This window comes from Dermacentor andersoni, chromosome 10 (assembly GCF_023375885.2).
Source record: "Dermacentor andersoni chromosome 10, qqDerAnde1_hic_scaffold, whole genome shotgun sequence".
In the NCBI taxonomy this organism is placed as follows: Eukaryota; Metazoa; Arthropoda; class Arachnida; order Ixodida; family Ixodidae; genus Dermacentor; species Dermacentor andersoni.
The window spans coordinates 122,037,450-122,181,628 of NC_092823.1; the positions used below are offsets into that span (position 1 = coordinate 122,037,450).

General features: G+C 45.5%; 3 protein-coding genes and 1 non-coding gene across 7 annotated transcripts; 2 read left to right on the forward strand and 2 right to left on the reverse strand.

Moving 5' to 3' along the window:
* Positions 1-16,305: 16,305 nt before the first annotated feature.
* Positions 16,306-16,378, reverse strand: TRNAF-GAA (transfer RNA phenylalanine (anticodon GAA)). The gene has a single exon. It is a non-coding gene; the product is annotated as a tRNA-Phe (tRNA).
* Positions 16,379-16,818: 440 nt separating this feature from the next.
* Positions 16,819-38,929, forward strand: wmd (serine-threonine kinase receptor-associated protein wmd). The gene is made up of 7 exons (XM_050192451.3): positions 16,819-16,964; positions 20,102-20,241; positions 21,485-21,635; positions 26,383-26,482; positions 29,197-29,334; positions 35,364-35,500; positions 35,632-38,929. Exons 1-7 carry the CDS (start codon positions 16,847-16,849, stop codon positions 35,898-35,900), a joined length of 1,053 nt encoding a protein of 350 aa, XP_050048408.1. The 5' UTR covers positions 16,819-16,846; the 3' UTR covers positions 35,901-38,929.
* A 6,212-nt stretch (positions 38,930-45,141) lies between these two features.
* On the reverse strand, positions 45,142-61,167 carry ND-ASHI (NADH:ubiquinone oxidoreductase subunit ASHI). Of its 2 annotated transcripts, XM_050192456.3 has the most exons (5): positions 61,043-61,162; positions 53,915-54,138; positions 50,581-50,645; positions 48,142-48,238; positions 45,193-45,307 (listed from the first exon to the last, which is right to left on the reverse strand). In XM_050192456.3, the coding sequence occupies exons 1-5, from the start codon at positions 61,131-61,133 to the stop codon at positions 45,248-45,250; spliced, it is 537 nt and encodes a 178-aa protein (XP_050048413.1). In that variant the 5' UTR covers positions 61,134-61,162; the 3' UTR covers positions 45,193-45,247. The 2 variants fall into 2 exon arrangements, with proteins under 2 accessions (XP_054933896.1, XP_050048413.1); XM_055077921.1 differs by lacking the exon at positions 48,142-48,238 and having other exon boundaries at positions 45,142-45,307; positions 61,043-61,167.
* A 10-nt stretch (positions 61,168-61,177) lies between these two features.
* On the forward strand, positions 61,178-114,673 carry Unr (cold shock domain-containing Unr). 3 transcript variants are annotated; one of them, XM_055077915.1, is made up of 15 exons: positions 61,178-61,273; positions 64,185-64,662; positions 67,530-67,649; positions 69,462-69,558; positions 70,335-70,489; positions 71,309-71,617; positions 72,139-72,398; positions 79,109-79,274; positions 81,518-81,661; positions 89,154-89,306; positions 90,248-90,384; positions 93,677-93,912; positions 104,728-104,891; positions 105,335-105,525; positions 109,874-114,673. In XM_055077915.1, the coding sequence occupies exons 2-15, from the start codon at positions 64,642-64,644 to the stop codon at positions 110,196-110,198; spliced, it is 2,478 nt and encodes an 825-aa protein (XP_054933890.1). In that variant the 5' UTR covers positions 61,178-61,273; positions 64,185-64,641; the 3' UTR covers positions 110,199-114,673. The 3 variants fall into 3 exon arrangements, with proteins under 3 accessions (XP_054933890.1, XP_050048402.1, XP_054933892.1); XM_050192445.2 differs by having other exon boundaries at positions 90,251-90,384; XM_055077917.1 differs by lacking the exon at positions 81,518-81,661.
* The last annotated feature ends 29,506 nt before the right edge of the window (positions 114,674-144,179 follow it).

Sequence of the window (144,179 nt, forward strand, 5' to 3'; positions counted from 1 at the left end):
CATGGAGCCCTTACGAACGAAAAGCTTTCTGAATTCGGCCCCAGCTCTTCACAGAGTTTACAATCATGGCCATATTCCAGGTCTTTTCTGAGCGCCTTGATAGTGTTGCGTAGCCCAGAGTTCGCTACTTAAGCAGTAGTTCAAGACCACACCTAATTGCAGCAGTAACTAAGCGCTGCTGCTAAGCAAACTCTAATGAGCAACCTCTAATTACGATAATGAGCGAACTCTAATGACGGTAATGAAGCCATGCCATCGCAACGTAAACACTAGTCGCATTCTCTTATTATAGATTTAAAGTTGTCCTTCACTCTGAGGTTTCACAAGCGTACTCCTCCAATGGCGCAAATTAAGGCAGACACAAGATAACCGCTAATCCTGCGTCTGCCTCCTTTCGTTTCGTCTTTAGTTATGAGCCTGCTAGTTTGGAGTAGTCGGTAAGACACATTAACAGCGCAATTGCCGACGAAGACAAGAAAGGTGACAGGACGTCCCCTTTCTTGTCACCTTTCTTGTCGTCGTCAGCAATTGCGTGGTTAAACTGTTCTGGGATTATGAAACCGGGGACGCTTTTTTTTCTTTTTTTGTAACCATTCCTTCCACTCGCGTATGTGCGACGCTTATCTTAGACCGTTCACGGCCAGTTGATCAAATTGTATTGCGGACCAATGGGATTTTATCCCATTGATCCGCAGTCGGTGACGTCAGTAGAGCGCGGCTCTGACCACTGACGTAGCGTGAAAAGCCTGACGTAGCCTGACCTAGCACTGACGTAGCGTGAAAAGCCGCGAAGAGTCAAGACCTCTTTGTTTGCTTCTAATCGCGAAGGTTCCGGCCCCCGTCCCCAAGGCCTGTGTGCCGGGGACGGGGAGTAGGGGCCTCCTTATCCGGCGGTACAATAAAGTTGCTATCATCATCATCAATGGCATCAGTAAAGGCATCGCTACAAAATCGCGTCCCAGAAAGCGCGCGAACCAACTAGCCCAGCTACACGTGCAATTAAGCTGTCTTTCATATCTTTTCGTACGCAGCACTGCCAGAGCCCAACAAAGCAATCCAGTGGAATACATGCCGTTACCTTGCAATTCTATGGCCGAGACGGACAGAATGGAAGCCATTCATACCACATGACCTTTAACGCCACCCAGCGTCAATCACCACCACCACGGGCATTCTTCGTTGCGACGTTCTCATGAGCCTCATCGCACCCGCGGGAACGTCATGCACGCCAGGCCAATACCAGTGTATGCTCGCCGCTTGCATCAAGAGTATAGATGAGAACAGGCATTGATTGAACAGTGCGCGCTCTCGTGTAGACGTGAATCGCGAACGGAACGGGGTCGTCCCATTGTTTTACTGGCTGGGAAAGTGGGTCGGCGGCTTCCGTGCGCCGCCCGTAGGCAGCTTGCCCGCGCCCTCTTTAAACGTATTGCATTCGTTCTATATTAATATTAACTTTTTTTTAATCGTAGGTGGCACCCAGCACAAGTGTACTCTTTGAGCTAGATTATTCGAAGGTGAGTACATTGCTTGCTCGAGAAATGTAAGCACATAACTGACCAATTAAAAACTAAGGTTTAGGTGAATAACTTCCTAACTAATCGCTATTGAGATACTTTGAGAGTCATTAAAAAATTGAGCCAGTGAGTTTGGAAGATATATCCACTCAGGCCGAAATTCGAAAGCTGGCACCAGTTTCGATGAATATGCATGCGTTCTTAAGGTATGCGACGAAAGGTGCATTGCTCCTAAATTAGTCCTGCGCTGTTTAACAACCTTTCGTTAACAAAGCAAGTGTTTTGGTAATGCATACTTTCTTTATCTCAATTTGTTCTACGAAAAAAAATCGTGCGTTATTACAGCAGGAAACGAAAGGCCAAGCATCAACTTTCTTAAATGTCACGCAAGATCATTGACGTCAACTTAGGTCCGGGCAACGTCGTGAGTTTCAAAGTATATATCACCTTGTACTGCAACTGTCCTTGCGCGGAAGGAGTTTTGGAAACCTGCTATAGGTTCAGTAGTTTACGCGCGTAGTACCAGTATGCGCTGTCGGCATGTTGCAAACTCGCGTCGAACACGCCGGAGCAGACGCGTCATGCCGTCGCCGTGTGATCGTCGACGCCGTTGTCACCTTGCTGTCGTTGCCACACACACACACTCGCGTCACGCACACTCGCCTTACACAAACACGCCGGTCTACTTGGTAACGTTTTGCAGAACCCCGCGTGATGGTGGACAGCCACCAACCAGCATAATGCTTCTCATAACGCCGACTCCCGCAGCGCGTGCGATTTGCATAACCTATTTTCCCCAAAGGCCTTCTTTATACTAACTGCGAGGGGCGTAAGATTGTGGGGCACACCTCTTTGTTCTTTTTTATCCTTTGATAGTGATCAGACATGACATGCAAGAGGCTTCTGACAAGAAGAGCTGAACCTGCACGAACACTAGGCATAACTTGCTGTCGCGATTAAAACGCCAGCTGAGCGCGCATCTCGGAGGCACATATGACAAGGGATCCTCATTAACCAACACAATAATTTCATTTTTACTTGCTATCGCGAGTAAAAAACGCTGTAATTGCACCAATTCGTGCATATTGTTTACAGTATATACACACTTGGTTTTACGAACGCTGGGTTCATTACAAATTCTATGAGCGCTGTATATGCTTGCTCTTACCTTCCGGACACTTTTTTCCTTCAACTGTGATCAGGAGAGTTGTCGAAGATACATCGATTTTTGGCAGTCACGCACGAAATGTGCTAATATATACGTTTGGGTCATCAGGTGCTGAGCCTATACGTTGGGGGCGTGCAGCCTGCAGGTGCAGCAGACGACATACACAGTGCAAGCGAGTCGTCCGCTGCGGCAACATGCCTTTCTATGGCGCCGTCTGCTACGGTTACTTGCCTATACGATTTACATGAACGTCCCTCGGTACAGGTACAGCACACGGATCACAGTACGCTCAGGCCTCCAGGGAGGTCACTTACGCAAAGCATGTCACGTGAACAACACTGCGAGTCTGACAATACGCGATGGTGCATTGGAGAATAGGTGAGGGTCACAGAGCGTACGTGTACTAATACGTGTACTTAAATAACGGCACGCATCATTGACATCGGCAAAGCGTTCGTTTGTTTTGGTCCTGTCCTTCTTTCTTTCTCTGTGTTCTCCGCTTCCCGACGAACAATCGGCTTTGGTGAGGTTGTCTTTCTCTTTATATATTTGTTCTAGTTCATTCATCCATTGTTTCCATATATTAATTGGGCCTGACAGGCACAGAAATTTTTTTTTTCAGATTTGAGGCACCGCTAACTTCCAGCTGCGTCCGTATTGTACTCTCTCACCACCTGTCAAAAGTCACCTGTGGGTTAACATAAGTACATGTGGTGATAGATGTAGGTTGGCTTTGTCGTCCTCCTTTGTACTTGCTCGGTAGAAGTACTGCTGACCAAGAAGTAAGCGTTTCATTAAATACAATTCCCTCTGCCAGTAATGAACTGTCAGCAACCATGCAATCGGAGTAAATCAATATTTTGTAGTGCTTTCTGAGGGGGTTATAATGGCTGCTAGCACATGTGAAATGCTTGCAACACATTTTACAAGTCACTGTTGCGGCATCTCTATGAAACGGGCCTGCATGCTTATATTTAAGGGCAGTCTAGCTCCGTCTCTTCCGATAAAAAAAAAATTCGGTTTGATTCGGCATGTTAAAGCATATTTAGCCCTTCGACGTGAGCGTTTTCGTGATTTTGTGACGTCACGTGACACACAGGCGAAGTGGGCATGCCTCGAAATTTTTATTCCACCCATCGGGGAAGGCTAGTGGCAGCAATGGAACAGATTGGAATAGCTTCACGTTGTGTAGCGGCCGTGGTAGACTCACCAAAATAACAAATTGATTTGGCTAAATCATGACAGTAGAATCACGGGCTGCCTAAACGTGAGACATACGTATTGAATTACTAGAAATTACTGAGCGGAAGTCATCTTAATCGCGCTTTTTCTCAGAGGCTGGTGTCCCTGCGATACAGACGTGCCTCTCTTGAGGCCACAATCATACACAACCGTTCTCACGCTGCATCGGTGTTTCTTCCTCGAGACTCCAACAAGCAGTTGTTATGCGTTGCACTCGAGCAGACACGAATATCCTAAAATGTCGAAATCATCGAATCAAGTGCGGAAAACAGCAGAGAATGTAAGGATTTGCATTGGATTTTTCGAATACTCGCGCAACCCCACTTCCAGCAGTACGTCCAGACGACGTTACGCTACAGAAAGGCCCACGCCGTTTGTGTGTAAAGTGCAAACTTACAGCATGTTGTCAAGCTCAGCATGCGGGTGTGCTCCACGCTTCCTTCCAGAAAGCAAATATGTCTAAACTGACGTTAAGAAGACGGCTTCCTTTCTTCGCGCTGGCCACGCGAACACGCCTTGACAGCCTCATCGGAATGGCCGACCGCCCCAGCTGCGACACATGTACAGCTGTGACGAGAGCTTTGCGCACGCCTTCTCTGCGTCTTCCTCCGTTATAGCGACGCGTGAAGTGCTTGACAGAGTAGACAATCGTCGACAACCAGGGTAGACAGCCATAGGTCAGTGACCCCAAAGTGACCCCTCGCAGAAGGCAATTTATATGGTGTGCCAATTCCCGAAGTCTACGGGCCTACATGATAAACTTCGAAACAAAAAAAAAAAACAAAAAGAGAACACTGCGCGCTGTACTCATGACTGTGCACACGTATTGTGCTGTTTATGCTCCGCTCATTGTGTTTATGGTTCTTTATTGAAGTAAACACTTTTTTAGTATTCCTGTAACCTTCGCCCCATTGCAGGGTAGCAAACCGGAGGTGCGTCTGGTGAATCTTCCGGCGTTTCCTTGCTTCTCTTGCTCTCTCTTTATCTAATTAGTATTTGAACAAACGTTGCTTGAATGCATCAACAGCTTAATAAAAAAAAGACTGCTCGACGTGACACTTACGTAGACCAATAATCTAATTATGGTAAACAATTATTGACAAAAGAGTCAAAACTTAGCTTTAATAAGCTCTTAATTGCATGTTTCTTGTTCGCGTTAACATTGAACCATACTGTACCGCCTATCTATGAGTATTTTCGCCAAAGGATTACAAAGTTTGGATCACCGAAAAAGAAACTGAAGGCCCAGTTACCTGAGTGACTCGAAAGATATTAAGTTTAATCAAGAACGGACGTAAATGGCAGCCTCAGGTTGAGGTCAACGTTTCATCAAGGGAAGCTGTCCTCCTCAGGGTGACGATGACTCCTATTGTCGTAACATTGGTTGCAGCTTGACCTGTCTTCGTCAAGATAAAGAAAGGCCCTTCGTCAATGCGTTGGTTCAAACCTGAGACACCTGTCCCCCTCGTTCTAATTCTGTTTGTCACCGCAAGCCTCCAGTCTTCCCGTGGGCACATTGTTTTGTTTGGGTGGAAACATTTCAGACGCGTACGTTGCATGTGAAGGGAGAGAAGTGAAATCAAGGAGAGAAGGCAGGGAGGTCAACCATGTAGACCAGTTTCTGGTATGCCACCCTACACACGGGGGTAAGAAAAAAAGATATTGGCAGTTTCGCCCGAAAGGCGAAGAACACTGACAGCGATAGCAAAGTCTTGCGTGGCGTTTGAACTCATCCGGACGGTGTACGACTATATGCGAATGCGACATGCGAATGCGGGTGCTCTAAAATTTCTGGCACCTTCAAAAGCTTTAACACTTCGCGTAGGGACTGTAATGGCATAGTATGAGGTTATACCGCGCGGAAACCAACGGAGACAAAGGAGGCACACTAAGTATGCACAGACGCGGCACTGCGTGTGTGATTTGTCTCCGTCGGTTCCCGCACTGTAGCCAAAAAGTACTGCACGTTCAAATAACGAGCCGAACTGGTGACTGTATGACATCGCACAAGCGCCACTTTCGTATACGCCTAAAGAGCGTGGTGCCAGTGAAATTATACATTCCCTTCGGATTGTGACCGCTAGTAAATTTTAGCACTTCTTAATAGTCTGACAACATTAGGGATAAACGGTGTGCGCTGTGATTAAAACATGCTTCGTTAGTTTTGGTTGCACGATGCGATTCTCAAAAAAAAAAAAAAATTTAGGGAATAATACACTCAAGAACTTGAAACCAGGTCTGAACAACTTTGGCGGTAGAATACTGCATGCATCTAACTTGCATACGCGGCGCAGATAAACATTGTACATACAGAATCAGCAACAGCAACAGTGTATTGGTCCAGTGCAGGATGAAGGCCTCTCCTAGGGATCTTTAATTACCCCTTTCTTGCGCTAGCTGATTCTAACTTGCGCCTGCAAATTTCCAAATTTCATCGTTCCGCAAAATTTTCTGCCATCCTCGACAGCGCTTCCCTTCCCTCCCTCTGTGTCTCCCTCCGTTTTTCCTCCTCGAGAGAGTTTGCAGAGTCGCTGCTGATGTATTCAGAACAAAAACAAGGGATGATGACATAAATCTTTTTTAACCAGTTGTTAGTGCAGATAACTAAGCAATATATAAAAGGAGCCACTGCAGAGGAGGCACTGAAAGTGCCAGGCCAGTTCTTTCTGTTTACTGTATCGTTAATAAACGTTCGGAGGAAAGTAACCTAGAAGTAATCGATTACTTTTGAGTAATTCCTCAGTTACATTGGTGGGGCAGTAATTGGTAACTGGAATTTGACATTTTTGGATTAAGTAATTGTAATTGCAATCGGTCACTTCTTTTTCTGTAATGCGTACAAGTATCGTGTGTACTATAGGTTTTTGTTTGACTTGTCAAGGGAAAAAAAGTATGGCTTAGCCAACGCCCTCCTTGAAATCTACGCTGAAGTCTACGCAACAAATCCGCAATGCGTGCAACTGTACCTTATTTCCAGTTTGTCAAATTGTTTACACTTTCGGTTTAAATGCAAACACAAGTTCAATGACCTCACGGTGGGCGGGCTTTTGCGAGTGGTGAAGGCAGAATTGTGAGGCAGAGGTGTAAGTACGGAGTACGAAACATACCGGGGCATGTTTGGCGCTTCAACACGTCACACGGAAACATGACCAACCATAAAGGAGGCTGATGACTCCTTGCTTTAAAGCAGGAGGCTGTCGAAACCGCCCACCCGCCTCCGCGACTCTTTCTTTCGAAGGTTCGCCGCTGGAAGTTCAAAAGAGGACGTCGATCAACGACCTTTGCAAAGTGCTTGCCCTGTCCATATGCGTCGATAGAAAAAAGAAGTAAGAAGGAAAAGAAGTTGGACGTTTCGCGTGGGCCGGGCTCACAGCTGCGGATTTGAAATTTCACGCTGAAAGGGGCAAGCCTAATGCCACGCTCTGCTCGACACGCTTCAGCGCATTTACGCCAGGCGTCGTCTGTTTTGACGTAAAGCCTTTACTTTGACGGGGAGGCGTCGTGTAGTCGCCCGGAAGAGGTCGCTCGGGAAACGTCCGCGTCCGTCTGCTGCTCTTTTTTGAGACGGCGCCCTCCCTAAACAGACGACAAGGTGTCGGACCGCAAAAGGAGAACTTTCGACGATTTCAATGCACCGTACCCGTCTCGTACCTCCACTCCCCCCCCCCCCCCCCCACACACACACACACACGCCCTCAAGTAAACAGCATAAAGATAGATAAATAACGGCAGGCTATAACAAAGAACTCCAACGCGACTTTACGGTTACGTCCGTCAATCGATATTCTGTGGAAGGGTTCCCAAAGAAAAGTATCTTAAGTTACAGGAAGATACGCCTCAGAAATCTAATTTTCAGTTCAATATTTTTAAGTTCAAAATTGATGTTCTAAGTTTATCGACGCCTTTTCTATAGTTAGTTCCCCCTTCTCCCTCGACAAGTGGAAAAGTGGGGTCTCTTGGGCAAGTTCGGAGCTTCGTAACAAGACTAGCATAGTTTTACAAAGCAGCCTACACTGTTGCAATGCACATAGAGCACAGAGTGCAAGGCAGCTAAAGAAAGTTTGGTGCGTTTTATTGTTTAATTTTTTTCAAGATAGTTGTCGAACATTGTCGAGCGGTTTCCCAAAATGCACATAACCAAGAAAGTTGAAAGTTATAATAAAATCAAGATACGTTTATTTTTTATTTATTTATCGCAGTGCCCTCAGCGTCAATAGCGCATTACATAGAAGGAAGGCGGGGAGGGGAGAAAGGTTGCGCGAACTGCACAATATGTGATCATGGGAAATGTGCAGGTGGCACATGAATATCAAAACCAAGCATCAATACTGGATTTGTTTACAAAAATACTTCAGGCCATATAACATCAGGTACGAAGCATCAAATATGGGATTCCAAAAACGAAAGCATGTATCATAATGTTAAATAACAGGTATCAAATACAGATTCGAGAAAAATACAACCTGTATCACATTAGTAAACATCAAATATTGAATTTAAATAATGAAACATCATATCACATCGATTAACAAGCGTCAAATACTGGATTTGAAAGAAACTTGCAGCGGAGGGTAAAAGGAAGCGTTGGAATTAGCGTGGGCAACATTTTCGGTTAAGCGATTGTGAAATTGCGTGATGAAAAACGAATTTCTAAATTTGTCAGTTCTGTACTTGAATTCATTATAATCTTGCTCGTATGATCTACTCGTGCAGCAACATAATACTGTAGATGTATGTACTTGTCTCTTTCCATGGTCTGTTCTTTAAAAAAAAAGGAACACTGTGAAGCATCTTAAGCCTTGTTCTTTTTTCTTTTCTACGCTTTTCGAGCGTTCCCCACGAGGCTCTATTTCGCAAAAGTCGCGCTAAAATTACTTCTGCGATTACTAAATACAAACCTTATGACTAAATTTTGCATCCTTCTTTTTTCTATATAGTTATTTATACCTTTTCTTTAACGCGCAGACCATACTGTACAAGCGTGTACTCCAGCATAGACTCCTGAACGCTAGATTGACATAAAAGCTGCTTACTTACTATGAAGAAATGTTTCGCATTTCGCCGCAAGAAACCTAGTACTGATTATTCGCACTCATCTGCGAATAATCGCACAGAAGAGGACTAGCCGTTGCAGATATCTTTAATAAAAATAAAATATAACAAAGGATCTAACACGGACGCCACTTTTTTCGTGTTACGCGGGCTGTGTGTTGTGCTTGGGAACAAAAAAAAAATTACGTAACACGTATTGAGCGACAAAACGCTGGATCGATATATTTTCAGGATGGTTTACAATTTTCTCATCGACGCTTTTGCTCCGACTATAACATTTTAATGAAGTGGAATAGATAATAAGAATTAATTATACAATTAGGCGAGATAAAAAGAAAATATTGTTTCACTTGCTCCAAGCGACGGCCAACAAACAACATTACCTTGGTTCTGTCCAGCTACGTGGTACTTGGGTATTTTTTTTTAATTTTGGCTCAAGTTACGTTGGACACACGGTATATCGCTACAATCTTGTCTGAATATAGGTATATTCAGACACACATTACACGCGGACTTCCAGACGGCGTCACCAGATGGAGAAGCGTGTCCAGAGGGAAGAGCGAGAGACCAGCTGCCTGCATACACGTCTCATAAATGAGACGCGTCTCCACGGTTGGCGATACGGTATGCGCGTGGCTACAGTGCTTCATTGCTGATTGAAGCATTGCACAAGTATAGCCTCGCGCAATGCGAACCTCGCTTACATTACGGAAGGGACAGTTTCACCGCTCGGTGTTTCAGTTTCGGTTTGCTCTGGGAAATTGATTGGAATTTATTATTTCGCGGAAACCAGCCGTCGCGTCAGCTTTCTTCAGGTCTTGAAGTGTCGCATTACAGGAGCGATCGTCAGGCTGTTTCGATTGGAAGGTAAGTAGTCCGATTGGTTGCTCGTCTAATCACAACCCCGAATCACTTTATTATCCGTGCGTTCCACCTGAGTAAAACCGATCCCGGAATTGTTTTACTGTCTAATGTTGCCCATCATTAAGGAATTTTCACCGCATTTTAATTCACGCTATCACAGACAAAGAGACTATTATATTAAAGTATATATGTACGTATGGAAGGTGCATCACCATCATCAAAGTTTAATTGCGCTCGTTCGTGTTTCCGCCGGTTCCTCTTGGGGAGATGGCAAGTAGAGAAAAGGCAACGCATACACGAGCGCACAGTTACGAGGCATAGTGACAATGACTGATTAACGCTCATAAGCTGTCCAGGAGAGGCGCCAATGCGGGAGGGTTGTGGGTTAATGAAGACTACCTGGGCACCCCCCCCCTCGAGTGAGATTAGTTCGTGACCAGACAGAATGAAACACAGTCTTTGTTGTTGTTTTTTTCTTCGTCTTTTATTACTCGAGTGAGGCGATGCGACATCATTGCCACGCAGGCAGCTATATACTTAATGTTAATTAGTTGTGATCATCCACTCCTTGACGCATAAATCGCTCGAGGCTGTAAGATCGAGTGAATATGTATAAACAAAAACAAGAGCATGTTCCAGGTCGGCTTGCATTGTTCACGCGTCATTCGAAAGATTTCTCGTATGCTCTTAAGGGAATGCGTAAGCAAGTCCTTGGCATGTGACGTGTTTCGCGATCAAGCCTTGAGGTGTCGCCAACTTTTAAACCACTACAGCGCACTGCTGGCAGCGGTAAACGAAGCAGCAGCTAAGCCTTTAAATTGTAAGCTTTATTTCCAACGCTTGAGTCAATGCGTACAGCAGAAAAACTTTGCTCTTTTAATCTTTAAAGTTTTCGGAAGCAGATTTGGCATAAACGCTGAAATGCTTTCCATCATGACACACTTGAATGGGCAGCGGCCGGAGGGACAATATATAGGCAATCTGGACGGTCTGGACCAGAAGACTTGCTGTCGCGACAGAATTCACGGTTGTGCAAGTCACGTTGAGCTGCGGTTTGCTGAATATTGTGAACGAAGTGGCGTCTTCTGCTACATCTTCTGCTATCTACTTTTGCTTCTACTATCTTCTGCTGCAAAAGTGCAGGAACTGGAGCACCATACCAGACCGCGACTACTCTATATTGTGGTTGGATGTATCTCTTCATTCAGCGGCGGACAGCTTGTGTTCGCGATGTGCTTGTGTTCGCCGGTGTGTGTGGTGGGACTGTACGTAGTATCTTTTTTTTTGTGCTTATGAACACTTATGCATGTTAAGCATCGATATACCTGCTGAAACGCCGTTCACGTGACTTTTATTTCATGTAAAGATCTATGCTGTTATAATAAAGCCGCTTATTTGCAGCGAGCTTGTGTGATTAGTGTTCTGATTTCGCTCGGCCTTTGCGGCATGCGCCAACCTCCAAAAGTAAATGCACAAGCTACTTCTGAATTCCAAATAAGAAAAATATGTAAAATGTAAAATTTAAGAGATACCTGACCAAAGCAAGCAGGAAGCCGCATTAACAGAAGCAATCGACGGTGGCGTCGATCGTATTTATGCGGAACGTTTCACAAGCGTCACTGCGCTTTCGTCACACATTTAACTTTCTAAGTGTCTACAAATTATTCACACGTCACGTATCGTTTTTAATTTTAGATTATAAGTGACTAATAATCAAGACATCATCTGGTATTCGTATGCGAGGATTTTTTTCTGTTATCAGTGTAACTACCGTTAATACAGACACCGCTAGCATCACCTCCAAAAACCAGCCCCATTATCTCTGTGGAAATGTCACGCGTTAGTGTTAATTACAAACATGCAGCTCGCTATAGCCTACTAAAATATATGCATGCATAGGACCCTTCAGCTGTCACAAGCTTTGCTCGCAATTAGAATGTTTCTCTATATTTCAAAAAATACCTATAAATCTACAAGGAAGCTGCATGTTACCTTGGTGCATTAGACGTGCTTTGTTTTTATTTATATATTTGAACACATCAAGAACATGTAGTTGTATACCGAATTATACGGCACAAATTATTTGATTTCTTCCCTGGCAAACTTCTGCGCCGTAAACGCGCCACCGGTGTTTTTACAAGGCCGCGAGCACTGCTGCCACAGCCCGAGGGCAGATTACTCTACACTTGCCTCAATCGTTTCCGCGATGCTCCTCCAACAGTCAAGACGAGTCAACGCCGCCTTTGCTCCACCGTAGAATGAGCGGGCCTTGCGATTTGTGGCATACGCTTTACGCAGCGCTGCGTGCCAAACGACTATATGTGGCCACAATCCTTGTCGTCCGGACGCATGGGTGGGGCAGACGCCCCAGAGATCAGACAAGGCCGCCAGGCGGCCCGCCTCCATCGCGCACGCGCAACGAAACAAAGCACACACACAAACACAACAAGCATGCACACGCATGGCTACATATACGTACACACATGTACATACATACGTACATACATACGTACATACGTACGTACATACAGACAGACAGACACACGCACATAACCCTTAAGGCCTGCCGTTCATAAGCCTGGCAGAAGTCGACAAGAGGGCCAAACATCCTATTAAGCGAGTGTCGGGCTCTCATCCATCGGCGCCTGTAATTTCATTTCGTAGCTCTTGTATAATGACACCCGGAAGTGGCCTTCTTTCCAGACAGCCGACGTCGATTAAGAGTTACTGCGTCGCCCGGAGACATCGCTGGTTCTCTAAACATCCATTGCTTGCTATGTCATTGAAAAAAAAAAAGAACACTTTGGACATAAAACAGTTACGTTAGCTACGAAGTTTCCGTTACATAACGGTCGCTCCATTGTTTCAACACAAGAACACTGACAAGCCACATTAAATTCAAGGAAACACTATAGCGGATGATTTGGCATATCTGCACCGTCAGCTTCAGTGTTAGTAACTTTTTTTACAGCTCATCTGTCAAACAAACTACTCACATTAGAAAACCTTATATGTCATTTATCAAGGCTTTCTAGAAAAAGAACCCAAATCCTTCAAAATTTCATATTTTAACAAAATGTTTGCAATGTTGTGGGCAATAGGCAGCCAAAATTTTAATGGTCCGAGTTTGTTACGGGTTAAATAAAAATTGCCAAATGCTTCTTTTCAGCCTGCTTAGAGGCTCTATACGAAACGCTTAAAAAGTTTGCCCGCTTTCCTGAGGAGACCAGAGATGGCAGTGATTTCACATTTATAGCAAATGGAGGGAGAGATGGGGGGGGGGGGGAGCACCTTATGGGTGACGTGTACCGCAAGTTTGAAGTGTGTATGTTAATTACCTGTTTTTGAAAATAATTACTAAATATTCGTCTTCTGGCAATTATTATACGTTCTGCGTGGCGGGTAGTTGGTGTTCGTCGATATCCTTGGTGAACTATGGGAGCTACTGCTTTTATAGTTTGTTGAAAAATGAAGAATGCCGTGCATGACAAACGATAAACGTTTCATGTTTGTAGCTTAATTACAGCCTTTGCATGAAGTTAGTGATTCGGGCGTTCCCGATTGTCATACTGCCCTTATTCGCAGCATTCCAGAAAGTCTTCAAAACAACGGCAACGTCATCAACTTCAAGTTCGATGAAAATATTGAGCACGTTAAGTGTAACATGTGAGCAAACTTTCGCGTTCTTGGTTTGAGTAGAAGAGTTGCAAAGAATTGCTGAACCCTTGTTGTTTTCTGATTTTCGTGTGTCATATATCTCGTGGTTGGCTTCTCCAATATGTCCGGTGAACTGGACAAGGCACCTTGCTTATATTCCGTAAGAATAAGGGGAAGCTGATGGCTAACGCGTGCACGAAGTTCGAAATATGCGGAATGGATGCGGCATTTGCCATGAATTGCTCCGGAGCACTATGAGGGCGTTTTAGAAGCATCGTTTTTTATGTCTTCCGCTGCAATGACAAAACTGCACATGCCACCGAAATCAATGTCAGCAAAACTCACATAATTATGTAGATGACACTTTACAAATTAGGCCTTTTTCTGGGCACATTTCAACCGCATGTAATCACATGCATGCAATAGAACGTTATGCAATTATCCAACATTCGTACCGCAATCTTTGCAAATTACATTTGTTTTTTTAATTCTATGCACATTCTTTTCGTTAGTGTGTTTGTTTTTGTTTTATTCAGTAAGGCATGCCTGTCATTTGAAGTTTACCTTCCCTTATTTTGGAAAGACTTGCGTGACAACCTATGGCCGGCGTCGTAAAAACGACGATTCGCCTGCAGCAGAGTCCCACAATATGTCTTAATTTTTTGAACGCGCTGCTCCTTCAGGCTTTTCTACTTACTACTGCTACATGCCTGCTTTTCCAAATGACCAACATTGCGATAAGAGTAACTAATCGCGAAAAAAAAAATGTTTACATAATTATTTAATGTCTGTGCCTAATTAAATGTCTGTTGCACCGTCCTCCAGACTGACCTGGCTGAGCTGCCTTTGGAGAGTGCACGGCTAGCTGTTTTTTTTTTTTTGGGGGGGGGGGGGGGGGCAGTTCGGGAATTTCTTTTTGTAGGAGTTATGCGGAACTTCTGTAGTCTTTTTTTTTTTTTTTGTAGGGAGAACTTCCCATTGTCTCTCCCAATCTTGCCTCTCCCATTTGTTTGTTATAATTTTGCACACAATGTCGATGGGTTTTTTTCTTTTCTTCTGCCTGTGGACTTGTGCTGTTCGATGCCGAAGTACTCCATGAGCGTGCGTAGGGAATATGCTACAAGATTACGTTTTTGAAAATTGTTGTCTTGATTTATGCTTGAGGTTCTTCTAATGATTAGTATACGCGAGCTTCTTTTCTGGGTTTGGCAGACCTAGCCCCCTATCTAGGTGAATGAAGTAATTATTTACTGACAGAGAGCGGTTTGTTTTCCCGTAGATAGGTATTTACCATCGTTGTCGTACGATTTACCGCTTACCGGCAAACTATAGCTAATCTTGCTACTAAAAGTAAGTATACATATGCTTTTATTTTGATTATTGTGATGGTTCGGTGTTGCTATGTCTCCGAGTGTTTTATCCATTCATTTCTTGACTGTTTCGCGCATTTGCAGTGACACTTTACCTGGCACCAAAAGAATATCTAGTATTTTCGCCTTTTGGGCTATTGGGGTTTCTGTCGCAAAAATTAAAGCATTGTTTTTACTTGATTTAGTTGCGCGCCAGACATTGAGGGGTATTCGTTAAACAAATAAGTAAAATGACTACAGCTTGATCCATTTCTAACGGTTTGGTAACACATACAGCTGCAAAGTAACACTATTATAGTGTTTGAGAGAGAGAGCGAGAGAATGTGTTCGGGAATGTGGTAAGGGAGAAATTACCCCTCGCTACCTCGCGCGCGTTCATCAGGCACTCCGTTATCGATATTTGATTCGATATTCGGAGATCATTTTTTTTCTCTAACACTCGTATTCGATTCGGGAATTTCTATCTTCGATCACCCATGAATAACCGTTTACCGTAAAATTTCCCTCTTTGTTCACTTTGGTGGCTGATATATGTGCCATAAGATTAAAGTCTGACTGTGTCGCCGATCGGCTGTGGTAACGTTGGCATCTCATTTAATTTTTTACACACACACTATATATATATATATATATATATATATGTAATGAACGAGAACAAAGGGCGTTAACCGAGGGGCCCGATATTTATTATTCATAGCGTAAGAAGTCAACAAACAAACACACCAAGGACAACACAGGGGAAATTACTCGTACTTCATAAGTTAATTAAATAAATTATAAATTCATGGAAATGAAAGTGAATGAAAAAACAACTTGCCGCATGTGGGCAACGATGCCACGTCTTCGTATTACGCGTGCGATGCCCTACCAATTGAGCTACCGCGGCGCCGTTCTCCCATCCACTTTCTGGGGTATTTGTGCACGTGTTAATACTACGAACTTTTCATCCACTTTCATTTCCTTTAATTTATAGTTTCTTTAATTCGATTGTAAGTACAACTAATTTCCCCTGTGTTGTCCTTGGTGTCTTTGTTTGTTGGCTTAAGTTAGTTCTTTATTCCGTATATATATATATATATATATATATATATATATATATATATATATATATTTATATATGTATGTATGTATGTATGTATGTAGAGAGAGAGAGAGTTGTGTATATTTTGGTTTGCCCCCCCCCCTCCCCTCCACACACACGCACACTCGAGAAATAGTTGGTGCGTCACTGGCTGCCGTGGCCTGCTGAGCACGAAGTCACCGGTTAAATTCACCGGCGGCCGTATTTCATCGGGCCGAAATGCATCCGGATCGCTCCGCTTCGATGTGCCTCATAATTCAGGGCGCAGTTTTGCAACGGTAATGGACAATCAATTCGAGTTCATATCATTTACAAAATAGAAAAAAAAAATGCAGAAAACAAAAGAAACGCTTATGCCGAAACCCGGGATCGAACCAGGGACCTTTAGATCTTCAGTCTAACGCTCTCCCAACTGAGCTATTTCGGCAGCTGTCCGTTTGCAATATTAAACACGTTGTGCACCATGAACAAAAGATAATTTTATATTAGGAATAGGGAGGGGATTGTTTTTTTTTTTTTTTTGAGTGCCTAGGTTTTGCTATGCACAACGCTGAAATTTGCTCTCAGTTATTCCACTTAAGCGAAAACAGCCCTGGATGCTTCGACCTCCCTTAGGTCAGCGGCGTTCACAGAGCCATGAGACATCATCGTAGCAATGTGCAAGCGTTTAACGAGCGTGAATCAAGATTTATTGATATCATCGCCATTCTCGCAAGCCAAAATACAGCGGCATGCAACCTGAATCATGCGGAATGGGACACAACTTCTACACGATACCGTCGCTACCGACATCTGTGTTGGTGTCTCCATCTAGTGGACGGTGGTGATGTTTTGCCCTGTAGCGGAAGTCAGCTGCTCGCACGATGTGCATTCAGCTTCCGGCGGCATTCGAAAAATGGCCGGCTTGAGGCAAACGCCGCTCACTTGTTCGGGTCATACCCGGCCCGTGGTGGACCTGTGTTTCTCAAAGTTATCCTCGACGGGCGCCTACTACCTAATCTCGGCATGCAAAGGTGAGTGCGCCTGGTGTACCGCGAAATGTATCCATATAGCGAGTGGCAGCTTGGAGCGACGTGTCAACATGCGAGGCGTATCGCGATTCTTTCATTCGGGGTTCCATGTGCTCGCCTGAAAACGTTGCTTTCACGATTGAGCCTTCGCTGCCTAAGACTGTTTGAATAGATTTGTATTTTTCTTCTAGTAAGGACGTCGAACTGCGACGCTGGCGATGTCGGGGTCATACGTAGGTGTCCACTGTCTCGTGGTCGTAGCTGCGTAGGTCCGGTGCGTCTATTTGCCACCCTACTACCGGCATGCCGGCTCCGAGGAGGGATTACGGTTGCTGTTAACGTTCGTACTCTGTGCCTAAACAAAAGAATTTCGTACACTCCAGCAAACAAACCGGAGCCGAGGCTGTCGCCCGTGCTTGCAATGGTTAAAAATTGGTCGCGGCTGTAGTTTAACCGGTGACAGTCATGACGGATCGCGTGGTGCGCAAGAAGTCGGCTGTGGAAATTTCACAGTACGTTGCCTTGGTGCTTGTAATCTTCATAGCCGTGTCGGCCCACGTTTGCTGCGTCTCTGTCATTTTCTGTTATGAAACGTGTTTATGGACGTACAGTGTTCGGATGGCGTTCTTGTCCTGCAGGTCTCAGCATCGTCATCTGAGAATCTGCTTCGCCGCTGTTAAACTGTTTTAAATGTAATACCCAGCTGGTGGCTTGTATCTTTGATCGGGGTATATTGAGAGGCGATTTTTCCTTTCCATGCTAAGTAATTGTCTCATTTTCCTGCTGGAGAATTTACAATCCGCAGACAGGGAAATGCTTGGCATCCTGGGTGCATTCATCACTTTGCCAGTGCACATCTGTTCGCATCATAATGCTAACCGCCTGTGATTGTGTTTCGAGTAACATTCAAGGCTGGTCTCGCAACTTCATTTATGGAAGAGCGTGAGTGGGCACCATGCTCGAATAATTTCAATCGATACATTCCGTCTGGAGGCTAAGAACTTGCGCAGCCCTCGTAGACCAAGCTGAACAGGCCTTCTGCCTAGTTATCTGGTTATCCTTGCCTTTCACAAGTTTTCAGGCAACATATTGTTTCGTGTCTTGTGAGAGGACCATCTGCAACCCTTAAGAGGACTTGTTCTTGGTCAAGCTTGGTTGGTCTTTGGTGAAGCCATAGTAATGGAAATAAAACAAGAACAAAGAACACTAGACTAATAGCGCTTGTGGTGTCCAGCCTTCTGTTCTTGGCGTTTTGTTTTATTTGCGCTGCAATGGCTTCCTCAAATGTGCAACTTTGTTGCTCGGTTGACTGCTGGCACTAGTAGAAGTACAGCTGGGAATTGTCAGCAGCAATGAATGCTAGTGGTTTTACCTGTGTTCAGACTACCGTGTGTATTTTGTGCTCTACCGGCATCGCAGTATGCAATGATTGTTGCATTGACCCACCACTGACCAAAGGTGGGCAAACAACCTTACAAGGCTTGACCTCACGTCATTCTCAAATCAGGTTTAACGAACTCATTCAATCTCATTCCATGACGTTGAAGTACTCTCGGGATACCTCATCTCGGCCTCATCTCAAGCTCATTATTGAGGTAGAGTACTCAATGTCGGATGTACCTATAGTCGGATACAACTTTAGAAGAAAGGGTAGGCCCCGCCCAGATAACCAAAGCGCGACAGCCGATTGCCTCCGCGACTAAAATAGTCCCGCTCGAAAATTCGCGCTCCTGAAACGCGCAATTCTCGGTATAAATAAAAACATGTATTTTGATGACTGGTTTAGTAGAGCTCTCTGTGATACAGCACATGCTGGATAGCGAAAGAAAAATAACCCCGTGCCTTCTACAACGCTGCCCGTCGTCTGCTCTTTAGCTTCATTGCAAGTGACAAAAGTAGAAAGAGCAGCTCAGCATCGCTTTTGCGCTTGTTTGCATGTACATGGCGTAGCTACTACTCGTTTTCCAACCTTAAAATGAATCAGTTGCTATTGAAAAAGTACTTATTAAAACAATGCATTTATCGCTGAAGCACACAGCTGACGCAACTTGGCCCAGTTTGAAGCACGGGCGGCCATCTTCTTCGGCAAGGTCACCGGCCGTCCGGCTCATGATGTCAGTCCAGAGTGCGCGCCCATTGGTGGATGTTCGTGTGCATCCGCGTCGGAGGAATAAACGCCCCCTTTTTTCTAAAGTTGTATCCGACTATAGCTGTTTCTATTTTCAGTCCATAAACCCATGTAAACCTGTTCATGTGCCTCTGATGCAAGAGGCTCCAAAGCCCTAATATAGTAAAATAAAGTACTGGTTCACGAACATATTTTCTTGGTACAGCTGCAAAATTTTCTGTTAAAGCATCTTATGGCTTATGTAAACTAGACCTAAATGTAGATGTCTTTGTAACAATGTAAGAGTTTACATCAAAAGAAAATCTACTAAACACTGTTGAGCTACAGTGTGCACAAAAGACAAAGGACGCAAGCAGAGTTAACAAACAAGCGCTCTGCCTATGTCCTTCGTCTTTTGTGCTCTCTGCAGTTCGATAGTGAGTCTTTACCAACTGGCCCAACTTTCAGTTCTACTAAGCACAGCTGACTCAGTTTGCTCAGGAGGAGCTGTGATACGTCGAAGCAGCCATGAAAACCTTTGGCCACAACACTGGATGTCGTGACAGTCTCTAACTTTACCTCAGCCCCACCGAACTTTGTGAGGTTCAGGTCAGAACCTTGTGAGGTCCCCCGCCTTAGCAAACACTGATCTCGTGGGTTTAGTTGCACTTGAAATAAGGGAAAGCTCAATGTTACTATGCTAGCTGCTGACAAATTGAATACTCTGGTGTGTTTAGTCACATGTTTAAATGCAGTAGTGTGAGCTTTTAGTGCAGATATGGAGCCATTGAAAATTCTAAACGTCATAAGATGGACAGGCGAGCAGGCTAGTTGGTCGACTATAATCTTCTGCACTTTTGAAGCGAAACAGAAAAAATGAGAAACGACAAGACAAGGCACTACTCGCAACTTTTTGTTGCGCTTTAAAAGATTCGGAGGGTAAAAGTACTTTAATTAGTGAGTTATATCAGGGTGATTTACAATGCTCTGCTGACAGCTTTACTTATTCTATGTGTTCGTTTCTGCTGTTCAGATGGCAAACCGATGCTCAGGCAGGGAGACACTGGAGACTGGATTGGGACGTTCGTCGGGCACAAAGGCGCCGTCTGGGGCGTTGCTCTCAACAGGGACGCCTCCAGGGCTGCCACCGGTGCAGCTGACTTCACTGCCAAGGTAGGTGCCATTGTGCTCCGGGTTCTGCAGGCTGATTATGAGCAAGCTTTAGGTCAGGAAAGTAGGTGGCGCTGACTCATCAATATTTCTGCAGGTTATGTGCTGCCTCGCACTCAAGTGCTCGCACCTCCTCATGCCAATTCTTGCTTGCCTTCATAATCGCTTCCATTTGAAGTTTCTGGCACATAACTCCACACTCGCCGACAGTAACTCAGGTTCATGTTTATGTCCACTGACACCCTTGGTCACTCATTCAATTCTCCATCTCACACCTGTGAAATGTATGTGGGGCAAGTATGAGTATGTACTAGTGAGTATACTTGGCTGTGTCTGGGAGGCGCATTTAGATTATTTTGTTTTAGATCCTCTACTTTGAAAAACCAGAGAGACAGTTTCCTCTGAAGTTATTATACCGTACGTTCTCGTTACATCGGGACTGGAAATATGCTTCATTATATGTAGTGCTTTGTTAAAGGTGCAGAAGTCCAAAAGAGGTGCAAGGTGTTAAAAGTACATGCTCTAAAGGAAGCTTAGTAGGGCAGGGCAGGCATTCGAACAGTGCGATAGCTCATAAAAGTTAAACAGAAAGTTAAACACGTCAATTCTCAGCGGCAGTGGTGAGATCCCACTGGCGTCCTTGAACAGCTGCCTTGCCTGTTTGCCAAATATTACGCAATAGTTAATCTAAAGGAGCTGTTGCCATGTAGCGAACTGGCCTTAGCAGCAGTTTACGCCTCTGTGGGTTGATAAGAAGAAAGCAAAGGGCCACCATGTGTGCTGCACTGTATGGTCCTGCGCAGACATTTTCTGTATCACACTGTGAAACGTGTGGCGGTGCACCACTCGGAATACAGTCGGTTTCGGTTAATTTGACTCCGGTTAATTAGATTTCTTTTTAAAATTTTGTTCTGGATCAAAGGTCCCAGCCAGCGCCTACACATTTCAGTGGGCCCAAAATTTTATTTCGAACCTGAAATTGAATTTGCCAGATAATTTGTACTTGACCACTCAGCATGCATGTACCTATGGTGACCCAGTGGCGACTGCTTTAGTGATCCCTCTTGCACGTTTTCCCTCGCAACAGTGAACGATGCGTGAGGCACAGTCCCTTTGGACTTGGATTTTATTCAGAACCTAGGCTTTTCCTGGCAGATGTTGCATGCTGCTCTAAGAAAGATAAGACTTTTTGTTGGATAAGTTGGCAGTTTCACGGTAGCTCTGGTTCACCAATCTTGCTCCGCAGCTGTGGAACGCAGTGGCCGGGGAGGAGCTCCACACCTTTTCTCATCCCCACATAGTGCGTTCCGTGGACTTCGACCCCGACGGCAACAAGCTGCTGACGGGAAGCAATGACAAGTCACTCCGGATCTTTGACGTCAACAAGGTGGACGCTGGTAAGCCTCGGAGAACACTGAAAGGGCTGCGACAATCCGTAACAGTGGCGCAAAATGTGTCTGGTGGTAAAGGGACACTAAAGAGGAAAAATTGTGCAGAAACCATCGATGACAGTTGTCAGTGTAAGCTGTTAGTCTGAACAAGCGAACGAACCAACTAACGAGTGAGTGACAGTTCCTCCCGCTTCCCCTTGAAACTCAGTGGTGTGAGAGCTCATGCCCTTTCCCTCAGTACCTTTGTATTGCAAGTTTGACCTCTGATCGTCGACCGCCACCGACCACGAAAATGGACAAAAGAAGAAAAGATAGCTGTCGCTTTAAAGTAAGTTGAGCTGCGTTAGTTAATTGCCCTTTTACAGTACAGTCTCTAGGCAATCATTCATACTGAGGTGGCTAAAAATCTGAAATATCAGATTTGCCAGAAAATAAGTGACATTCCAGAAATTGTCACAAAAGCTTGTCACTACATTGCTCGCCTATGTAGGTATGCTTGCATTTGACCTGGTGAGATAGTCAAAGTGTAGTCAACAATGTATGCATTGAATTTCCATCTCCTGGCAACCTAAAAAGAGGTCAACTGCGTTCAAGTAGTGGAATGTACGTGTGTTTCTTTGTGACAGTCATTGCCCAGCACTTCATCGCCACCCTTGTTGGCACAGACATCGAGGGTGGATTTGGCTCCACTTGGAGCTGCTTGACGATTATCAGTGACAAGAATTTTTTATATCAATCAAAGTAATCAATCTTCAACTACTTGGTTATCTACAGCTAAGTTCTGCCCCAAAACACAACAAACTCTTATCCGTCCGATTTAAGAGTATCCCTCAATCATCTGGAATCGTCATCAGAAAAATGAGATAAAGGTGTTGGAATCGTTACAAAAAGAAGTTAGGTTTATCTGCCGCCATTATAACAAATTTCTCACCTTCTTCAAATCTTCCAGACTTATATCTAATCATACTTTGGGAATGTCATCACATCGAATGTTTGGAATTTTTGTACAATTTTGTAAATTCACCGCAGTGCACTTCACCTGACTATATTATTTTTTTTCTGCACCCTTCAAGAACTGGACAGTACCATTATCTAAATATTATGCCATATACTTCTCATGCAAACATATTTAGTATATAGAGTTTATTTCCCCATACCATTCTTTGGTGGAATGCCTTGCCTATAAATTTTTGTGAATTGCCTCTAAATGAATTTCTAGCAACCATTGAACACTTGTACTAGTATGTACAATATATTGTTTCATTATGTTGTAACCCACTCCTGCTATAGTGCAGATTTGGTTGCAGTGTGTCCAAAATGAAACAAAAAGGAATTGCCTGAAACAGCATAAGTATTTAACAGTAAAGGAACAAATGCTGGGCACCAGGAATTTACACCACAAATCGGAAACTTTGTGAATGCAGCATTTACAACATATCAAGTTGGCTTAGCTTGTCTCAAAATTTGGGTGCCCTTGGTGGCTTTAGGATTCACTAGCCTTTGCTAGTTTAAGTTTCGTAAAAGGCACTGGCAACTTGGCCGACGGCCATGCCAGTGATCCAGGGTGTCTACCAACCGGGAAAACCGGGAATTCTCAGGGAATTTGAACAGTCTGGAAAAACTCAGGGAAAACTCAGGGAATTTGTGCTTCTATCAGGGAAAATTAGCTATAACTTTATTGAAAGGGAACGAAAGTCGTGTTAATGCTGGCTCCAGTAACAGAGGAATCGCAACGAATCGTCATTGACGCCGTGTCATCGGCACGATGTATTGCCAGAGTAGTTAACGACCGATTTTCTAGACGCCCAATTTTTCGGACATGCCCGATAATTTGCACGGCTTTGCGGCACCACCACGTACTCCATATAGTCAATGTATATTGCCCTGACTGCAGGTCTGAAATGGCATTAATCAAAGCCGCCACCGCCGCTATTTTGATTATCTCGCCGCCTCGAACCGGCACTCTCGCACGCAGATCCGCTGGCAGCCGTAACCACCACCGCGGCAACGTTAGGCTTAGCTGCTTCTATGTTCGCTATTAAGCTTCCTGCCGTGCGGTGCCGTGTTTTTCATTGAAAGAATTTGCCGCTATCACCAATGGCACCGACTCCGCCTTTGTAATCCTCGCGATTGGCTTTGAAGCTCGCAGAGCACAGTGCGTTGCGTAATGTCAGTCTCCGAAAGTTAGCTTCGCCTCAGTACACTAGTGTTAGGCGGTGAAGCATAACAAGCGTGGGAAGGGGGCAATTGTCACGCGACACAGTATGTATTCCTTAATTACACATGCGTGCACCCCGTCTCCTGTCACAGTACAAGCACTGATATGCCTAATAAGTGTACTGGCAGGCCTTCAGAGCTTTTTCAGACGTGCCTGTGGTAATTTTAGCCCTTAAAGGCAGTTAAAGACATGCATTAATTTTTTTCAGGCTGCCCGATTTTTTAAAAATGTTTTTGCGTCCCCTAGGAGGACCGAAAAATCAAATGTTGACTGTACAACTGACCAAGAGGATGCTTCAGATGATCCATGTGGTGGAAGCGTGGTAGAAGGAGGATGAGAACCGAAAGGATCGACGCACTGAGGAATTAACGGGAAAGGAAGGGTGCCGCCGCCTTTTTGAAGGAGCTTGAGCTAAAAAAACTAAGTGTTGGCTGACGCTGAGATACAGGTGTCCCTCATCCAAACCAAAATAAATTGTTTTAAGCAGTGAAACCCAACACCGAAATGTTGTGTACGGGCTGAGAGTATGGCAGGACAGTTGAGGTTGACTTCCCAGCGGCTGAGAGAGAACCTTAGTTGTGACAAAGTTCAGGGCCTCATACAGATGAGCTTGCTATCAGTTGATAGAAATAACTCATATTAAAAAATATTGACTTATGTATGCATCTCCTTTTCATTCGTATTTGAACATGTTCGACTCAATTTGGAATGGGCTTTACCATTTCTTTCGCTGTGCATTTTACTAACACCTTTCTTCTGTTTTCTTTTTAAATAAAATAGATATTACTCCTTACTATTCAAACTGGATTAAGTCTTTTTTTTGTTTCAGCATGCTTACTAGAGAGTGACAGCATCAGGCAACGTGGTGTCAGCCTGTCTTGACATAAAACAAAGTTCTGGCTCATTCAGGGAATTTTGCAAAGGTGCTCAGGGAAAACCTGGAAAACTCAGGGAATTTGGAAATGTCAACTTGGTAGACACCCTGTGATCACGTAGAAAGAAAATCTGGTGATATGTCAAAACAATATCATTCTGATGAACTCGGGGGGCCAAATTGATGCTCGGTCAGTCGCGCAGGCGGAGTCCTTATTATTATAGGAATGCAGAATTTTGCTTGTTCTTATTGTTAAGTCTGTGAGGCCAGTAATGGTATTGTGAAGCTGTCCAAGTTATCTATCACCGACTGCAAAGCAGAGAAAGATGCAATGCTAGATTACATTATCGTAACAGGTAAGTAGCTCATCAGCGAAAACATAGGCTTCGTGCTGTGTATACTGGAAAAACATTTGTCACATTTGTTCGTGAGAACGTTGTGAACCGCTCCGTTCAGTTTATTTTCCATGTTAAAGAAATATTGCAGGGTCCCTCGAATTTTCCTAACTTTGTTTTGTGTGCTTTGTCTGAATTCTTATTGTGAATGGGAGGCTGTTGCTCAGTCTGTCTCTGGTTACCAATTCGATTTTGCTTGCGACTAAGCTAACCATACTTTGCATCTTAGTTAGCAGACTTTATTGCATTGCACAGCAGGTTCACCTTGCGCTGCAAGTGCTGTGTGATGTAGGCTTGCGCTGAGGTACAGTGGAGACGAAAAGTAATTAGCCCAGTTGATCAATGACCGGAGCTGTGGAATTTTGATGCGTAGAGTCACTGTGTAGGAATCTGCTGATGGTTAGGGTGCCGAGCTCTGCCCATGTGGCAGGTATACAGCAGCTTTAAAGCGATTGTGAATCTTTATCCCAATCTTTCCATTTTGCATACATATGCTGGCCAGCCATTATTCTTCCCAAGCAGCAACTTTGTAAGGAACTGCTCTTGAGAGCGAGGAGTAGGAATAGCCTTGTACTCATGCTTTCAGCTTTTCATCAGCACAGCATCCCACATTTTCAGCACCTCAATCGCTGGCGACTACTGCTATGTTTTCATTGCTTCGGTACACTGCATTCTGTTCCATGCATAGCAAGCAACGCTATGGATTTTTAGAGCAACTTTTCACACTACCTTGCATTCGTGAGCAAAATATTGTGTGCTCTGCTCCTAATCCTTAATAGCTTGAATACTTGTATGCATACAGCGACCACAGTACTTGTGTAGCTTTTGCAACATTGCTTGTTAACTACAACGTAGAATATAAATATAGCCTATTTTTTTTAATTTGGCCTCGCTGGGGCTGCAATATTGTTCCACTTATGACTGGGTTTTGTGTGCCTCTTTTTGTCTCTCTGAGGGGAAAGTGGAAGTAGCTGAGGTCAGATGTCGATGATGTGATAGGACGCGAAAGAAAGTGAAGTGAGACCAGGACAGGAATGAGCGTCTTTTGCAGAGGCAAATGTGCTACGAGCAGATCAGGCTCCGTAGAAAATCAAGAACAGAAAGTAGGGCCCACTATTGGAGAAAAGTAACGTAGAAGAGGTTTGAAATACATAAACACTTGTCCTGTCAAAGCTTTCTATCACACTGTGAAAGGTATGAAACAACTAGCCCAGCAACAAGTGTTGACTGATGTTGAGTTGACCAGTGGACGGTCTCCCATCCCAGAACCCACTGTGCTGAAAGGACATACATCTGCTATCAAGAAAGTGCTGTTCCTCCAAGACGAAAAGCGCTTTGTTTCTGCATCGGACGACAAGACAGTCAGGTAACTGCTGTTTTGACTAAACTATGAACAGTTGTAGGACTTTGATGAGACATCATTAGAACTGTGATGTTTGTGAAGTTTCCAGTATGCATTTTTACTTGGATGGTAACTTCCTTCAAAGCAACCACCCCACAAACTGAATGGTAGGAAGAGCCCTGTAATGTTGCTAACAGTTCCGTAACAGACATGACACTCATTGGCGCTTGTCTTCAGTCAATAAAAAGCAAGGAGTTATGACAAAGTTAATTTTTGCTGGCAGTGGCAGAAAGCATGTGTGATACACTGTTTCCAGTATGCTCCTTATGAAATTTCACTAGTTGCTCTTTTTGTTATTGCCCATATGGGCACCAAGTTTGGTGCACATATGGCAGTCGCACAATTAAAGCTGGTCACTGCTGAGGGCATGACTACTAAGTGTAGGGATCCTGAGGCTAACACCATGTATAATATATTTGTCAGTGAAGTACATCAGTCGTCCTTATTTATTTATTTATACAAAATACCCCTAAATGCCCTCACAGCTGAGGGTATTACATAGGGGGGCTTTGTGGGAAAACGAGACAAGGAGCACTAGTGCATATCATTGCAAGTTTGACATTGACTCACTTCTGATTTTATAATGCACTTAAGTGAACTACAGTCAATGTCTGATTGTTCAGACAGCTTAGGGGCCACAACATTAGAAAAAGTGGGCAGTCTGAAAAAGTGAATGCACGCCTTTTACAACTCCCACCAAGGGCTCAAATTGCCGCTGGCACGTCTGAAATAGCTCTAAAGGCCTGCCACTACACATATTAGGCGTATTGGTGCTCGTAACATGACAGAAGAAGGCAGGTGCAAGCGTCTGTAAGGACCACATACACCTTTCCACTTTTAGTGTGCTTCACCGCAATGCGTCGCTTATGCTTCACTGCTTAACATTGCTATAATGCGGCGAAGCTGACTTTTGTGAACTGCCATTGCGCAATCCTTGACCCTTGCCGTGTTTTCCGCGCTTCGAAGCCGTTGGCGAGAATTAAAAAGGTGTAATCGACGCCATTGCTGACAGCAGTGAATTCTTTCAATGAAAAACATGGCGCCGACTAGCAGGAAGCTTGGTAGCAAAAGTTGAAGCAACTTGGCCTGCGTTGCCGCCGTGGTGGCTACGGCTGCCAGAGGATTGGCATGTGGGAGCGCTGGTTCAACGCTGCAAGATAATAAAAATGGCAGCGGCGGTACCTTCCATTAGTGCTGTTTCGGACCTGCAGTCACGGCAGAAGGCCCGGAACATTGAACGGCCAAAGACTTCAGCTCCCAAAATTTCAGATGTTCTTGTACATGGGCCCTATGGGGTACGTGGTGGTGCCATGAATGTGTCCGAATCATCCGGCATACCTAAAAAATCGGTCGTTGACTGTATTACACACTTAATCAGTAAAATTTAGTGACAGATCTTGGTATAATTATCATTTCTAACTTGCGTCGCAGCTGTTGAGGAAAATGACCCGTTTACAACCTCGTCATAGTTTAAGGACAGTCACTGAAACATGCAGTCTTCATCTGTGTTTCTACTTGAACAGCTTTAAGAGAGGATATTGCACTCACTCCTGCTTTCTTTTCTGTTTCTTTTTGGCCAAGTCTCGTGAAGCCAGATCATATCTTCTGATCTGCATTATTCAGTGCAAGGTTTGACATGTTTGCTTATTTAGTACAGAAAAGAAATGAGCCACCATCTTGTGCACATGTATACACTGCAGAAGTGTGCTGCTACACTTTTTTACCACGTTTAGTACTTGGTGCACATTTAGTAGGAAACTAAATGTCCAGCCGAACCATGACGCTGCATTTTGTGTTAACAGTGCAGGCGAAAAAAAAATTCTCTTTCTCCAAGATTTGAGAACAAAGCTATAGTACCACATTTACACAATTGTAAGTCAACCTATATTTTAAAATTTGAAATTCTGAAGTTGGAGGTTCGACTTACAATTGAAACCAAAACATGACACTGCAAGAAAAGTGAGACCTACAGGATAACAGGGGAGCTACAATTTAGTTACAATTTTATGTTTGCTCTACGGCCCCACCCGTAGCTTTGTGCTATCCCGCACGTTTGTTCGCTTTTCAGAAGGGTTTTTCAACATTTCTGAGTTTTACAGTGCACACAGCACTCATGTGGGGGTGTCAATAGTTCATGGAAGTGCCGCTGTTCCTTTTGTGGCGGCACCCTCAGAACAGCGGCGCTTGTGGGGAGTACCGATAGTTCATGGAAGAGCAGACAGTGCTCGCATATTACTCTTCCCCTGTAGCTCTTTAGTTAAGCAAAGTAAAGCAAAATAATTTCTACCTCAGTTTAACACCGAGTGGTTGCAATTTGTGTCTTATTTTGATATAAGCAACATAGTCAACAAGATGGTTGATGTTCTTGGTTTCCCATGTTGCGAATGAGACAGATGCGAACGAGACTTACTTTTTTGCAGCACTGTCATGCGTGCAGGCTTTGCCTCCATAGCTTTTCATTCATTGCCACAGACAATTGTCCGCTTGTATACTGCATTTCTGTCAGCATGCACCTGAAGCGATGTTAGACGAGAAGGAGCGTGTACATTACTGACACCTTTTGCAAGACAGACCTGAACATGCTACCACAAGTCCTTTCAGTTGCAGTTTAATGCGAAGAGCCTTTAGTTTTGTTTTGCTCTGACGGAGTTTGACTATGGCAAACATTGGACCTTCAGGTTCTGGGATTACGTGAGCGGGGCAGAAGTGGGCAAGCTGGATCTGCCCAGTGCCCCAAGCGACCTGGAGCTGACCCCGGATGGCAGCATGCTCTTGGTCACCCATGGTCACTTGGTGAGCACGTGGAGCACCGAAACGTGAGTGTTCATTTATGCATTTGTTTTATTTGTTTGAAAATACCTCACAGACCCTGTTCAAGGCATTGAGAGAGGCATCATGAAGACAAGATCGGCAAATCAAAATTTGTATTGTGGAAGTGCAAGACTAACAAAACAAAATATGAGTGACATTATACCAGTACAACTAGCAAACAAGGAGTGGAAATTGACACAGGTACCGAAATAAAGCTTCAACATAAAAAATTTCGAAATGATGTTGCAATTTTGATAGCTGTTAATTTCACATTGAAGGAAGGAAACATTTCCAAGCATTCACTGAGCGGTTGGAAATTTTATGAGCATGTGTTTGGCGTGTATGTTCATATGGTGTGAGTGTATTATGAAGATGTGGTGCCTCAGAAAATGTTCGATGGGGCACCCATGAACTTTTCAGTCTGCAATACAGTCAACTTCGGTTAATTCGATCCTGATGGGTCTAACAAAACTGACTGAATTATCCATTGGGTTTATTTAAGGAAGATGCACAAAATATGCCAAAACACACTGCAATTTCGAAGTATTTTCCAGAGTCTTACATGCCCCCAAATCAAATGCACACACTTTCTAGGTGTCCAAATGAAAAAAAAATTATAGATTGCATTAAACTCCTAAAGAAAGTACATTTCTAACGTGCTCCTGATTTTTTTAGCGAGAAAATTGTGTTGCACAATGACAGCCGGTTTTCTAAAGTCAGTTTTGCCGCGGTACATTTAGTTTCTGCGGTGAAGTATATGAACGTCGTGAAAGCGGCTTTGGTTTTGTATCCAATTCCAAAACGCAGGCAATATTTGGCACAATTTAAACAAAAAAAGTCACAGATTGGAATTCGTTAAATACCATAAGCAAGCATTGTGAGCTTCGGTTACTGTTTGAAAAATCCTAGGGCAGGCTGAAAATAGGTGTTTTCAATCGGCAGTGGTGGTCCAACTGCGCCATTTGCGTCATCTTGCTACGATTCGACTTGCCTGCTCCTGGCTGCACCCACTCAAGAGCCATCTGCGCCAACTGCGCAAAAGTTGCGGTATTTTCGCGTTTTCACGACAATGCAATGTTTTCAAAAAGTAGGGTTATGCAACTACAGTCAACGACCGATTTTCCGGACGCCCGATTTTTCAGACATGTCCGATAATTCGGATGCCTTCACGGCATTGCCACGGTACCCCATAAAGCCAGCGTAAAGAACCTCTCAAATTTTGAATGTGAAAACCCTTCGCTGTCCGACTTTCCAGACTTCTTGCCATGACCCTAGCTCCGAAACGGCATTGATCAAAGCCACCACCGCCGCCATTTTATCCCGCAGCCTAGAGCAGTCAGTCACTTTCGCACGCAGGTCTGCTGGCAGCCACAGCCACCACCTTGACAATGCTAGGCCTAGCTACTTTGACGTTTGCTACTAAGCGTCTTGCTGTTCAGTGCCATGTTTTTCAATAAAACAATTTGCCATTGTTAGCAATGGTGCCGACTCCACCTTTGTAATCCTTGCCAATGGCTTCGAAGTTTGGAAAGCAGGACACATTGCATAATACCGGTTCCCGAAAGTCAGCTTCCCCTCAATGGAGCACAGATACGTGGGGAAGCATACACTAAATATTGCAGTGAAGCATACCAAGAGTTGGAAGAGGCAATTGTCACGAGACACAGTATGTATTCCTTAATTATACACGCGCGCAACCACCATCTGCTATCACAGTACGAGCATTAATACGCCTAATAATTGTACTGGCAGGCCTTCAGAGCTGCTTCAGACGTGCCTGTGGCAGTTTCAGCCCTTGGGGGCAGTAAAAGGTGGTGCTTCGGTAGCAATATTGCTACCGGTAGAGCTCGGTAGGAATATATTTTTTGTTGTTGTTGCTTGTTTGGGCAAAAACTAGCCTATGTAATGCAGTCCTGTACAAAGGGTTGTGGGTCAGAGACTACATTTTCTCAAGTTTTGACAGGTTGCCCAGATAAAATTTTATTCTCGCAACCTGCTCGGTTCTCGTTTGAGTACCCGGATAACAGCTCTGGCTTTTGGCTCAAAATCACTTGAAGGTCACTGACAACGGGAGCTAAAAGCATTTCATGTTTAACATGCAAAGAAACAATATTTGAATGAGTGAAATGCATGTCACTCATTCAGTCTTGTTTATTCATGTTCGTGATCCTGTCCTTCATAGTCCAAGATTCATGTGCACCTGCTTTGTAAAATCTTTAGATTGCTTGTCTGCACGTTCAGTTCAGAACATTTGATGGGTTGCTCATAGTTTGGGGTCGACGATTGTGTGTGGAGTGCCGGTCTCAGGATCCCAGGCTGTAGTAGTGTACCCAGCCCTAACTTAGTTTTGTTTGTGCATGATAAGTCGCTGATGCCGTTCAGGGCAGGATATAATGTTGGCGGCAAACACAAGAGCTTGTGTCTGTCGTCTGCTTTATGTTCAAGTAGTCTGTCCTGGTACGTTATTCTGAGGACTGTGAAAATCTGCCACGTTGGCATTTTGAGCCTGTCGGTGAAATCATAGCCACCATGTGAGACAAAGCAAATGACTGGATCACAAATTTTGCAGTATCCAGGAGTTTGACAGTGTCTAGAGGAGTAGTCTCCTCGTTCAATGGTGGAATTTTATGCACCATCCATTTTTAGTTCGTCAGCTTCAGAATGTATTGGAACGTTGCCTGTTTGGATTAAGTCACGCAGGGGCTTTTTTGGTAACAATTCATGTCATGTTCTGTTTTGATCATTTAATGCGTAGAGTGGCCAGTGGGTGATATTCAATATGTCAAGTGCCATCTGCCGTCTTGTCGAAGGTATGGCAGAATAAAACTCTCTCGACACCACGCCTACAGATGTAGCTGCTGCTTTCATCCATGTTCTGTGGCGGCCTCCTACTGCAATGCTAACAACAAGCTAGGCTCGTATTTTTTCTGACACTGGATAATGTTTGAGCAAATAAAAAATCAGCATGCTAAACAGTGGCCAATGCAGACATTTTGTATCTTGTTCCCTCTTGCCTGTTTGTTTACTGCAAGTGTATAAATATGAGTACCGTAAAAACCGGACTGTAGGTCGGACCGGAATATAGGTCGATCCCCCAACTAACAAATTCTAAAAATGAAAAAGATCTTTTTCGATGGCAAAAGTACCGAAAGACACCCTTTCCTTAAAACAAATGCGACTCATGCGCAATAGTGACAGTATTTATTTAGATGCTGCTCGCATGTGCACCCGGCCAATTTCTAACAGCATCGCGCGACCATTGACTCGCGTGCTTGTCAGCACCTTATTAACGGCGCTGAGCAGCGAAACAAACGAGATACGCGCCTGTGTACACGTGCGCTTACTTTCGCTACTTTGCCGCTCCGTGCCGTGATAAGGTGCTGACAAACACGCGGGTCGATGGTTGCGTGATACTGTTAAAAATTGGCCGGGTGTACAGTACACAGAAGGGCACGAGGTGTGCAAGCACTACTCCGAATCAGAGCAACGTCTTTGAGTGGTCCGAACTAGAGTTGGATGATGAGTGCTTCTCGCTGCCCAGTCGAGAGGCACGCACGATCTCTACCGCTTTCAAACGGATGCATTCGGCTGTCACAGGCAGCGATCTTACACGCAGCTCCCGGACGAACTCCGCAACCTTGTCTTCCAATTCTGCAGTCCGCCCACGAAATGACGTTTTCTGTTGGTTTGCTGGTTCTGTCTCCGCCAGTACCGAATGCTCTTTTCGGATACTCCAAAATTGCGCTGTGCCACGAGGTTGCCGGGGGCTTCTGCGCACTCAATCGCCTTTTTCTTGAAGGCGACGGTGACGTGTCATCGGCTTCCGCTCATTTTGAAACAAAATGTGAAAAAGCAGCCTTTAACCAATATACAGTCGCCGACCGTTTATTCGGACCTCACGGGGACTGCGGAAATGTCCGAATAAACAGGTGTCCGAAAAAGCAGATTAAGAAAAAAAAAATGAAATCCTTTATTTCCACGCACTTATTCGAGCTCGGCAGTAGGCTTGAAGAAATTGTGAGTGCGCCGTTGCACGCTGTTCTGTTTACGTGCAATCAGATAAGCCTGAATCTCGGAGAGGGTCGTACGGTCACTATAGGCGGCTGAAAGCACAGTCACTGCTTGTGCACGCTCCGCATGCGACGGCAGCATAGCACATGGTGCGTCATCTTCTGACTCGGAGTCATCGTCCGGCGGTGCAGCATAGAGAATGGGTGCAGCAGAAACCTGACGAATGATCTCGCCGTCGTCGAGTTCTGCGCATGTCAGTACAGCAGTGTCAGCACCTGTGAAACTGTCAAATGAGACGGTGTCCGGAATCGCAATGCAACCACTGCGCAGGTCTCGGCAGAACATCATCCGCGTCAGTAGGGAGCACATCGGAAGGCGACAAAGCTTACGCCTCCCGGCACCCGCTTGCCGGCATTCTCTAGCGCAGTCTGCGCGGGCACTGTCGGCGCCATTAGACACTCGACGCGATGTTTCCGTACGCCGCGTTGGAACACCGAAACCTCGACACAGCACACAAAGCAAACACCACCGTGCCGACACCAGTCGCACAAACGAAAAACGCGGCCTGCTCGCAGCGTCGTGCGCGAAAGAAACAAATCAGCTGCTGGATTGTCTTGACATGGCTTACTAAGCTGAAACCGGAACTGCTGTACGGCCACTCTATTGGACCAGGCAGAAACGATGATGATGAGCGGGGATTTCCAGTAGCGCCACTTCGTGGGGCAGCAAGGAGGCTCCGTTCAAAACAAAAATGGCGTTCAGCAAGTCGAACTATGCGCCGGTCAGTCGGTGCATGATGCCCTCGATCGAGTTGGCTCAAGGAGTGTCCGAAAAATCAGACGAGAGGTTGCAAGGTGTCCGAACTTTCGGCAGTTGTTATACATTATGGTCTATGGGGAGAACGGCGGTGCCGCGAAGCTGACCGAATAATCGGGCATGTCCGAATTTTTGGAGTCCGGAAAATCGGTCGGCGACTGTAACTTTGTAACAATGTGAATGCAAATTGGCGGTGCCGCAATGTCAGCACGACGCGCTGCCGCTGATGGCGATGGTGCTTCTTTACTTCACCCGCCCATTGTTGCAAGACTTCCGTAGTGTTTCCGCCAATGTCCGGTATATAAAACGAGGGTCGACTTTTCGCAATGGTTCTTTGAAAAAAAGTTCGACCTATATCCCGGTTTTTACTGTACCTCCCCCTCCAATTGATTTCATAAACTGGTAGTTCCTGCTTTTTAAAATATTATCTATTAGAATACAGCACTGGTAATTATTCATTGATGCACATTGGTAAAATACAACAAAAAATTTAATATGTTGATTGAATTCTTGATATATGCAATATCATCAGAAGCCAACAAACCAATGACAGTGAGGAAAGTGTTGGCTTCTTGTGATATGACTAATAAAAATTGGGCCCTCGGTTTCCTTTCTCCTTATTCATGATACATACAGTGTTATACAAGGCTTGTTATGCAGTAGAACCCCATTGATGTGTTTTTCAGGAGACCATCGAAAACATATGTAATAGTCGGGAAAATGTGACAGTGAGGGAACCCCCAAATCACCGCAGCAATGTCTGGAACAGCTCTGCGCATGTGTATAATTATGGGACATCTACTATGTTCTGTGACAATAACCTCTTTTCATTAACATGCTTCCCTGCATAAGATGGTTGTGTTGCGCTGAAGCAGATTAAGAGCCGGCAAAAACTACAGTCCTGTTGTGACAGGTTTATTGAAATTGACAATTGCATACTTCCTGCATTTCATACTTGTGAATTTGCCTCTGCACCGCCACATTTATGAGACCACTGCATTCAAATGCAACGTCAAATGCAGGAAAATTACAGAATGGCGATGTATCAAATGTAAACATAATACATAGGAGTCAATCGGCTTTAGGTCAGGGCTAAAAAACGCAGTGTAGCATACGTGCTTGCATGGTTGTCACCGCTTTTGTTTACTAGCAGATGCTTGCACTTGTGTTTTGGTTGTCTGACTGGCATGTCTTTCTCGCACCATAGCATGGAAAAACTGAAGGAGTTCCAGATTCCAAGCCAGGTTAACTCAGCATCCCTGCTGCCTGACAAGTCCTTCTTTGTCTGTGGAGGCGAGGACTTCAAGATGTACAAGTTCGAGTACGAAACTGGAACAGAGCTTGGTGAGACCATTGTCTAGGCTTTTTAGTCCTGAAATCTCAAATTGATCTTTGCTGATAAAAAATGCAGCAAATTGGCAGTTTCCTTTATTGGGGCATGTGTTAGTGTGACAGTGATACTCTTTGCATTTCAGAATCATTCAAGGGACACTTCGGACCCGTGCACTGCGTAAGATTTTCCCCCGACGGCGAGCTGTATGCGAGCGGAAGCGAAGATGGAACCCTGAGACTCTGGCAGACAACGGTTGGCAAAACGTACGGCCTGTGGAAGTACGTACAGCCAACGGAAGGCCCCGCTGGTGAGGGCGTGGCAAACAACAACAATAACAACGAAATTCCCACGCCCCCCGACACTGCTGCCACGACGCCGACCGCCAACAGTGCCGTCAAAGCAGAGGCATGATCTCCTCCCAGGGCTGGTGCGAAAAGAAACCTGGAACTGAGATCCAGCAAGCGTTTAAGGGCAGTCTTGGATCCTGCACAAATGAAAGGCGGATGATGCCACTGTGCAACTTGCAGCATAGCAGAAGTGGCCCCGTTTGCTTAAGGTCGGCAGACGGCAGAAAGTCCAGAAGTGTTCTGTCACCACAGTTGCATGCAGAATGTTCGTGTCTTTTTTTATTTTTCCCTGACTTTTTTTTTTTTTGAAGGAGGTGAGTAACTAAGGGGAGAAAAAAGTCCTCCGGTTCAGATTGTGTTCTGCCAACCATGTTACGCACAGTTATACTGGTATCGTGGAAGTGCGGTTGCCGCCTTTGCTTTATCCAAAGTTTGGGCATTTTCTTTTGACGTTCGTTTGGAGCATCGGGGCTCGTCTACCAAAAGTCAGTAGACAGCTGGAAATCTAGCATTGTGGTGGTCTCACTGCAATTGCACGCACGATGATTGTGCTTCCGTTTCTTTTCATTCAACTTCTTTGTTTTTCATTTCTCTGGTGTCTACCTATGAGAAAACCAAGTTGACTACAAGGAAGAAGGGGGTCGTTTGCTTCAAATTTTGTCCTGGTAGCAAAGTTATGCATAGCAATACAGTGTTCTGCAATTGTAACAGTTTTACTATGCTGAAGCTGGGGCATTCTCATCTTTTCTCTCACTTCTTTTATTTTTTGTCTGGTTTCTTAGCTGGCAAAAGAGAATGTGTGAAGGCCATAGTTTGGCACTGATGGACGTGTAATGATGCTTTCTTTCTTGTTACATAATGAAAAAGCAGGTTTACTGTACCCAAAGCTTGGGTGACTTTTTCTTTCTCCTGTTTAGTTCATAGTGCGTTACATCATAAAGGAGATAAAATTGAACTGGAAAGCACTGTCTGGTGTTGTTAGGGGTCGATTGAAGCCTTCTTTGTTGTTAAGCTTAGTGCATAAACCTTTGTGCTGTGAAGCTTCTATATCTGTTTAGCATTATGCAGTGCTTGACATTCATTACAGGAGGATTGGTATGCAAATGAATCTGCAACAAGCATTGCTTTATGACTGTGAATTTAGCTAAAATGTGGCAAATTGTGCGTGTTGATGTGCAAAATTTTTAAAGATTTCTTGCTTCAACCTTTTTACTACATGGGCTTTCACCCATTTTTGTCTGTGAAATGGCAGTTTGATATTGTAGATCAAGTTGGATTCCTGTGTCATAGACTTTCCAGTTATCACTTAACATTGGCAGATATCATGTTCTCGTGGCTCTGTGTACTTTACAGTCGCGTGCATTGCCAACTCCTTCATGTAACCTACACCCTCACTTTAAACTCTCGGAAAGTTCTCCAAGATCAGTACTGTAGAACAACTGCATATTCATTACAACATTTGTACCTTTACATAAGGAACTCTGTGCAGTTGCATGTTTGAAGCGAAGGTACAGTTATCCGCTTATCACAGAATTGACGACTGCTGCCTGCTTGAAGCGCAGTGTGGTCTCCCAGCAATGCAGACTACATTTAGTGTGAATCTGCCTTGTTTAGCTTCATGGCAGCGCACCTTGAATTGACATCAACCACACCTGAAGGTAAACTTGTTTGCCTACCAGCAATGTGCTCAAATGTAAGCATTTTTGGTGTACTGCACTTTGAGCTTGTGCGTACAAAGAACAAGTAGAAGTGAAAAACTAAAACTGTCTACAATGAATACTTTGTGGCTAGAAGGAAGGATGGTTCAGTTTCAGTATTTCAAGTATTTTACGCAGGTTGGGATGACATTTTAAAATGTGCAGTTGGCATAAAAGGTTTTGGGAACGAAGCATGATGTTTCAGTACAACTGTTTTGATACATGCTCATCACTGTAGCAGTTGTATAGCGCTTACGAAAAAGATGCAGTTACAAGAAAGCTCTTCATTTGAAAATTTTCTATTCTTCAAGCAAGAATCTGGAACCCATGTTCTGCATAAGCTAGCAGCTTTTGGTCCATGAACATTTATCCGGAACGGTATGCTTTTCCATGAATGTGGAGCCCTTTTGGATGCATTAGTACCCACAAAGGCAAGAAGCTCTGATTTAACACTGTTCCAGCTTTCCCGTATGAAACTTGTGCAGAACAGAGTTGTTTACATGGCAAGGTAATTATCAGGTTCTAAAGCTTTTGGGCAACACTTGAGATACCTTGAATCCCTTTCAAGTGCTTCGTAGCCAAGTGACTATAAAGATAACTTTCCTTCAACAAAGTTTTCCTGCCCATACAAAATTTCTTTAACAGTTTATGTGGTTCATAAACATTTTTTCCACAGCTTTGTACATTTTGATGAAACATAGTTTCCCTTCTTTTTGTGTGCTGTATAGCAATGAGAGGTACGAAAAAAATGCTTCAACAGAATTTTCTAGGTTGCCTGACTGAAGAAGAGAGTTGTTTATGCGGCATGGTAGTTGCTTACGTGGTTCATAAACCTTTGTTCGTAACTCTGCGCACTTGAGTAAAGCAGAATCTGTGTTTTGTGCTCTAGTAGCCGCAGCTGATAAGCCAGCGGCTTGGCAGCATTAGTGGAGCTTTCCTGCTAGAAGATCTCTGGAAAGGAGTTCTTCAATTTAGTTTGCTTAATGAGAAAGTTTGGCATAGCTTTACTCGTGGATATGTGATGTTGGTGTTCATCTCACCCGCATCGTAACATCTGTGAAGCTGCAGCAGAAATTAAGTGAATGCTGATTTTTCAACGGTAGACACACCTGATGTCCTTTTTTATTCCAAGTGTTTGATTTTGCCGTGTTAGACATTTGATTTCCTTCTATTCCTTCCCTAAAAATGGCAGGCTGCTATTGGACGAGTAGAAATGTTACATTTTGTTTGCGTTACATTGTGTTACCAGTTCTATTCTGAAGCAGTCAACTGTGATTCTCCAAGAACGACCTGTCCTCTTCCTCTACAATGGGAGTGACGCTTGCCTCAAGCCGGAAATATATTGATGACTGTGAACTTCTCAAAATAAAAGTTTGGCATGCCATGCTAAAGAATACTAACAGTAGTGTTTCTTCCAACTTTTGCATATAACAGTGTCGTTTTAAAGGACCCCTAAACTATTTGAGAGTTTAAAGGAGAGTGAGCAATTTTTCTCCCGCCGTTGCTAACCTCCCCAAAGGTGCTACCTCCTCTGCTATGATTATAATGGCGCTGCATCAGCAGAGCCACCAGGGGTCATGTAGCTGACCTTTCTGCATCACACTACACAGCACTGACAGTTTTGTTTGGCTAGCTGTGGAGGTTGGCTGCTTTTTTATAAGTGTGTTAACCCATAACAATTGCTAAAGAGAGTGCATACTTCTCTAGAAGACATGTACGGCTGCAGCAGTAACCATTGTCTCACTGGCGCTTGTTTTGAAAATGTCAAGTTTATCAGGACTCCCCACTGTTGCCACCGCACACGCAGTGCAGAACACGCAACACAAAGTGAAATCATCTAATTGTGCATTAGGACGAGCGTGCAACTGCATGGCAAAGGCATGCTAGCAGACGAATCTACTGTTTCTTATACGTGGACCAATTGACATTTCACACACTGTTGCCATTGCGTTCATGACCCTGTTCAAGTCGCAACTTGTGAAGAAGGACCGGGAAATTCTGGAGAGGTGGTTTGCTACCCTTAAAGAGGCCGTCAGATGACATCGTTGACTATCATATTGTTTTAAATTGAAATTAAAAGGACAGGTGCCGGTCACCTAATTCAGAAGTTCGAATGCTTTGCAGGCTCTTAATCAGAAATCAGTGACTCGGATTATAAGCATTGAGCTTCTTTAATCAGTAGGAACCGCATGTTGATGTGGAAAATGCAGTGTAATAGCCTTGGCACTCGGGGGTACTTCTGTCAGAGAGCAGTGCCCACGGTATTGCATTCTTGCCAGCATATTAATTCGCACTCGGGCTACACTATTTTCTGCCCGGCCGCACCACACAAAATCGGGCTCTTGCCGCCCCAGAATGCAAACCGATGATGTCAAAGCTTCATATTTAGTCAACCTTAGCGGTCAAATTGTGGTCGTAATTGACCTGCTCTGTTTTCTTAGTGGCTTTGGTGTTGCGCGAGGTGAAATCCTGGTCACGGCGGCGGCACTTTGATGGAGGCGAAATGTGGCTGTGTGTTTAGATTGCGGTGCACGTTAAAGAACCCCAGGTGGTCAAAATTAATCTGTGGTCACCCACTACGGCATGCCTCATGATCAGATCATGGTTTTGCACGTAAAACCCTTGCTTTTTTTTTAGTGGTCTTAATTAAAAATTTGGTGAAACCACAAACCTCTGAAATTATGTTCGCGGCAACAATGTTCACGATGTGACTTGTGCAGATAGAGTCCAAGAATTTTATTAAAATATTGTTAGACGCATGAAATATTGGTTGCTGTTTTACACTGGCTTTATGGTGCCTGTGGCGGAACTGCAAATAAGCCTGAATAATCTAGCTTATTCAAAATATTGGTCGGTGATGCAGACAAGAAAGCCGGGGAACATTTTTAGCCCTTTATTGCTTTGAAAAATGTCTTTGAGCTTTTTCTCGGCAAGCGATCTGAAAGGCTGTCAAACATTCAGTGACCAGTACATCACTTCAAATTTATTCTGTGGTATTCTGCTATCCTAACTGAAGGTCACCCAGAATTATAAATTACCTGAGGTCACTATGTGTACGCCATTCTCTGTACCTTGATGGGCATTGTTCATGGTGGCTGCTGTGAATATTTCTCCTTCATTGTGCGCGAATACGTTTAATTAGCTAAATTTATAAACTTACCTTATCGATATGTCTATGAAAAGATTGTGGATGACGTTGGTAAACACCCAATAACAGCATTTAGAACAGCCTAGGATTCGTGAACACTTTTTTTTATTAAGAAACAAAACCTGTGAAATACATTTTAAAAATTAAAAATTTAAATGCTGTGGTCGTGACAATGCTTCTGCACACTAAAGATTGCATAAATATTTACACAAACCTCATCAAATAAGAGACAGTTGGAACGAGCGGCTGCACTTTTTTCTTGCCGCATCAGCAGTTTCTGGCACGCATCTTCGGTCTCTATCAAATGCAAAGTAGCGCGACCTTGTAACAGTTTGCTTTCCAAACCATTACAAGACCATTGGCCAGGTTTGCACATTCGTAACATATACAATGCACTGATGACAATGTTTACATCTGAGACCACTTATATTTCTGGTGCGGGGACGTGTTGTCGCATAGATTTCTTAGCATGCTTACTAGAGAGTGACAGCATTGAGTGACATATATGGTATCAGCCTGCCTTAATGTAAAACAAAGTTCTTTGTCGTCACTCAGGGAATATTGCAAAGGCACCCAGGGAAAACCTGGAAAACTCGAGGAATTTGGAAATGCCAGTTTGGTAGACAGCCTGTCTCCAAGTGGCTTGAACTGGTATATGCATGCAGTATAGTGAGCAGTATTTAGCAGTATTGCAGTATAGTTACTGAGCTTTGGTCCACTGTAGTATAGTCGCATTATCTACAATAATGTGTGCCTCTAGATGTTAGAACAGCTCTCCAGTTCCATTATCTTGGAGTAGTCTTGGTGGTGCCCCCTTTTGGATCACTTTTTATTGAAATGATATTGTACTATTTCCAACATTGAATGCGGAAGCTAGCTTTGTGGTAACAGCACTGTTAGGTTGAGAAATATGTGCTAGCACAAAATTTTTTCGTCACTGCTGATGCTTAACTGTTACAAGTGTCAAAGAAACAATCTGACAACCTGCACACCGTAAACTGAAGCAACTATATGTGGAGGTTTTGTATCTTTAGCTTGCATTTGAAGTTGTACCTTGATATAACATATTATTGTATACAACAAAAGAAATCTAAAATTTGTTTGGCCATGCTTTGTTTCAATGAGTGTTCAGCTATGACGAAACTCAAGATCGTGAAGATAGGTAAGAGACAACGAGGGAGCATTAAATCTTAAAATTAAAGCCCAAGAAAGATGGCCCTGCATGTGATCATGTCGCCGCAGGCTTTGGCGCCTTGCACCGTCACATTATTCTGTGAAGACTGCAATGCGTGGCTGCTGCAACTGCTCAATGAAACGACAATATATGCACGTTACATGAAGCAACCATACTTGAGTGAGCATATCGGAGGGAAATGCACAGAGCAGTTGGCAAATCACTCGAACAAGTGCTCCGATTAAAACCTGTTGGGAACCGAACACGCCAGGCCAACTCCATCGAGCACAACCAAGAGTTTGAGGTCGTTCATTGGTATGACTTCTGAAGTCATGGATGAGAGAAGAGGGCAAACGAGAGCTTCACAGAGAGTTGGCTTGTAAATGTTGGCTGTTAAATGTCATGCTCCCCTTTTAGTTCCTTTTCTTTCTCCTTGGCAAAATTGTAAGGGTTTGCGAATATTCAGAACTTTTTAATAATGAATAGAATAGTGTCTTATTAATTTCGATCTGCAAATCAAATAGTCAGTATTCATAAATATGAATATTTTTCAAATAGTTCTAAACATCAACTGTGCGCAATCAAACATAAAACAGGAGTGAAAGTGCAATAAATTTCATCCTCGTGGCCATGACATGGGCATAATACATGTGTAGTGGAGCAGACTACAGTGCTCAGGGAGCCAGACCTTACTGGATTTACAGCGATCATTTGCACTCGGAAGAGTCCTGTGTATGAGAATGAACTGCTTCTTTGTTCCTAATACTTCATTTGTGCTTTTAAAAAAATGTGCTGCATAACATGCAATATATTATGACAGAAACTTGCTGCTGTTATATGAATACTAGGGTGTGAACATTGTTTTATATTCTGAAAATTTGACTGTTCAATATTTGAAAACTATTCGACATTTCATTTGCTTCTGGCACCATTTAATTCAGCCTAAAAATGACTTTTGTTTGCATACACCTAAAGAAATGCAAGATTCCAGACAATACAGATGTCAGATATTTCTGGCTCCCTAGGAAGCGGGAAAACATCCGAAAAAACGATTGCATGCCTTTGACTGCCCTCAAGGGCTCAAATCGCCACAGCCATATGCGAAGTAGCATTAGAGGCCTGCGAGTGCAATTAGGCGTTTTGGTGCTCTTACTATGACAGGAGACGGCGGTGCGGGTGCGCGCGTGTATTAAGAAACACGTTTTCCGTTCCGTGACAATGGCCCCTTTTCACTCTTGGTGTGCTTCACCGCAATACAATGCGTATGCTTGACCGCCTAACAAAGGTGTAGTGCAGCGAAGCTGACCTTGGAAAACGGGCATTATGCAACGCTTTAGGCATCTCGGTGCTCATACTATGACAGTAGACAGTGGCGAATCCTTTAAATGAAAATTAAAAAAAAAAATGGCAGTTTCATCTGAAGGGTGAACCGCTTACTGCGATAGCAAAGTTTAGCGTTGCGCTTGAACTTTTGAAATTTAAAATAAAAGGCATGCGCTGCGAATGTTGTTTCGTTATATTTGTTTATGGGCTGCCATTCTCAAAATTCCAAGAAATAATAACAAATGTAAGGCCTGCATCGTATTGAGCACCTTTATACGGGGGTCACACGAACACATTTGATCACAATCAAGCCCGATCCTGATCGAAATTCTTGACAGCGATTAGTTACCTCCCACAGCTTGCGCAAATGAGCCAATCATGACAGAGAAATTTGATCCGGATCGGGCTTGAACGCAATCAAAACTAAGCCGTGTGACACCCGTGCTAGTGATTGAATGGTGTAGCAATATAACCCGCATATACGGCATAGCCATGCCTATAACTATTACATAGCATTTAGCCGGGTATGCTGCCGCTGCGTCCACTTATCGCCATCGTGAACCGCCGCGAGGGAAGCACATAGATGGCGTAAATCGCACAGCCAACGCCTTCGTCACTGCCCTGCTAGAGTGCATGTTTGTTTGTATGCAGACAGCTTGGGAGCACTGCAATCCCGGCACACAAATGGCTACGTCACATGGTACTTTTTTGTATTTTGCGGGCATCCGCAGTAAAGTGAAAAACACTAATATTTAATAGATAGAAAGTTAGAAACTGTCTAATCGGACATTTTGCAAAGCGCTTTACAACTTTTTGATTGAAATTTTTTGTCCAACTTTGTTGCTTCAGAAGTTGGTTAATTAATCTTGACTAATTATCTAATCGAGCAAAACACAAATAGTAGCGTAGCACCCAACATACAAAAGGGAGCAACATGCATTTGGTGGTGTTTTGGAGTGCATCGGCATATGTTTAAATACTGCCTACAGTTAACTGAAACACCCAGTATCAACTGGCTGCACGGTTGCCGCTTCCCGGCAATTGCAGCTTATGCAACCATAATATTTATCGCGAAACGCTTGCGGTGAATGCTGTGCGCAAAGGCGAGCTTTCGAGTCTTTTTTTTCTTTCCTCCAGACGCCCGGCATTGTCGCTGCCGTGGATGAGCGTACGTGAGCACACCATCTGGTGGTACCGAAATGCATGAAGCTTGATAGTGAATGTCGAAGCAGCTAGGTGAGCGGATCGAAGTGCAAGGTTGCTAGTTCAAGGCTCCAATATAATCAAAATGGCTGCAGTCGCGGCTTTAGTTAATGTCGTTGGGGCCCTGCGGTCATGGCGAAAAATCCGAAAAACTGTACAGGAAGCGTCTCAGTGTTCAAAATTTCAGACGTCTTTCTACAGTGGCTCCATGGGGTACGTGGCAGTGCCGCAAAGGCATCCGAATTATCAAAGGCATGTCCAAAGAAATAAATTGACTTGTATTAGTTACAGTTGGCTTCGGTGCTTGAAATATGTATTCTGGCAACAAAAATATTGAATACTCAGCCATGATCAACTTAAGATGGTACATTCTGGATGTGAACATGCGTTTTGGCCAATGGCATGGCTTCCCTGGCTTGCTGCCACTAAGCCTAGGTGCCCATCCCGTGTTGTTACAGCAATCAAACAGTTGCATGTCAGCCCTGCTGCATCAAGCTGGCCTTTCTTTTTTTTGCAAACCTGATCACAAATTTTTCTTTTCACCAGTATCAGCATGCATGCTTACAAGGAATACTGGACATAACGGAGATGTTTTTATGTCACATGCAGACCCGATTCCAAATGTTTCTTTTCAAGGATTTCAGCATGCCTGTTATAGTGATTGTCAGACAAAGAAGGTGGATGCAACTGCGTTATTAGAGCAAAGCCCAAATGTATTGTGGCGCAGCCCATAGACATATATGGGCATGTCTGAAGACCAATAGTACACTTCTTTCTACAACTGTGCATAAATGAGACAGATGCCAAGAACAATGGATAACCTATCTTTAATGTTCGAACTGCAGCGAACCTGCACATCGACAACTCTACTCCACTGGATCAAAGGTATAGTGGACGACTCCATCGTTTGGCAGTTGTGGTGGACCCTGGAAAAGCATGAAACAGCAGTTTGTTACAGAAAACTTGAACATTTTTTTTTGAAAATTAAGAAAACGAGAATGTGGGCGACAACAAGAGAGGCAATATTTAACCATTTTCAGAAGAGCTTTCTCTGTTCATCCCAACACTTTGGTTCAAGTATGCCTAACAAGTGCATGTATGAATGTAGCCGAGCACTCACTAGCCAAATATCACTGTGATGACGCCCTCTCTGTCACGCGCCTGCCAGTTCCCAAAAGCACATGCATGAGTTCGATCCCCGCCAGTTCAGGACACAAAGTCTTGCTTCTGCAAGGGTGAGGCCAAGCATAAAGTGGCCTGACAATGACAGCAGCCATCGGTGACTATACACTGCATACTTCACACAAGTTCTGCAAACATAGTTTGACAATAATTTGTTTGATGTTTGTTTTACATTTACGCATATTATTCTTAGTGCAATTTTACTGTGCTAGTTTTATAACAGTTAAGGAAGTTTTCATGTCAATGTTTGTTTTTGTTTTTAAAGTTCCTTTTTATGCATATTATACCTACCCCCTCTAAATGCCCAATGGGTCCGAAGGGCATGTCAACAAATACATAAAATAGATTACCTTAACGATGACGGCCGTCGTCACCGAATTAATAGAGTACCCTTTCACTTGTTTGTCTTGTGTAAGATCATGAGTTGACCAGGCATCTAGCTCTAAACATCATGTTGCACCAAATAAGTGTAAAAAAGCCTTTTTTTCACCAAGCTAAGTGCATGCAAGCTTTATATTTCACGCTGTTTAGAAACTTGATAATATTTGGTATTTGGTTTGGAAGTTTTGCTATCTCAACCCCCCCCAAGTTTCTTGCTTCTTTTTTTATGCTTTAGCACAAGGAGTGTCAAAGTAGAAAAACGTGTATATGTGCGAGAAGTGTGGAAAGCCGGTTACGTGGTAGGGGTGGTTCATGTGGTGGAGGTATATATACACACATGCACATACATACATATATACACACACATTAGGGGTGTGCAAATATAAAAATGTTCTAATAATTAGCATCGAATATCAAATTAGCAAGTTGGTTTATTGTAGCATGTTGGAACACTGCAATTACATTGTCATTGATAACAAAACTAAACTAGCAAGTCGTTATACTAAAAGATTATGTATTTGGCTCACGTTAGCTTTCAAAAATTGAGTAATTTCCAGTAGCTGCCTGTTCTCGCGAACCTGTGCCTTATTATAGCACATCAATTTCCCGTACACTCAAAGGCGTTTGACCCTGTATCAGCTGTCACTCATCGCATTTGCTTTCAAGCAATAAGCTCAGGATTTGGGGCGGAATGTGCAAAAGAGTGCACCCTCGCTGTTCGCAAACCCGTGCCCCTTGCTACCGAGAGTGTGGATTTCCTGCAAAGCTTAGACTCAGTGGCTAAGCGTGTTTTACAGGTAAAATTTCACCAGCAGCATGAAATTGTCGCAAAATTCAGCACAAAATCAGACAGTTTCTTAGATTTGATAGAAATAAACGCCAAAAACCATGTTTACTCCCGCAGGACCAGCAATATATTCCATTTGTTTCGAATATTCATATGAAATTGTATATTAAAAAATTGTCAAATATTCACACAACCTTAATATATATGTATGTATATATATATATATATATATATATATATATATATGTAGTATACACAGTCAGTTGCACTTCGCTCCTTGAAGAGGCAGGATGTGTGTAGAGAGAGTTCCTGAAGAACGCAGCTTAAATCTTCAATCCAGGACGTCAAAAAGGAGCGATGTAATGCTAATGCATTTCCCTTGCATTTACTGCCAAATCGCCACTGAAATTTTTCTTTGCAATGCTTCATTTACGGTGTGCTAATATAAACAAAGCAGTTGACCAGGGTGCTCATTTACATCGCTCACAAGATTTTGATGTAGTTTGTGCAACTTTGTTGATTCAGTAGACTTGTGACTCTACAGCTGTTGAAGCTGCCCATGTAGCGGCCCCCATGCTATTGACCATGGGTTCAACGGCCTTCCAAATGCCCATGCAACACTAGTACATGTATAATAGCCCTGTAATGCATAGGCTTTCCTACAGAAGTTAACCGCGAAACCTCTAGCACTAGTGGTCTATGGGAGCTGCAAATATTGCAGTTTAGCAAACAGGAATGACTTGCCTAAACTTTGTCCTTCTGGCTTTAAACAGCTTTTTCATTTGAAAATTGATCATTCTTCAACAGCATACTGCGCTGCATATGAAGCAATTAGAAGTGATTGGGCATGTGCGCAAAGAGCAATTGCCTTGCTGTGTTTAGAAAACGACAAAATCTTGAAAACTTGGAAACATAAAGCTTAATAAACAATGTCACAAGAACGCCTGAAGCCACAAGCATTATGATTAGGCAAATACAGTCAAGCCTCATTTTAGCAAACACAGACATAGCAAATTATCAGATATAACAAAGTAAATATAAAATGTTTCTTCCCAGGGGTGGGCAGCACAACCCGAATGAAAGACAAAAGGAAGTACACGATACGAATCGTCCAGGTAGCGCTCAATCACAACTCCCCCAGCTTGCCGTGTTAAGAATGTTTCTTGCCGATATTTAGTGTAGCGATTATAAACTTAAATGAATATCAGTTATTATGAAGGTATTTTCATGTCAGATCCCACTTCGTTATAACAATACTCAACTGTACATGCACCAACCACCTTTCCCATGAATTGATTAATGGTCGCAGGGCCAGACTTCCCTGTAGTCATTTCTGTGAGGAACTCTATGCTCTAATACACCCTGCTAAATGCCAAGCCACGATGCTTTGCAGCTGCGCACACTACATACCAGGTCTACACCGATCTTTAACTGTGGGCGGTTGAAGAGGTTGCTGAGGTACCACAAGCCAACCACTGTGCCCAGAAACATGGCTATCTGCTTCCACCTGGTGAGCAATTTAAAAAAAAAGGGGGCTCGTTAGCGTTGACCCAGACACACCCAATCACGTGCACAGTGAATCATCAGTAGCAACTGCGATGGCAGAGCAGATGTTTTTGTTAAATTACTACACACTGGACACCATAGCATTTCTTAAACCCCATTCATACAGGCAAATTTAGTGACACTTACCGTGAGTGCACTTCACTGCAGTGTAGCAGCATACCGTGAAATTCCGAGCATGTGTCCATACCCATGCAAGCACCCCCTGTCCACTTTCGAGTGTTTTGAAATTGGCGCCAACTACCGAGCAAGCGCCCCCACCCTTTCATCAATTCATGCATTTTCACCGGACCACTTGGATGGTTCTGTTGGCATTCTTTTTACGAAATTGTATTTAAATTACATAACATGATGCAGTTTAGTGAGAAAGAAATTTACTGTTTAGCCACACTCCTGCCGAGGTGATAGTTCACCTCCGTCGTCAGTCAACGCTTTGGTCAAACATGCGAAGTGTCACATGCGAATTAAGCATGAGACACAAGCTGCGATACTGCATGCGAGCTGTCATACGGCGCATTGGAGCCCGACTTGCTGCATACGACGATTCGAGACACATGGTACGAATAAGCGAGCGACGCGTAGCTCTGCCCAGAACAGGTGCCACTGCATGGACGTTCGGAGTGACTTCGCAAATAAAGTGAAGACAAACGTGTCTGCACAGATCTCTAATAAACAAAATGCCAATGTAAACAAGACTATGCGAGCAGTGTAGACGTGTTTCCACAAGGCCACGACCGCACTTTCGGCTCCGTTGATGGCCACCGATGACTAAGAGCCGACAGGTCTAGCTCGCTGGGTCGTCAAATCGGGAGTCTGGTGGCGCTTGGGACGCAACCGCATGCAGTTGTAATGAAGTGCCTATGTTGGTCAGCACAATATGTACACAATTATGTTGCGCTTAAACTGCAATACATTTGATTTTACTGATGCCGGTGGAAGTGAACGAGCAAGCCAGGTGAGCCTATGATCGCTGGGAGACGGTATAGGCCTACCTCGCTGGCTGCCGGATTTGGTGCCGACAGCCCTTGAATTTCACTCCGTGACCAAGCAAAGGCACCGCCGCAAACTTTCTTGGTTTACCTTGGGGGGAGGGTGTCTAAATTTTACGGTACTGCTACACAGAAAAGGAAAGCCATTTCTAACTTATGGCAACCTCGACTGGTAAATCAGCTGGCACATTTCATACAGTTTAAGTCCATTTGTATGTTTTTAGGGTACGAAGAAGTGAGAGTGCATGGTCCGGGAAAATGCAAGATCCCACTGCGCTTGCACAAGCACTACAGATAAAGCAGAAAGCAATCCCCACATAAAACTTAATTCGAAGTTGAATAGAAAGCCAACACACCACTGAAAATCCAACAAAGCTCATTATCACTGCCTGGTAGCCAGATTGAAGTTTTCCAAGTGCTGTTTTTAGCTCGAATGCACCATTATTTTGCAGACACTGCGTACAATAAGAAATTCACGTTGTGCCTACTAATTCGGCCATTGCTACTGCCATCAATTCCAAAGAAGACTTTTCTTTGTGTAGCAGCACACGATGAAAGTGCACTTGCTCATAGTGGCACTAAACTTGCCTGCCCCCAGACCTCTACGATGTCTCTCATAAACCATTTTGCAGTTCTGGAATGGTAAAACCAGTAATTTTTAACTAGCGTATATGTCATCAGGCGGCATAATTGCTACTGCACGATGTCATTGCTGCCAGTGGATGCGTTAAAGGGACACTAAAGTGAAACAATAAATCAGTTTAGACAAATGAAGCATCGCTTGAGAACCCTGCAGGCAGTAATTTCAAAAAAATAGTTTGATTATTAGTTGAGAAAATGAAGGTCCAAGTATCAGTACTTGAATTTCGCACCGAAACCCCAGCGCTGGTACGTCAGCATGACGTCAGGGATTCCAAAGTATGTTTTCACATTTGGGCTGTGTTGGCTGAATAAAGGTTCCCGAAACTTGCCATGTTTAATATTTGGTTCCTTTAGAACACAATGTAGTCAATCTGTACCGCTATATATAATTAGTAGGCCCTAGAAGATGCCATCAAAATCCAAGACGTGACAGCCCCCAGCCCCCAGGTGCGGCAACTTAATTAAGTAGGTGTCGCCACCCGTATTTCATTCTTGCGCTTTTTCTGGCTTACCAAACGTCTTATCGTTGTAAGAGTGGTGTTTTTGGTGTTGTAGAACGATAATTTACTGATGTAGAACAAATCATTTTTCACTTTAGTGTCCCTTTAACATTTGTGAAGCAGGGCTGCAGAACTTATAGTAATTTAGTACTTACATTGGAGTGCGTTGCCTGGGCAAGTCTAGTCTTTCGAGGGTGTACGCATCCATGTAGATGTTAATCTAGACAGAAAGAAAGCAAGGAGTCAAGTTAAACTTTTGCCGCACTTTGATAGCTGGCAAGTTGTGGGACACTGCTAAACAGCAGTCAAATTATCGGAGCTTGCTTAGGCTACGTAAAAGAATTCCATTGCACGCACCACCTCAGACGACCTCCCGCTGAGGCCTCATTGGAAATTTCAATTATACCCTTGAACCCAGATACACCAAACATTTTACCAGGGCTGATAATTCTAACAAACAAAACAAAGTCAACAACAACAACCAAAAAAGAAAGAAGAGAAAGATTCCATGTGACACCGCATCCAAACACCAGTGATATCAGCAGTCTCGGACGTAAATATTGTGACCTAGTATGTTGTGTATATTACGCATGTGCGAACCAAGGGCACAGTCCTGTAACCGTTTGGGAAGGGAACCGTGACATAGTGTTACTTCGTGTTTGATAAAAATCGAAGTTGAGCGCTGAAAGCTGCTGACGTGTCAAAAAAAGAGCGCTGCCGCTCGTTCCCAGTGCCTGGAGGCGCTCACTGGCTTTTTTTTTCTCTTCGCAAAAAAAAATGGTCTGCACAAATCCTGTTATCGGTCATTTCTCAACGTCCTTCACAACTTTTTCATCACCATCTCATCAATTAGGTAAGTTTACAAAGTTAGCTAACAAAACATATTCGTTCACAACGAACAAGAAATACAGTCAACGCCAAGAACAATGCCCATCAACATCCAGCGAACACCGTTTGCCTAATGACCTCTGTCAATTTTTAATTATTTGAGTCGTTCAGTTGGGATAGCAGAATACCAAAGTTCGTCTGGTCAACATGATGATGAAGAAATTGTGGTCACTGACCAAGTCAAGGTGAAAATAACACAGAGACGTTTCGGGACCCGTACGGGATCCTTGATCACACTCAAGGAACCTGTACGTGTGATCAAGGAACCCGTACGGGTCCCGAAACATCTCTGTGTTATTTTCACCTTGACTTGGTCAGTGACCGCAATTTCTTCATTCCAGAAATTTGCAGGGGTCCTCGTCTTTTTTCATAGGCCAGCGTCGAGGCATTTTTGAAATAGACGCACTACAAGTGCGTATGGCCATACACAGCGTGCACCGACCTACGTTCTTATTCTATGCTCTTGTGCTTCTTTGCAGTGCTACTGCAACAGATGCAGGGCAGCAGGATTCAAGTGTTAGTTGCACATGATTGGCAGCGCGTGAGACGGATTGTGCCAGCAATCACTCAAACCTTATTCCACCTTAACATATATCTGTATGTTTTTAAAATAATTTGCCTCCCTGCATTTATAACAATAAAGCTTTCTATTTCCTTCCTGAAATAAATATGCTTGAGCAGCTTTTCGAAGGGCCGAAAATGCAGTGAAGGCAGTATTGTAAAAAAATAGGTACCTATAGGTGCCGAATTTTTCAAGGAAAATACCGTATTTATTCGCGTATAACCCGCACCAAAATGTGAAAAAACGCGTTTAAAAAGTGGGGGTGCGGGTTATCTGCGAATTTTTTCCTTGGGAGGGGGGGGGTCGGCTTCACCGCAATGTGCGGCGGCCTCCCCGTGTAGTCCGCCATCCCCATCGTCATCGACGCTTGTCAAGCCGATGAAGGGCCAACGAAAGGCCAGCATTGTTGAGCCTCGCGTTAGGCGCTGTTTAGTGTACTTACCCCAGTTTGCACTGTTTGCCTGCTTTGTTTTGGCATCATGAGTGCGACTCGACGGCAGTGTTTCACAGCGAAAGAGAAGCTAAAGATTATAGCCGCTGCCGAAGAAATCGGCAACAGAGCTGCTGCAAGACAGCATGACGTTGACGAGTCGTGCATTCGCGACTGGAGGAAGAAAAAAGAGAGTCTCGAAGCAACGAACCGGGACAGGCGAGCGTTTCGGGGTCCGAAGACTGGCGCGTACCCCCACATCGAGACGCAGCTTGCGAAGTTCATTGAGGAGCAGAGAAGTCGTGGCCACGCTGTTTCGACTGAGATGGCGCAAATGGAAGCCTTGAAGTTGGCCCGGGAATTGAACATTCCACGCGAGTTTCGTGCAAGCCGTGGATGGCTTCAGCGCTTCATGCGAAGACATGGATTTTCTATGCGGCGGCGAACAACCATGTGCCAGCGGCTTCCTGAAGCCTACGAGGAAAAGTTGTTGAACTTTCATCGATATGTGATCGCACTTCGGAAGGAGCACAGCTATTTGCTGTCTCAGGTGGGAAATGCTGATCAAACACCTGTGTACTTTGAGATGCCGATGGACACGACCATGGAAAAAAAGGGCTCCAAATCAGTCAGCGTGCTGACCGGCGGAAATGCCAAGCTGCGCTGCACAGTCATGCTATGCGCTTTGGCTGACGGCACGAAACTGCGCCCGTATGTCATTTTCAAACGCAAGACGCTACCTAGCATTCCACTGCCCCCAGGAATCGTTGTGCGTGCGGAAGAAAATTCGTGGATGAACAGTGGCCTAGTCGGTGACTGGCTTCGAGTAATCTGGGAGCGAAGACCAGGTGCCTTGCTGGCACGCCGGTCGATGCTCGTACTAGATTCCTTCAGAGGCCACTGCACTGATGCGGTGAAGGCTCGCCTTGCCGAGACCAGCACCGACCTCGTCATAATACCTGGCGGCATGACGTCCATGCTACAGCCACTCGACGTGTGCCTGAACAAGCCGTTCAAGGCACACGTGAAGCGGCTGTATGCCCAGTGGATGGCCGACGGCATTTACGCCCTCACACCGACGGGACGCGTGCGAAGGCCTGATATTCCATTGCTGTGCCAGTGGATCGTGGATGCGTGGAAAGCGATACCGGCCGATTTGGTGCGCAAAAGCTTTGAAAAATGTGCGATCAGTAATAGTTTGGATGGTTCCGAGGACGACTACGTCTTTGAGAGTGGCGATGAAGCCTCGGATGGCAGTAGTGAGAGCGGCGACGATTAAGAATCGGATAACCAGTGACGTGGTGGTGGTCGTTTGAATAAATGTTCTGAAAACGAAATGATCACTGAGTATGAGTTGCATCTTTCTAGCTCTCATTTTTTTTTTTTTCAGGTAAACGTGCGGGTTATACGCGAGTTTTTTTTTTTTTTTTTCGTCGAGTTCAAAGTTAGGGGTGCGGGTTATACGCAGGGGCGGGTTATACGCGGGTAAATACGGTAAGTGCCAATAAATGCCTACCGAATTTAAATAAATATAGGTGCCAAAAAATTCAGTCACAAATTATAACTTATGCTAACTCCAGATAACGTAAGAACATCCTCTTGCTCTTACCGGCTCGCCGTAATTCCGCCTCAAGTAGGGAAAGTCGTAGTCCTCCTCGGGGTCCCTGCTTCCTGCCGGGACCGTGGGAATCTTGGGGTAGTCGCCCCAGGTGAGGCCCTCACTCTTGTCACGCACCTTGTAGTCCTCGGGCAGCATCCTGTACTTCTTGGCGGCCGCTCTTATCTCTTCCTCCGTCTGTGGAGCCGGCTTGGGGCACCAGTCCTTGTTCCAGTCTGCAAGCAAAAAATGGCCACAAAAAGATCAAGATTCATTTACAACAAAGACAAAGCACAGGGTTGGAGGCCATCCTGGCAAGAAAGCTGTAAGCCTGACAAGGCCAGGAGGCCACCATACAGACAACAGCAACAGAGAGCACTGGTGCAGAACTGAGTGCACTGAAATGTTAGCTTCATCTAGTACATTAGGCACATATGGACTTCCCTGCTCATAAATGTATCTACATACTTGTACACAATACGCATGAATTAAAACATACGAGTATGGACAAACACTTTACATAATTGACAACACTGTAGGTAAAACTGGTGATGGCCCATCAATTAAACATTAACAGCAGCTATAGTAGTAATACAGCGTGTACATCCCTGGGTGAAAGGGCCTAGACAGCCGCACATGCGACCACCCGGTAGCCGGCACTGCACCGGGTGGCGCAGAGCACTTCGGAGCAAGCAAGTGCGTAGCGTACCCACTCTCCTTTCGCCCGTAGAAATGCAACCACTTCAACATAGGTATCACAGCATGGCTTCAACTTCATCATGAGCACAGTGACTCGGGCACCTCTGCAGAAGAAAATGCATGCACAAAATAAAGGTTGCGCTTTATGAACCAGTTCATTGCAGTTCAGTGCCAGTTGTGTGCAGAACTTGCTCAGTACTTTCTGCACAAGCCTTGCACTACGTTTCTCCCACAAATGCAGGGGATGCTGTGAACTTGTCCTGCGCAAAGCCAGTGCTATGTGAAACAGACTACAACATGCAGACGACACCGTGCTGCACCAGTGTAAATGAGGTGCAGCACCTCTTGAAGTTGAAGTTCTGGAAGTGCTGGCAAATCGAATGGACCTGAAGGGCTCATTCACCTCAGCGACTGACAGTGGTAGCGTGACTGACCACAACTGCCCGCCAAGGAGCAACTCACGGTGACCAATACGCATGGTGGCAAGCGCTACATGCCTGTGAATACACTGAAATGTCTTGCAATCGGTACCGCCCGCACTTGCTTGCACCACCATCACCACATAAAACAAGCAAAATAAGCATCTTCATGTATGGATGTCCTATTCCTGCGCTGCCAACTGGTTCAGCTGGTTGTAGGCTTGTGACAGCAGTCGCACTGACTGCAAAATCGAGCAGCAAGCGACTGAACCAAAAGAGTTGCTTTTTCTACCAAAAACGACTACAGTCGAACCCGACTATATCGAACCCGTTTACATCGAATTATTCTATATATCGAACAATTTCTGGTCACGGTATAGTTACAACGAGTATATATAGCAATAATTACGCTTACATCGAACAAATATTGCAGTGACTCCCTATATATCGAACATCAAGCGGCGGAAAAGTGCCCCCAGAAGTTGGCTTTCCCTCGCGGTAGCGGGGAAACCCGGCGGCGCGGCTCCATCCAACCGCTCTCCCTACCGTGACCGCGCTGCCTCGGGCTGGTCAGGCGAGCCGTCGACACTCCCCCTGTCGCGCATAGTGGAGTCTATTAGGCCACATCCTCCCTCTTTCTCTATCATCTTTCACTTGCCATCCCCTCTCCCCTGACGACGCTTCGCCGTGCTCCCTCACGGGTTGCAGAATCAAGCGTCCTTCCTTTCTTTAGATCGCTATCTATCGACACTCCCCAGCAAAAAATGATCCTGGCCCGCCTACAGTGCTTGCTCAGACAGCCAATCAGAGGCTCTTGTGCGCTCTTCGTGCAAGATGGCGAAAGTGCGAGTTGTCTGGCTGCTTCTCTGGTTTATCGTGTTTGCGCCTTGTGGGCCTTCTCCCGCAGTGTTGCCGTGATGAAGCGGCAGAATTCGCCTTTCGTCGTGAAGCTCGAAATCATAAATCGCGTCGAACGCGATGAGAAGTTGGATGTCCCCGCAGCGTGCAAGATTCCGAGGAGCACTCTCGGCACGATTAGGGCTAAAGTGGCCGGACTCGCAACCCGGTGCCCATGGGCACGTTGCAAGTGCTAGGCGGCGCCCTGTCTTTCCGACCCCTAGCGCCATCTGACGAATAGTTGCGCGAATGTGGTAGGATTACTCACGGCGTCAGCAGCCCGCGCTGCGTGTTTGGCGTCCTGTCAAACGGTAGCGATGGCGCGAAACAGCGTGCCGATATTAATTTTAACCCGGTTTCAGGAATTACAAGATCTTCATAGCTTTTTTGGGGAAAAGAATTTAGAGAAAGGAAGTCGTCTATTTGAAGTGGGGCACGTCTACGGCGTGAGCGAAGTGCTGAACTCGCACTGATCGGAAGTGACTGCTAGGTTTATTCCGCAAACGAAAAATAATGCACCAGCGAGATGCGTGAAGCTCAGCTTAAGTTACTTCGTTATCTATGGTGTGGACGCATGAAATTATAGGCGACATTGATTCTTGAAGATCGGCGACAGCAGACAAATCCTAGCGGGGAGCTGCGATTGCCGTGCTGGCATCGCAGGGAAGTGCAAGGACGCCGCGGTAGTTTCCCTGTACATACAGGACGGCAAATACGAATCCAAAACATCTCATCCAAGAACGTGGGGCGTACGAACGACTCGTAAGACCTACCAGAGGTATTCTAACGTTGCTCTCCCCAAACACAAAAAAGGGGATGAACTTACCAGTTGTTAGACTACGCTGGGAAAATATTTTCGCCCAAGTTACTGTAAGTGCGATACTTTTATGTTGCGATTTTTCAGTGCGTGCAAAGGATATTCCAATAAACCACGTTGTAAAAAATTTTGGTGATCTCATCTGCCCCTTCGTTGATATGCTGGGCGCAGAAGGCTGTATGCCAGCTCAGCCGGCTGCAACCCCTCCTTAAATCTCTCAGCAAGCCCTAGTGCTGTTTGAATGGGAGAGGATTGGGAAAGAGTTCCACAGTTTTACTGCGGTATAGTGTGGGAACAAACTACTTTGTTTGCTGCATATCTTGGTACGCACTGCAGGCAGTGACGTAGCAAAGGGGGGGGGGGGGGGGCTCCGGGTGCAAGGGGCCAGTGGGGGGAGGTGTCATATACGTCTGGAGACACGCGGAAATTGTTGATATCCTCGCCTTCCTCGAATAAACCCCGGGGGGGGGGGGGGGACAGAAGACCTATGGGCCCCGGGTGCCAGACGACCTAGCTACGCCACTGACTGCAGGTGTCCCGTTGCTGCCATCATTGCTGTAAAAGCAAAGAATTCAGCGTTATAACGCACTTTGCATAACGCCGGAACATAAAACAGCTTATGCCGTGGGACGAGCGCTATGCAGTGCTGACGCCGTTCTGGTTCATATGGTCGGCTTGGAAACCTGTAAAACTTTGTTCCTCGTGAGTTGGTGTACGTGCTGTTGCAGCCCACTACTCAACAGCTCGGATTGCACTTCGGCATTGCTCAGAAAAGGCAACAGCTACGCGCGAAACAGTGCACATACAGGCTTTCCGAACGCAAGCGAGCCGGTCGTATCCTGCCGGTTCCGCGCTCGCCGCCGCGAGGGGCGCCCTAGTAGGCGCGGGAACTACGTGCGCAACCTGCCTATGGCGCCCGACGCGTACGCACGGCCGTGTACGAGGGGTTCTTCATACGTGCCGGTTTCCGCGTGCTCGGTGAGGACTGTAAATTCTGATGAATGCGACGAAGCCGTTGCCGGTGTTGCCGAAGTTTGGAGCGAGCTGTCAAAATTTTCGGGACATTCGAATCAACGGTGGACGAGTTTGTGAGTGCAGATGATGGTGTCGCGACCACGGTAGAGCCCGGAAACGAAGACTACATCGCCGACATCGTACCGAGCACAAATGAAAGTAGGCACATTGAGGAAAGCAACTACGGTCCTTTGCCCACATCCTCCGAAGTGATTGGTGCACTCGCATTAGTCCGGCGCTTCTGCGCGAATGCGGAAGGTTGCGGCCTCAGCTGCTCCGACTCCTTAGACAACGTGGGGACGTGCGTGCGTCGCAGGCAGCGAAATTGCCCAAGCAGAAGAAAATGCAGGACTAATTTATGCCAAACTAAGCTAGTTTCGTTAATAAAGTGATTTTATAAATGGTATGTGCTTTTATGACATCCAATTATTTAGCAGGCTTATATCGAATTATGCTCTATATCGAACTGATAGGCGTTTTTTTGAGAGTTCGATATAGCCGGGTTTGACTGTATTTGCGACTGGTCACTTTGTGACTTGAGTGTACCAGGATATCTATGACCAACTTGATTGATAGCAACAATGACTGATTTGCAAAGTACAAGGTAGATACATATTTTTGCTCAGTTTTCCTGACTTGTATTACATATATTAATAATAACAATAATGTTTATCTTCATCTTGAAATGAAAACAATGACAGATGAGCTGTAGAAAAAGCTGTCCCAAATAGCTTGACAATGCTGCAGACTCCATTATCGAAGCAGCAGAGAAAACAACATACAGTTCATCGAAGTACATGAAAGTTGGAAATTCCACATACCAAATGAATGACACAAATATGCAGATTAAACAATTTTTTCACTTTTCGCTATTCCCAAATCTCACTTTGTATTATATGCGGGTCTGTACATTATATGTGCATTTTTACAGTAGCTTGCATCAAAAAAACAACAAGGAAAATGAAAGTGAATGAAAAGACAACTTGAACACTTGAAGACAACTACATGAATTCCCATGTAGGGTCCTAGTAAGTTTTTTTTACAAATAAATAAATAAATAAAAAAAGATCAGTTCAGCTTTGAGACACCTGTGGCAACTCCTTTGAACGTCCAATTTCATTACACTATTCTCTTAGTTCAGCACTTCTGTTAAAAAAGAATAGTTAATTGTCCCTGTGATTTCCCTGGTTTCATTGCCCATTTCTGACTTTGTAGTAATTTTGCTGAAACTGAACTGAAATTCATGGGCAGTTCAGTTTCTGGCTCAATACTGGCTGCCTTGTCTGGTAGAACCTTCTAGCTCTAGCCACCCTCACATTCACAATGAAAAACATAATGGAGACTTTGGAATAACTTATGTAGAGAGCCATTCCAGGAAGCTAAACAAGCCGAATGAAGACAGTTGAAAGGAGTGCATTACAACAAGTTCCTGTACATTATATTCAGTCAGCAGAGCCCTCAGTTAGCATGTCTCTTTGACAAGATGGATTAACTTTAACCACATTTTTGAGGATGCCCTTTGAATCACCCCCGTGCACATGCTTCATGAAAAACATCAGGCTCATGAACCACATCAGGCTATTTTCTAATTGTTTTGGGTTTCACACACTAGATGGACATATTTGTCTACATTTTCAGCAGTAGCTTGAAAAACAATGGGAAGATTCTTGCTCATCAGACTCTGCTGTTGATGTAGCCATTGCAACCAGAGTACCAGGCTCAAAAAGAAGCGTACAGGCTTCCAAGTGAGCTTTCTTTTTTTGCACATACCACTGAAAACTGAAAAGCAGAACCATTCAATGCTGTGCTTAGTTTTCGAGGGTCAAGTTCAAAGACAAAAATATATGTAAAATCTGAGTGCTAAAATACGCAAAAGAGCACTCCACATTCCTGGTCGTCTTTAACTTATATTATGCTCACTTTCTAGTTTTTTACCACATCTGACATGGAAACCGTCGGAGAACAAAATGAATCAGACATTTTGTAAATGCGGTGTCTTTAGCAGATTTCAGAGGAATTTTCTTACAACGCGGAGCACCAGGCACAGCGGAGTGCTGAACGAGCAGAAGGCGTTAAAATACAGCGTCATGTGTGCCTTACTTGCTGTGCCCTGGTCTTCTGTTTCTATGCTCTGCTTGTGGTTTTGCCCTTGAAAGCGGTTGCGAATGTCACCTTTTAACTTGGCTTGCTCGGACTAGCAGGAACACCGGGGCTAACCAGTGATGTTCCGTGCAGGGAATTTTCCCTTTTTCAATAAATTTTCAGCCATAATGTAGGACCAAAGGGTATCTTTCTGATATTAAAGGGAATTTTAGATTCATGGAGCAAATTTAAAAATTATGCCAGTGAACGAAATATTTTATCGTTGATCCACAGCATATCAGTGTCAGAGCACAGGCTTAACTGGGAGTTGGTCATTTTCTCATTCTTATACTCTGCATTGTCAAACAGCCGATATGCTGTTCCATACAATTAAACCTGTACTTCAAACTGTTGTGTTAATACAAAAGTTGAACCACTAAGAATCGAAACGATGCTTCATGGCGTCAGTAATAGTCGATGCTAAAGAGAAAAATGCGCGGAAGAGATGTCCGGAAGCGAACAGGGCACCACATTAGAAATTAAGTTCTCACATCATACTTTCCAACCAATGTAGAATCATGTAATGTTTTTCAACGTTTTTTTTTTTTTTTTCATCTAGTATTCGTGGCTGTCAAGATACTTCATCAAAGATTATATGTGCGTTTGTATGCATGTGCAGGGAAATTTGCGGGAACTTATTTCGAGGCATGGCGGGGAAAAGTGCTGGAAATAGGGAACTTTCATGTCTAGGAATGAGAATTCTCCGTAGTAAGGGACATCACTGTGGCTAACCACAGAACGGGAAGCAAAATTCGCGAACATGCTCCAGATATACATTATTTTTAATTGCACGCGTTCTCTGGCTGTGTGCTAGAAGTTCGAAAACGTCTAAGCGCGCTTGAAGCATGATACAGTACGACACAATTTCAGAACGTGAAACCGTGAAGACCTTACTGACGAAAGTTACTTTAGTTCCGAATCACTGCTCAACATGGGAAAAACTCGGAACCAGCAGCCGGCTTCTTTTGGTGGAGTTTGGCAGACAGTACCCCATATTTGTTCACTAAAACTCGTGTGCTTGATCGAGCAGCCGGCAGAGTGAACTTCCAATATCCCCGTACAAAATTCAATCCTCGCTATTAGCATAACTGCGTTCCGTGCGAACGCCGGGTCAATGCATAGCATGAAATAAACTACATGACAGAAACTTACGGGCTGATCGGCATGATGTGATCAGTGGAGCCTTTAGCTGGTACCGTACAATTTGCCCGAAACGACCGGACCGACCTACGAGGGCGGCCATCTTTTTCGATCCTTGCCCGTGACGTAAAGGAAGTCTAGCCTGGTCTAGCCACCGGAAATGCCGAGACGGGCCCTGGCGGATAAGAAGTAAACTTCGGGAGCCAACATGGCGGCATGTCGTCCGTGGTGTGCCGTGGAGAGGTAATTCCTGCATTTTCTTTGCGCTCTGTCTCCGCTAGAAACCTGCTCGAGTCCACGTCAAGAGCCGCATTTCGATCCCGACTCGCGTTTCTGACCCTCTGTGTCGAGCAATTCGCTGTTCCTGCCCTGCTGCCGGCGCTCTTCGGCATAGTGCCTTGCCATTCCCTTGTTCAAAAGGAACTCTCTCGTCTCTTTCCCCATGCCAGCTGAGAAATGTGTCGAAATGAGGTTGCTGTCGAAAAAATCAAGAGGCTTCGCGATACGCTTGCAAAGGGTGAGGACGTCCCGTTACCAAGAACGGCAGACCGCCGGAATTTACTCGCGTTCTATTCGTCGCCGTTGCCCGAACGAAGCGACGGCCGGGTACTACAATAATCATGTGCGCCGTAGACTCTCCACCTCGCCGGTAGGCTTATCGTGTTCACGTCGGGTCCGTCCCATAGCATTCCGCCTAAGTCTGGCTGACTGTGTAGCGTTGTGTATACCTTTACGCGACTGTCACCGACGCCTTGACACACTTTTCGGACCTCGACAAACTGACCCGGCCGCACCGGGACCGTTTTTCGGCGACCTCTCCGATTTACGTTTCGCACTCGTCACGGCGCTGATTAGTTAGTACCGTGCGTGCACCCGTCGTTGCTTTATGCATGCACTTCCGTGCGATCTCGCGGCGTTTGAGAACTTGCTCTGGGAATTTTATAACAACAAAAAAGAAAGCTTGAACTTAGAGGCGCTAGTGGCTCGCACTGTTCCTTAGTAGATGCGGAGTTCTCTCGCGGCATGATTTCAGCCTGACGTAGCAACAAGCCGGACGTCCCGATTATCCGCATCAGCGTGATTCCTCATTTTTAATAGTGGGGGGTCAGCCAGCGAAAGTACTCGTGAGTCCTGCCCTAATCCGTAAGACTTATAGTTATCGGGAACTGTTAGGCGGTCGTGAATTTTACCCTCTTTTCCAAACTTTTTTTTCCTCGAGGCCGTATTGCTTAGTGTGGCTGCGAACATTTTTTTTTTTCTTTTTATCTGTTTGTTGTCTTGGAGCTCGTAAGCGGGATTTTATTCGTCGGCGTATTTTTCGGCCCCTTACGGTTTTTGACGCAGGAAAAACAGCCACTACGAAGACGGTATCGGTGCATGGTGACTTTCTTGCGGGACCATTGCTCCACCCCAGGGCATTTCACGAACTTTGGCAATCTGATGCTTTTGTGTGCGCATATTGGTATTTCAAAGTTGAAAAAGATGCAGTTTGTTGCTGTAAACCAAAAATACATTTACATATGCATATCTTTAGTCACAATAACGATCACAGTTGTGGGTCATGCTCTGTACTATTCTTAAGTTTTGGTTCAACGACATTTTCTCGAGCCCTGAACAATGCAGTTCATGCTTTTGTGTGTGTGCCGCTGTTTGGAAAAATGCCATGCTGCCGCAGCAAAGCTTGTCTGCGCTCTGCTGCCCACCTAGTTCATAAATACTGGTGAATGTAGTGAAACGCCAGTGTGTGTCGTACCTTCCTTTTGGGGTCCGTCTTAGGTGTTTGCGCTGTAAGTTTATGTGCGGAATGCCAGTGAACTCTATTGTTGCTTGATAGTAGCATTGAAGGCGGTCATATGAGTCAGCCAAGAAGCTGATTCTATGAGGCATGTGCGAGTTATATAGATATCTGCAGCTGCAGTAGGATCCTGATTGCATGAAACTGGTCAATGCAGCTGTCAGTATGACATGTCAACAGACAAACAAAAAAAGGTGGGAAGTGACTAAAGATGAAGGCTCATCAACAGGGGGCACACAAGGAAAGCCTTAGTACAGGATATGTTGCTTAGAAAGGTGCAAGAAAGTGACTTCACAAGGAGAGCATGACACACACTATGCCACTATTGACTTAATGAAAGGAAGACATCAGAACAGTGAATATATTTTTTTGTGTGTGCAAGCACATTAAATAGACAGTGCAAACATTGTGGCATGTTATTTTTTTCTTTTTGCTAGTTTCGTAAGGTGTACATGTTTAAGAAACGAATATGTGTGCCATGTTCTCTGAATGGCAACTGTGTTTCATGCTGATAAGAAGAATGCTCAGTACGGGCCCGGCACTTAAATGCGGAGGCTTTTCTTTGTCAGGGCTCCAAAAGAAACATTCCCCTAATTGAAACATTAAAGGGGGGTTGTGGTTAGCTAGTTTGCCCAATGTTCATGATACAGTTAATTACAAGGTTATGCAAAGTTTGAGTGGTCAGACTATTTTTGTTGGCAAGGTTCTGTTGTACAACAGCCACAAGACATGCGCCTTCGTTGAAAGGTGTGTTAACGTGTACTTTAAAAGTTGCAGCAATTCTATGCCACATGCTTTGCACTCATAAATGGATGACACTTCGAATATGTGAAGGTTGCGGAGCACTCATATTTTAATTTGATAGTAAAGTCGATCTTGAAGAGCTGTTCTCTTGTTATTTGTGACAGGACAACACAGGATGAAATTTGACGAGGTGTGGCATTAAGACTAGGTGTTACGACGTTGCTCACACACATGCACAAAAAGTGCTGCAAGCATTTATTTTTGGCTGCATTCGCGTTCAGTGGCTGCAGTGATTGTAGAAACTGAACGAGCCAATTTCAATTGATGTCATGCATTTGTCAGCTGGTAACTCAAACTAGTTCTAGAAAAAAGTATTGTTAATTATTAAAATTGCTGTGGCGATGCCAGTACCTTTTCTAGGGTTTGGAAGGTTTGGTTCTTCACTTCATGCAAGAAAATAAGTTATTTCTTTTCACTCGGCAACCTTTGATCTTTGAATCCACATTTATTTTATGTGCCCCTAACGTATCGTAGCCAAGAGTATCTACAGTGTAACAAAATGATTCATGCACAGCTTGCTTGAGTCTGACGTGCAACATTTTTCTTTTTTTCCAGCAAAGCTCACCACTAAAATAATCCAAAAATTGAAGCAAAACTCCACCACCGAAAGGCACTCACACGACAGATCTGGTCCGATTGATCCACATTCCACGGAAGGAAAGAAAGTAAACCGATTTCACCCTTTATTAGTCTGAGAAGCTGCAAAAAAAAAAAGAGGAAAAGAACAGGTTAAAAACGGTGCCGCGTCGTCCACAATTGGAAAGCTCATCAAGCAGCAGCAGCATCAGTTGTCGAATTTTCCGGCCAAAAAAAAAAGCAAGTTTAAACAGTGCTCCAGTTTTTCCATCAAGAAGTTTTCTCTCTCAAAGAAGGAAAGAAAGAAGATACGCACTGGCAAGAAGTCCACGAACCTGCATCGTTACAGCATTGTAAACGCTAAGCCGCACAAAGCAAACACCGTTGCCTGTCTTGTCAGCTCCGGCAGGTTCCGCACACACCTCCTGGTGCCATCATGGCCAGCGCTAAGTGGCAGGTGAGTAGGGCGCATCATCGTGCATGGTACTGTCAAGTGGTACTAGGTGTGGGACATGTGGCACTGCTGAGCGGTACGTTTGTGATATGTTGAGTAAATGTAAATGGAAGCTGCAGTGGGCATGGTACCACCAAGTGGTAGTGTTGTACACTGAGTTCAGGCATTATCGTAAGTGGTACTTATTGTGGTACACTGAGTACACATGGGGAGGCAGCATTGTCGGTGGTACCAAAGAGTGGTACTTAGTGTAGAACTTCAGTAGTAACGAGCGGTAGCATTAGATATTCCATTGATAAAATATGTGGAGGTGGTACTGGTTATGATACCACCGAGTGGTACTACTTGTGGGACGTGTTGGATATGGTACTACGGAGTCGTCGTGATACATTGAGTAGATATAAGTAAACGGTGTTCGATACGGTACCACTGAGTGACAGTGTGGTACACTGAGTAGATATGGTGAGGCGGTATTGTGCCTGGTACCACTGAGGGGCACTTGTAATGTGGTAGGGGCAATGTGGTAGTCTGAGTATGTGGAGGCAGTATTGCACATGGTACCACAATGTGGTACTTAGTGTGGGGCTTGAGTTGTGATAGGAGCTGTTATTTGGTGCAGTGTCATTGTGGGGTGCATTGAGTAGACGTCGAGGTAGTATTGGGGATGGTACTACCAAGTGGTACTTAGTGCGGGACATGATCTTCTACACACAGTGCACACAAGGATGGAACCAAGAAAGGGTGCAAAGCACTGTGCCATTCTTTCTTTGTGTTTCGTCCTTGTTTGATCTGTACGTAGATCATGGATAACCAGCTTACCCAAGCCACCAGTCTAGTGTGAGACATTCACTAGTAATGGAAGGGGGGTATTGTACTTGGCACCTAGTGGTATTTTGAGTAGGTATAAGTGGGAGCAGTGCTGGGCATGGTACCCACCCAGTAATGTCCCTAGATAAGTTTCAAGGCAGTGCCATTCTCCCTTTCCTGCTCCTCTACTCTTTGTACATAGAATGCTGCTAGCATCTCCAAATTTCAGACCTCTCAACATGCATGAAAAAGCAAATAGCTGCTAGATTGTGTTGTACCACATTTGTTCTCAATAATAATTCTTAAACTGCATTCCGTGCAGTAAATCCTTATTCATGCATATTTTGGTGTAGACCATGCTGTGTAAAAGCCTTGGAGCCTTTTGAGGGTGCTAGTGATCAGTGTGGTTACATAGAAATGCCACTTGATCACACTAAGCCAATCACCTACGGGCAATGGCGAGAGCGCATAAGGATGAGGAGCACAGCGATTAGATGGAAAGAATAGTGCTACTTTGAAACTTGTTATTTAGGGACCTTACCACCCTATGTTACTTAGTGTAGGGTGGTGAATTGATATGAGAGGAAGTGGTATGGTATGGTATTGTGCGTGGTACTTTAAGTAGGCATTAGTTGGGGTGGTTTTGGGCATGGTACCACTGAGTGGTACGTTCCAGATCATGGTGACCTGGTGCAGGAACTTCAGTACTGAGACACCACCCATCCTTCATTGAAGGAACATAATTTACTGCTACAGTTTAAAGGAGTACTGACAAGCATTTTTGAAGCTGTAGAAGTTCTGTCATGCAATAGAAGAATGGAACTAAGCGTGAAAAGTGGGAAACGTAACAGTTGGTCTCGGAATGCTTGACTGGATGTCAACATTAGGATGACTTCTTGACACGGAGCAAAGTTGTAAAGTTTTCTGATGTCACATAGCCATCAAACCAAGTGCACATTTCTTACCACTGTGCTCGGTGTGGCCACTGCAGTGATCGCAGGAACATAATGGCTTTGTGCATCATTGTGTATCCTCCTCCAGAGTACTGAAACTGGTTTGTAGAAACATTATATAGTAAATATTATACAATTCTCTAATGTTTGTCATTGTTTCTTCGAGGGTTTATTTAGGCTTGCACATTCATTAACAAAAAAAAAGTGACGAGTCGAAAATTTCATTTCAGTACTCATTCTTTTTTTTAAGGTTTGGGACTGTGATGTTGCCTGTGGCATTTTGATGCTCAGTTGGACACTCTCAAATTCCTCCATGTTGTCAAATCTCGCTGTGTTTGCAATTTGAATCAATTGGAGAGGGCTGTAACTGCCCTGCGGGCCAACCAGGGCTGACAACACTGTGAATTTGGCAATGTGGTGCATATTGGACTGTGTCTGGAATCTGCAAACTTTGTCTGGTGGGGTCGATCTGTTGCGGCTTTTACTGCAACATTCTTGTTACGCCACTTCGTGCCATGCTTAAAATCGCACATTAGTCACGGCGGTAGAAAGACGCAACTGTGATTCTGCCTGCGATGCTTCGGTGCTATTCTGGACTCTTGTATTCGACCACATTCCGAAATTCCGCTGTGTTTCAGTGTTGAGCCAACTGCACAGGACGTAGCTGCCCTGTAAGGCAGTCAGGTATAACATGACAGAATTTGAGTGTTCATGAGCTCTGATCTTGGACGATCACATTCTTGAGATTTCACAGGACTAATGCCAGATGCATCAGTGTCCACCAGCAACGCAATTCTTGGTGCAGTGCCAAGCTGACTGCCTTATCATTGTCGGTCAGGAATACTGTCACTCGTCAACACACACATCTGCTAGTCACAGGAAGTCTCATGGAAGTGGAAGCATCCCTGAAAATGATTCTTTGAGAAGACCGCCCCGGAATAGCACCCTGTGCCTAGTAAGATTGTTTTGTTTGAGAATTTTGCTTTCACATGATTGTTACCTTGCACCATTTCCGAGCCACGCCGAAGCTGCACATGTGTCCACAGTGTCGAAAGGAAAGCACTGTGATTCTGTTTTGTGACGCTTCCTCGATCTCCGCATGCTCTGCAGGCATCTGGCGCTCAGCAGGGGGAAGACGAAGCCGGAGACCAGGCGTCATCCGGTTCCCCCAGGCAAAACGGAAAGCAAGGGAATGCGCATAGGGAGGCCGGCATTGTTGAAAAACTCCTGGTAAGCTCTTGCGTGCCTCCTTTGATTGATGTAGACCTTATTACTCCAATACCCTGGTCACTTGCATACATTTCAAGAGCATTCAAACCGTAGGCATCGGAAATCTGCGAGCCCCGTTTGCTTGCTCCCAGTGCAATTCCATGAGCTAGCAACGTGTTACATTGTGAATGTCGTCTGCTGCTTTTTACGGCGTGGCGGATGTTGCGAACATTTGAGCCAGCAGCAAGGCCGCGCAGACCACATTCCTGTTGCCAGGGTGACGTGCGTCACTTTTCCTTGACCCCACTCGATTTCTTTGTGCAAGTCATGTCCTTATCGCCGTAAGGCAGCAGCTAGCACGCTGGGACAGAAGAAACTTGAGATAACCAGGCAGATCTTGACATGCTGTCTTAGAAACACGCGAGGTGTGCTGCTCACTGCAGTCAAGGTGCGCACGAAACAAATGCGTCAGTTATTCAAATTCACATCAGCCAATAGGAGCACTCCATGTAGGTCACGTGACTGCTGTACTGCTGTAAAGAATTGCAATGCTAGTTAACCCTTTTCGCGCTGGGTTTTGTTGCTTTTATTACTGCGTGGATAAGTACGGTGTTGTGACTGTCTGAATCTGCGTCAACAGAATGCCGCGCTTGCGGGATCAGCTGTGTTATCTCAAAGCCCAATTTTTGAAGACAATGCACTAAAGAAGGCAATTCTTTTCAAATTCTGCTGTGTATTTCTTTTAAATAATTGTTCATGAGATAAAGGAAGGTTTAGGATTGCGAAAAAAAATTCATTAAAATTTTGAAATTTAGATTAAGTCGGCCTCTTCATTGCCACATGCCCCCTTTAATTCTGAATTTTAAACGTTTTTGGCTAATATGACTTTCGGGCGATTCAAACTTTTATGCTGTCCCAAGAGATTCGTATCATCGAGATTCTACTGTTATGGTGCATAGTGGTACTCAGCATGCCGGACTCAAATGGAACCATGTTTGAGTATGCAGGATGTTCAGTTTAACCACAGCGCATGCTCGGAGTTTTTGTCTCTGCCCCACTAGAGCATACCTGCCAACTCTCCCATATGCTCCTTATAAAGTTTAGGAATTCCATCTCAATCTACGATCTCATAAATGTTTTGTAAAGTTTGACGAAAAGTACTGTTTGTTGAAATGTTTCGCTTGCTGGTATCCGCCTGTAGCCTTTGATGTTGGAAGTACACTTGGGGGATACCTGCTTTGAACAACTTTGTAGTCATTCGAGTTCCTGAAGTAGGCGAAATCAGTAACAACAAAGTGGCCGAAAAGGTTGTAGTGTTTTGCTTGTCAATTTGTGCTGTTCCAAGTTTGCTGCTGTTGGTGTGCCAAATCTAAAGGTAAAATGTCATTAATACATGGCGTATATATATCCCATGAAAGGTGGGTGCTTAAGGCAAACAAATAAAAACGTGCTGTTGCGCCCTCCTATTTCTTTCCCTTTTGTGCAGTGTTCGTGGGTTATTTACCAATTTTAATATTGACAGGTTGGCAGGTATGCTAGAAGGGAACTGGCAAAAGCTAGTTGGTAAGTGCAAATGTGTACACCGTGAATGAAGGGTTAACGCTCAGGCCAGGAGGAAATGTCTCTATACATGAAAAAAAAAAAAGAAAATGTGACGCTACTGTATTTACTCACATAATGACTGTACCCTTCCAACATTGGCCATCAAACATTAGAATTCTTTTTGCTCTATAAAGATGCGCAGCACTGTCTGCTGAACATTTGTGGTGCCATCTCGTGGCAGTACAGTGACGTGCACCCTACAGTACTTGTTTTGCTTTGGCTTGGCTACAGCACTCGTATGGATTCATCCGGTGCTGCGAGCGGTCGGCGAGACTGTTCTTCCACTACAGCCAGTTCACGGGAAACATTGAGCACCTGCGCATAGGAGGTGAGTCACCACTGAGGAATTCAGGGGCTGTATTTTGTCCCTTGTTCAGCGCCTCTCATAACGCCCCACAGCGTAATAAAGCTGGGATTGACTTCTCGCCATGGTTGAAGATGCAAAACGAACTGAACCGGAGCAAAAGTATTATGAAACCAGATATACCCTGACCAGATGTCATACCCATGCCGTGTGCAAGTGATTAGGCAGAAAATAAGCAACAGAGTGACCACACTAAGGAACCTTACTTAGTCAGTAACATGGCAAGCCTCTGCTTTAATGTGTTTGCCAAATAGAGAACAATGAGTAAAACACGGCTCCTGATTTAATTCATAAGCGCAAAGTTTGAACAGCTTGGTATACATTTCTGGCCCCTCTTTTAGTACAGGCACCATATACGCTTCTCGCACCATTTGTACAAGGTGTAATGCGCTCTGAAAACACTCACGTGTCCTCTGAAGCTGTGACCAAAGCTTTGTGTTGTCCACCTAGTCACCGCCTACGATATCTGCCGAAACAGGTTCACCTAGCCGTACTAGGCACCATGCGCATCCATTGTAAACACCGAGGCAGCCGAGGCAATAAATGGACTTGTCACCATGTGATCAAACATGGCGGTGCCCACGGGATGACTGTGGAAAGGGTCTATAGTCTACCCGGAAAAACAAATAGCAAATTAAGGTTGTTGGTTGCCCCCAATTTATGCTTTAGGCTTGCTGAAGTACGTGGTTGAGTGTGTTGTGCTTGTCACACTGGTCAATCCTGTACATCTCATTGCCCAGACCCGGTGGAGTTCGAGATGACCAATGACCGAAAATCGGGAAAGCCCGTAGCCAGCGCCGTGGTTAAGATATCGTCCGAGGCCCTGTCCAGCGAGGTGCTTAGCGATGAGGTGGCAACGGGCTTCATCACGACCGAAGCCAAGGATGGTGCCGAGGTGAGTGACAAAGCATATCCTTAGCTGTTAAATTTTGTTGCGATTCTGGGTGAGTTCCAATACTTGCTATGGATGGCTAAATAGATAACAAAGCAGATAGTGGCCACCTTAAATGGACGCTAAACAGAAGAATGAGTTCAGTTTTACTAATAAAGTGCACTTTCAACAATATTTAAGAAGCCACTGCTGCCATGAGAGAAGAAAAATGGGTAGCGACGGGGGGGTCCTTATAAGTTCCTGCAGCAAATTGTCGTGATGGTGTAGATTTTGACGCCGCCTGCTTGGGCGTCATTAAATTTTTTTTTGTAAACGTGGACAACATATTAATATTCTAAAATCTAAGCTTGGAAAGTTTCAAGAACTTCCACTGAGCCACAAGAGCCCATATGTGAAAGAAAAAAAAAACCTTGAAATTCGTGATGCTCACCCTGACGTACCACCACTGTGATTTTAGTATGAAATTGGAAAAAAAAAGTAATGTTGGCCTTCATTTCTTGTAATGATAAACCTTCTATATCAAGGTTTCGAAAATTGGGGTCCTGAAGGAATATATTTTATCTGCTTAAACTGATTTGGTGTTTCTCTTTTAGTGTCGAAATTTGTCAAAATTTAGTGTCAAAGATAGTCAAAATTTATTCAGAGCTCTCGACTACAGCTTCTCTCATAGCCACCATGTTACTGTAAGAAACTATACCCTAACTCTGAAGTAGTTACTGGAAACCAGTCGGGGAGTAAGCCACCGACTGTACTGCAGAAAAGTACGTCAAAATCGAGAAGACCGAAGGGGTACAACTGGCTCGCTTTCTCACGTGCGCCCAGGGCCGAGTGGCATACGAGAGTCGCGGCGAGTGCTTCTTCCTGCCGTACACGGAAGAGGACATCGAGGAGGGCTACACGCTCCACCAGAACGACAGCGTGCGGTTCTATCTGGCCACCTGCAAGGAGACGGGTGCACCCTGTGCCAAGCGCGTGCGCCCCGAGAACGCCCCCGCCAAGGGCACTCCAGAAGCCCGGGGGGCACGCAAGAGCCTGCCGTCGCCATCGCCGTCTGGACAGCGCAAGCAGGGCGTCGTCTGCGCCCTCAAGGACACGTTTGGCTTTATTGAAAGGGGAGACGTCGTCAAGGAGGTAAGGCTGCGACTCCCTCCTGTTGCCCGAAGGCGTTACTCAGACCAGGAGCGATATTCTCGGGGCGATCGCTCTTGTGGACACAATCACTAATGTAATGCCCAAAGTATGATACGTGCTGCGCTGAGTTTGATGCTACTAAATCCTTATTTAAGCTCGAGAAACTTGATGCATAGCTTTTAGCAATGCTGTTCCTTTCTATATATATATATATATATATATATATAGATATATATATACACACACACACACACACACACACACATTGGAACAAGTTTTGCAGTTGGAGATAGTACAGCAAATAAATTAGTAATTAAGTTATAAATTAAGTAACATTTCCTTGTATTGGTTCTTGTACAAATATACTCTCCATGCCCAAAAATAAAAGCTAACAGGTTGTTTTAGCTTACCTTGATGGGGAACTGTATTCGGGCAATACAGGGTTAAGGAATTGTGACACGGAAGCCATGTTGTGTTCCAATTTTCAAGTGTGTTGCCTCGTGTTGTTCCCACTTTGCCAGATCTTCTTTCACTCGAGCGAGTGCGGCGACTTTCGGGCCCTATCGCTGGGCGAGGACGTGGAGTTCACTGTGCAACTTCGCAACGGCAAGGAGGTGGCATGCAACATCACGCGCCTGGCGCCCGGCACAGTGGTCTTCGAGGACGTTGACCCCGAGCTGCTCCAGGGCCGCGTGACAGTCGTGGCCGACAGGGGTCGGCCGTCACAGGCAGCCGCCGCTGATCCTCTGCCGGGACGCATTGTCTACACACAGGGCGAGGAGTGAGTGTTGAAGAAGGATCTGATATTTTGCTTTGGTTGGCACGGAACGTGAGAGAAAACAACTACGTTAAACTCTCTTTTGGAGAAACGTGTGGGTTTTCGCTCGTAGCTTGTACTACTCTTATATGGATGAGTACTTTACTCTTTCATGACCTGATGAGCTTACGCAAGCCCCACTGGTGTGCCTTGAACGTATGATGCCAAAACAGTAGAACCCTACTGAGATATATTCATTTAAGGGACCGCAGCAAAAGAATGCATGATCTGCTGCACATCTGATAATGCTGGCCCTTGTGGCACTACTGATGAGACTGAAGGCTGTTCTCACACAAAACCTTATATGAAGGAGACAAATTACAGTTGACTTCTGATAATGCGATCCTGATGGCACCGACGAAATTGGTAGAATTATCCGGTGGGTTAAATTAAACAAACTGCAGAAAAAGAGGTCAGAACACGCTGATTCATTTTGCAGTATTTGCCGGATTACAACGGGCCCAAATAAAATGTGGGCCCGCTTACAATGTATCCAAAATAGGAGGCTAACTTAGAGATAATATTAAAGCTTCTAAACAAAGGAGAAATATAAGGCTTGCCCGATGTTTTAAATTTTTTTTCCAGAAGAATGGGCAAGGATATGTGTTGCACAGTGGCAGCCAGTTTACTAAAGTTAGCTTTGCCGTACAGTTGTATATAAAGTCAGCTTCGCTTCAATACAGCAACATTATGTGGCAAAGCATACCACCACTGTGAATGCAGTTTTCCGCCCAATTTTCTTGGGAAAAAGGGAGTGCGCGTTGGAATCGGGTTAAGGGGGGACACCCCACTTAAATTTGCATTTTTTATTTGTGGCCACAATTTGATAAAACTTCCATCACCTATGTATTTTGACATGCTGATTTCAAATATTCAGTTGGTTTTCCCATGCAACAAGTACTTTTCAAAATATAAGCAATTCATGTTTTTTTGTATGGACTAATTTGGAGGCAAGTTCTCTCTACAATGCTGGCTGTTAATGAAGGAGACTGGCAGATCAAAATGATGTTGAATGATCGGAGGTTGCAGTGCTACAAGAATGAATGTTCTAAACTGATTTATGCTGAAGTTACAGCATGTCAAACTTTTGTAAGCAGAAGGCATTAGTGTAACCCTGAAGAAATTATTACTTTTTCAAAATTTCTGTAATGATATTTGTTCACATTTTAGGCCTACTGCACTCCCATTTTGTCCACCTTTCTGATGAAAAAAGAATTATTGCAATAAGATGAGTAGAACCAGAGATATCGTCACTCCAAAACTACACTACCATCAAAAATGTCGTTTTGAGAAAACGAGAAAAAACATTTCAGGACATGTTCATGGTGATTACGGCAAATGCTTGAATACTAAATTGATCAAGGATGATACAGGGGTCCAACCAGGCAAGAATGAAACTTTCGCTTCTTTAAGGGGGGACACTGTAATTCAAATAATGTTCATGATGTTTTCCATCAATATTCATGAACTTTCCATTCTTGTTAAGACCTTTGTGCTGATTTCAAATATGTAATTATTTTTCCAGTAGGCCATTTAGTTCTTAAGATAAATGAAGTTCATTGTTCATAATTTGCAGAAATAGGGGAGAAAATGCGCTACGAAATTCGTATTGGCACATGCCTGGGTACTAGAAAACATAAGGAACATAATGGTAGGGATACTATTCTGATATATCAAATATTAGTAATTTTATAGCAATTCAATCTTTACTGTTCGAATTGTGGCTACCCTACTGTCTGATCTAAAGCAGAATTGAAAATTTTTAAAGCAGAAATTCCAAAATCTGACCCTACATTGTGTACAAGTGAAAAGTCGGTGTTTTGAGAAAACGAGAAAAAATGAATACATTCACTTTTAATCAAAAGTACAGAAATAATTTTGCATTATTTTGCAGTGAAAGTGGCTAAAAGCCACCAGGAATGTAGTCGCTCTGACCACGGCCACCCAAATGCGGCAAAAACATCGTTTAGCACCGTTCGCCGATTCCCGGTGGCTTGCATCGCGCGCGCGGCAAGGTTGTTCGCGCGGGTCGAGCTCCATGCCGACGCGATATCGCCGCAACACGCGCACGTGATAACGATCTTTATGGCGAGGCCAGATAAGCGTTCGCTTTTGCCTACTGCGACGCTGCCGCCGCACACCCTGCACTTGACAACATCAGTCCGTTCGCGGAGTCCTACTGAGGAAAGCGAAGCCTGCCTCGGCGTCGACTGGCGCGGCTGCAACGCCGTCGGCGCGAGTGAGCAAATCCAACCCCCGCGTTGTTGCGGGCGTTGACGCAAGAACTCGAAGTTTTTTTGAGGATTCATCTCCCTCTGCAACAAATCCGCACGTTGCAACATTGCAGTGTCACGCCGAACGCAGCCGCTGTCCGTAACGATTTCACTCATTTGTGAGCTGGCTAGGCCTACTTCGGCATCGTCCGCGGTTTCGGCAACATTTGCGGTTGGCGGCGAGCTACTCTCGATGCTTTTAGAAGGAATGGAGCGCTTTTGAAAGTTATAAGCTGATCGCTTCTTCTTTCTGCCGAACTTGTGACTCGTGGCGAACTTTCCCGGTGGATCGGACATCCTTGGGCATGTGCCAACAAACCTACGAGACGCGCAGTCGCGTCGCCTGCGGAGTGGAGCAGACGATGGGAACCTCGCGCAGCCAACCACAGCACGCGTTTTTGGTCACGTGCGCTAGTCAACGAATCGGATCGCGCGTTCGGGCTTTTTTTTTTCTCCCCGGATTTCAACGTCACGGCGTACCGACGGAGTCACTTTTGGCGGGAAATTAAAGAAGGAAGGCTCCTCTTTCCAACGAGACCAAGATGGCTGCGATCGCGCGCGTAGAAAAAGAGCTACGCGCCGCGATAAAAAGGGCTGTTTTTGCGCGGAATTCAGCTCACAGTGATGTTACAAATTGATATTGCGGACGAAATACTCTTCCCCGAGATTCAAAACTTGGTGAATTAAAGGAATATTAGCTGTAGATATCAAAAATTTCGTTTTCGAAAAATCGATTTTTTCGCGATTTTTTTCGCCGCAAAGAGCCGTGTCCCCCCTTAACACCATGATCCAGACATAGGCGAGCTACCGTTATTGCTTAAAAATCTTTGTAGGGCACAAAACAAATACCGTATTTACCCGCGTATAACCCGCCCCTGCGTATAACCCGCACCCCTAACTTTGAACTCGGCGGAAAAAAAAAAAAAAAGCTCGCGTATAACCCGCACGTTTACCTGAAAAAAAAAAATGAGCGCTAGAAAGATGCAACTGAAAGATGCAACTCACACTCAGTGATCATTTCGTTTTCAGAACATTTATTCAAACGACCGCCACCACGTCACTGGTTATCCGATTCTTAATCGTCGCCGCTCTCACTACTGCCATCCGAGGCTTCATCGCCACTCTCAAAGACGTAGTCGTCCTCGGAACCATCCAAACTATTACTGATCGCACATTTTTTAAAGCTTTTGCGCACCAAATCGGCCGGTATCGCTTTCCACGATCCACTGGCACAGCAATGGAATATCAGGCCTTCGCACGCGTCCCGTCGGTGTGAGGGTGTAAATGCCGTCGGCCATCCACTGGGCATACAGCCGCTTCACGTGTGCCTTGAACGGCTTGTTCAGGCACACGTCGAGTGGCTGTAGCATGGACGTCATGCCGCCAGGTATTATGACGAGGTCGGTGCTGGTCTCGGCAAGGCGAGCCTTCACCGCATCAGTGCAGTGGCCTCTGAAGGAATCTAGTACGAGCATCGACCGGCGTGCCAGCAAGGCACCTGGTCTTCGCTCCCAGATTACTCGAAGCCAGTCACCGACTAGGCCACTGTTCATCCACGAATTTTCTTCCGCACGCACAACGATTCCTGGGGGCAGTGGAATGCTAGGTAGCGTCTTGCGTTTGAAAATGACATACGGGCGCAGTTTCGTGCCGTCAGCCAAAGCGCATAGCATGACTGTGCAGCGCAGCTTGGCATTTCCGCCGGTCAGCACGCTGACTGATTTGGAGCCCTTTTTTTCCATGGTCGTGTCCATCGGCATCTCAAAGTACACAGGTGTTTGGTCAGCATTTCCCACCTGAGACAGCAAATAGCTGTGCTCCTTCCGAAGTGCGATCACATATCGTTGAAAGTTCAACAACTTTTCCTCGTAGGCTTCAAGAAGCCGCTGGCACATGGTTGTTCGCCGCCGCATAGAAAATCCATGCCTTCGCATGAAGCGCTGAAGCCATCCACGGCTTGCACGAAACTCACGTGGAATGTTCAATTCCCGGGCCAACTTCAGGGCTTCCATTTGCGCCATCCCAGTCGAAACAGCGTGGCCACGACTTCTCTGCTCCTCAATGAACTTCGCAAGCTGCGTCTCGAGGTGGGGGTACGCGCCAGTCTTCGGACCCCGAAACGCTCGCCTGTCCCGGTTCGTTGCTTCGAGACTCTCTTTTTTCTTCCTCCAGTCGCGAATGCACGACTCGTCGACGTCATGCTGTCTTGCAGCAGCTCTGTTGCCGATTTCTTCGGCAGCGGCTATAATCTTTAGCTTCTCTTTCGCTGTGAAACACTGCCGTCGAGTCGCACTCATGATGCCAAAACAAAGCAGGCAAACAGTGCAAACTGGGGTAAGTACACTAAACAGCGCCTAACGCGAGGCTCAACAATGCTGGCCTTTCGTTGGCCCTTCATCGGCTTGACAAGCGTCGATGACGATGGGGATGGCGGACTACACGGGGAGGCCGCCGCACATTGCGGTGAAGCCGACCCCCCCCCCTCCCAAGGAAAAAATTCGCAGATAACCCGCACCCCCACTTTTTAAACGCGTTTTTTCACATTTTGGTGCGGGTTATACGCGAATAAATACGGTAGGTGTTCTGTAGGAATAAAACTTATCTTCAATGTATTCACTGTCCCTTAACTTCTGCCCAGACAGACTCCGCCAGTAAAGGAGTTGTTACAGCTGAGCCCAATTATAGTGATCCCAGATGCAACAATCTGTTGGTTATAACGACTACATTTCAGTGCATTTACAATTTTCGGGCCCCTCCTATGGAAACTGCCTCCAGATATGACGAACATTTTTTAAATCACCGTACTGCTACCACAAACGCATTGAACCCAGTCTTGGCAAAGAGAGGGCACTCATGAAAGTGCCAAAGCACAGAAGCATGACCAAACAGGGCGCCCCGCTCCAGTCCAAATTGCTACGATGATACGGCCTGCAAGATGAACGAGCAACCGCCTCGCACTGATTTCAGAAGCTGCGAAGGTCACGAATGGTCACGCGTTTTCAGGGCACGCCTTCATTGTGGAGGGAGGCCGCATGCATCATAAACAGCATGGCGCGAGGTGTGCGCCAGTGCAATGATGGCATCACTCACGTTTTTGTGCAATTGTCCATTTGGAACGACCATCTATGCCTTTCCACCATGCGAACAACGGCCGCTCAAGCGTACCTGTCAACGCGGCCAGAGCCGGCGAGAACGCTGCAGCATGCCCTGCTACACAATGGTTGCAAAGGATCGGCGGTTACTACACCGTTATCCGAAGTTCCCGGTTCGGTGTCAGTTCATTTACGTATTGCCGATTAGTGATAACGGTTTGCGGTGACATTTTATCTTTCGAACATCGAATTTTTTTCGCCCAAAGCAACATAGATAACTTAATTTTATGCCTCTTGTGTGGCTGATGGGCAGTCATAATTCCGATTCCGTGATGTCCGAGACTTTCACAGGCTGGCGGCATGCTGCAGTAGTTTCCAAAGTTTGCGCTTCTGGCCAACTAGAATACTTCACTCGTGTGTGCAGAATACAGGCATGTCCTGCTGGTAGTAAAGTGTATCACGAGCTCTCGAGTAAAAAATGGCTGCACTTGCTGTTTCGAAATGATAGGCGATCGGAATCGGCCGCCGGTTTGAAAGAGCTGCACGATGCCCGATTTCATTCTTTGGATGGTCGTTTCTAACGGAAGTTTGCAGCTAGGTGTGGAAATACACCGGGAACAAAAATGACACTAAAAATTTGGTTTTCGGATCAAAGTGCTGCCATATTTGTTAAAAACGGGTTAGTTTGTATTGGAGTCAACATATAGGGTTTGGGTGTGTGTACGCTGACCAGTCAAGTTCGAATTATCCAGTGAAGGCTGAATTTAGAATCAAAATAAAGTTCGGGCTCATAGAAATGTATGGGTGCCAACCAGGACCTTCGTTCGAGACCGAATTAACGGAAGTCAACTGTATTAAAATCTCACTTAGTAAAGCTAGTTATCGCTGCCTAATGATTCAGTTGAACTTTAAAAAGCTTTTAAGGGTGGTCGTAGCTGTAGCTTCTTTTAGTGCTTAATTTGAATCTTCGATAATAAAAGCCTCTATTCAAGCACTCGCAGCCCTATTTGAGTTTACACGCAGCCTTGTATATTGAAGGAATGCATCAAAGGTCAGGAGACAGTATCGCAAATGTTGGTGTGGATCGACTTCATGTCCCTTCATCTACCTCCTAAGACTTCATGAGTAGTGTTGAGATTGGCGACAGGCGACAATCTGATCTTTCTCTGCCACACGACAGGTTCTCCAAAGTGACCATTTTCAGTGGTGATGTAAAACTGGGAATGTATCAACAAGCTTCCTTGTTATTTTTGACAAAGAACTGTATGCCTGCCTTTCATTCACTCATTGCGCACTGTTTTGTCTGCAGAGAACTGGAGATGCCTTATGGTGAACGCGACCCAAAGTGCGAGTACTCCCTCCAAGTCGGCGACCAAGTCCAGTTCAGCATCGCCACCGACCGCCGGGACGGCCTCCAGCGGGCCACCAACATTGAATTGCTCGACCAGACGTTTGCCAACGAGTCTCGACAAGTGGTGAGCCTTCCCGGACTGTGCCGTTTCGTTGCCAAATGGCATCGGTCTTGTTGCTGTCTGTCCTTTAAACCATGAATTGAAAGAGCTCTGGATTCGCATGTGTTGTACATAGCACGCAGGAGGAACTTTAATATGTTTGTTCTTACTAAACAGCTAGTGAAGTACCATTGTTGGGTGCGGTGTTACGGAAGAGAGGTCTATTGTCATAAGCTTTTGATATTCATCAGCCTGGCATACGAGATGTAGTGAACGAAGCGCCGTGAACTTTTTAGTTGTGCATGGCTTCATGGGATCCCACCAGAACTTTCTAGCTATTACGGGCGCCTAGAGGGCTCCATTCTAATGACCTTCGGTTGTAGCAGTAGTACCTGGGGGAGGCAGTCATTCTTTTCCTCATTTTTTTTTTAAGTACAGTCGAACCTGTTTATTTTGACCTCTATAGTTCCGCGAAAAGCGATCATTGTATCAGTAGCTCGTTAGATGTGGACTCGGCCTTCAAAACATACAAAAATTAACAACAGTGTAGCTGGTGTTGGCAGTTACAATTCAAAACCACTTTGGTCCGAAAGCCGCATTTTTAGTCTCTTCATTTCTGTTCCGGACATGTGCTTTTATGTAAAGAACGAATTGCGGCACTATAGCTCTTTCAAAATGGCGCCCGCCTAGTTCCGATAACCGGCCATTTCGAAACTACAAGCGCAGCTGCCGGCATGTTTTTTTTTTTTTTTTTTTTCGGAAGCTTGTGATATATTTTACTGTCGGCGAGACAAAAGTGGATTCTGCATGCAATAGTTAAGCGTTCTAGTTGGCTGGAATCAAAAGCTGCTGTGGTATCTGCAGCATCAGCGGTAACTGGGAGTTAGGTTTTGTATGTTGCTTCGGTCGAAAAAGTATGAAGCTGCAAAGCTAGAACGCCATTGTGAACGTTTATCAGGGATTATGTAAAAGCGTCCACGAACCGCAATCTCCCAATAACGGCATAGTAACTGCCGACCCTTTGCAGCTTTGCGTGAAATTGGCACGTTGTACAGCGTTCGCGTGGATTCTGGCCATGTTGATGTCCACAGCAATGATAAACAAGCAGCGCTTGAGGGGCTGTCAGTCCAAATTGGTTCAAATCATTGAAATAGGCGTATAGCACACGCTACTGCACAGAGAACTGTGCAGAAATGACAGTGGAACCGTTGTGCCCTCCGAGATTGCGCATGGAGAACTGCGCAAAAACTGGAGTGCCGCCGTCGTCGCACCCGAGATAGCACCAGTGCCGTCATCTCGGAGGACAGCCGCCATACTGCCTCACCAGAAAGCTTGCTGGAGACGTGCCTTGAAAGCATGCATGGTTACCCTAGCATGGTTGAAAGTGAGTGGGTTTTCTCGTGGCATCCGAGATCCACGCGCAGCACTTGCGCATCTCGGAGCCAGTGTTTCAGTCGCGGTTGGAGTGAAGTGGCCAGACGCGCTGCTCTGCTTCAGAACTTTGTGTGCACTCTCCTTTCGCTGCACTGGTTTTGAAGTGCTCGTAGTAATACGACGCTGTTGAAAAGGTTTATTATATCTGGGTGCAGTTTCAATGGGCAGGGTCGGAAAATCGCAAATGCAGTGAAATGTAGTCGTCATAACCGATAAATCGTTATATCTGAGATCAATATAAGTGGGAATAACTGTGCCTTTATATCTTATGTATGAAGAAATGTTAACTCATTTGCATTTGATATATTGAGGTATTACTATAGTGCCCTGTTATTTGCTATAGTCCTGACAAGCATCGCGGGACAGGAGTGGCCATGAATGATGGTCTCATCATGAGTGGGCACCTTTGCATTTGATATATTGGGGTTTAGTGCCACCAGAGGTTTAGTGCCACACTCAGTGTCTGTTCTAGCTGTAGCCATGTTTGACTAGCTCTGGGTCTCTTCATGATAGCGGCGACCACCTTTTCATTTTGCATATTGACGTTTGACCAGATGCACACCACTTGTCTAGATGTACCCATGCTCGGCAGTCCTGCACTGGTTGCCGTAGAGAGTCTCTTAGTATGACGAACGACATCCTCACCGCTGGGGTTTTACTAACCTTATTGCCAACGAGGCATGCTTAGGGCCTTGTCATTAGTCATAGCCATTAGCCATAGCCTTGTGTGGTAAGGTTGTGGGGGCTGTCATAGAAACTGGTCTCTTGGCAAGAGCGTTGGCAAGCAGTGGACCTTTTTTTCCTTGTGCCCTCCCTCTTGGCGCGTGTCGTAGGGTGTTGTGGCCACAGTGAAGGAAAGCTTTGGCTTTATCAGCTGCCAGGATCGCGACAGCCAGATCTACTTCAAGACTTGCGAGCTGCTCGACCCGGACATGACCTTGCATCCGAGTGACGAGGTGGAGTTCACGGTGGCTCAAGTAAGGGACTCCAACAACTGCTGCCACTGTTCCCATCACCTCCGCCAGGTTGCTGCACTCGACTTGCACGTGCTTCTGCACTGACACACCTGCACTTGCATGCTTGCTCTCAGCGACACTGCTTGCAAAGCTTGCTGCTGCTATGGGGAATCTTGCAACAAAATACAGGCAGGCCTTTGCATGTTTGGTGCCTGTAAAGCCATACGTAGCAAACAGCTGTTTTACCTTGTGGTCTTGTGCATAATTCGAGCACTGTTATGACAAGCTTTGCTGCGCCACTGCTGCCAGAAAGGTTGTAGTCCTTAGTGGTTTAAAATGAAACTGTGGTATGAAGCACGTATGCAGTCAACGTCCGATTTTTCGGATTCCCTAGGGGCCGCGAAAACGTGAAAAAAATGTGAATGCATGCCTTTTACTGCCCCCGAGGGCTCGAATTGCTGCAGGTACGTCAGAAATAGCTCTGAAGGCCTGCTGATACACTTATTAAGCATATCGATGCTCGTAGTATGACAGGAGACGGAGGGTGCACGCATGTATAGTTAAAGAATGTGTACTGTGTCCCGTGACAATTATCCCCCTTCCCACTCTTGATATGCCTCACCACAGTACTTCGCCTAGGCTTCACCGCGTCACACTGTGCTGTATGTAGGCGAAGCTGACTTAAGGGAACTGGCATTATGCAGTGTGTTGTGTTTTCAAAGCTATTGGCGAGGATTACAAAGGCAGAGTCAGTGCCATTGCAGACAGCAGCAAGTTCTTTCAATGAAAAATCACCGACCAAGCACTCTGTACAGATGGATAAGAGGGGACACTGCTATTGAAATAAACTTCCTTTTTTTTTCATCCGTATGAATGAAACTTTCCATTCTTAAGGTTTTTGTGGTGATTTCATATATGTAATTCTTTTTCCAATAGACCATTTAGTTCTGAAGATAAACGAAATTCGTTGTTCATCATTTGCAGAAACAATAGAAAAATGACCGCATTACAACTGTTCATATTGGCACATGCCCAGGTATTAGATAACATTACGAACACAATGGCAGGGATACATTTTCGATATAACAAATTTTATTAATTCTATAGCACTTCAATCTTCACTGTTCCAAATGTGGGTACTCTACTGTCTGATCTAAAGCAGAACTGAAAAATTTTAAAGCATAAATTCCAAAATCTGTTCCTGCCACTCTGTGCTTTGCACACTCAGCTACGAGCCACAACAAAAATTATGGTTCTACCTGCCTTGAAGACAAAAACTTTGCTGCTGCAAATCAGCAAGAAGTGCAAAATCTGTGTTTTGAGAAAACGAGAAGAAAAGAAATGCGTTCACTTTTAATCAAAAGTGTGGAAAAAATTTTGCAATATTTTGCAGTGAAAGGGGCTAAAAGCCACCAGGAATGTAGTCGCTCTGACTACGGCCACCGAAATGTGGCAAAAACATCGTTTAGTGCTATTTGCCGATTCCCAGCGGCTTGCATCGCGTGCGCGGCAAGGACGTTCACAATGAACAGGTTGCTCTTCTGGTTGCCATTCATGCAGGGAGAGCTCCACGCTAACGCTGCATCACTGCAGCACGTGCACGTGATAACGATCTTTATGGCGAGGCCATATTCTCGTTCGCGTTTGCCTACTGTGATGCTACCGCTGCATACTTTGCACTTGACAGACGACATCGGTGTGTTCATGGAGTCCAAACTGATGATAGTGAAGCCTGCCTCAGCGTCGACTGGTGCAGCCGCAACATCGTCGGCGCGAGTGAGGAAATCCAACAGTTGCTGGCATTGAAGCAAGAACTTGAAGTTTTTTTGGGGGGACAGTCGTCTCCCTCCGCAGCAAATCCACACGCTGCAACATTGCAGTGTCATGTTGAACTTGGCCGCTGTCCGAACACTCTCTTGTTCGTAAGCTGGCTAGGCCTACCTTGCCATCGTCCAGTGCTTCGGCATCACTTGTGCTTATCAGTGGACTAGTCTTGTTGTTTTCCGAAGGAACGTTTTCCGAAGGACTGGAACGCTTTTGAAAGTTATAAGCTAATTGCTTCTTTTTGCCGAATTTGTGGCTTGTGGCGAACTTCCCTGGTGGATCAGACATCATTGCTCACTTATCACAAACCTACAAGAGGCGCTGTCGCATCGCCTGCGGAGTGGAGCAGTTGGCAGGAACCTCGTGCATCTAACCACAGCACACGTTTCTGGTCACGTGCGCTAGTTGACAAATGGAATCTCGCGTTTGGATTTTTTTTTCCTCCTCGGATTGCAAAGTCACCAGCGAGCCGGTAGAGTCACTTTTGGCAGGAAATTGAGAAGAAAGGCTCCTCTTTCCAACGAGACCAACATGGCTGTGATTGCGCACGTAGGAAAAGAGCTGCGCGCCTCAATAAAAAGGGTTGTTGTGCAGAACTAAGCTCACAGTGAGGTTATAAATTTATATTGCGGGCAAAATACTCTTCCGTGAGATGGGAAACTTGGTGAATTAAAGGAATAGTAGTTGTATGTATTGAAAATGTTGTTTTCAAAAAATTGATTTTTTTTTCACAATTCTTTCACCTCAAAGAGCCGTGTCCCCCCTTAACCAGCGAGACTGAAACGTGTGGCCCCAGTGTTTATCACTGGGTTAATCCCGACGATTCATTAAACGACAGCTTGGTTGGCTGACGGGTCCTCAGTACGCAGTCGCTCCTTGTGCGTGGCTGCACGAGCCTGTTATTGTGCCCAGGCTGCAGCATTGGCACGGCGTAGACAATCTCGTTCCCGGTTCTGCTCGCTGCATTGCTGATCGAAAGCTGTGCTCCTCAGGAGTGCATATGACGCGTGGCCTACCCATTTCGGAGCCGCAGAGAAACTGCCGCGCCCGCGCTTGGCTGTGACAGAGAGCAACGACGTCACTACTGGCGCAGCTGATCTGACATGACCTAGGCAGCACAAGGCCTTTTCACTCCGGTCAATGACTTCATGTTACCTGGTCTGACTGCTACAGAATATAATGGGGATGCTCCCGAGTAGGCAACAGTGATTTTGATATGCCCGCTTTCATCACGCCAGCCTTGTCAAAGTATAAATTTTAGGCCTGACGTGACGTCATGGATTGAAGCAAACAGGTCTTGTGCTATCTAGGTGGTGTTGGCTAATCGCGCGCCTCTCTTTCTCATCGCGTGGGAGCAGTTTTTGGTGTACAGGCGACGGACGGACAGACGAAACGGCTAGTGATATACAGCTTTGCAGTAAAACACGGCACCGAACAGCAAGAAGTTTGGTAGCGAATGTCGAAGCAAGTAGGCCTAGCATTGTCACGGTGGTGGCTACGGCTGCCAGCAGGTCTGCGTGCGAGAGTGGCTGTTCGAGATGGTGAGATAATCAAAATGGCGGCGGCAGTGGCTTCGGTAATGCCGCTTTGAACCTGCTATGATGGCAAAAAGTCCGGAAAATCGGACGGTGAAGGGTATCTGCATCTAAAATTTCATACGTTTTTATACGTTGACTCTGAGATTTCTGGTGGGGCCGCGAAGGCGTCTGAATTATCAGGCATATCTGAAAAATCGGGCGTCAGCAAAATCGGTCCTTGATGGTATTTTAAATGTGACAAACCAGATTAACCTTTGAGTTTAACAAGCGGGAAGGGGAAGATAAGTCAAAGAGTCGACGAGCTCCCACCTGCATCCCCCTGATAATTCACCTGAAAAATCGACAGTGGCATTCTCCTCAGCATTACCCTCGTGGTTTACTTGAACTCGAGTGCAGCGAGAAAATGGAGAGGGCTATTGGTATCACAGCACTGGCAGACCATGTGCACATGAACTCTGAACTGTGACTGATTAAGTGGTTATGTACAGTCATGTGCTATATCTTGAGCAACGTTTACCTCATTCTGCTTCATCTTGTTTGGGAAGCTTGCTCTATTGGCAGTGCTCTGGTATGCTGCTGTGATGTATAAAACCCACTGCGGCTGTAGTTCCTTGCTGCATGTTTTTATTTTTTTAGTGCTTTGTTGCATAAGATGCGAAACATTTTAGCTGGTAGCCAAGTGCTTCTAATATCTTGCCATGTTGTCAAGGTGGTGGTATTGATCATGCATGCGATGTTAACGAAAGCCCAGATATCCTCAACAGTTATTTGCTGTAAAACAGGCTTCTGCACATTTGCTTGCTGTCATCAGCAAGCAAATGCTGGTTGTCATGTGCTCATAACCAGCTGCAAGATTCATGTGTGCTTGTAGCTGGTGCATTGGTGATTGGCTCATTATTGCTTCATTAGCCATGTGTATAGGCCAGCTTGTGGTATTGCTGTGCTTGCAAATCACAGAGAGCTCTTTGGATAAGGTTTGTGAAGCTGGCTCGCGGCCGGCATTGTTTACTTACGGCAGCCTTAGAAAGCAATGATGCTTATGTGACTCCGGAAACCGTTACAGTTTTGCTATACTTTGTGTGAGCAGACCGAAGAGCTACTTGGTGTAGACAAAAGCACCTTTCTGTTTTGTTGCACAAGACATTTGGGAGGAGAAACTGGTGGTATGGCTGGTTGTTGTGTATCAATAATGCAATTTAGCTGTCATTGATAGCCTAATATCAATTGGATGTTTTCTTTAACACTGGCGCATACTGTACCTCTGCAACTTGCTCTGTAGCCGTGATTGTCTTAAAATTCAATAAATGTGCTACATGCCATTTTTATTCCTGCTCTATGACTTGTGGGCTCGAATTGTGCCGTTGAACTGCCACAATTCTCTTATTTTGCCTTGGTGGTGGTTGCAGAAACTTGCATGTATTGCATCCTTGTCTTGCCATTGCTTTCTTCTTGGCCCACTCATTCTGCTGTTTTTGACATCGTTTCCAGCTGAGCTGTTGCTTTTTTTTTATTTAACCTGCCTGATTGTGTTTTGTCCGCCGACTCACTATGCCAGATGCTGTATTTTCTTGTAAAAGAATGATTGACTATAGTCGGATGCAACTTTAGAAAAAGGGGAGGCCCCGCCCAGATAACCGAAGCGCGACAGCCGATTGCCTCCGCGACTAAAATAGTCCTGCTCGAAAAATAGGGCTCCTGAAATGCGTAATTCTTGGTATAAATAAAGACTTTTGTATATAGATGACTAGTTTAGTAGAGCTCTCATGTGCTACAGCACATGCTGGATAGCGAAAGAAAAATAAACCTGTGTCTTCTACAACGCTGCCCGTCGTCTGCTCTTTAGCTTCATTGCAAGTGACAAAAGTAGAAAGAGCAGCTCTGCATGGCTTTTGCGCTTGTTTACATGTACACGGCATATCTACTACTCGTTTTCCAAGCTTAAAATGAATCAGTTGCTATTGAAAAAGTATTTATATAAAAGAATGCATTTATCGCAACCATTACAAACCTGGGGTGTGAATACGGTCGAGGCAGGAAGGTACAAAAATGCTTATTTCATCGTTTTAAATAAATACTCTTGGTTTTAAATAGCATAAAATTTATATTTTTTGGTTTTGTGTTTTCACAATTCACAGCACACATTCTACAGCTTGCGCGTGCAGTGAGCACTGGTGGACAGCAATCAATCGGCGGTGCTACACAACACCGAACACCGTCACTAGGCGCTCGGCTATCTCACTGCTGACAATGACCGGTCACGCTAAGTTGACGGCGACAAATCTTTGCGTTGAAGGCTTCTTCTGCAAATATTTTCTGTTGAGACACTTGTAGGTTTGTTTCATGCGCGCACACTTTTCTGATTTTTCCTGAGAATGGTTTTGCTCCATCACTTCACCCCGTTCGATGAAAAACGCAGCGACACAGTACACGAACACACCCGCCGCTAACAGTAGGCACCAATCTTTGTAGAACTTTTCTCGTCATAACGTCACTCGGGAGCGAAATAAAACAACGTGGAACAAACACGCAGGATGTGTGTTCGTAGCGGTCGCCGCGGGATCCTGTTTTCAGACAAAGCGTAGCGCAGCGCCTGCGATGCTCGCTGCCATGTTCCTTCGCCGGATCACGGCTCAGAATAAACGCACGCGGCACAAATGCCGCATCGTAAGCTTGTAGTAATATTTCTGGCATGATAGACCATCACAAACACAGCTGACGCGATCTCGCCCAGTTCGAAGCGCGGGCAGCCATCTTCTCCGTCAGCGGGCTCACCGGCCGTCCGACTGATGACGTTAGTCCAGAGTGCGCGCCCATTGGTGGGTGCTCGTGTGCCTCCGCCTCGGAGGAGTAAACGCCCCCTTTTTTCTAAAGTTGTATCCGACTATAGTACAATGTATGCTCAGGTGCTGTCAATACATTGAATATCAGTGCTTTGGCAGCATTTGCCACTACAGTGCTGCTTCATCATCATGAATATTTCCGATTATGCAAGAAGTGGTCCCCGCTTGTTAGGAGAAATGCGCTTGCAGGAGGTCAGCTCCGCGCAGCGTCCGATATATGGAATGTGGCGGGGATCGGGAGTTTGGTGTACCATATTTACTCTATTGTAATGCACACCCGTTTGCCATGACCTAAAAAAGGAAAGTCCTTTGCAGTACCGCACACCGCGTTCTTTCAAGCAAAAATACAACTTTCTCTCATTTGAAAAAGCAGAGATTTACTCCCAATGCACTAAACTTGCGATTAGTAAAAAAAAGTTGCAATTTTGCCCAAAAGGTGAAGCATTGATTGAGATAGCATATTAGTAAACAGCTATACGAAGTAAGGATAGTACTTTTATTGACCGTATAAACTTGTAAACATTCGCTTACTAAGTTAAAAAGGATGGTGTCACGTGTGCACAAGCAAACATGAACACGTCTCACTTGGTGACCGCGGAAACTTGCTATCAAAACGCTGGAGTAAGGAAGTGCGTTAGCAGGAGCGAACGAATTGACCTTCGTGCTGCCTCTCACTTCAATGCGAGCTAAGCCATGAGAATGCAGCATGTTGTGCCTAGACGCATAGCCTTTGTCCCCGTTGCAGATTGCTTTCAAAATAGGGGCCACATGGCCGTGCTGTACGTAGCATCTGCGAGAGTAGAACGCCTCTCCTTATGTTAGCACCAGTCCCACACGCAAGTTTCGGGAACTCCAAACACCCGTGATGCAGGCCGATTTCCTTTCCCTCTTAATTCCGGCACCATGATGAACTTGGCGTGTCTTCATAGTTGGCACTTCCATGATGACGGAGCAAAGAAAATGGGAGACATAACCTAAACGCACATACTCCAGCACATGGAGGAAGCTACGGTAGCTAGGCTTGAAGTGCATATGAGGTGGCTATTTTGAAAGGCCGATCGCGATATGGTAACCCAGATTTAGTGTCGTACTCGATTCTAAAGCGCACGCAATTTTTGAACCCATATTATTGGGAAAGAAAGTGCGCGTTAGATTCGAGTAAATACAGTATGTGTAGTACAGTGCTATACTTTTGCACGAGATTTCCAAGGAAGCGTTACTGTTTGATATAGACAATAATTACTTATATCCATCTGGGTTTGATATATCCATGTTAGACTGAAACTGGGCACTTTTCTGCTCTTAATTTAGGATCCTGCATCTCCCAGTCGCTTTTTGGCAACACGCATTCGCCGCCTGTGGTCCGTGTGTGATGACCAAGACGGTCCTCGCACAAGGCGCTCGCTGTCGAATGGTGACGGATCTGCCGTCAACGGGGATGAATCCAAGAACTTGAGAAACAGGGTAAGGTTCTCTGACAATATTAACCCTTGCTGGACAATTGTTGGCTACAGGGAACGCACTAGAAAAATATTGTTTTCATGCTGAGTTTCAGTTTTGAGTATGGAGGGAGTTTGCTATGTACACTTCTGCTTCACATCTGAAAAGTGTCTGTACAAGTTCCACACAGTCATAGGTGGCCTTGGGTGAAGCTTGCTTCTGGTGTTCTGCGTCGTGTTGTTCATAGGTAACAAACTTATTGCAGAAAAGATCTTGCAAAATATATTTCTCTTGTTGAATGTCCTTATTCCCTGTATTTTGGTCTCTTCATTGAAAATAGGTATTTCAGGTATTTTTATGACTGGACCTTTCTTAATAGTTCAGAAAAGAGTTTGGGCCCTAGACCAAAAGCTTTTTTTTTATATCTTTATTCTTCATTCGTCAAGTTATGGTGCTGAAGACTGGGCATACTTGATATGCTTATTTCGTAATATTGTTCATATTTACTTCCTTTGGGTCCAATTTTACGTGTTTTTCAAAAAGACTTAAAATCCTGGAAAATTATTGAAAATTGGTTCCTCCAATTTTGCTTTGCAGAATATAAGTGGCCGCTACATGATTAGAAAGAATCGTATAAAACCAACTTTATTGTTCTTTCTGCCCTAGAACAAGCATTGCAAGACTTCGAAGTTGACACGAAGAGGAGTGTGTTTCTTGAAGAATTATTTGAATCTTCAGCAAATTTTGCTCTCGCATCACATCATGATAATGGTCAATGGTGCCAGTTTTGCTATTTCACAACTAACTTTAGTTAGTGTCAAATTAATATCTTAGAATATGTTTCCTAACTTTCACATTTGCTAAGTGTCATCATCCTTTTACATGCGGAAAAAAGAAAAGTGTGGTAACGTTTCTACAACTTTGTAACATGTCACTTAACCACGTGTGTTTTTTCTTGTGCTTAGCAGGGAGAGTCTGGCAAAGCCCGCGGTGGGCGAAATGGCTTCCGGTACACGCACCGTGGCTACATAGCAGCCCTGAAGGAGAGCTTCGGCTTTATTGAAAACGAAGAGCACAACCAGGACGTCTTCTTCCACTTCAGGTAGCCCGCTTCTGCAGCAAGTGTGTAACAGATGTGTGTGATGTAGAGGTGCCTGCAAATAATTGTTTAAGAGGGGAGGCTACCCTGGAGACCGTACTTCACTCTTTAAGATACCTGGATGAAACTTTCAGGGTACGTTCACATCACCAAACTATGAGGAACTGCAAAGTTTCATGAAGATATGTTTGTTAGTTCCAGAGTTATTGAGGTGCAACTAGGTGGTTCATGTATATGCCTGAGGAAGAGCCTGGAGAAATGCCAGGACATCGTAGGAAGCTGAAATTCACTGGGATGATCCCTTGATAGATATCCCAGTGGGCTACGAAGCCCTTTTCTTTAATTTTCTCTTCAAAAATTATTAACACAACTTAGAATTTGATGTAGCCAGTAATGACCACATTCATCAAAAATTAATTGCTTATTATAAATTAACTGCACCAGCTTTAAAAAAAGAAGCTTGTTTACCCCCTGGCAAAATCATTCAGTAACAGAATTAAAAAAACGGCACACAAATCTGAAGAGCGGTTCTTAAGATATGGCCTTCCCCAGCACCACTACTAGCGAAAAGATGCATTCCGAGAAAACAGACCTTAAAGTTGAACACACGTGTTTTTTATTAGGCAGCTCCTGCGGAGCTTCTAATCAGCTCTTGCGGCTCCAGGCACACTTAATGTGTCGGGTTTTCAACTGGCGACAGCCGACAGCACAGTTCCGCCGCTGAAAGCGTCTACGCAGTTGGCACTCGCTGCGGAAGATCGGAAGTTCGATGCTCGTACAAGTCACATGTTGCGCTTCTGCGCACCAAACATGTGCACTGTCTTGGGCTTCATTGCCAGCATCGCGTGCAACAAAGAAATAGCGAAAAAAAAAGAAAGCTGAGAAAATAATCTAAAAGATAGCACGAGGCGATGAGCAGCTCGCAAGTAGCCGTCTGTTGAGGTGGACGGAGCAAGGGGCAACAACGACGCGAGTGCGGCGGGCGTGTCATATCGAAGGGAGCAGCCGCCGCCACCCGCGCAGCAGCCAATGGCAGGCGCGCTTTAGCCTGCGCGATTTGAATGCGCCGCTCTGGCTAATCAGCGCATCGCATCATGGAAAAACGCCAATAGCGCCCCAACCATGCAGACGATGTCATTTAGCAAGGTGGTGAAACAGAGACAAAGAATTCACAGTCAGATTGATAACAAGATGGCGTGGGCATGCCGCATGGGCCGTGAATGGCGCACGCGCGAAGTTTGACTTCATTTCGGCATTTGCGCGTGTTTTGTGGGCCGCGGTGGCCTCAAAAGTAGCGTTTTTTTTTCGTACTTTGCAGTTGAATTAGGTGCTGATAATTACAGAACAGGTATTTTGAGACATACAACCCAAAGATATTGTTCTTTAAAAATTGACTTTTTTGCAATTTTCTGGTTTTCAAGGGCCACGTCCCCCATTAAGTGCCACCTATTGAGATATCTAAGGCGGACAAAGTTTATGTAATATGTATGCACTGCTCTCGAATATACCACCGATTTGTTAATGGGCCTCTTTCGAAACACCCATGAGAATTGCGTAAGCTGCAAACCGGTGTAGGTAGTATTCGTTTGCTTCAGAGGCTCGACAGGTTCAATTTGCAGAACTTTCGTTTTTTGGCACAGTTTCGGATGTGCAAACGTGTTCCCATGTTTTGAGAACCTGTTGATCTTCGACAATATTCAGGAAAACCTGCCAGGTCTTAAACGTAAGTTCCTCTTCCTGCATTCGATGTAATTGAGGTTTCTTTTATTAATGCAGCCAATTTCATTCATATCAATGCAGCTGTTGGGTAATGAAAGCGTTCCTGCATTAATAGGGAAATCGGAGTTAGCCCTGAGGTGAAGCCTCTTCTTAAAGGGCCCCTGAAACGGTTCGGACAAATTTTGTAGACGCGTAGGGTACAGCTTAAGTAGAACATTTGCACCACAATTTGTGTGAAATGTCTCGTATTAAAAGAGCTACGGACGATTATAAGTTACCCTCCTCCCTAGCCATGCTTTTCCTCCTCAACTCGTTCGCCGAGCGATCGGGGCTAAGCTCCGCCTTCACTGGTTCTGCGTCACGATGCGACGTCACATCGTCCACTTCCGGTTGTTTTGGAGCCCGCCCCCACCCGCGCGAAACGTATCTGCTAGCGGCTTGGCCGTCAACCCCAAGCGAGAGCTATCGAAGCAGCATGCGTTGCGAGCATTCTGTCGTAGCGCCGAACGTGTCTGGTATTCCGGTAATCACACACTCGCAGAACGTTTCGACGGAACGGTGAAGGCATAAACTCAAGCTGATGAGCGAACTTTAGCATAGACGTACGTGAGCTGCCTGATCGATCTCCACGGTCCTGCCACCCGTTGGCGCAGAGCTTAGCCAGCCAAAGAGCTAATATTGCTCTAACCAAGTGTAAAACATTTTAAACATTTACAAGAACAGTGTGTTAACGATTACACTCCTGCGATAAATTTACACCAGCAGCAAAGAATACATTTTGTTACTGCTACTATGCGTGGTTGAGCTCTATGCCACCAGGTGGCTGCACCGTGCAGACCATTCACATTTGCGCTTCTGTTCATCCCCTGAAACGACACGGCTTGCAGAAGGACACAATGTCGCAGCTTGACATATTGCCAGTCGCTACGTTTGCAGTCCACAACGCAACAAAGTCGAATCATAGCGCTCGCAAAAAGACAGACCGACACTGACGGCGGAGCTCTCGTCAAAGACTGAGTACGTTGTAACACAAGCAGAAGACACTTGCTGCGTGCCGGAAGTGCTTAAGTGTACTAAAAAATTGTTCTTGTGCATTCTCTTTATGTTACTTTCTTCTTATAAAAACAAATTAACTAACATTCCAACTAATACAAACATTATTTGTTTACCATAAAGTTGGAAAAATTATCGATCACGCGCCCTGGTCAGCCAATCGGATCACTGACGTCATATGGGTGATTTCCGTCATATGGGTAGGGGCGGCTTAAAATTCCGCCGAGCAGTGTGCTGCTATCGGCAGCAATGTGCATATTGTAAACCTTATAATAAATTACACGCTTTACGCGGAGCACTTAGATGTGTCAATTAGCGATCAGAAGGACCTACTCTAACGACTCAGTACGTTTGTAGAAAATCGTCACAATCATTTCAGGGTCCCTTTAATGTACACTTTGCTTTGTAGCTGTATTCCTTGAATTTCTGGTGCATTCTTTTGTTGCTTTCTTTCTTTTTTTTCAATAAAGGTGGCATCTTGTCTCCCTCCACTCCCCGCATGCCTTTACATCAATCTCTGCAGTGTTTTCGAGGGCAACCCGCAGACCCTAGAGCCCGGCCAGGAAGTGGAATACGGCATGGTGCTCAAGGGCACCAAGCGTAGTGCCGAGTGCGTGCGCAAGCTTCCCGCCGGCACACTGGCCGATCCCGAGGAGGTCGTCAAGCCTGAAATTCTCAACGGCACCGTCGAGCGGCCCGTGCGTTGCTTCAACCCGGATCAGGAGCAGTACGCGGGACTCATCCGCCTCACCATCTCAGGTGAGGCACGACGAGACAGTTAGCGGAGCAATAAGTTTGCTTCACCCTTGGTCTGAAGCACTGAGCCGATATAGCTGGATCAGTGTTACGGGATGTAAGTCTTGCATATTGTCTGGTATCAGAGTAAACTTTCGCATATGTGTGCAAGCAATCTTCTGGTCTAGAAAAAGAAAATTTTATTCGGCGTTATTCGTGTCTTGAACCCGATGTGGTCGCATAGTGGCTTACTACGATGGCTTAGTGGCTATGGTGTTGCGCTGCTAAGCATAGGGTCACGGGTGCAAATCCCGTCCTCAGCGGCCACATTCCGATGGGGCAAACGCAAGAGTGCCCATGTCCTGTGCGTTGAAGATCCCCTGGTGGTCATAATTAACCCGGAGTCCACTACTACGGTGTGCCTCATAATAAAATTGTGGTTCTGGCACGTAAAACCCCATCATTAATTAATTCATGGCAATGTGCTACTAAGCCCGAGGGCACGGGATTGAATTCCTGTGGCAGCGACCGCAATTCGATGGGAGTGAAATGCAAAAACGCCTCTGTACCGTGCATTCGGTCCACAGTCCAAGAACCCTAGATGGTCAGAATTATTCCGGAGCCCCTCTCTACGCCGTGCGTCATAATCGAAGCGTAGTTTTGACATGTGAAACTCCAGCATTTAGAATTTTTGTTTGATCTTAGTAGACCGCCTGTGGGTGGAGAAGAGGAGAGACATAGCCCTTCATTCCTGCTCATTCTGTCCGGCATGTTGCTTCTTACTGCTTGCTTAAGGGGGGACGCGGGTTTTAGATCGCGAAAAATGGCCAGAAAACCGATTTTTTGAAAATCACATTTTCAGTTTCTATAACCCTTTTTCTGTGTGATACCCAAATATCATCCCTGTAAACCACCTAGAAGTACTCTAAAAAATTCGTTTCATTAGCGAAGGTGGCGAAAAATCTCGCGGAAATCAAGAAAGAACAGCGTTTTTCACGCCACAATATCTCCGGAACGGCGCGACCGAGCGCCGCCATCTTGGTCTCGTTGGAAAGCGCATTTCTCCGTCTTCAAATTTGCCGCTTCAGCGATCTCCTCCATACAGAAACAAGCGCACAAAAAGCAAATGATTGAAGGTCGTGCCGGAGTCTGCGATTGGCCGCGCCCGCCACGTGACTCCAGCGCGGTTCGCCATTGGTCCGGCGCTCGCGTCATCTGCTCGGCTCTTTGCACCTCGCGAGTTTGGTGTCTCCACTCGCCGTAATCTCGACGTGTCAAAACGGGCGCTACGCGGACATCGCAGTAGCGTGGCCGATCCCTACGCTTGTGGACGTTTCAGACTCGCGGCTAAGCATTCCGAGCGTCGGCGACGCGGACTTCGCGACCAAGATTCACGCGCGGAATCCTCGGACATGCGGCTAAGCCTTTCAGCACTCGGTGTTCTGAATTCGTGACAAATTCGTGATCGCGCGCGCAATCCTCGGAAACGCGGCTAAACATTTCGCGCATAGGGAGCCTCCGACTCGGCGATCATGCACATCGCGCGCAGACTTCTCGGACCGTCACCTAATCATTTTGTGCATCGGCGCCTCCGACTGCGCGAACCAGCGCATCGAGTGTCGACTCCTCGAGCCCACGGCTAGGAATTTCGCGCGTCGGCACGTAGGACTGCGCGAATGAACGCGTCGAGTGTCGACTCCTCGAGCCCGCGACTAGGCATTTCGCGCGTCGGCAATTCGGACTGCGCGAATAAGCGCATCGAGGGTCGAGTCCTCGAGCCCGCGACTAGGCATTTCGCGCGTCGGCACCTTGAACTGCGCAACTAAGCACATCGCGCGTCGGCTCCTTGTATCTGCAGCTATCCATTTCGCACATCGGCACTTCGGACTCGCAACCAAGCACATTGCGCGTTCACTCTATTATCATATTGTCACGATAGCTCGTAACAATATCTATCATACCACCCCTTCATAAAGAGAACCTCATCATGAGCTCTGTTCACTAGGCCCCTTGGGCTGGTACACACCTGGCTGCAGAAGTGATCGAGGCATCATACAAAAGTAAAATTCTGGAAAGCACCTAGCAGCTGCATATCTATCACTGACTCTCTGATCCTAAGTTCCACAGCCACTGTCAGGTGAAGATGACTTGGAAGGCTACTTACACTAGGAGCCTTCATTCAGTAACATGGTTAATTCTACCAAATGAAAAAAAAGTGCCTCACTGATTGTAATGGAGACTGTTATCAATCAGGCAGCCTGCATGTACAACACTGGAACTATATTCATGCCCACACAGAGTTCTACACTTCGGTTTGAAACCCAGGCACCATGCTCTTTGTAGAGCGTGGTGCCTAATAAAGTTTCTTGTGCTAGTTCAGTGGCCAGTGTGCTATTGTTTTGAGAGTGTGCAGTCACACATTTAGTATGGCCATTCTTACAAAACACAGCTTCAAAATGGTGCCATTTGTATTGCTGTAGATTCACTTCAGCAAAAGCTACATTTGTTTGAAACTTCAAATGCATTTATTTCAGTTCGATGTTTTTGCACACTGTACTCCGCCTTACGGGGGTTTTTTCTGGGTTGTTCTTGGCCAAAAATGAAAAGGGTGGTATCATTTTATTCGTATTGAAATAATCTGGGGGGTGATGCTATTTTTATTACTCTTGCGCCGTCATGAAAATTACATTCAGGTATAGTAATCGCTGCTAATTAGAAAAAAATTTTCATAATAAATGCAACATTGTTTTCTTGTCCGCAAAATGCTTCCAAATGAATAAAAATAGCATCACCCCCTACAGTAGGTCTTTAGCAATGGTGTCATGCATTTAGTTTTTGGTTTAGCAAGACGGAATCATCAAAAAGCCCCGTAACGAGTTTGAAATTAATTTGACTTCAGACCTCAATATTTTTTGAACTGCTACAGCTATCAGAAATCTAATTACAGATCTGAAATCAGCATGAAAAATTACCCCAGACAGTGGAGTTTATTAAAGATTCACCCAAAAATAAGAAAAAAATTTTTAAGACCCACCTCCCCCCTTAATTTGAGGTTTTTCACTTTTCGTCCTGGTTCAGGAATAAGTTGAGAGTGCATAGTGTCAGGTAATCATTGTAACTAGAAGCCTGGCTGCTGTAACGTCACTGCAGGCGCTGCGAGTAAAACCTCCTACTGCCCTTCTGTGGACTGGAGTTTGAATCATCACAACGCAGGGTGCTTTTTAGTTCTTGAATTTTAATGAGTGCAAAAACTAAGGGTGTGAGAATACAAAACTTTTTTAATACAAATTGAATACGGATACAGTAGAACGTTGATATTCTGAAGGCTGCCGGACCATGAAAATTCTTCGAATTAAGCGTATTTTCGAATGAACCGAAATGAAGAAAAGAAAGAAAACAAGCAAGAACTTGCCTCAAAAATAAATCGCTTTTATTTTCCATGCCTGAGAACGGTGAAGTAATCAATGAGGTGGAATTGCTTGGCGCAGCAGTTGGCCACCCCGAGTGCCAAGTTCTCCAGCCGGCTCACAACACGTAGCATATAAATATCACCACCGTTGCGCTCAGCAAAGTTGTAAACAAGGTTCACAAAATCCATAACCGCTGCCAAAGCGGGCGCGGGGGGGTGCTTGACTCCAAAAATTCGGACTTAAAGGATATTCCGGACTTCATAAATGCACGGTCAGGGTTCCCTTTGAGCTAATGCATTTTCGCAACTGATTTCTCAGACGAATTGAGGCCCCAAAGTTTGTTTTGCTGGACTAAATCACTCGTTCCGGGCTACGCTACGCATTCTTGGAGGCTGTTATGTTCGATTTTTTCTCTGGCTTGGCTTTCAGTGGCCGACTCTATAGCCTCAAAGAATGGGAGGCGCATGCTATCGAAAATAGTGAGCGCCATTCTCCAGTCTCGGAGGCCATGCCTGCTCTTTCTTGGCTGAAAAAACGCTCCAGGGGGCGGCACATTTTTTTTTTTCTTTTTTCGGTCAGCACCATTGTCATAATCACTTAAAGCATGATCTAAAGTTTCAGTTGCTATTTTGCACCTGGTGTGCCCACTGAGCAGTTGTGTCTCAGAGATGGTGCATTTTTTTGGTTGTTTGTGTGGCTTCGCATTGGTATGATCAATGCCACCTCCTGTGCGTTCGTCAGAGCCAAGAAGTGTGAAGCTCGTTTCTTCGACTTCCATGGCAAACTCCGTTGGCGGAGATCGCTAATGCGGTGATGCTCTTGTCGACTGTATGCAGAGACAACAACATCACTCTTACGCAAATCCAAGCAAGTCTGATCGCCAGCGTAGTTTGAGGCACCGCATTATTAGACATCTTCTAAAGCCACCCTATGTCTAATAGCGTACTTACTCGAATCTAACGTGCACCTTTTTTACGATAAAACGGGTCCAAAAATCGCATGCATGTTAGAATTGGGTATGACCCTAAATCCGCATTACCATATCGCCATCGGCATTCGAAAAATGGCCGCCTCCTATGCGCTTCTAGCCCAGCTGCCGTAGCTTCCTCCATGTGCATACCTCCATGTTGTATGTGTAACCAGGCGCTGGTGTAACCTAGTCTACCGCCTGTCTTCCCATTTTCTGCATTTATTCAATCAGCATGGAAGCGCTGACTGCGAAGACACGCCGAGCCTACCATGATGCCGCATTTAAAAGGAAAGTTATGTGCGCGGAGGACAAAAATCAGCCCGCATCACGGGTGTTCAGAGTTCCTGAAGCTTGCTTGTGGGACTGGTGCAAACAGAATAACATTTTCGCCAGAAAAGCAACAAGGAAGAGTTTCAGTGGACCGAAGCAGGGCCACTTCGCCGAAATAGAAGAGCTGCTTGCGGAATACGTGTAAGGGCAGCGAGCGCTGTGACGACCGATCTGCTCAAAGTACGGGCGACGCAGTTGGCCCTACAGAAAGGGCTAATGCGGAGTGACTTCAAAGCGAGCAGGTGCTGGCTATCAAATTTTATGAAAAGAAAAGGCTTTTCTCTTCGAAAGCGGACAGGGATGAAGAGAAATTGCAGTTTTCACCGGTATGTTTTGAAGTTGCACCATAGGAACGGCTACCACTTCAAACAGATTGGAAATGCCGATCAGACGCCGCCCTACTTTGACGTGCCTGCCACCACAACCGTTGAAAAGAAGGGGGCGAAGCAAGTGCACGTTTTGTCTTTCGCAATGCTTTGTTGCACTGCGGATGGGCACAAGCTGCCCCGTATCTTATCTTCAGACAGAAGACGCTCCCAAAAGGAATTGTATTTCCAAGTGGCGTGATTGTGTGCGCAAATGAAAAAGGTTGGATGACCACGAACTTGGCTGCTGACTAGATTGATAACGTTTGTCGGGAGAGACCCAGCGGCAGTTTGGGTCTGCGTGGGGTGCTTGTGCTCGACGCGTTCGGGTGCCACCTTGACCAGCGCATCAAGGACAAGCTGGCTGCATGCAACACCGACCTTGTCGTGATACCCGGCAGTATGACATCGCAGCTCCAGCCGCTCGATGTTTGTTTGAACAAGCCAGTGAATGATGGAATTCGGGCGCTCTTCACCAAATGGCTTGTCAGTGTCTGCCATGAATTCACGTCTGCCAATAAAATGAAGCGTGCCTCGCTGCAGGACTTTGCTGGATGGATGAAAGATGCGTGGTGCACGATCCCGTCTGCCATGGTCCACAAGGCCTTTAGAAAGTGCTTGATTTCAAATGCCATGGACGGCACCGAGGATGAAATGCTTTGGTCTGTTGATAGCGGTAAGGAGTTATCTGATAGCGATGACGAGTGATATCGGCGCAGTGAAATTCTTGGCGGCAAGGTACGCTGCTTCCATTTGCGTTTTTATTCATCACAACTTCAGTGTATTGGGAATAAATGTGTTGTTTCCAAATGAGAGAAAATAGTATTTCTGCATGAAAGTACGAGGTACGTGGTATTATTTTTTTTTTTTTTCGGTCGTGGAAAATGGGTGCGCGCTACAATCAAGGTTTTCATTTTTTTTATTTTTTGGTCACTGAAAATGGGTGCACGTTACAATCAAGTGCGTGTTAGAATCAAATAACTAGATGAGTTTTATTTTTTTGGCTGAACGAGCTTTTTGGTCTATTTCTTGGTCCTTACGAGGTCTGGAAATAGGTCTGCAACTGTATTTGTCGTTCTAATCTAAGTGCTGCACGTCGCTGCCGGCCGAAAACCGTACATTGACTGGGTGTCTACCAACCGGGAAAACCAGGAATTCTCAGGGATTTTGAATAGTCTGGAAATACTCGGGGAAAACTCGGGGAACTTGTGCTTCTATCAGGGAAAACTAACTATAATTTTATTGAAAGGGTACAAAAGTCATGCTAATACTGGCTTGAATAACAGAGAGGAATTGTAATGAATCATCTTTGTGGTCACCGTTTCCTCGGCTGGAGGAGTTGCCAGTGTACAGTCAAGGACCAATTTTGCGGATGCCCGATTTTTCTGACGTGCCCGACAATGTGGACGGCTTTGCGGCACCAGCTCGTACCCCATAGAGTCAATGTATAAGAACATCTGAAATGTCGGACTCGCAAACCCTTCTTTGTCTGATTTTTTTCAGACTTTTTTTGCCATGATCGCAGAATCGAAATGGCATCAATCAAAGCCACCACCGCCACCATTTTGATTATCTGGCAGCCGTAGCCACCACCGCGACAACCCTAGGCCTAGCTGCTTTGACGTTCGCTATTAAGCTTCTTGCTGTTCAGTGCCAAGTTTTTCATTGAAATAATTCGCCACTGTCAGCAATGGCACCGACTCTGCCTTTGTAATCATCGTGATTAGCTTCTAAGCTTGGAATGCACAGCGCATTGCATAATATAGTTTTGTGAAGGTCAGCTTCTCCTCAATATGGCAATGTTACTCGGTGAAGCTTAAGCATGGAAAGGGGCAATTGTCACGGGATACAGCATTTTTCATATATTTATACACGTTTGCATCCACGGTTTCCTGTTACAGTATGAACACCGATATGCCTAATAAGGGTTTCAGAGCTTTTTTCCGCTGTGCTTGTGGCGATGTGAGCCCTTGAGGGCTGCAGAAGGCAGACATTTATTTTTTTCAGACATTTTTGCGGCCCTTAGGGGGTCCGTAAAATCGTACATCGACTGTACGACTGACCAAGAGGATGCTTCAAATGGTTCGTGGGGCGAATGCGCGGTGGAGGGAGGATGAGAACAGAAAGGTCCGACACATTGAGAAATGAACAGGAAAGGAAATGTGCTGCAGCTTCTTTGAAGGAACTGAAGCTTAAAAAATGAAGCGTTGGCTGACACCAAGGTGCTGGTGTCCCTTATTCAAACCAAAGTAATCTGTTTAAAGCAGTGAAGTGCAGCACTGAGGTGTGCGCAGGCTGAGAGTATGTAAGGACCACGACCTACTGTATAAGGGGGCGACCTGCACATGCGGCGCTGTGCCAGCGCCGCTGATTTGCTTTTGCTTGTGTGGTTTTTTTAGTTTTTCAAACCGCCGCCGCGAACAGTGGCGCTAGTGCTCGCCCCCACCTACCCCAACCCACGACCTACTGCCCCAACCCCGTGGCCGGCCGCACGCATGGGCAGCAAGCATTTTCTGGCACTTTCAGCGAGAGCACGGAAGGACGCAAACGCACGCGCGCGAAACAATCGACTAGCTGAGTGATTGGTGATCTGTTGGTGTCGCTAGATCATGATTACCAGATTCTATTTCAGTGACACTGTGATTTTCAGCCCCGTGGGCGCCGGCTTTCGCGTTTGCGGCTTCTTCATGCACGATGGTTTACTTCTGCATGCCGTTGTGAAAGTCAAGCGGCCGAGCATCAAGAGGAATTTCATTTCATGAGTTCCCCGTGACGGATATTAGGAACCAATGGTTGAAACCTGAACAAAAAAAAATAAATTCGCTGGGATTAGCTAAGGTTAAGCCTGGATATCTCGAAGCGAAAAGGTTCGGTGATGCGTATGGTTTAGCTTATAGTTCATGCTTTATGATTTCCTATGGGTATTCTTACGGTTTAGCTTATGCTTTATGATTTAGCCTATGGATATGCTTGCGGTTTAACTAATGGATATGCTTATGGTTTAAGTTATGGATATGCTTACGGTTTAACTTATGATTATGCTTTATGATTTAGCATGGTTATGCTTACGGTTTCACTTGTGAATATGCTTTGGTAAGCTTATGGTTATGCTATGCGTGTGCCTTGAGTAGTTATGCAAATTGCTTATCAATGATATATACCATAAGTTATTCAGGATTATTAATCTTCTTTATTCATCATTGTTGGGCACATTGTCTTGCGATTTCTGTACAGCCATAAACACAGCTCTCTGTATCGGTAGTATCACTCTATTCCATGTTGAATGCGCAAGCCTTTCTCTGGCAAGCGGTTATATAGTAGGCCTCCGCTATAAACACGCGCTTGCGGCGAACGTCAAACGACGACGCATAGCGTGCGGCAGTGGCCACCTGCGCCGACTCCGAACACGCTTTTACGTAGTACGCCGACATACGCCGGCTCGCGCGAAGCACGGTGTTGACTAGGGTAGTGAAGCTTTTCGTTTCAAAAGCCCAACCCCAGAAAAGTGCTTAAAGTGTAGTGACTATCTGTGTGATGGCACAATAAAGCTTCCTTGGAATTTTTCAAGCTAGACTTTCGTTATCATTTGGTAAAGCGGCGTAAATAAATACGTCAATAACAGCACATTTTTACGATTGTGGCATGCACTGCAATTAAAACTACTCACGTCCTGCCGCGCTCTCAACGGCACGTCACTTCAGTGAACGTGCCGAATGCAGCAAAGGAACGCGTGGGCCCTGCAAAGCAGTACGTAAGGCGTTCATTGCGTCCGGCTCGGGACTAGCGAAACCTACGGGAGAATGGAGTGCGGGCGCGCTCAGGCCTCCGCTAGCGCGGAAAGTGCACAACAGACCATATTGGCACCACAGTACTAACCAACATTTTAGCAGACAATGAGGGGGAAAAAAAGCTCTAAGGGATTACACTATTTCAATCCTAGCAGCCGCGCGGCCGCGCCTTCAATGTAGTTTCAAATTTCATTGCACTGCACAGCGAAGATACCAAATATCTGGGGCATGTATCGCATGTATCGATGCGCATTTTTCTAGTCGCACCCTGTCAATAATGTGAAATGCCGAGTTTACTGCAGCTCCTCTGCGAATTTTTACCGTCATCGCCGTACTCCTGAAGGCAGGGCCGGAGTGTTTCGGGCGTTGCTGTGAGGGTGAGCACTGGCGGCCTCTACCGGCACGCTGGGTCCCTACTCAATGATCACGTGGTATTTCTTCGGCCGCGCGCTGCCGTAGGCGACCACGGGATGCGCAGGTCGCTCTTTATACAGTAGGTCGTGGTAAGGACAGTTGAGCTTGACTTTCCAGCTGCTAAGAAAGAATCTTGTGACAAAGTTCGGGCCTCGTATCAATGAGCTTGCTATCAGTTTGCAGAAATGGCTCATATACGAAAATAATTGCTTCTGTATGCATCTTCTCTTTTCACGTATTTGAAAATGTTCCAACTCTATTTCCAATGAGTTTTACCATATTTTCAGATACATTATTCACTGTGCATTTTACTAACCTCTCTCTTCAGTTTAAAAAAAAAATAAAATAGACACTACTCCTTACTATTCAAACTGGATTAAGTTGTTTCCTTTATTTTTGACATGCTAACTAGGGAGTGGCAGCATCAGGTGACATGGTGTCCAGCTTGTATTTACATTAAACAAAGTTCTACGTCATTAAGGCAATTTTGCAAAGGCACTCGGGGAAAACCTGGGAAACCAAGGGAATTTCAATTGTCAATTTGGTGGACACCCTAATTGAATCGAATAACGATATGCACATGCGTTGATTAGCAAGTTGGTTTACTTTAGCATGCTGGAACATTGCAATTACATTGACATTGGTAAAGAAATTAAACTAGCAAGCCGTTATACTAAAATATTGTCTATTTAGTTCAGGTTAGCTTTGGAAAATTGCGTAATTTCCTCCTGTTGTTTGTTCTCGCCAACGTGTGCCTTATTATACCGCATCAATTTCCGGTAAGCTCAGAGGCATTTGACGCTGTGCCAGTCGTCACTCCTTCGCATTTTCTGTCAAGCAATAAGCTCAGGATTGGTAGTGGAACCTGCAAAAGAGTGCACCCTCGCTGTTCACAAACCTGGGCCCCCTGCTACTGAGAGGCTGGTTTTTCTGCAAGGCTGAGACGTCCAGTGATTAAGTGGGTTTTACAGGCGAAATTTCGCCAGCAGCATGAAATTACCGCAAGATTCAGCACAAAATCAGACACACTTTCTTAGATCAGGATAAAAATTAACGTCACGAACCACGCTTGCTCCCACACAGCTAGCAATGTATTCGATTGGTTTCAAATATTTGCATCCAATCGTATATTTGAAAATATTCGAATACCTAGTTTTCGAATAAAATACGAATAATAAAAATGTAATATTCGATAATTTTCAAATATTTGTACACCCTAGCAAAAGCACTCAGAAAACAGTTTATAAGCTATGAAATTTATTCTGGGGGAAACTGAGCACATGCTTGAGGTCACGATTGTTGTATGATGCTTCACTGCTGTGTGTTGACTTGTGTAATACTTTCGCAACTTTGTGCAGCAAACTAATTATGTAATTTAGTGTTTAAAAGACGTTGCCGTACTGTTTATAATATCATGAGACACGATCTTTCTGCCACCAATTCGAACACAAGATACGTGCCCACTGGCAGGTGGTCACTTTAATGAAGATTGCGTTGACAAACTTGTTTCATTTGAACATGAAGGATGAGAAGGTCAAGGCTGTAATTTGCTCCTTGTGCAGGGGAGAGCGCCGAGCCCACTCCCACCTACCCGTTTGGCATCACCAGCCTGACGGACAAACACGAGCTGCTCCAGAAGAACGATGTGGTGCAGTTCCAGGTGGCCACCACTGGATCGGGTGTGGAACGTGCCGTCAACGTTGTGGCTGTGCGAGCTCGGGTTCAGGTCGGCACTGTGTTTGTCACATTAGTTGAGTGAGCGCTGCATGCCACTTTCAGCAAATGCATTCTGAATGTACCAGCTTTTCCTTTTGTTTTTCACTTGCGATAGAAAGATGCACTCAGCGTTTGCAGTGCTTTACCGAGCCACTTATCTGAAGCCTCTTGTGTGGCATGTGTGCCTCCGAGATCTGTAGTCACGTAAAATTTTATTTGAGACAGTAACTTATGCTTAGTGTTAGCACTGGTTTGTGAAGCCTCTTGCATTATGGTGTCTTATAACGTGTGATCATGGAGAGTTTCACTTAAACATACACTTAATGTTTGCAGTGATCTGTGAGGCCACTTGTCTGAAATCTCTTGTGCGTCATATGACCCTTCGAAATGTCATTTTTCTTGCCTTTTTTTTCTTTTGCATGGAGGATCACTTTGCTACAAATTTGTTTGCAGGCTACGGTGGAAGCAATCAAGGGCCAGTTCGGCTTCCTCTCTCACGAGGCCGAGGAGGGGCGCAAGCTGTTCTTCCACACATCCGAGGTCAAGTCTGGTAACCACCTCCAGGTGGGCGACCGTGTCGAGTTTGTGGTTGTCTACAACCAGCGCACCAAGAAGTACGCCGCCTGCAGTGTCATCAAAGTTGGGTATGTTGCTCTCACTACACTATCTTTGTGCTCTCACTACACTATCTTTGTGCAGGCTTTTTGCGCATGCAGCTCTGTTGCCTCGGTTCAAGATCTCGAATTGGTGTTCACTAGGGGTATGCAAATACTGTATAGTAGATTTCGGATCAAATTGAATCAAGAAAAAAAATTCAGAATATCAAATCAAATATTAAATATAAAAGAAAATGATCACAAAGGCTAATTAAGGCTTTCAAATTTTCGTAAGAAAACATGGAGCTGCATATGCTCTAGAGTCTCTTCGCATTGCATAACAAGAATGTAACATGCAACTTAGTTAAATAAAGATCAAGATATATAGTATGGTCTAACCTTATTAAAGGGAACTCCAAATTACTATGCCAGCACTGATTGCAGCACAATTCTAGTACAGCATATACTGCTTAATAGCGTAAGTAGAAGCATAATTATCCGCACTTCAGTCGAATCCACTTATAACGATGCCAGATATAAGGATCTATTGGTTATAACAACCACGTTTCAGTGCATTTATGATTTTCCAACCTTTCCTACTGAAACTGCTTTCAGATACAGTAAAACCTCGTTAAGCCATACCCACTTAATCAGTACTTTCATTTTAAAAGCAGTAAAGCCAGATCCCCGACTCAGTGGCCATTGAACGTAATGTGTTTTGTATCTGCATAAACCGTACCAGCTTATTGCATGCATATCAGTTAACACGTAGTGTTTTTACTTTTCGTCATGTAATAATGGTGGTGCGTCGTCCCCATCGGGTGGCCCAGCAGAAGAACAAGCCTCAAATCTGAACAACGGCCTCCAAGCGCCCTGTGCATTTATTTCGGCGCTGTGCCAGAGGGCGTTGTGCATTCCGGCATGCGAACGATGCCCTCTGAGGCACAGTGGTGCTGCGTCGTGGCAGGTTTGAGCACCGTAGGAACCTCTCCCATAGCATGATGGTGGAGTTTCGTGTCCAGAAAAGATTGAAGGACTCTGGTATCACTAACTTTAGTGATATAATGGTGTGGCAATATAACCCGCACATACCTCATGCCATAAAGCTAGGTGTGGCATAAGATTTACTAAATATATACAGCAATTTTCGCTCACTGATAACTGCTGACGCTGACACCAGCACCGGATTTTCTGCCACACGGGGCCTTTAACGCTATTGCATTAAAAAATGCAATCGCTCATACTCCCGTAAGGCAGAGACTACAAGCGCACAGCAAAGTGAAGCAAGTAGCGCATACATTTATTGAAACCACCCATACAACACACAGAACAGCATATGCTACACTAAAGAACAAGCTCAAAGGAAGCATGTGAACCATAAATTAAGCATTGCACACCCTCCCTTCTGCAGTTATAGTGGTGGTTTTGCAACAGCTTTGCTGGACATCCACTTTTGCAGGGCAGGGATGGCAAGTCAATTATATTTTGCATGGGATTTCCAAGGGGGATTTTACAGCTGTTCGATTGAGAGATATATTCAAGATCAACTGCACAACACAAACTAGACACCATAGGGCAGAACACACAACTTGTCAGACACAGTAGACGTCTGTTAATTGACTCCAGTTAATTTGATCGCTATGAAAAGGTCCTGGCTGGCGCTCATACAATTCTATTGGTCCGCACCTCCATTATCCCGATCTCAACATTGGCCTTCATCGGTTAAATTGAAGTTAACTGGCCAATTTCGCCGCAATACAGCCGTGTTATGTGGTGAAACATATCAAGAATGTAAAGGGGCCACTGTCACGGGACAAAGTATGCGTTCCTTAATTACAGAGGCACGCATGAGCCATCTCTAGTCACAGTACGGAGCATCTAGACATGTAATAAGCATACTGGCACAGCCTTTCAGAGCTCTTTCTGACGTTGCTTTCTTGATTTGAGCCCCTGTTTCACCCACCATGTTTGTTATGTGTGAGACCGTTAACGGGGCTTAGTGCATGTTACTTAACTATACGCACGCACATGCACTATTCACCCAAGAAGTGGAGAAAAACCATTTATGTTTTTAGACAGATAGTGAGAAGGAAGGCAGTAAGATGAAAAACTGAAAGTCGAGGGTATGTTTAATCCCAGCAAGAGAGTGGTTGTATCTTAGGATGTGCCAGTAATCTTGCTGCTCTAACTGTGACTGGAGATGGCACATGTTCTTTGTCCCATAACAGTGGCATTTTTACCTACTTGGTATGCTTCACCGTATAACAGCGTTGTATTATGGATAGACTGGCTTGTTTCGACATTTCTTTCTGCCATTTGTTCAAACAGTTCCATCGCTCCCGTCAGGATTGAATGAAAGGAAGTTCACCATGCAGTGAAATCTTCATATAGCGAACTTCAAAGGACCATAGCAAATTGTTCGCTAACTTATTCTGAAATCTCGTTATAGAGTAAAGCCCAAAATTAACCATTCCGCCCATGGGTTCATCAGTTGTCATCGTATAAGCTATCCATGAAAAGGTCACTGTTGGCTTTCGGCCCGTGCTGCAGCTATATTCCATAATTCCGCTGCTCGCACCACCGAAGCACTGTATAATAAGAGCAGTGCGCAAAACAGACACTGATGCTGGGAAAATCGTCGGCATGAGGCCTCCAAAGCTCAATGGTTTAGTTTTTTTTTCACGTTTCTTGACACCACAGCCGTCTCGCTTGAGGCAGACACCTGAGCTATTCAAAAGCGCAAGCATGTGTAAACGACACCATCTGGAAAGTAGCGTCGACACGAGCACGGAGGTTAGGTTACATTTCGGCACACATGTAGTCACCGTATTTACGTGCATAATGATCGCACTCGCGTAATGATCGCACCCCTGAATTTTGTTGTCAAAATGAGATTTCTTTTTCTTTCCCATGTAATGATCGTACCCTGAACTTGTCGCATAGATATGTCATGTGCCAAGTCTGGCTAATGATGATCACGCTTACCATCTGTCGAATGCTACGCGAGTGACTCTTGAAGACATACCAAGCGGTCTGCAGGCACCCAACATTCTTAAGCAGATGCCCCATTTCATTCCTTTCATCACCTTCCGCACTTCCATGAAAAAAAGCTACAATTAAACTTGCCTCGGCTTTATTATTTGAACATAAAGGGCGCCTTTCGATTCTTCTCGCCTGCACTCATGGGCACGCAACAAATTGCGGGCGGCAACAATAGTGGCCACGTTTACACTGACATGTTTGAAGTGTGCCCTATTCGTACGTTGATGCTTGTACCACAGCTAAGATATTCGCCCACCCTTAGCGGAAACGTGCCGTGTTATGATAGCAATGAAGACAAATGCTGCAGTTTCTGCAGCATGCCCGCCATGTGTTTCTATGTCACTGGCAGCTAAGCGTGCCCATCTCTGTTTCTGTGCCCTCAAGGTGGACATGGCTACATTATTGTCGCAAACCTGCCAATATTAACGATATTATTCATTACTGATACGGAAGAAACTGTTTTAATGCGCGTAAAGTACTCGCGAGAAGAAAAATAATCGTGTTCGGCTTGCTCCGCCGGCCGCCATTCTTGTTTTGGTGTCCCGCACTGACAGTGGCAGCTGCCTGCTTGTCATCCCACAGCAAATGCAGGATGAAAAAAGAAAATGTTTCTTTTCGAGAGAAATTTAACCTGCATAACGATCGCACCCCTGAATTTGCGTCAATTTCTGTGACATAAAGTGGGATCATTATGCGAGTAAATACGATAGTACAGCTGCAGAAAGAAGCATGAAAGAAAATGTGCAAACAGAAGGGCAAAAGAAGGTAAACATGCACCTCCGTTGCTAGGCAACACTTACCTGGGCGGAGCATGTGCTCACAAAACCTGATGCATTGTCACGTCCACAATAGAAAAAAAAAGGTCCCCTCGCATGCTTTTCTCTTCTGGCGCTGTCTCAGGTTTTCTGAACCCATGTTCCGCGGTGTCTGCTTTCTGTGCCTTGTCGTCTGCTTGCCTACTGTGCCGTCTGCCACGGAGTATACACGAAACGTATTTCAGAATATAATTTGTAGGTACTGAGGCATGGACGTGACACAAACTGAGTAACGACCGTTAATCAGAAAAGTTCGGTATTCTGAAGTTTGTTTTACTGAAATATTTTTGTTATAACTATAAGCAGTCATCAAGAGACTTGTGAAAAAAAGTTTGTTTGTGTTCATAGTAACAAGAATTTACTGTGTGAAACTTTTGTTAGGGAAGCATGTAATTCTTTTTGAAAGCCTATGACATCACTAGTGTTAACGTCTTCAAGAAAGCCTTTCAAAGCACTTTGCATAGCCTTGAGCAGACAGATGGGTTTAAAGCACGTGGCCAAAAATACATCTTTTGATATGTTGTGCTTGATCTTTACAGTGAATCACAGCCAACACAACGTCCGGAGCGTCTCGTGAGCCGGCTACGGACCCTCTCGACTGAGGACTCCGGTCCGCGCATCATCATCGTTCGTCAACCCCGCGGTCCAGATGGCACCAATGGGTTTGCCAGCCGTGGAACGGAAGCGAACCCAACTGCAGCTGAAACACTCATTGAAGAGTCCGAGGAGGCCGTGGAGTCTGAAGAAGGAGGGAATGGAAATTCTCAAGACGAAGCCGAGGACGTGGCCAAGCCTGATGAAACTGAAGTTGCTGACAACACGCTCGGTGCTATGGCTCCGGTGGAGGCTGAAGTCCAGGCCTAAAGATAGGCCTAGTGAAGGAAGTCGAGAGACTTTTTTTCTCTGCTTTTTGTGTTCCCTATTGGCTCTGGTGCCAGCATCATTCTCTTTTGGTGCAAAAAAACAAACAGTGGGTGCAACAAGACTTCATATTATTTCCTTCTGCATGCCGCCATTTCTAGGTTTTGCGTTTGAGCGCATCCCTGGCAAGTTCTTTTGCCCTTTTTTCTTTCCTCTGTCAGTTTATGGAAATGAAAAGAAAAAAGGAAGTGGCAAATCTTATGTATTCTCTTGTTGAGTTGAGCATGTATGATTGCGTGTGCTTGTGTGGGTGTGTCTTTTATTTTTGTTTGCGTTTTTCTTCGGTAAGTTTCACGGGGCGCAAGTTTCAGCGAAACTTTGAAGTCTTTTTGGAATTGAAGTTAGAATCGTGAAGAAAAAAGAAACAGTGTGATTGCTGTCTTGTGGCGTTTAAAGCAATGGTGTAAGTGATGTGCGCATTTTTCTTCTCCACGGCTCCATTTTTGTTTGTCTGAGGCCTTGTCTCGGCTCGGATTCTGTCTTATCAAAGATTTTTCCCCTTTCCACCTGTTTCAAAGGTACAACTGTTCTGCATGCTCGTTTTGAAACTTCGAAGTGGCACAGTTTGAAAGAGCCGAGGCAGTCCGTTCTGTTTTTGTTTTTTTCCACATTTCAGCTGCACAATTGGTACCGACTTGTGGGTGCCTGAAATATGTGATTTCTTTTTTCTGTCGTGATTTCACGCTTCTTTCTTTGGTCAGCTTTTAATTTTTTTTTCTTTCACATCCTAAATGTTGACTTCGTTAATCTTCCTTTTTCTGTGGTGGTCTGTAGGAGTCGCAGAACAATTCCAAGTCTTTCTATGTGTCTGTGCATGCGTATCCAAGCAACGAACGATAAAAAAAAGTTTGAAAAAATGTGCTGCTTGTTTTGATCAAGCGCGATATTTCTTTCAATTCCCGCCCCTCATCAAAACGTGGTGTTCCACCGCGTAAACTCTTTGCCTCCACAACTGCGATGCCACCCCAATACCTTCTCATGAAAGCAACGCCCTTTGGGGGTAATACTCAAGGCAATACAGCTGACTTTCTTTGTTCTCTGTTTTCACTAACCTTTATTGTTTTGCCAATATGGTTATGAGTTTTCTCTCTCTTCTGAATAAATGACTTGTGGTAAGCCCCCATTTAAATGCCTCTGTTCCAGTATGGTAATCAATTGGAAAAGCCCCACAGTATTGGCTTGCCAACTTCTGGCCAATTATTAACGAGGTTGTGTACTGGCAACAAATTTAAAGCGAGAAATAAGGAACATATAAGGCGACTACACTGATGATGATTTTTGGCAAGCCCACGTTTAACTGCCTTGGTCCCATTCTAATTATAGGCAGTGCCACACAATATTATGTTGCCATTCTGTAACATTATTTTTGGGAAACAGATTCAAAGTGAAAGAAAAAAATGAACGTAGAAAGCTGTTGCGTGGGTCAGTTCGTTTGTTTTCTATTCCTGTGATAACGTGCAACAAAAATCTTGAAATTGGCAGCGCTCTACTGGCAGTTTGGGTTACTTAGCAGTATGAGTAGCATTTTTAATATTGTGTGCCCTTAAGCAATCGTGTGACACTCTTTCATAGAATTTGTTTTCTTGGTTGCATTGAGGTGTGGGACCTTGCCGAGTATTGGCACACCCATCCAATGTGCTGTGTGCCAGGCCATTGTTGTCTTGGGGGAAAATTTTGCAGCAGGAACGAGGGGTGAATGACCTTGACTTCCAAATATTTCTGGTGCCTGTCTCATGCACCGATCAGTGTCTGTCTATGTGCTCCTCTTGCTTCAATTTCGATGCTTAGTCATCGAGAGTATGGCGCTGTTGCGTGTTTAGATTTTGTATGCTTTGCTGCATGAACGGAGGTGTTTTAATTTCTGTATTAATTTCTTCATAACCATGCTACAACATTAAAGCCTCCTTTTAGGACCTTTGGCTATACATCTTTTGCTTTATCTGCTCTCGTTAAATTTATCTGTTCACTTTGCTGCCTCGAGAAGTTTTTGTTCTCTTGGATGCAGTGGTGTAGAGCTAGGGGTAAATTTTTGATATTGAAGTTACAGGTGGCTTTGGGACCTATATGTCGTGTTGTACCCTCCCCCATTGGAACGAAAATATAGAACTGCACATTTTTTCAATTGGCAGCACTTCAGGAGTGTTGAGGCACTGTTTTGTAGCCTAGGATTTACTCAGTACTATGCTGGAATGTCAGGGAAACATCCTTGTGTGAATTTTTTCTCATTTTCTGAGTTTGCTGTAGTGTATTGATGTTTGTGTCACTGTTAATTTCTTCTTCTGATATTTGCCTGAATTTTGACAGGTTCTTCAGCATCCTCTATTTGAACTTAGTTTGACGACTCTGTTATATATTGTGCTATCAATTGTTTCTTCGTAAGGCATTTTTAGTCTTCGAGGCATTCACATGCTGAGCCGGGCAAACGCTCATTGCAGATTTTATTACCACCTTTTTGTCTGTGTAGAACATTTTAGCTCTGTCGGCGCTCGGCGATGCCTGTTTGCAGAGTGGAGTTGATGGATGGAAGTGTTTAAAAAGTGCATATACTGTCTTTTAATGTGGCACGGCGTTATGCAAATTATAGGGGGCGCCCAAGTAGCTTTGGAAACTGGGCCACAAATGTTGCAGTGTTGGGACAGTATTGACATGACGTTGGACTGGTGATGCCCAGTATTGTGCCAACACGCCTTTACACAGGACATTTGTTGGCCTTGCTTCTGTGCTGCTAGGGCGGTGTTGGAAACAGCAACCCATTACTGCCTTGTTGATATCATGTCTATAGTATTGGAATTGGAGTGTATTCAGTTTTGGTGGGAAAATATCATTTCTTCCTAAAGCTGTATTTTATGTGTATGTGTGTGTGTGGTCTGTTTTTCTTTTTTCTTTTTCACATTGCTGCTTTGAACGTTATGGTACTTGGCTCTTTGAGTTGGCATTTTCAATTGTACACACATTAGGAGAAGCGCTGCGAGTTTCAGTGCTGGCTGTATCTTCTAACTTTATTGCTGACCTTAAATTTTTTTCGCAGTATCGGTGTAGCAGATTCTTTTTTTTTATATATATATATATATATATTTGTATTCTATCCCTACTGGAAAAGTTATGTATGCATTGTAATTACGTTTTCCCCATTCCAATCGGAAGTGATACGGACTCCATATGACTTCCACATACTTCTTGTATGGGTAATGCGGAAAACTTACTGAATTATGAGACTCATATCAAACTTTTTCAGCGGGGGCCTTAGTCATTCATTTGCTGTAGTCTGCAGACTTCTGCCATTGGCAGCCAAGATTGTCTGCAGTGAATCATTGTGGCTGAGTTTTGCCTTATTTCTCGTACTTCCGCTGCATGCTCTAAATTAATTTTCACTTTCAGAGCATAGCATCTGTTTTGAAAAATCCGTTTGCATTCTCAAAAATTTTTTTTGCGTTGCTTACGTGTAAAGAATGCACAGTTAACTGTAGAGTCTGGCATTCTTTGTAGGAGCAACACGGGAAGTAATAAATTAAGAGAACGTCTATCGAATTTTATCTGTAAGGGCAGGTGTGTTCAGAAAGAAGTCTGTCCCGATTGCGTACAGAAATCGTATTTTTGGAAGTTCGACATGCACACTTGAACGAAGCTTTGTAAATTTTGAATGAAGAGCTGTCTGCTTTGCGCGCCTACAGTATCACTTGAATGTGTCGAAAAACTTGGATGGTCTGAAAGGAACGTATGAAAAAAGTTTCGCCAAGAGTTTGTGCAACACTTCGAAAAATCGCATACTGTTCCCCAGTGCATTGCTGTCAAGACTGTTCATGTGTTCCACATGAACACCGTGTGGAGGTGTACTGTCTAAATGCTCTCCTGTTCTCTTCTTTTAAATCTTTTAAATGTTTTTTTTTTCCACATGTTGCGAGAGTGTTTAAATACGTGCTGCTCAAAATCAAATGAAGGAGTCTTCTTTTTCTTGGATACAATTGCCTTTGGTAGCGGAAAGTCAGTCTCATCAAAAAAATTTGTCATTGAATTACCGGTCGCCAGTTCACTAGCTGTGTCAGTAAGGTTCCTTTCCCAACGCTTGGTCGATGCAGGCACGGCCATATTGTACCAGCAAATGCAAGCGGCCACAAAGTGTGATGTGAAAGAAGCGACTACTTTATATAAAGGGCTGAGGAAAGGGGATTACTAATGAATTTGTCCCGCTTTTTTTTTTCTCCCCGCCATACTTATCCGAGACAAATCTGGTCCAACGGAGCTCAGAGAAATTGTGGAAGGGGTCATCTGTGGTTCAAATCAAGGATGTCTCGTCCCTCCCAATTTTGAAGGAGCCCTCTTTATTCTTTGTCCAGTGTTTCTAAATGCTGTGGTCTTGTCAGATCGCATGCAAGAAGAGTCTTTGTATGGGAAGACATTAAAGAAGTGTTTCTAGCCAACCTTGTTGCGTGATGGTTCTAATAGCATATTGCATGGTATCTGTGTTAGGCGGCATTCCTTAGTGTCGTTAGTGGTTATATCAAATACCTCCCCCCCCCCCCATTTGTCCCTCACCAAGTCCATGCATGTTTATCAATTCACAGAACTGATGTTGCATGTAAATTTGCATTTAAAAAAAATTGCGTGTAGTAAAATGCTTTGGTAATCTAGACTGGCCGCACTATGGAAGATGCATTGCAGTGTGATTCATTGGCCTATATTTCCACCGGTAATAAAGGCATTTATTTAAGTTTGTAAGGAAGTTACAGCTGGTTCAGATACGGCAGTGACTTCCAAATATGATAGTGTTTGATCAACTAAATACAAAAAAGGTGATGCAGATCCCACGCACTGTGGGAATCTGTTAGCAAAGCTCTCCGTGCTGCTTGTTTTGATTGACGATAATTAGCGGTGGTGTTGACGGCAAATGTTAATTTCCTCAACGTTTAGTCCAATATGAGAGTTTATGTTAAACGTTACCTTGTGTACTCCACTGCTAATTGTGTGTCCAGAGCACAGAGGGAGATTTGTTTGCTTGAGGCACTATTTCTCATTGCCTCTGGGAGGGTTGAGCAGTGTTATTGCCTTGCATGGTGCATCACATCGTGACAGAAGTGTTAAAACATTATTTTAATTATGGGGCTGTACTTAACCACAATTGGATTATCAGGCACGGCGTAGTGGCTGACTCTGGATTAATTTAGACACCTTGGTGTTCTTTAATGTGTACCTAAACCTAAGTTGGCACTCGCCTTTTTGTATTTCGCTCCTGTCCAAATGTGGCCGCCACGGTTGGGATCGAAGGCGCGACCTGGAGCAATGCCATAGCCGCAAAGCTACTACGGCTGTCATAGAAGTGTTGATTTGACGTGCGACCACTTCCATAGTGTCACATAGACCCTATAGCGCATATGCACGCCCTGCATCAGCTGTCCGCTCCAAAAATTTTAATGGTGGTTATGTTTCAGAGATAGCAGAAACTTACTGTACCTTGAACTTAAATTTATTCAGTTTGCTGGCAACTCTAGTTGCGTTTCATTGCCTTCTCACGTCCCCTTTTCCTTCTCCTGGCCTTTCACTCATTTCGCGACTGCGTCTGTCCTACCCATTCTGTGCCCTGTCTCCCTATCTCATCCCTACCATTCTATCTACCTCCCCTGTGGACTTGCACGTTAGTAGGAAGTTAAATGCTGAAGTTTCTGCATTGCTTTTGTGGGGCGTCATGAATAATTACAGCTGTCAAGAGGGTATTGTGGTGATGTCCAGGGCGCTCCTGAGGCCATTGTGCACATTCGACGTGGTGGTAAGGTCCAAACAAGTTTCTCGCGTTGCCTTTTCTCTCTGGCACACGTCTGCTATGTATATGAACGCTCTGAAATCTGTCGGTCTTGCACCCCCAGAGGTGGCGCTTTGTTTTAAAATCTGGCTGAACTGAAACATTTGCAGTGTTATTTGCTCTTCATGTAGTACTGGCATGTTATTTTCGGCCCTTCATTTATTTATGTTGAATGAAGGTACAAGACATCTAAACCCTAGAACACACTGACACGAGTAGAGGGGACACGGCTTTGTTATCTTGTTTGCAGCCAGTTTCGATTTTGTTTCCCAAAGGTGTCTGCCGTGATGTCATGGCGCAGAAAGTGGTCACATGGGAGCAGAACATCGAGACAGTATATACTGACACACTGGCTCGCGCATTCGCTGCACGCAGTGCTGGTTCCCTATGCTACATATTGCAAGGCCCAGTGTAGCAGCATAGTCAACTGGCGAGCAGAAGCGAACCAAGACATGGCGATGTTTTTTCCCACGTGACTACATTCTGCATCATGACTTCAAGATAGTCACCTCCTGGGAAATTAAACTTATATTGGCCGTAAAAAAGCGAATTATTCGGCTTCTCTGATGTTTGTTTGCCACTATGTTTTCTAAGATTTAGACATCTTGGACCTTGATATAACGCAGGAAAATGGTTTAAAAAGTAGCAGTTTCGTCCGAAAGGCGAAGAACTGATTGCGATAGCAAATTAGTGGACAGCTAGCTATACGAAGTAAGGATAGTTTTACCTACCATTTAAACTTGTAAACATAGGCATACTAACTAAATTAACAAGGATGGTGTTACACGCGCACAAGCAAACATGAACGCATCTTACCCGATGACCGCAGAAACTTGCTGTCGAAACGCTGGAGCGAGGAAGCGCGGCAGCGAGCGAATTGACCTTCGTGCTGCGTTTCGCATCAACGCGAACTAAGCCGCGAAAACGGCCCGCGGCAAGTTCTTTCCGTGTCGCGGATGACTTTCAAAATACAGAGGCCCGGAGTAGAACGCGCCCCCCTCCCCCCGGATCCTTGTGCGCGACGGAAGACAGCGCGCTTTCTCCCTGCTTTCCTCGATTGCGTGCGCGAAATTCAGCCGCGATCGCCGGCTCACGCGCACATGCGGCGACGGTTTCATCGCCCTTGGACTTTATACAGAACCGCATGGCGACGGCAGAAATGCGCCTGGGGTGTCTACATAATTACCATTGCAATAAAACATTTCAGTACTTTACTGTTAAATCAATTAATTTCCCTGCCCCTGCTTCCTGAAGGGTGTGGCAGGGTTGTCTCTTCAAGTGGTTGTAGCCGCAACTTGCTTGCTCGCGCATCTGTACATTTGTATTGGTAGGATTAACAATGGCGTCATACGTGCAGCACTTACAAACACGCTTGATGTATTTGAATAGGCGGCATCGGTGTTGGCGCCAACTGCGATGCATACTTAAAAGGAAGAGGTCGGGACACCGACCAATATGGTTTAAAATAGTTATTTACGTTTCGCCCCCCCCCCCCCCCCCCCCCCCCCACGGGAGCCTTGTTCACTATGATTCACAAGGTTTCATTGTGAACAAGGCTTCCGTGGGGGAGCCGAAACGTAAAAAACTATTTTAAACCATTTTGGTCGGTGTCCAGACCTCTTCCTTTTAAGTATGCATCATCCCGACCAGACGGGCTTCCGCATACTCTCGATTTCAACTCCGATGCAGCTTATTCAAATACATGTATAATGCAGAAATGCTTTTCTGAGACAACCAATGGGCCGATTTTATTGACATTTTTTGTATTTAAGAAAAAGTTAAATTTTAGTGGCTTTGAAGCAACGTTTTGATTTAAGCCCTGAATTTTTTTTCAACTGCGAAATGTGGTAAGTTAAAAACAGAAGCACGAAGTGTACAAATTCGTAACTCTGCAATAAAGCCAAATGTCGCAGTTATATAAACTGCATCCCTCAAACCACCTATCCAAAGCGGACAAGTTTGGCATATCAATTCATATCTTACGTGAATTGGCTGCAATTTTTACGAGGGTTTTGCAAAAAGCCGAGCTCGCGTATTGATGGTGTAATTACAGGGGCCCTGAACCACTTTTTATCGAAGGGAAGAAAGGCATTTAAAGTGGAAAATCGGCTATTTCAGACATACCTTGCCGCAAAATATACTTCAGGGCGTTCAGCAGAAACGGGGTTATTGGCCGTCAAGTTATTGGCACTCCGCTGAGCTCCCGTTCCTCCTTCAACGCCTTGCAATGCGAAAGGCTACGGCCCTATGGGGCGTGCCCACAACGCTCCGACTTCTAAATTTCACCGTGACGGGCAATTCAAACTCCATTTTGCATGTTAACGTAGGCGCCACGACTTCACAACTTCCTCCTTTGGTGCCTACGACGCGCTTAACATAAGCCAAACAGCGAAGTGTGCGTCTCGCCTTCTCGTGTCCTTCTTTCAACAAGCCAAACGCGGTTGTTCTCGGCGAGCCGCAGTGCCCTTAGCCAGTGGACTCGCGGCGGCCGTGGTATCTACGCCATGTAGCCGACCGCAGCTTGGTGTCAGCTGTCGGCCAATAGCAGCCGTCTAAGGGAATGACGAAATAGTGCGTCTGATGACGAAATAGTTCGTCCAGAAGAGAGTGAGGACAGGGCATTTTCTGTTGAAAAGAGCGTTTGAGAGAAAGGGGGGGGGGGACTTCGCGATCCGCTTGCGAGCTCCACGCACCGCGTACGACAGCAAAACTTGGCTGAGATGTTCACAGCAGCGTATGCTACTCGCGGACAATGCTATTTCATCAAGCCCGGGGGGTGGTTGAGTGCCTCTTTAATGGCCACGCATAATGCACCAGTTTTGCCTGCTTTAGATTTACTGTCGGATGCTGTTTACAGAAGATCGTTTTTCATTGCTGAGCTACAGAGTTGTAAATATGATTCGTCTCCTGAAAATTTTCCTGAACAGTGTTTATTAAAAATTGCCGGCGTAAATCAAAGGTTTGCTTCCAACAGCCACCAGAATTTACCCTTTTTCTTTCAAATGCGACAAAGCCTTGTCAAATTTGGGGCAGTGGTTGCCGAGAAAAACGATTTCTCCTTCCCATGTATATAGATAGGAGCCCCCAAGCTTCGACTTGTTAGTGCAAGCTTTAGCTCGGAGGCTCCTGGGAAAGGAGGAATCGTTCTTTTTCTTTTCGGGAACCACTGCACCGAGTTTCAAGAGGTTTGTTGTATACAAAAGAGTGAAAATATAGCGACATTTGGAAGCGGATATTTTATTTGGGCCGTCATTTATTAAAAATAAGAATTGCCCAAATCACACATTTTCAGAAAACGAAACTATAAAATTTACAACTTAAGAATTTGGCAATGAAAAATTATAGCACGATCCTGTAAATTGCGTCTAGTAGTGCATCTAAAGCGGATAAAATACATCTAAAGCGTACATGGCTCTCTTGTACACCACTAATATGTGAGTAGGACGTTTGCAGACCAGTTTTAAAAATAGAAATTCATGCTGCGTATAATTTAGTACATCAAATTTATCCGCGTTCGATGTTATAAAGGGTGCAGTTTACAGAGCTGCGATATCTGTTCTTCGTGGAGAGTCAGGATTTGTAAAGTTCGTTCTGTATTGTTTTTTCAACCTTACCGATTTCTGGCAATTTTTGTAAAAAATCCAGGCTACAAATCAAAATTATGCTTCAAACAGTCTCGGGAATTTAACTCTCCCTCTCAAGATGCTATGAGTCCTTATATTTTGTTTTTCTTTTCAACATGCTGTTAAGGGTCAGCGACTTCTGTACACATCGTAGTACTGCGTTGCTTTGTACTTACGGTTGTCCCCCCCCCCCCTCATGTAATGCCTGCCGGGCCTTTAGGATATTTGAATAAATAAATAAATAAAAATGCAACAAAAGTCATTAAAATGGGCGCAGGTGTTGTGTCAGCAAAGCATTTCTGCGTCTTGCGTGTATTTCAATTGGCGGCATCGGAGTTAATGGGCCGGTGTTCTCAATAGTGATCTCACTATTGAAGTACATCGTCTCAAGAATATTGTGCCGCAAATATGTTTCGAATCCACTTATAGTTATAAGTTGAGCTGCCGCCCTGATACGCGGCTTTCTCTTAGTCTCTGCTAGCGCGCTGGAAGTTTCACACCGGAGAAGCCAATACTGCAAAGCCCCGGCCTAAAATTTTAATGTCGTGACGGTGAAAGGGCTCGTCGCGCCACCTCATGACGGCCGCGGCAGACTACGTTCCGCAGCACGCCGCTGCCATCTCGGACGCTACGCGAAGCAGAGGAAGCTGAGCGCAGTGAAAAGATGAAATAATTTTTCTGTCTTTTTGAGATCACACACACACACACACACACACACACACACACACACACACACACGCACACACACACACACACACACACACTTTAATTCAACATTATCAAGCATGAATGTTGATGGACCGACTGCTTTCGATGACGACATTACGGATGCGAGAACGAGCGAGTGTTCACTGCGTTTGACACGAGGTTGTAAATTGCCTGCTGCATGCAGTGCAGCAATATTTGGCTCACATGTTCACAGGAGCTTAGTTAACAGATGGGCAGCATTTATTTTTTTACTACGTTACTAAGTGTTTCAAGGCTCCGTTATCTCAGTAGCGGGTGTGATGGTTGACAAATACATCGCAATTTACGACTGAAAATCAGTTTTAAAAAAAATTATTTTCGCCTGCGTATGCGCTTTTCATTGCTGAGTTCCATCGTGGTATCAACAAATCTTAAGAGGTAAATGACTGCCGTCCACGGTGTGACTTCGTCGCATGAACTGAAACCCGGCATATTCTCCCCCCCCCCTCACCCCATTTCAACCTAGTTTAATCGGGCGAGACGCTCATTTCGTTGGTTCGACGTTTTCAGTCTATGAATAAGCGTCGGGGAATGGAAAGTACTTCGTTCAATCAAGAATTTCGGACAACCGCGAGTTTCTTTAAATGGAGGTTTGACTGTATACTGATTGCCCTGGAAAATCCGCTCCCTCTCTCCGCTTCTCGTCACCGCAGACTACTTTGGTTAGTTGGCTATTGGTTAGTTTTCGAAAAGTGCGTATACATTCTCGAGAATGCTTCGAAACATCACCCCGAGCGCTGTGCGTTGGCGATGACCGCAGCAAACGACCCCCATACACTTGATAGTTCCGTTGTGCGTCACGGCTTTCCATTTAAATCAATTCCTCGCCGCTCTTCCCTAGGATGGCGCTGCGATCGCAGGGTGCCCCCCCGCAGCGCCCGAATAATGGTCTCTAAATGACCGGGGGCTTTCCCGCGGCTCGCGGAATCACTTTGCGCGCGCATTTGAACTGGCAGCTGGGCCCCCAACTGTCGATCCTAATTCATCGCTTGCGGGCAGATCGTGCTTCGAATGCTCGAAATCGCTCCTGCGCCGAAGACGAAGAAAGCAAACGAAAGCCTAGTGTGAGAAAGCACATACGCTCTATCTATCTTCCCGGCCGAACTGATCGCGCGAGAGACACGTACGTACGTGCACGTGACACGGGGCCGGCAATTTGGCCGTGCGATTCCGTAGCCGGATCAGTCCCGATGATCTCGCGATAGAGATAGGCGAGCATTTGTTGTGTCCTACAATCGCCGCGATCCCCTTCAACGCGAAGGCCAGGGTGCCCGGAGCGCCCTCTCGTGCTCCCCATGAATGAATTCCTCTCCGTTTCTACTACGCTCGTACGCGTGTATTCCTCTTGCGTAGTCTCGTATCGTGGTTGTAGAATTGTAGTCGTGAGAGGCGGGGGTTCCGACGTCCGTCCGCGTACGGCGCCACGTTCCTTGGCAGAACTCGTACTCTGGGTACATGGATACGCTGGGTGGTTGGGTGCTTTTTCCCGCTTCGCAATCGTGTGACGATTATGGGAGCGCCCAGACGTGCTCTCACGACTTCCTGAAAGACCTGCCGCGGAGCGCTAAGTGTGCGCTTCTATTTGGCTAGCGCCACATTGCGAGAGTACAATTAAACTCGGCCCGCCTCCGTAGCTCTCCAATGCGGACTGCGTTGGTCCCATTGCTTGTGCACCCAGGAGAGCCACAGTGCGCGTGCAGGGATAGTTCCGTCCTCTCGAAAAAATAAAAAAGAAAACGGACCGGAAGCTTATTAGTGAGCCATATAGGATGCAGAATGCCGAGCGTCAGCCTGCCGTCTCGACCACCCAGAGAGTCGTGCAGCTGCCCGGTACGTCGTACGAGCACAGTCTCTCCCAATGTTGTATGCTTAGAAGCATTCAAACTGTTGGACGGGGAAGGAGCGGGAGTGAAGGTCAACGGGGACCCTTTCGGCAACTTGCCGTTTGCAGATGACGTCGTCCTGTTGAGCAACGCTGGGAATGACTTGCAACAAATGGTTGACGACCTTAGCCGACAGGGTACCATTTGAATGAGTTTGAAGATGAGTACGCAAGACAGAGTTATCGTTCAATAGCCTGGCAAGAGAACGATAATTCGAGATTAACGTTCTACCTCTAGAACCGTTGCAAGCAAGCGCATTAACATTCAACCTCTGAGAGGGAGAGGGAGAGAGATGCAAATGAGAGAAAGGCAGGGAGGTTAACCATAGTTAAAGCGTCCGGTTTGCTACCCTGCACTAGGGGAAGGGAAAGGGAAAGTAAAGCTGTGAATAGTCGAGAGCAAGAGCCACCGCCGTCTACGTCACTTGTGCTGGCCTACATAAAAGCAGCCAAGGGGCAGCAACCGTTCAGTGGTTATGGCGAACGCATGAGGACACTGCATCAGAACAATCCGTTCTTGTTTTTCATCCAGGTGAGCTACTATCGCCAAATTCCCCAGCTGCCGTAGTAATAACCCATATCTGTTGATTTTGCCGTGCCCACGGTCGCTGACAAAGGTGTGCTTTTGTCTTACAGATATTATTTTTCTTGCGGGAACGTTGGATCTAATCTGGGACCGTCTACGGGTGGAATGTTTAAAAGCATAATGCTTGAAATACGCGAGACCAAGGTAAGCACGAGCTCTTCAAGCCAGCGGCCTGAAGATAAACTGGATTCTATTGATAGGAAAGTAGACGGTATCGCAGCAGCTGTCATGTAATACCCGTGTAATATATAGGTGAACTACAAACAACTTTCGGTCATCTGATTCCCAAAGTAGACGATTTGTAAAACAGAAGCAGATGGAACAATTCTTTATGTGCTCCAAAAAAGAAAAGAAAAAGAAAGGTGAACAGCAGCAGGTTTTAGAACATGAAGTTACCAAGAAAATCTTGAGGACATACTGAAAGTTCTAAATATATGGAGCGTACTCGTATGCTTGGGACGCCACGTGAGAACAAGTCCCGACTAGTCATATTTAAATTAGTTGATGGTAGGGATAAGAAGATTTTAAGTAGCTGTGGCAGTCTTAAAAATACACCCTTCAGTATTTTTGAGGGTTTCTCGCCTCGTGTTCGGTTATTAAGAAAAAAAATATATTGTGGGAATACACAAAGGACAACGGGGACAATCACGACAGAGGGGTGTTGGGTTACCACAAGGTAAAGATTAACGGCAGGCTACTCAGGAGGGATGATACCCAACAAGATCGTCCTCTTGAATGGCAAATGACCAGACGCCCTAAGCAAACCGAGCAACAGATCAAAGATAAACAGAACATTCAGTGGGTGTGCTCCTGCCTACACGGGAGCTTACTATATCATGTGCTAATGCCTAGGAGCATAACGAATAAAACTGCAGAACTAGAATGCCACACTTCTGGCCTTTGGTTCTGATGCGATGCTCCTAACTGAAACGTGGATAAGTGAAAACAGCAAGGATGCGGACATAATACCAAGCTGTCACATAATGGTTAGGAGGGATCGTGGTGCGAGAGGGGGTGGCGTTGGTATTATGTTCAAAAAGGGAATTGACTGCACTATTATTCCTCACGAGTCGAGTATTGAGATGGTCTGGATCCTTGCTCGTGTATGTGAACGCATGCAGCGTGATATTCGGTGTAGTCTGCAGGCCTCCCAACGCTGACATTTCAGTGCTTCACTCACTTCATGCATTTCTTCAAAACTACACGAAACTCTGCCACAAGGTTATCATGTGTGGCGACTTCAACCAACCCGCAATAGATTAAGAAATGTGCTCACTACCGCCTTGGGCGCTCAGTCTAATCTGTTGCTCGACATTGCGTACTGTTTTAATCTCGCATAGCTTGTGCAGACATCAACGCACGTCACGTCCGATTCCAGCACCATACTTGACCTTGCTTTTGTTTCTCAACCCGTTCATGAAAGGGGCCTTTCTGTGGATGTCTTTACCCGGAATAATAGATCAGAAAATGATTTTCTTGAAATGCAACTTCACGACAACAAGGTAGCGCGAACCTAGGAAGGTATTCTTAGATTTCAACAACGCCGAAGACGAAAGTATTCTCGAACACTTAGAACAAGATTTTCACTTTTTTTTTCCATAAACAAAGACAAGGTTTCCTAGGCGTCAATGAGCTGTCGCTGCACTTCAAGTGAACCGTGCATGAAGGCATAAGGGAATACGTTCCCAGAAAGCGAAAAAAGAAAAAGAAAAATAGGAGAATCTCATGGATTACCCGCAAAATCCTCCGGTTAATGCGGCAGTTAGAACGATTATAGTCTTCTCAGTCAATACACTCCGTCTTAGCGTCACTGCGAGCAAATCTTAGAATCGAGTTGAAGTCATGTGAACACCACTTTTTAAATCTTAGCATGCGCAGCGTTCTAAGAAAAAGGCAACCCAAGAAAGTCTTGGATGTATATAACGAAGATGAACAATCTTGTGGACAAAATAAAGTTGAATGTCGTCGAAGTTACCAACGCTTAGAGCATTGGGAAAGCGTTTAACTCGTCTTTTTCATCGGTATATTTACGCGAATCCGTCGAAGAAGCTGACGGTCACAGCGTTGTGTCCTGCTCCCAGACCTTGCCATATCTGAGGAAGGCATCTTTTCGTCCCTACTAAACTTGGATGCTAAAAAAATTATGCAGGTCCTCACGACATACCTAGTGTTTTTCGTTGTCGGTTCGCCGAATGCTCTGCCAAATACATGTTCGTAATATTTAACGAAAGCTTAAATGAAGAGGATCTGCCTAATTATTGGATTTCGCCAAAGTAGTGATAGTCCTCAAACGTGGAGACAAGTATAATGTAGAAAATTACAGACCTATCTCTCTGCATTGCACCTGCTGTAAAATATTGGAACACTTTGTTTCTAAGAACTTATGTTCCTTTTTAGAAAAGAGTGACTTGTTTAGACAGAGTCAGCACGGATTCATGTGTGGCTCTACGATCACTACGCATTTACATCATATGAATAACAAAATATTGGGAACAATCTTGGACAGCGGTGGGCAGGAAGACAGGCACGCACGCACGCACGCACGCACGCACACACACACAGGCACACACACACAGGCACACACACACACATACACATACGCACACGCACACACACGCGCACACACACACGCATACACACATACGCACACGCACACATACGCGCACACGCACACACACACACATACGCACACGCGCGCACACACATACGCACACGCGCACACACATAAGCACACGTACACGCCCACACACACACACACATACGCACACACACACGCGCGCACACACACGCACACACACACACATACGCACACGCACACACGCACACGCACAAACACACACACGCACACACATACACACACATAAGCGCATGCACATACACACATAAATACCCACACACGCACACACATACGCACACTCACATACGCACACGCACGCACATACGCACACACACACATATACGCACACGCACGCTCACACACATATGCACATGCACACACACATACGCACACGCACGCACGCACACATACGCACACGCACGCACACGCACACAAACGCACATACACATACGCACACGCGCACACACACGCGCATACACAGATACGCACACACATACGCACACGCGCACACACGCACATACGCACATACACATACGCACACGCGCACACACACGCGCATACACAGATACGCACACACATACGCACACGCGCACACACGCACATACGCAGTCACGCACACTAACGCACATACGCACGCGCACACGCACATACGCACACACATAGGCGCATGCACATAAACACACATACATACGCACACACGCACACACATACGCACACACACACACGTACACACGCACGCACATACGCCCACACACACGCAAGTACACACGCACGCACACACGCACATACGAACGGACACACATACGCACACACACACGAACACGCACACATACGCCACGCACACACATATGCACACGCACACGCACGCACACACACATACGCATGTACAAGCACACACATACGCACACATACATATACACGCACACACACATACGCACATACGCACACGCCCACACACATACGCACACACATACGCACACACGATACGCACACGCGCACGCGCACACATACGCACACACGATACGCACACGCGCACGCGCACACATACGCACACTCACGCATACGCACACCCACATACGCACATACACACACGCACGCATACGCGCACACACACACACGCACACACACACGCACACGCACACACATACGCACTCGTACACGCACTCGAACTCACACATTCGCACACATATGAGTACGCACACACACGGACGCACACACATACGCACACGCACACATACATATATACGTACACGCACGCACCCACACATACGCACACATACGCACACGCACATACACGCGCACACTCATACGCACACACGATACGCACACGCGCACGCGCACACATACGCACATGCACGCATACGCACACCCACATACGCACATACACACACGCACGCGTACGCGCACACACACATACGCACACACCTACGCACACGAACGCACGCATACGCACTCGAACGCACGCATACGCACACGCGCGCAAACGCACTCATACGCACACATTCAAGTACGCACACACACGTACGCATACACATACGCACGCACACGCACACATACATATACGCACGCACGCACACTTATACGCACACGCACACACGCATACGCACACAAACACACACAGATACACACGCACGCACGCGCACACGCACACACATACGCACACGAGTTCACACGCGCACATACGCGCACACGCACACACACACGCACACACACATAAGCGCGTGCGCATGAACACATATACATACGCACACACGCACGCACGTAGGCACGCACACATACGCACACACTCATATGCACACGCACGCACCCACACATACGCACACATACGCACACGCACACCCACGCACACACATACTCACACGCGCACACATAGATATACGCGCACACACACATGCACGCACACACACATATATATACACACGCATACGCACACACATGCACACATACGCACACGGACGCACACACACACGCACACAAACACACACATAGGCACACACATGCGCACACGCACACACACATACGCACACACACATACGCACACACACACATACGCACATACACACCCACACACATACGCACACATACGCACACGCACGAACACACACGCGCACACACCCACGCACATACGCACACATACGCCCGCACGCGCACACACATATACGCACACGCACGCACACACACATACGCACACACATTCGCAAGCACACACGCACACACATGCGGACACGCACACATACATATACGCGCAAACACACACATATAGACACACACGCACATACGCACACATACGCACACACACACACACGCACAGTAACGCACACACATAGGCACACACACACACATGCGCACACGCACACACACACATACACACACACACACACGCACACACACACATACACCCACACGCACACACACGCGCACCCATGCACATACGCACACGCAAAAACACACACGCACATACGCACATGCACATACAAGGGGGGCACACACTCATACGCACACACATACGCACAGACACACGCACATACGCAAACGCACACACACATACGCGCACGCGCACACACACGCACTCACTCACACGCACATACGCACACGCACACACACATACGCACATGCACACACACATACGCACGCACGCACGGTTGTAGGGCGACGTTTTTTTACCTAAAGGACCTTGCTTGCAAATTTTCCGTGCGGGGTTGCTTTTTTGCGGATGACTGCATTGTTTATCCGAGCATTCAATCTGTGGATGCCCAATCAAGCTTAAACTACTCTTTCAATACACAGCTGGTGTCTCCAGTGGCATGTGACTCTAAACATCACAAAACGCTCGCACATGGTTATTACGCTAAAAGATCCGCTAGTTTGAGCTTACAAGATAAAGAATATAGACATTAAACAATTAGTTGAATTCACATATCTCGGAATAACAGTTAATACTAAGATGAGCTATAATCAAAAACACAAATCTTCCGTACATTTCCTCAGCAGCAATAGAAAAGTTGTGGCTGTTAAAGCATCGTTTAAAAAAACTGCACTAGTGCTACCAAATTAAAGGCATGTAAGACCATGTAAGGCCAATGCTCGAGTATGCATATACTGTCTCGGACCCGCACACAAAGAATGGCATAGACATTATCGAAAAAGTACAAAGGAAAGCACTTAGACTTATAGGTAATGCTTATGACCGGCACATTTCAAACACCGATCTGAGAGTGCTATCTGGGCTCCAGAGACTAGAAACTCGCCGCAAACTACGCCGTCTACAAACAATGTATAAAATCGGGATACCTACATGCAATTTAATGAATTGCGACAGACAAGAGGCAAGCACAATAAAACATTTTTAATGCCGCATACTGGAACAAACGCGTATCTTTCTGCCTTCTTGCCCAAGACAGTACGCGAATAGAACGCCCTTCCGCAAAGAGTGTCCTCCATCAAGAGAACTCGTCCACTTCCGGTTTCTTCTTATCTGCAGCGCAGGCGTAGTTGCAATGTCATGCGCTCATTGTTTCTTTTTGTTTCTGTTACAGATTCTCATATTTCATTTTACAGAGAAGCTGTTTGCCTGACCTACCTGTGTGAATGAGCCGTACGCGTGGTCTCGTAGGAAAGGGGGGGGGGGGTGTCTGGGCTGGCTAACGTCCGCAATGTGAACAAAAAGATAACGAACGATAGTACGGCGCAGGAGAAAGAAAGTACACGTGATTTCACCGCGCGTCGCACCTGCGCAGTGGGGAAGCACACCCGCGCTGACCGCCGTTGCTGCCGTCTGCTGTCGTCTCCCGTCAATATGGCGGCGCGCCAGTTGTGGCGACAAAACACGAGGACATGCGCCGCGGTAGCCGCCGCGTTGTGTAAGAACCGCATTGTACATTGCAGAGCTAGACCAGTGTAACAGTTGCAACTCCGACAAAAACGGGAAAAGTGGAAAATCCACGCATTGTGCGCCTGGCCGAAGAACAAGCCGAGTACGAGGAGAGGCGTCGACAGCAGAGACGCGACTACAGCCAACGACAACGTTGCCCGTGTGAAAGCGGTCAGTGACTTTGCCTCCGAAAAACGTCAGCGAGAGTCTAGTCGTCGGCGTCGAGCGCAAGCCGCCGATGAAGTTCGTGCACTGGAGGCCGCTCACAAGTTAGGTCGTTATAGCTTGCGTCAAAGTGGCAGAAACGTGAGTTGACACCCCCTTCGAGTTTCACCGGGGCGAAGTCCAAATTCAAGAGAGTGTTTCTGGACGCGTGGTTTGGCCATAGTTGCTCGGTCTGCGATCGACAGCTTCGCTGGCCAATCCGCCATCATGTGAATGGCTCGGTCCGAAGTTTTTTTTTTTTTTTTTACGCCTTTCTTATTACAAATTTAAATTCTTGGGTTTTACTTGCCAAAACCACTTTCTGATTATGAGGCACGCCGTAGTGGAGGACTCCGGAAATTTCGGCCACCTGGGGTTCTTTAACGTGCACCTAAATCTAAGTACACGGGTGTTTTCGCATTTCGCCCCCATCGAAATGCGGCCGCCGTGGCCGGTATTCGATCCCGCGACCTCGTGCTCAGCAGCCCAACACCATAGCCACTGAGCAACCACGGCGGGTGCCTTTCCTATTGTCAGCAAATGTGATGGCGTCATAGTATTTGTTTGTAATGAATTGTGTATTAGAAAACGTTTGCCTTATTTACTACGCTTTTATTTTGTTTCCCTTGGAGGAAATGAGTATAAAATCATGCATGTACCACTCCTGCCTCGGCTTCCAAAAGGAAGCCGGCAGTGTTGGTAAACAAACAAATAAAGAGTAGGTTCATGTCAAAGTTGACCGCGATCATGAGAAGAAATTTTACAGGAAATAAAAGTGAGTTGGAGGACATATACGGCAGGCATTACCCCGTCATGACCAGCAGCTACCTGTATCCGTAATCCGTAAAATGTATACAGTCACAGCATTCTACCGGTACTAGCATATGAGGCAGAATACCCTCCCTTGTCTACGCCCCTGAAGACAGCGGCGTCTGTTAGAGAGCAAACGGGGGTAGCCGATATTCTAGTTGAGATTAAGGTGAAGAAACGGAGTCGGACATGTCATGAAAATCGTAGGGCAAGTAACCGGTGGTCTATCAGAGTTGCAGAATATGTGCCAAGAAGAGGCAAGCGGATTCGTGGACGGCAGGTAACTATAGGTAGTGTGATGAAATCAGGAAATTCGCAAGCATAGATGGTGTCAGCTGGCTCAAGACAGGGGCGATGGAGATCAGTGGGAGAGGCCTTCGTCCTGTAGTGGACATTAATAGGTTGCCGAAGCAGTGGCGCTTGAATTTTTGGAACTGCACGATGTATTCTTACTTTTTTTGTTTGCTCCGTGTGGTCTCCACCATACTAGCTCTGCGCGACCAAGGTACTCAGCCGATCAGAAACCTCCCCCAGCGTGAATGCCGGTGTGGCGACAAAAGATAGGCTTGTAGCCCTGACGAACGTGTTCGTTCTGTCATTCTCGCCGTGATATCAAACATTACTTGTTAGAATGCCCAGAAATCGCGGAAGAACGCAATACTTCCCCTGACGGACTGAAACAGAAAGAGTGGCTCTGTGCGCCTCCGTGGATGACTTATAATCTCAGCGTGAGAACTTTGAAACTTCAGGAGAGAGGTGCTTCGACTTTTCCTGAAGTTTCTTATAGACATCGATATATTCGGTGAGCGGCGACGTTTAGCAATTAATGCTAAACGTCATCAATTGCTTGATGTAGTAGGTATGGTCAGCTGATTTAGCAGGGTAAGGTTGTAGGCCATTTGGTGAGACATGTGAATAAAACCTCGACAGAAACAGGACGGAGGGAGACGACAACACAGGGTGGTACTTGCAACAGTTGCAAGTACTGCCCTGTGTTGTCGTCTCCTTCCGTACCGTTTCTGCAGTGGTTTTATTCACAATGGTCAGCTGGTACGTAGTGAACTTGGTGGAGTGCTGGCATTCAAGCTGTGATCCGTATCTGTATTAGCGTCATTGTCTAAACGCTGCTTACACTGCGTTTAACTTTGTGGTACGTTCATCCCTATAGAAGGAGGCGCTCAGGCGGAACAATTGTCGGCATGCTTTGGCAAGGCTATAGAACCACCCGTAGCTAGACCACTGCTCTTCTTACTTCTTGTTTCTCGTGGATGCCCATAAAAGGAAAGCTGGATTTCAAATTAGCTGGCACTTGCTAACCAGGCTTCGGCTTACGTCATCGTACCTAGAAAGGAAAAACTATAAAAAGTGTAATTGGATCAGTTTATACTGATCAAGTGTTCTTAGCGCTCTGTTCCCTACATTTCATTTCTTTGCATTCTCCCTCCCTTTCTCCATATTTACATTCGTATGGAGGAAGAAAGGCTAGTTAACAGCGGAGAAAATGGCGGCCAGAATTTCTCTCGTGGAGCTTCACCCCAAGTGCATCAGTGTGACGCCATTGATTTCAAGTTAATGTTTCCTATTTGGGCACATATACGCACACACATCTCAACGGACCTCTCTAGGGTGTCGGCTGCCGCTGCCCTCAAGAAGAGGGGAGAGGGAGGAAGGAGGGGGGGTGGGGGAGTGCTCCCGTCTATCAGGCGTGCGGTCCCTCTGTGCGGTTCGGCTACTACCGCGCGGGATCATTTTCAATTTTCCACTCGGGTCTGACGCGCCCGCGCACACACGCTGAAGCGAGAAAAAAAAAAATGACTGCGCGCACCCGCAACCTCCTCACCCGTGCGCTTTCCCATCTTCCGCCATTCCTTTCCCGCCGACTGCTGCATCCGAACCATGACATTGTCTTGACGGCCGTTCAAAACTAGCCAGCACGAGACAGACCCGCCGCATCTTCGCCATTGCTAAAGAACAACCGTAGAAAAGCAATCAAGTAGCCGCTTTCCGTGTAAAACCGCGAGCCTCTCTGCCCACACCGCCCCCTTCCTTCACTTCCTCTTTCCACTTTCTCTCCCTCTCCCCATCCCCTTAAGCCGCGTGCACCGTAGTCATTGTGTTCATGCAGGTGCTGCATGTGAAGGGAAGTGTATGACGCCTGAGTAACTTACCTGAGGCCCGCTTTAGGTATTAGCGAGAGAAGTGGAGAGGAAAGGGCAAAGTTCAGAGCGGAAGTGGTAGACGGGTGCGCTTCCCACGCGCTCACCGGGGCTACGCAAGGCGAGTTACTTAACTCGAGCTACGAGAGTGGTACGTCGCGGAGAATCACAGCGCGCCGTACGATACTGGATGCCGTCCTGGCAAGTCGGTGCATTCAGGTAACGTGCTAAGGAAGACGAGGGCCCTCGTTGAAAAGTTGGCTTCAGCGATATACTATACATTACTTGTCCTAGCACTGTTAATCACTACCAGTTATCGTTATGCAAAGGGACGCTAAAGACAAAAATAAGGTGTGCGGTATTAGTAAATAACACTTCTATAACAACAACAATCACTGGTGACGCAACGGTAAATGTTATAGAAATGCTTAGCAGTATACGGTCTCACCGCTTTGAGGTCCCGGTTCCATGATATATATATATATATATATATATATATATGTATGTATATGTGCGTGTGTGTGTGAGTGTGTGGGTGTGTGTTAACTTATAGATCATAAGAAAGTAAACGTACACTAAGGACAGCATAGAGTAAATTTTACTTATTATTAGAATTAAAGAAATGATAAATTAAAGTAAATCAAAGTGGATGAAGAGAAAAGTTGCCGCCGGTGGGATACAAATCCACGTCTTCGCATTACGCCTGCGATGCTCTTACCAATTGAGCTGCGCCGTTTTTCTATCCGCTTTCTCAGGCATTTATGTTTGTCTACTAGAAACAACACTGGGAGTGTTAGCCAGCACCACCACTCACAAGCCTTGGCGGTAAATGCGGAACATATATATATATATATTTAGTTTTTTTTCACGCATTAAGTTACACCTTTACCCTTTGACACTCCTAATTCTAACGCATTAAAAATAAAAAGAACTCACTTGCATAGAAAAAGAAGACGCTAGAACAAAACCAGTGGCGATGCCACTTTGAAGTTGCCACACCTGTTCGTCGTGACGTCACAGATTTCGATGATGTATGCTCAGGACTAGTCTGTTTTTCAGTAAATATGGGTAACGTTGTATTCTAAAGGAGACGAAGACGGAACCTAGCAAGTCTCGATAACTTTTTCTGAGCCACAACTTCCGGAATACAACATGCATACAAAAAAATTATATGTATATACACTTCCGAATCAGTGGCGTCATCCTGACACGTTGGCGTTTGGATTCTGACGCAAAATATAAATAAAGAGAAAAAGAAATATTCTCTTCATTTTCTCATAGAGTGTATTCAATATTCTTCCGCGAACAAAAACAAATCAATGAAAGGATACTTTATTAGTCTCAACTGATTTATCATTTTTCTTTGCAGTGTCCCATATACAGATTTTCCGGCTATCTGTCTCTAGTCCACTGTAAACAAAATTGGACCTTTGCTACTTATCTGGGCCGTGATTTTGTAGCGATGCCTTCAGCTCCATTCTATGCCACTGTTATCGTCAACCGTTGGCGGCTGGCTGATCCAACTGACAACGCAGGCGGAGCGTCGTTGCGACCTCTAACGAAATGTTTGAACAGGAATAGCATTGGAATAGGCATCGCTAGAAAATTGCGGCCCTTGTCCCCAAGCAGGCATCGTCTACTTTTTTTGTGTATCATTTTCTTTATTCAACCCTAAGGGCCCCTCACTTCCCACTGAAACAGGGGACGTATTATTGGACGATCACATTCGGCGATACTGTCGTCTTCGCGAGACGTAGCGCTCGACCAGCCAATCAGTTCATTTGGGTTCGCTCAACCAGCCAATCAGCGCTCGCCTGATGGTCGAGGCGACAGTATCGTCGAAAGTGATCGTCCCAGAATACGTCCCCAGGAGATTACCCGCGGCAGTTTGAGTGTGCTGCTGAAATATGCAGACTAGAACGCACTAGCTCAGATGAACCTCTCTTTCTTTCCTGTGAATAAATTCTATCTTCTGAAAAATGCTGGCACCGTCCGATGAAGAGGACACGAAAATGGTAGGACATTTTGGATGATAACATACGCGCGCTTACACATCAACTTTCCCTTCAGCCTCTGTGCGTCCAGGCAAGTTCTGGCCATACCCATGCGCGTTGGAGAAGCGCATGCGCATGCGCACATGCGTTTTAGCACGCTGGGTCCAAGTGAGAGGAGAATATGGACACATGTGCCTCAAGACAAGCGGGGAAACTTATGACGCGAAATCACCAGCATTTACTACTCAAAACTGCTTCCACCGCTCGCTAGGCTGTGTGTTACGGCGCTGCCGTTACCACGCTTGTTTTAGCGCTGGTTGCCCATACAGAGGAAAAAAAACAAACAGGAAAGGCGCACGGGATAGATCGTTATTATTCGGGGGCAAGTTAAGACCCAAGGAGTGCAAGCTTTTCTCAAAGTTTAGAATAACGGACGTCGCTTTTGTACTTACTCCTGTACTCCTTCATGCCAGAACTGCGTTTCAATTTATGCATTTGCGAGTAGAGGCTGAATTACTGTGCATGGGGACACTATATATGCTCGCCATGATGCAGACGACGGAGTTCATCTTCCTCACTTTACCAACCACGTGCCTGGGGGTTTTAAGGTGATTACAGGAGAGAGATCTGCAAAACAGTTGACACTGCGCATGCGAGAAACGTACCATAATTACTAGCATATTTCTAGTTCTCGCGGGATCTGCAAGTATGTGGGGATTTAACCAGAACGGGAATGAATAGCACATAGATCTGCCTAAAAACTGTATTTTTCTGGCTTCAAACTACTTTGTGAATTTGCGTAATTGATCAGTTTCGGCGACGCTTTGCGTTATGAATGCAGCGATTCGATATATATATATGATGTGTGTTTGTGTGTGTGTGTGTACGTGCTAAGAGATTTATTGTGGCACTGTGTATAGAAAATTATAAAATTTAGAAATGCTTTAGCGTAATAAGTAACGTCGCAAGACCGTCTGAAGCCGACACAAGTGCGAAGATTAGACAAAGCCATGTTCGATATCCCTGCATTCCCACGGTAGCCGCTCGATCGCCCGCCAGCGTCCCCTCCGAGTGAATCTATGGTGGGAAAACTCAATGGAACGGCGGGCGTCTTGAGAGCTCGGAAATAAAAGCGCGAAATCTCTTCGCCAGGCGACGGCGTGCGTTGCTTTCGCGGTTTCACGACGCCGGCACGGCACGCACGCGCACACAGATCGCGGCGCTCGACCCCTCCCCCCGTCCCCGATCTTCGGCCCGCGCCGGGTAACCCCGGATGAACGTGACCCCCGGTCGGTCGGTCGATTGCCCTTTGATCGGCGCCGCAGATAAAAGGGAGCCGCCGATCACCGCTGCAAGCAGCGTGCATGCGTTGTGCCCTTGCGCCTGGTGTGTCTGTACGTATGTGGCGCGCGCGTCTGTGAGCGCGCATGCGCCGACCCTGTTGAGAGCGCGATGGTGCGGAGGCGTCCGAACCAGCGCCGCGCGTTAGTAGTCAAGCTGCCTTCCGATAATTGCATGTACGGCGCTGCGGCGGCGGCGGCATCGATGTAGCGGTCTTCTAGTTTAATTGAGAAGTTGAGAGAGGAGTGGTCGCGGCTCATGTGATCACGCAGCCGAACGCGTGAGCTCTGGAACAGCGCGCTTTGAAAACCCGAGCGGTGTGTAGTTCGGTAGGGAACAATGACGTGCGCGTCAGTCCTCCTCGAGCTCGCGTATGCCGGCCCGCGCTTCACCAGATTTTTAGTATCACTGGCACGACGTGGTGTAGTGCGCGAAGTTGGCATGAAACTTCCGTGGCCAGGTCTGTACACTTGGTGACAAGCTAAGAATGCCGTAGGGAAGTACACCGTTGGCAAACTCGTAGAGAAATTGCATAGTCGGTGACAATTACCGCAGAATTTGTGTCTTCGGGTGCAACGTAAGAATGGCGACCTAAATAAGAATTACATCCCAAGTAAATGTGAATGAAAAACCTAGGTAAGTAAGCTAAGCAAGTGAGAATGACAAGTCGGTTGTCGGTAAATGGGTAAGAACCGCAACCTAACTCGATTACAGACCAAGTATGACATCTCAACTTGGCATAGTCGATCAAAGTCGCTGCCAGACTCGAAGATAATTTGTATAGATGCGCCAACCAATCGTGCGTTCGATCATTTCCGTGAAGTCACGGTGGAGACGAAGTACCTGCAATATCGTCGTCTCTCTGGAACTAAGCTTCTGGAGAGCGGAGGGACACACTGGGCAGACGTAATGCGGTTTTTGGGTCGTGCTTGTACTGAATTCAAAAGTTGACACAGGTTTTTTTCTGTTAGCAGTATAAAATGCGGATAATTAACGTAGTTCGAAACATAACACCAATTTCATCTTTCGTAGGGTGCAAGGTCTCAAAACAAAACACACGGGTTATGAGGGACACTGTAGCCGAAGACTTCGGATTAATTTTTCCCGTCCGGGGTTCTTCGAGAGTTGTTGCAAACAAAGGTAACCATGGCGGCTGTGTGGCGATGAGCTGCCACGTTTACAGTGGGAGCCAGCTTGGACATGGGTGCGATGGTCACTACCGAGTGATCAACCAAGATGTCGACCGCCCAGCTGGGCGCCGAGCGTTGATGCTTGTGTTGATTCCTTTTTAAACGTGGTACATACCCACGAGGTGGACTGGGCACACAGATGATAAATAAAACTTGTCTAATTAAATAAACAATAATTAAGCCTAAATGAAATAAACATATTTAAGAAAGTGACGTAACAAACCTATTTAGTGAGAAAATATAGCGAACTTTTTTCCCACACGTGCTGGGCTTACTCCGTCGTCACCGTCCGAGTGGTGGCGCTGTAAATAAATTCGAAGGATGTTTTCTTAATTAAAATACCCATTCGGAAACTCAACAAAGTAGGGCTTTTGCGATAAATGGGGGATCCAAGGGATTCTATTCTTTATGACTCAAAACCATACGAAGTAACAGGCAATGAAGCCAGAACATGGCTTCATTGGGGGGAAAGCTAATGGTTATGTAGAAGGGAAACGTAGGTATGATAACGTAAAGGAAAATGAAAGCGAACGAAAATATAACTTGCCGCAGGTGAGTGGAGTGGAACCTGCATCTTTCGCATTACGCATGCGGTGTTTTTGTAGGCTTATTTTGTGTGTGCGTTGGTACAGGCGTAAGAATTCGACTGACGTGCGCAGCATTGTAAGCACATGCGAATGAATACCTACAACATTTCCGCACTGAGGAAGCCATTCGCGGCCAGTTCCGCTGCCCCTGCATTTCATTTCGCCTCGCGAGCGATGCGTTATTAAAATGCTCGATCGCGACGAATCCCAATTATCGTGCATAGAACACGCGCAGCGCCGCCTTTCAGTCCAGCGTTGGGTTTTCAAGACTGGACGTACGAGCGCATGCTCCCCTCCGCATTGACTTTAACGAAGTGAGAGACGCGAAGCACTACACACGGTACTGTGTAGGTTCTGCCACGCAGAGACGAAGAGATTACGCTTCAAAAGGACGGTATACGTTGGGCAGGTTGCTATTCCATACTGAAACTATTGACAGCGCTAGACGGTGCGAATTACACAAGGGAGATACACAGCCAAGCGCTGAATATATCAACAGACAACTTTATTGAAAGCACACACATAGATAAGCGATGATGCACGCGACAACAACCGAAAATGATGCTGTAAAAGGCGCACTTGGCATGAAATGGCAACAAGCTTGTCAGGGCAATGTATCTCTGAGTCATGGAGAGAAACAGACAGACGCGGCACCACGCCTGTCTCCTGCCTTGTCAGTGAAGTAAGCTTCCACTATCTCTCGGAGTGATTTATCTGCGAACGTCGATGGTACTTTGGTTTTTGAAGACACTGGAGCGGGGCCACTCCCGCATTTCTTGCAGGGCAAGTCAAGATTCGAAGACGGCTAACTCCTCAAGGAAGCCATACGTTGCCCTATAAGGCGTACATTGCCGTATCTTTCCGTCTGACCAGTGTACACCGCACTGCACCAGTAGGGAATTTCAGACACCACTCTTTTCTTGCACTGATCATGCTTCACTCGGTGCTGAATTCCGCGCACTCGTTGTTCCTGATCCCCCCTTCCCCCTTGCCCGATTATGAACGGCAGCACAAGTTCTCCCCCCCAACTTGTTCTTCGCTGAAAAAAAAAAAACGACATTGATGCCGCACCGTGCTCCAACCTTCTTCAAACGGTGCGAAAGGCCATGTATATAAGGAACGCTTTTAGACTGGAACATCAGGTTCGGGGGACCACGCACCTGCTGCATGTATTCTACCCGGTCTGTTAAACCAACTCTTGATTTTAGCTCAGAGCACTCGAAGGTTGTTAAGAAGGCTATAGCTTGCTGCTGTTTGACTACGTCCTTGAAGAAATTTTGCCCACATTTGATGGAGGAAAGCTTTACTAGACAGTTGGGAAGACTAGGTTCGGCGGGATACCCCGTGCGTTATTTGGCCTTCCTGAGTAAAATGATTCTGGAGAAGCTGAAACGCGAAAATAGTTGGAGAAGGCGAGCAAGAGGTGTTAATGCCGGTCATGTGGTAAGCGTTCCTGATGTACATAGCTTTTATAGACTACCAGCTCAGAAGGCACCACCACGTCTTAAGGGACGTTAGACGTGCGACATTGCGTCAGCCAAAGTGAAAGAATGGTTTTTTTCCTACCTCGTAATGGCCTTGGCCAATAATTAGTTTGTGCTTTTCGAGTCGGTAATTAAGTCAAGTTTATATATGGAAAACGCAACATGATTGACTGTACCAAAATGAGATTTAACTACTTCATCATTACGAGGAGAAAATTACGAGGAGAAAATCCTCAAGCAATAATCCTATCGCCTTTGCCTTCTTTGCATGTAGTCTGTAACGCGTTGGAAAAAAAAATATGTGACTCTAGCGCTTTTAGATATCGACAGTCCATCATTATTCGTGGTTGAATGGAAGGAGCTATACCTCCTGCATGCACCTGACCGGCCTTCAGTTACTCCGTCGGTGGCACTTAATTACGCCAGTTGCAATTCTCTCGCGTAGTTTTCGTGAAATCTTTACCGTATTCGCAAGGACAGTGAACCAACACAGAACGTTGCTAGTGCACCGTGGTTGAAGAAAGCGCCGCACCCCTGGCGCTGCCATCGCTGCTGGAGCAGTCGACGTCTTCCGCGGGCGGGTAATCGGTAAACTGTAATAGGCTTACGAATAAGATGCGCTTTGCTTCGACAGTTGCATATGTAGTCAGGAGTGGATGTTGACATCAAGTTATCGCTTAAAAAAAAGAAAGATTAGTGTACCTAGCTACGTCTGATGTCGTTCTTGCGTATAAGTTAGAAGACTCACTCTTTCTTTTTTTTTCCTTTTAAGCGAAGCTTTCTACCGCTGTGTTCTACGGGCCTAAGTGCTACGCTGCGAAACTCGGCACAATAAATGAACGGGTAAATCTATTGCAATGAGAGAAAAGCATTGAACAGTTGCTTGCATGTACTTGGACGTAAAATATTACAACGGACATCAGCTGTCTCTTTGCACAACATTTAATAGAAACGTTTTACGAAAGCTAAGCCTAGCGTACATTCCAACAAGTGCGTTGGATATGCCGTATTTGTCTCTTTTTTCGTGCTCTTGCAGGCAGTCGCACTTTGGACGTTCGTATAAGCACACTCGGACGAGAATCCGCCGTCGCGCGCTTTTCAGCGCAGCGCAAGCGCGTGTTACAATGCTGTCAAGTTAGTCTGCGCTTCGCCCTTTTTTCTGTTTTTCTCTTTGTACCCGGGGCCTCGAGAATCTGCGCATATACAGAATTACTCTTAACCTAGTTTATTTTTCGTTCCTTTTCTTCCCCGCCACTTTAGGTGGCGTGTAGAAATATGCGTACCGCATTCGCGCGAACTTAGGGAGCGTCTGAAAGAAACGTGTACACCCAGGACTTGCGCGGCGTTTGTTTGAACTGAAACTTTCCGACAGAGATTCTTACCGTACGGGTGGATACAGTTCCTTTTTGTTTTATTCAAGTATCGCCTAGTGCAAGAATTTATAAGTGTTTTAATTCCTTTAGTGTTATAATAATAATCGAGTGCAATATGCGTAGCAGTTGCCACGAAACGGAGAAAACTCCACTATGCAGTTTCATCTTACTACTACTACTACTACTACTACTACTACTACTACTACTACTACTACTACTAATAATAATAATAATAATCATGACAACCATCGTTGTAAGCATTCCACTCGCCCCGTCTTTGGCTACGATATTCTGGAGGAAAGAAAACCATCCATTAACGTGAGAGCGTTGGCTAGCTGGTTATCCATTTTCAGGTGGGAACAGCGCGAAGGACGAACACGAAATTAAAGCACACGAAAAGGAAGGAAGGAAGGAAGGAAGGAAAAAGTGGAGAAGGAAAGGCAGGGAGGTTAACCTGTTTAACTTAACCGGTTTGCTACCCTACACATGGGAGCAGGATGGGGGGATGAAAGATGGGGAAGGGGGAGAGAGAGAGAGAGCACATAGCAAAGCGCACACATCGTCCGTTAGAGTCCATCACTCTGGGGTAGTACGTGATATCACTGTCACAGCCGCTTGTCCAATCCCGTCTCTTTCAAAAACCGAAGCAGTCCCTTCGTCGCCTTCAGCTGCGATGTCTTCTGTCGGCGGCATGTGAAAATCGTTTCCAGGGACAATGGTCTAGTGTCAAGGTGCGCTAGAACGGATGCCAGGGACTGTCGCTGAACATTATATTCAGGACAGTCGCACAGAATGTGTTTCAGCGTTTCCTCGCAAAGACAGGCATTGCAGAGAGCGTTGTCAGCCATTACAATACGAAAGGAGTAAGATTTCATGCAAGCCACGCCTAGCCATAAGCGATAAAGCAGAGTCGCCTCTCTTCGGCGGAGTCCAGTTGGCATACAGAAATGCATCAAAGAGGGCAGGTGGTATTGACGGTTGCTCCGGTTGGTCTGGCTGTTCGGTGTGCACCATAGAGAGAGCGTGATCTCCTGTGCCAGCGCTCGAAGTCTGCTAGCTGCGTCGGACCGTGAAAGTGGTATGGCCTCTTCTTGTGCGTCTTCAAGAGCTGCCCGAGCGGCATTATCGGCGTCTTCGTTTCCTATGACGCCGCAGTGACTTGGCAGCCACTGAAACGTCACGTGCTGTCCTTTCTCCAGCACACGAAAAGCTGACAAACTAGGCTACGTGCCGCACTTAAAAAGCGACGTGCAACAACGATACAGTGCGTTATCATCTTTTTATGTTCCTTTACATCGTGCGAGTCATTGGCGCTATTGCCGCCTGAGAATGACAAGCGCGCAAAATTCACGGCCAATAGCCCCAAAAATACTTCCTACAGTTAAACAAGGGTGAAGGAAACGGGAACGACACGTCTACCTGATTCAGAATTAAAGCAGAATTGCACAGGCTGTCAGAAAATTGAAGCCTTTATAAAGAGTAGGTGTGTCATTAATAGCTTCGTTATATAATTTACTGGACTATGTATACGCGTTATGAAGAGTTACTCAGTTGAGTGTCTCCTTTAGTCCTAATTTTAACATGACGAAGATGATTGAGGTAGAGGAGCGCCATCTCCTTATTTAGCTTTGTGTACACGGACACGCGTTTTAATTATTTATTTTAAACACTGATTGTACCATGTGTGGACATAGAAAAATAACTGTAGAAAAGGTAATTAAATAGGATACTAACACTGACAAATAGGACACTGACACGTGGATGCGCATGCATGTGAAAAATAGTGAATAATATGTAATGGATCCTTAGTCTTTATTTAAACAACGTCAACAAAGCTAACAGCAGTGAACACATAAAAGTGTAAGGAACACTAACCTATGGTAAAGATACATCGAAATCCAGTGCCTTACGCATACATACATACATACATACATACATACATACATACATACATACATACATACATACATACATACATACGTACATACGTACATACATACATACATACATACATACATACATACATACATACATACATACATACATACATACTAGTTTGGCGTTAGCATTATGTTGTTGAGCATGAGGCCGCGGGCTCGATTTCCCCGTGCGTTTCGAGCGAAGTAAAAAATATGGGCATGCACAGAACATTTGGTGCACGTTGAAGAACCCTAGGTGGCCAAAAATAAAACTGGAGCTCCCACTATGGTAACTCTCACGCGTTGCTTTCAGTCCTTAAACCCTACCCGCCAATATGATAGTAACATTACAGCATGCTCGGCAGGCTAAAAATTCACCGACGATTATGATACTCCCTAATGCGAAATTTGAGCGCAGCTCTACACGTGTTTTCATTTCGCGATATATTGGCTTGCGCGGACAATCTCTCTAGTGCGGCACGTTCCAGATGGAGCGAATTGTGGCGCATCTGCCTCGCTAAAAGGGAGATCGCGAGAGGCAGCGCGCGGGTGACGCGTGGGCGATATTCACAACAGTCGCCGCAGACAGACCTCCGCTCATGCAGTGCTTTGTTTCCATACAGACGACGTGCACTATACTCTGACGCCATATCGTAGCCATCGTCGCCGCACAGTCCATCTTGCGCGGCACGACGCTTCTGACGCTTTAGTTCCACCAACGACGAGAGCGGTCCTTCGTCGCGAGGAAGTCGTGCCACCAGTGTCAACGGCGACAACACCCAAGGGAGGGTCACATCGAGCCTTACTCGTAGCCGCTCGCCATCGCCTCTTGCAGCAGCAGTGATCCCGTTCCACACGCTGTTACCGCGGACTGACCTCAGCAGCAGACACCGCGGACGAGCGTAGCCCTTCCCACCTGACGGCACCCTGCCTCACCTTCCCCGCCGCACCCTCGATAGCGTAGATGAGATCGCCCACGCGGCTGTGGATGCCGCGGCCGCCGACAACTCAACGCATGCGCAGGCAGTCTCCTCTCAGTTCCTCCTCCACTTTCCACCGCATGGTTCCAGTGCACGCTCCTCCCGCATTTCGCTATGGCCTTTCTTTCACCTACCGCTGCGCTCCGCGTTCGCTTTCATTCTTCGCGGCGCTCGTTCGTTCAGTTACGCCGACGCCGCCAGCGCTGGCCGCAAGAATTGGTTATTTTAGCAGCTGCTCTCTAAAAGAAGCTTCAAAGGAAGGTGTGGACCGCGCAAGGAGTGATCATAAACGAAAAATGATGGGAACTTTAAGAGATAGGAAGACCAGTGGTGTGGACTAGAAATCAAACAGGGGTAGTCAATATTCTATAGCTGAGATTGAGAGGAAGAAATGGGGGGACTCGGGAAGGCCATATGTTATACATGGGGCGGGTAACCGACGGTTTACTTGAGCTATACAGAATGGTTGCCAAGGGAAAGGGAGCGCAGTCGAGGACGGCAGAAAACCATATGGTGCAAGGACATACGGAATTTGCAGGTATGAGATGGTGTGAGCTGGTTCAAGACAGGGGTCGCTGGAGATCAATGGGAAGGGCCTTCGTTCGGCAATGTACACAAATAAGCTGATGATTATGAGTGTACTCCTTCTTAAGGTAACGCTGCATGCAGTGTGGTTACCAAGTCGCGTATTTCGGGCTTTCGAAACGTATATGCAAGCGCGGGAAGGCCTGTATTCGCGTTGATACGGTACATTCTCTCTGAGTCG

Coding starts and splice junctions, on each gene's coding strand:
- wmd (XM_050192451.3), top strand. CDS start 16,847: ATGGCCGGCTTGAGGCAAACGCCGCTCACTTGTTCGGGTCATACCCGG. Junction 16,965..20,101: donor CCTAATCTCGGCATGCAAAG/GTGAGTGCGCCT, acceptor TCTGCTGTTCAG/ATGGCAAACCGATGCTCAGG. Junction 29,335..35,363: donor AGCACGTGGAGCACCGAAAC/GTGAGTGTTCAT, acceptor CTCGCACCATAG/CATGGAAAAACTGAAGGAGT.
- ND-ASHI (XM_050192456.3), bottom strand. CDS start 61,133: ATGGCCGCCCTCGTAGGTCGGTCCGGTCGTTTCGGGCAAATTGTACGG. Junction 48,239..50,580: donor CCCAGGCAACGCACTCCAAT/GTAAGTACTAAA, acceptor ATTGCTCACCAG/GTGGAAGCAGATAGCCATGT. Junction 45,308..48,141: donor TAAAGATCGGTGTAGACCTG/GTATGTAGTGTG, acceptor ATGCTTTTCCAG/GGTCCACCACAACTGCCAAA.
- Unr (XM_055077915.1), top strand. CDS start 64,642: ATGGCCAGCGCTAAGTGGCAG. Junction 64,663..67,529: donor TGGCCAGCGCTAAGTGGCAG/GTGAGTAGGGCG, acceptor CATGCTCTGCAG/GCATCTGGCGCTCAGCAGGG. Junction 89,307..90,247: donor CCAAGAACTTGAGAAACAGG/GTAAGGTTCTCT, acceptor TCTTGTGCTTAG/CAGGGAGAGTCTGGCAAAGC.